The sequence below is a fragment of the Bactrocera dorsalis genome, chromosome 5 (assembly GCF_023373825.1).
Source record: "Bactrocera dorsalis isolate Fly_Bdor chromosome 5, ASM2337382v1, whole genome shotgun sequence".
Taxonomy (NCBI): Eukaryota; Metazoa; Arthropoda; class Insecta; order Diptera; family Tephritidae; genus Bactrocera; species Bactrocera dorsalis.
Window position 1 is genome coordinate 53,722,653 of NC_064307.1, and position 105,880 is coordinate 53,828,532.

The 105,880-nt window shown below is 35.1% G+C and overlaps 6 protein-coding genes, 1 long non-coding RNA gene and 1 pseudogene across 16 annotated transcripts; 3 read left to right on the plus strand and 5 right to left on the minus strand.

Annotated features, from left to right (window-relative positions):
• Positions 1-1,691: 1,691 nt before the first annotated feature.
• Positions 1,692-5,134, minus strand: LOC105230083 (flightin). Of its 2 annotated transcripts, none has more exons than XM_011210668.4 (4): positions 4,996-5,134; positions 2,313-2,600; positions 2,049-2,204; positions 1,692-1,976 (listed from the first exon to the last, which is right to left on the minus strand). In XM_011210668.4, exons 2-4 carry the CDS (start codon positions 2,555-2,557, stop codon positions 1,841-1,843), a joined length of 537 nt encoding a protein of 178 aa, XP_011208970.1. In that variant the 5' UTR covers positions 2,558-2,600; positions 4,996-5,134; the 3' UTR covers positions 1,692-1,840. The 2 variants fall into 2 exon arrangements, with proteins under 2 accessions (XP_011208970.1, XP_029408886.1); XM_029553026.2 differs by lacking the exon at positions 4,996-5,134 and adding an exon at positions 4,396-4,719.
• Positions 5,135-22,282: 17,148 nt separating this feature from the next.
• Positions 22,283-88,899, minus strand: LOC105230071 (neurocalcin homolog). 4 transcript variants are annotated; one of them, XM_049458126.1, is made up of 5 exons: positions 88,855-88,899; positions 25,369-25,463; positions 22,961-23,079; positions 22,686-22,874; positions 22,283-22,562 (listed from the first exon to the last, which is right to left on the minus strand). In XM_049458126.1, exons 2-5 carry the CDS (start codon positions 25,436-25,438, stop codon positions 22,368-22,370), a joined length of 573 nt encoding a protein of 190 aa, XP_049314083.1. In that variant the 5' UTR covers positions 25,439-25,463; positions 88,855-88,899; the 3' UTR covers positions 22,283-22,367. The 4 variants fall into 4 exon arrangements, with proteins under 4 accessions (XP_049314083.1, XP_011208949.1, XP_049314084.1 ...); XM_011210647.3 differs by lacking the exon at positions 88,855-88,899 and adding an exon at positions 88,487-88,776; XM_049458127.1 differs by lacking the exon at positions 88,855-88,899 and adding an exon at positions 88,742-88,764.
• Positions 26,771-88,876, minus strand: LOC105230047 (neuronal calcium sensor 2). 6 transcript variants are annotated; one of them, XM_049458129.1, is made up of 5 exons: positions 88,487-88,626; positions 44,313-44,432; positions 43,860-44,003; positions 27,795-27,923; positions 26,771-27,143 (listed from the first exon to the last, which is right to left on the minus strand). In XM_049458129.1, the coding sequence occupies exons 2-5, from the start codon at positions 44,421-44,423 to the stop codon at positions 26,967-26,969; spliced, it is 561 nt and encodes a 186-aa protein (XP_049314086.1). In that variant the 5' UTR covers positions 44,424-44,432; positions 88,487-88,626; the 3' UTR covers positions 26,771-26,966. The 6 variants fall into 6 exon arrangements, with proteins under 6 accessions (XP_049314086.1, XP_049314087.1, XP_019847523.1 ...); XM_049458130.1 differs by lacking the exons at positions 44,313-44,432; positions 88,487-88,626 and adding an exon at positions 88,855-88,876; XM_019991964.3 differs by lacking the exons at positions 44,313-44,432; positions 88,487-88,626 and adding an exon at positions 88,742-88,861.
• Positions 33,730-34,424, plus strand: LOC125778822 (uncharacterized). The gene is made up of 3 exons (XR_007422960.1): positions 33,730-33,878; positions 34,005-34,228; positions 34,290-34,424. It is a non-coding gene; the product is annotated as an uncharacterized LOC125778822 (long non-coding RNA).
• LOC115066592 (uncharacterized) lies at positions 84,604-87,668 on the minus strand (annotated as a pseudogene).
• A 145-nt stretch (positions 88,900-89,044) lies between the features above and the next one.
• Positions 89,045-92,464, plus strand: LOC105230020 (ankyrin repeat domain-containing protein 12). The gene is made up of 3 exons (XM_011210592.4): positions 89,045-90,277; positions 90,408-92,062; positions 92,121-92,464. Exons 1-3 carry the CDS (start codon positions 90,145-90,147, stop codon positions 92,298-92,300), a joined length of 1,968 nt encoding a protein of 655 aa, XP_011208894.2. The 5' UTR covers positions 89,045-90,144; the 3' UTR covers positions 92,301-92,464.
• A 35-nt stretch (positions 92,465-92,499) lies between these two features.
• Positions 92,500-93,591, minus strand: LOC105230031 (uncharacterized). The gene is made up of 4 exons (XM_011210603.4): positions 93,432-93,591; positions 93,130-93,338; positions 92,806-93,061; positions 92,500-92,744 (listed from the first exon to the last, which is right to left on the minus strand). Exons 1-4 carry the CDS (start codon positions 93,490-93,492, stop codon positions 92,566-92,568), a joined length of 705 nt encoding a protein of 234 aa, XP_011208905.1. The 5' UTR covers positions 93,493-93,591; the 3' UTR covers positions 92,500-92,565.
• Positions 93,592-102,287: 8,696 nt separating this feature from the next.
• Positions 102,288-104,726, plus strand: LOC105230011 (signal peptidase complex subunit 3). The gene is made up of 3 exons (XM_011210580.4): positions 102,288-102,544; positions 102,616-102,882; positions 104,439-104,726. The coding sequence occupies exons 1-3, from the start codon at positions 102,402-102,404 to the stop codon at positions 104,566-104,568; spliced, it is 540 nt and encodes a 179-aa protein (XP_011208882.2). The 5' UTR covers positions 102,288-102,401; the 3' UTR covers positions 104,569-104,726.
• Positions 104,727-105,880: the final 1,154 nt, after the last annotated feature.

A 105,880-nucleotide genomic window follows, 5' to 3' on the forward strand; every position in this document is an offset into this window, starting at 1 on the left:
TTCCTCGATGCACCAGGTGGAACTGGTAAAACATTTTTCATTTCATTAATTTTAGATACGATTCGGGCACAAAGTCAAATAGTACTGGCAGTAGCATCATCTGGGATAGCTGCTACATTATTAGAAGATGGACGAACTGCACATTCTGCACTGAAATTGCCATTGAAATTGCAAACAATAGATCAACCGACATGCAATATAACCAAAACATCTTCAATGGCAAAAGTGCTACAAAATTGTAGATTAATAAATTGGGATGAGTGTACGATGGCGCACAAACGAGCATTAGAGGCACTCGATAGAACATTAAGAGACTTGCGTGGCAATCAAAAACTCTTCGGAGGCGCGATGATTCTACTGTCTGGAGATTTTCGCCAAACGCTTCCAGTAATTCCCAGATCAACAGCTGCTGATGAAATAAATGCTTGCTTGAAAACATCAATTTTGTGGAAATACGTAAAAAATATCAAATTAACAATACAATATGCGAGTGGCGTTACAACATAACATAGCGGAAATCTTTTCGAAGGCATTATTAGACATGGGCAATGGGAAAATTCAAGCTGACACTAACACTGGCCTTATTTCGTTTCCCCCAAATTTTTGCCATTTTACAACGTCAAAGGAAGAATTAATTTCAAAAGTTTGGTTGAGCGAACGAGCCTTTTACCAGCGAAAAATAAGGATGAAGTTCCAAAATTCTCACAATACGGGTTTTGAGGAAATTGATAGTAAATTTACAAGACATCTTATTAAAAGCCATACAAATCGATAAAGAAGTTTTATACAGCGACATCCAAGACGTCCTACTTTTATTAAAGAGAGCAAAGAAAAACGAAGAACGAATTGGATTTTCACCAGAAAAAGTTTCATTATACATTTCTTCAATGGAACTGGAAGCCTACAAGACGTTAGCGACAGCTTTAAGAATACTACTCACTATACCTGTATCAGTTGCATCTTGTGAAAGATCTTTTAGCAAACTTAAATTGATCAAACCCGACTTGAGATCGACCATGAGTCAGAGTAGGCTGTCCAATCTTGCGATTCTCTCAATAGAATGTGAAACTGCTTCAACTTTAAATTACAATTATATGATATGTGATTTTGCAGCAATTAAAGCTAGAAAAGTGCATCTTTAAATTCTATCAGTATTTTTAAGAAAGATATAAGCCAAAAGATATAAGACAAATTCAAATTCCTCATTATCACGTGCATAATTATTTGTCAAGTTGCATAATTAACTCATTATTTTCAACAGTATAATATGATTTTTCGCAATATAACTATCCTTATACCCCTATAATAACTGAATTTTCGCGAGGGAACTGCTATATTAAAAATACGTTGAGTAATAAAACGTTTCGTAAAACACCCCCCAAAAATTTTTTCTGGAAGCTGTTCATTTTTTCGCAGATATCTTACCCCTATAGCATATTTGCTTTTAAACTAACCGATCAAAATCAAGCCCTTGTAAAACTTTCTTATTTAACAAATTATCTTCACGGAATTTGACGTACGTTATTTTCTAAGGTAAAAGAATTTACATAGATGAAGATGTATTGTCGTTGTACTCATGTTAGATGACAGCTCGAGTTTCAATCAGTTTGTGGCGTCAAATTTACATTCGTTATTCCCTTGTATAAATGTAATTACATACAAATTATGGTGTGAAATAAAAAAATATATCGTCTATCAAAAGAGTATTATAGCGACAAGCTCCCACTTTATTGTTTATTAGAACGTAATTAGGTAATCATCTCCTTATAATTAAATTGTACTACAATTTTAACTAACTTTTTAGTTGGTATTCATATTTATAGATAGGTTTTGTATTTATTTATAGAACATTTGCATATTTTTGGTTAATATAAGCTTTGGTGTGATAATTATGAGTACGAATCGAGGCAGCCAGAGTTTGAACAAGATGCTTATCCCTTTTGCTTGAACATGTGTATGAGTCAAGGTCACGTCCACTGTTGATGAGGCAAAAAAAACCAAAAAATATAGCAGCTGTCTACACTAGTTAGCTGATTTCTATCTCTTACCTGGCGTTGCTTGTTCTGAGCACGCGTTCAGCCCAAGTTTGTGCGCGCGGTATTTCCCTTGAAACGCCAACTTGCTTCTTATCCAAGTAATCAATTACGTCATCATAGTAGTTTGTTCTGTAGTTGTACATGTATTTATACTGCAAGAATTGTGGTCTGAAAAATAAATGGTAAATAAATGTTTGCATGTCGAAGTACGAAATGCAAATTTAAAGCAGCACAACAAAATTCATAAAAACAAATGTTAATACTTGTTCAACTTACCTCACCCAGTGACGATATAGTTGCACGGGCTTTCGGTACCCATCGTCTTCTGGCGGCGGTGGTGGTGGTGCCGATTCTTCTTCGGCGGCAGCTGCTTCAGTTTCGCCTCCTGTTGGGGCGCTCTCACCACCACCCGCGGCAGGGGCAGCACCTGCATCTGCGGCAGCGGCAGCGGCAGGAGCAGGGGCAGCGGCTGGCTCACTATCACCCTCATCGAAACCCCATGGATCCTCCTCATCAGCCATTATACGAGTTTACTTGAAATATAGTTAAGAAAAGAGGAAGCAACTACTCGAATTATTTTAAAGTTCAGTAGTGAAAAGTTAGACTAAAAGTGAAATTGGTTGGTTTTTCGAATTTTTTTTTATTAATTTCTAAGTAGACGGCGCTGACTTAAGTCCAACAACCGAAATAAAATGTCTAGTAAATGAAACTACTTTGACGCTAACTATAATGCCAAATAATGAATGAATAAATTTTAAACCTTAGTGGGATTACCTTCTTTACTCCTGTATATATATATATATATATATATAAATATATAGTATATAATTATTATATTATATAAAAAAGAATGATATATGACCGCTACACTGTGTGGAAAGTGATAAATTGTCCGAAGAAGAGACACCAAAGTCAGATTACTGCAACCAAAATGTTAGAATTGACGATATCATAAAGATAAAAAGTATTATTTCGAATTTGTCTGCATTAAGTAATTTTGTGCACTGAAGATGCTCTATTAACAAAATATCGATTTAATTTTATTCAGACCCCTCATAGTTTCCACTCGTTATAACGGGTGATTTTTTTGAGGTTAGGATTTTCATGCATTAGTATTTGACAGATCACGTGGGATTTCAGACATGGTGTCAAAGAGAAAGATGCTCAGTATGCTTTGACATTTCATCATGAATAGACTTACTAACGAGCAACGCTTGCAAATCATTGAATTTTATTACCAAAATCAGTGTTCGGTTCGAAATGTGTTTCGCGCTTTAATTTTGTTCAGCGATGAGGCTCATTTCTGGTTGAATGGCTACGTAAATAAGCAAAATTGCCGCATTTGGGGTGAAGAGCAACCAGAAGCCGTTCAAGAACTGCCCATGCATCCCGAAAAATGCACTGTTTGGTGTGGTTTGTACGCTGGTGGAATCATTGGACCGTATTTTTTCAAAGATGCTGTTGGACGCAACGTTACGGTGAATGGCGATCGCTATCGTTCGATGCTAACAAACTTTTTGTTGCCAAAAATGGAAGAACTGAACTTGGTTGACATGTGGTTTCAACAAGATGGCGCTACATGCCACACAGCTCGCGATTCTATGGCCATTTTGAGGGAAAACTTCGGACAACAATTCATCTCAAGAAATGGACCCGTAAGTTGGCCACCAAGATCATGCGATTTAACACCTTTAGACTATTTTTTGTGGGGCTACGTCAAGTCTAAAGTCTACAGAAATAAGCCAGCAACTATTCCAGCTTTGGAAGACAACATTTCCGAAGAAATTCGGGCTATTCCGGCCGAAATGCTCGAAAAAGTTGCCCAAAATTGGACTTTCCGAATGGACCACCTAAGACGCAGCCGCGGTCAACATTTAAATGAAATTATCTTCAAAAAGTAAATGTCATGAACCAATCTAACGTTTCAAATAAAGAACCGATGAGATTTTGCAAATTTTATGCGTTTTTTTTTAAAAAAAAAGTTATCAAGCTCTTAAAAAATCACCCTTTAGTTAGCAATAAGAGAATATTTCCTAGGCTGAATTTTTACTTTCAATCTTCTTGAGTATATCTTGGTTTGTTGAAAAATTTATTTAATTTTCCAACTAAAAGATTAACTGAAACATTTATTTTGTTCAAAATGTAATAACTAAAAAAAACTTGTTATATAATATTAAACTCCACTAACTATTTAATTCGTATACTCTACAATTAATAAGGTGTTCAATTTTATTTGTAAATAATTGTCATTGAATTAAAGAACAAAAATATATATTACAAGTATTGAAATTGAAACAATTTATTTTTAAAAACTTCTCCCTAATTTATTCATGAGTTTATATTTTTCTTTATTATTTACTTTTGAAGTTATTTATTATTATCAATTGAAGTTATGTAATCTCCACAGATGCTAAGTAAATACAAAAAGCGCCGTATTTTCCTGTTGATAGCTTCAATGTCAATAGGTTTAACGAAATTTACAAAGTTCACGTCAGCATTTTTTGAATTTCATTTATATTCATTACAATTGGCTTTTTGCATTTTGTTGGCGCCTCCCACAACACTGGCACACTGTCTGCTGCAATTATGCAACTTGTTTGCATCTAATATGGCAAGAACTTATCACATTTCATTCGATCGGACCACTTGCAGCTCACAAACAGTTTTCAACTGATAAAACAACTGAAATAATAACCTTAAAATATGCTTGATGTTGCACAATAAACCCAAAATAATTAAAAAAAAACTATTGTTTTTTAATATATTAGTTAAAAATAATTTCGAAAGAGCACTTTCTAATAAAAAGCTATATTATTTTGATATACTTTGCAAAGAAATATTATTTTATATATAATGTATTATATTATATATATTATGTTATTATCATGCGTGCGAATCCTCTACAAATGCACAATTGAATTTTCTAATCGCTTCAAAGTGATCAACTACTAATTGATACCTTCAAGAGGTTGATGTTGATTGAAGAGGTATACAAAAAACACTGCAATCGATAAAGTTAATTTAGAAATTGGAAGCCTAACCAATTACTGAGGCGAAGGTTTTATCGCATTTTGTTTGTAATGATTAGCCAATCAGCGTTAAGTAGACAACAACTACGCCAATTAATACCTATGCGAAAGACACTTTTAGATTTAAAGGCAAATACACGTATTTAAATTAGTGCAGTGTACATTGATTAATTACGCTTGGCAAGTACCCGATAATATTAAACTTTTAAACGTAATATTGTTACAGAGTGCGCATTGCATTGGTTGCTGGCGGCGAACAATAAAATATTTACATATATTCAAACATATACAAGTATGTAGGTTTTAGTTGAAAATGCCAAAACCCCATTGAAGTACCAGTTGCAATTAAGCATATGTGCATACTTTTACTGAACAGTGTATAATTTTTTATGTTTTTATTTATGTATACGTACCTATGTATGTACATATGTTGTATGCTATGCAGTGTGTTATACTTTTTCATCATTTTGTTATAAAGAGATTCATGTTAGTACGATGGAGGTTTGATAAATCAGAGTTTTAAAATAAAGCAGATATTTGTTTCAAAAAAAGAAACGATTACTATGCAGTTTAATTTAGTTTATGTCAGATTATAAGCATTTGCCAACATTTTATGGAAAGCAGATAATACGAGGGCTGCTATATATATTTCTGGCCTAATAATGAAAATAGGCATATTTATCAACGAAAATGTTTTTTTTTTTCGTTGGATTTGGCTCGTTTTGGAAGACCCACACGGTCGATTGCTGTTTTGTTTCGGGCTCATACGCATAGATCCATGATTCGTCACCTGTGACGATCTTATAAACGTCTTTTGAAGCACCGCGATCGTATTTTTTCAGCATTTCTTTACACCAATCCGCACGAGCCTTTTTTTCAACGATTGTCAAATTGTGCAGGATCCAACGAGAACAAACCTTTTTTACGGCCAGGTGTTCAGGCAATATCGAATGTATGCTGGTGGGAGAAATGCATAGGCATGCCTCTATCTGAAGGTATGTTACATGACGGTCTTGTATTATCAGTTCACGTACGGCATCGATGTTTTCTGGCACAACGTCTTTTTTTGGGACGACCTTCACGGAATTCGTCTTTGAGCGAGCGTCGACCACGATTGAATTCGTTGTACCAGTTTTTCACAGTGCTATAGGATGGTGCTTCATAGCCATACAAAGATTTTAGTTCATCGATGTACTCTTGTTGTGATAATCCACGTCGAAAGTTGTGAAAAATTATCACACGAAAATGTTCACGAGTTAATTCCATTTTTTGGCCGAGATGAATTTTTTAACTCCCTGTAAATAAAACAAGGAGGATGGAGTCATGTGTAGAAGTTCACGCAAGTGAGAAAAGTTGTCTGATCGCCATTCACTTGGGAGTGGCCAGAAACGATTCTTTTACATATGACTCAAGCAGCTCACGACTTCCGGTCTTTGACCAAGTATCCTCTGGGTAGCCTAAGAACATCCGTTTGAAGGCGAGCTAAAGTGAGAAGGCAAAATATCCCCTACTTAGGGGTGTGCGCTAGGTTTGGGACCCGCCACGTAAAAAAAACACCCCCAATGAAAACTAATAATCAGCCTGCTGTTGTTGACTCGGCTATAATCGCGTAAGCGGTTTCTACGCCAGTAAAGAAGAAGAAGTAAATAAAACAATTCACGCTTAAATGACAAAACGTTCTGAGTGATGTTATGCTAAAAAATGTCAAACTTTCCAATGAAAATGTTAGATTGCACCTAGTCCAGAAATATATATAGCAGCCTATGTATACAACCTTTCTTGTCTTTTTTTAAATCTTCACGGCTCAGTTTCTCAAATTATATATATATACCATTTTAAGGAATCTGAATTAATTATTAATTTATACAATTTTACATCATTAAAACATACATCAATAAACACTTCATAGAAGCGTTTACAAATAAATAAAATATAAAGTAAACAAACTTTTTTCAAATCCTGTAAAATAAGCATTTGAAGACCCATAAATTGACGAAATGCTTAAAGTTAGCGAAAATATTCAAAATATGATTAAAAGTAACTAAAGCTCATCGTTCCAATATGTGAAAAAATAATGGTCGATCAAAGGTAAAAAAAAACGAAAAAAATAAGTTCTTTGATTAGACAATTGCAATTTCACAATATATTGGTGGTCGAAAAAGTCTTTTCGCATTTCTAATCCAAATGTAACTTATTTTTTTTTTATATATTTATAATAATAAATAAATGAACAAATAGGTACCATTTTGGTCAACCACTTTTTGCCATTTTTCCGCTATTGACATACTTTCATCAGAATAAATCTAAATTTCGAAATTAACAGAACTTTTCTATTTCACCGAATTTAATTCTTTTTTTGGTTAAATGAAGTTTAAAATCTCACGTTTCCAATACCATATGGTATGACACAATGTGATTTATAACACTGGAGATATGTGACAACTCAGCCTGCAGCAAATTCTACCACAGCACAATTACAGCTGTTGAGCTGAATTGCAGTTACGAGTCTTATGCTACTGAACAATTATAGTTTTTTAGCTGAATTGAAGTTACGATTCTCATGTAACTGAACAGTTATTATCATTGTAGAAACATACATGTAACAAAAGAATCATATGGTCGTCAACAGCTGAGATCACCTCATCGAAATAGTTGATTTTTTGGCACAGAGATTTAAATAAAAGGACTTAAAAATAGTAAAGAAGTTGCAGTATAGGTGAGTTAGCAATATTTTTTGGGTGTTAGGTTCCCCAAGAGGCCTATTTTCAAACATATAAAATATACAATTCTAAACAAAACTATTTTTAATAATTTAAACAAAAATATATATATTCATCAAATATCTATATCGTCACCAGAAATGCAAAATAACGTATCATCAAAAAAATCGAAATTGAGTGTCTTATTGATTACGGTTCACTACTTCAAATTATATACATAATATTACACATGTTCAACATTTTCTGGTTCTGCGGTCATATATAAACCAGTCTTAACCATTATTAATATTTTGTTTCACTTATCTTCGATTTTATTTCGTGTTTCATTCATGCCACTGTAAATTTCTGAAAATGTTGTTACGTTATTTTGCATTTCAGGTGACGATATGTACATATATAAAAGAAAGTGACGTTAGTTACTACGCTTATAACTGGAGAACGCCTGGACCGATTTCAATGATTAGCACCAATTGTCCGAAAAAAATATGAAGAAAATAAATCTACATATATACTAAATAAAAATGAATCGCCAAAATGTATGTACGCGCATCACTTTCATACGACTGAACCAAATTTGATGATTCTTTTTTTATAATGTTCGTTGACGTTCAGGGATGGTTTCTGCGGAGAAACAAATTCGAATAATTGCCGGAAAACCCCTGAAAACAGCCCTTTTCTTTTTCTCATACAAACGAATGAATGTTTGTTTGTTAGTAACGCTAAGAGAACGGCTGAACCAATATTGATGAAATTTTAAGAGGTTGTTCGTCGTGGATCGGGAAAGGTTTAGAAAAAAGAACCTGTATGTGTTTCATGAGGAAAAGTCGGAAAATTGAACAATTTCAAAAAGTTAATTTTTTCCATACAAATGTTTTTATTCAATTTTTTGGTTTTTTTTCAATTATTTCAATCTTTCAAATTTGGCGTTTGCTTCAAAAATGTTTAAAATTATTCCGTGAAAATGTTATGTGTTTTTCACACAAAGTGATCAATTACAGCTTGAAATTTGTCACGATACCATGAAGAGGTCGCGCTTATATCGGTCGGCGTTCTTTTTGGCATCAACATACATTAGCACCCCAAGCCACATGAACGAGTACTCCCAGGATGCGATGATATACGTGCGGTATTATGGGTCGCGATCAATCAGAAAACGATCGTCACGATGTCATAGCAAGACTTTTCAACAGCTTCGATGGACATTATCTTTAAGTAACGCATATATGGTGCTAGATGCTAGATGTACTCTGTTGAGTGGCAAAAGAGAGGTTTGCCGCACGCACACATTCTTCTTTGGATGGTGGAAGGTGGTTACACCAGATCAAATTGAAGAAGTCATTCAATAATTCGGCAATTCCTGATGCAAAGAAAGATCCAGTATTATACGAAGTGATGAAAACCAATAAGGTTCATGGATCATGCGGACACCACAACCCCACTTCGGTTTGAATGTCTGTCAATAAATGCACGAAACAATATCCACGTACTTTTATTTCGGAAACACAAACTAGAAATGATGGATATCCATTCTATCGCCGTTGCTCACCAGACGACAATGGCAGACATTTAGCATTCAATTTAGAGGCGTGAGTATCGAAGTTGACAACACATAGATCGTACCATATTCGCCACTGTTGTCTAATTCACATTCAAAACTCATATCAATGTTTAGTATTGCAATTTGGTGTAATCTATAAAATACGTTTGTAAGTACGTCATCAAAGGAACCAATATGGCGATTATTGGTCTTGAACGATACGGTCGATACGTGAACTGCAATAAAGCGCTTTGCAGGATATTTAGTTTTGCAATTCATGAACGTTTTCCGACTGTTGTGCGTCTCGCAGTTAATTTGGAGAATGGCCAAAGAGTGTATTTCGTCCCAGAGAATACAGTATAGCCAGTGGAAACATCGCCAGCAACAAAATTAACATTGGCGAGTTTTTTTTTAACTTTCGTCAGTGATGTGTTTGTGAGAACATTGCTCCATTCGAAAATACCTTGATATTGTACATGAAATGCATCATCGAATAGTTACGCAGAAAGCAAGGCCAACCAGTAGATTGACATCCAGGTGTCTTATCAACTAATGCATTAGGACGAATTTACACAATCCACCTGAAAAACGACGATTGTTTCTATATATGGGAATATGTGCAAGTTTTGGAGAAGTAAGCCAGAAATTACAAATGCTGGAACGCGCTAATCACTGGAATGAAAATGAAGTTCGATATAAACCTCGACATTGTCAAAGACATTTTACATCGTCTTCGCTGAAAATTGGAAATGGTTCAATTTCGGTTAATACTTCCGGTGGTTCGATATCAATTCCATCTTCCCTTTATCAATTCACGAAGGATGAACTCATCACAAATGTTCGGGCATTGGCCAAATTATCATAACTACGATTCCTTAAGTGCACGCACAATGTTAGCTGCCAAAAATACCGATGTAGTTGACTTCAACTGGAAGATTCAAAGTCAAGTTCCAGGAGACTTGCGCTCATACAAATCGATCGATCGTCTTGACTATGAAGACGACGCCGTAAATTATCCAGTGGTATTCCTAAATTCTTTGGACAGGCTTGGTATGCCACCGCATCATTTGAATCTCAAAGTAGGATCTGTCGTTATTATGTTCCCCAATCTTCATGCGTCGAAACTGTGAAATGGAACCCGACTGATTGTGACGCACCTATCGAGTACAAAGGGACAGAATGGTTGATCCTACGAGTTGGAAAACCATCTTTTCTGTACACCGGAACAGAAACCGAAAAATGTTGTTTATAAAGCTGCGTTCAATTGAAAAAAAAAATGAAATGATAAATTTAACTTTCTTTTCATTTCAAACTACATAATTTCACGCAGGACAACGGCTGCGGGGTCAGCTGGTTTTTAGTAAAATAGAGAAGATTTACCAATATTTTGATACAATAAATAAAATTTTTATCAACACTAGGTAAATTTAATCTTTATGAATTTTAATAATCGAAACATATTTGATAATTTAACAAAAACGTACGTAAAATAATAAATTGGATAGCATAACACGGCAACACACTCGTGCCTTTTCTAAGGCATTTGACCGTTTTAGTAGTAGAATATTTTGAAAGCCCTAACGAACTGCCTGGGCTTTTGCCCTGAGTCTTCCCTCATTCTATTGCATTCTTAATGTAATTTCTGTCATTCTACAAGCTTTCGCCTGTGTAGGTATGGGTGAAAATGATAGGATTTGTTACTTTTAGGTTTATACATACAATGGTTATTATTATATAACTTCTGTTGCTACCTTTATTCTAGCAACTTCTGACGCTACTAGAACATTATTCTTGCAAATTATGACGCTACCACACGCATTTTATATATATAAATAAAGAACGTTCATTTTTCAAAGTAAAAGTTTCGAAGTGTTATTGTATTTCATATAAGAGTCATTGGATATCATTTGAGTAATAAGGCTTTGAACGCTAAAATTGGTGACCCCGACGTGATTTCTGAGGATTGTGTCAAACTAATCCAAATAGCATGCACATGTTATTATAAGTACAACAAAAATGACTCTCGATCATTCACCTGTTCGCCATAAGCAAAATCAACAAGAGACGCAGCAGCAGCGGCGAGATGACCTGCTGCTACAGAATTCTTTATTATCCGGAGACGGTCAGAACATGCTTTTCAGCGACACAGCAACTGGCATTTCTGTCACAGACAACAGACCATCTGGTGCAAACATTAATTTCAATGCGGTACAAGGCAACTTTAACAATCACTATCCGTATCGCAACGTCCAGTCTAATAACGATGCACATATTATGACAGTCACACAACTCAGACTCCACACACATGTACAGCTGGGGTCACGAAACATCAGGAACGACAATAGTATGTACCAGGCAATCGTTCGGCGCTTTGAAGCCAAAAGTACTCAAGGAGGTGTCAGACATCATCAGGGCACCACCAGATCATGATATGATAAGTATATGATAGCCAGCTTCTCAGGGAGATGAGGATCCAGGCTGACAACAGAGCATCAGAAGAGCTTCTTCGCAGTAAATGGTTGGTGCTGCTATCTGACATCGTATGCAAAATCCTCAAAGCCATCCAGAATAACAGCACTCTTGACCAGCTCGCCGAGGCTGCAGACAGTGCCATGGAAAACCACACTAGTTCTCAGGTTATGTCAACCAGTATCCAGGCTTTACCAACTCATGTCCAGGCCGTCACAAACAGTGGTTTTCATTCTCAGCCACATCACAGTTACGACACCAGGTCCTCTGTCGAGCACAGGCTCAGCAACCAAGAGCGAGCCATATGGACACCGACAGCCGCACTCTCCGAGTTGTCCCGCAAAAGCAGCGAGAGACGTCTACGATGACGATCTCGAACTTCAGGAATATCAGGTCTTTGTTTCTATCACAGCAAATTCGATGAGGGAGCCCACCGAGGTCTTCAACAACAGTCTCACTATGAATTTCAGTAATTTCGCAAAAAAAGAAGTGACATCCAGCTGAACGCATGAGCAACAAGAGGATGAAGAACTGCAGCAACTTATTCGCGACAACAACGCGATTTTGAAATCCCCACGTCTATCAATTGTGACATATCATCCGATGTGGTAAGACCTTTCATTCCCAAAAATCTTCGCCGAGTGGCGTTCGACACAGTCCATGGACTCTCTCATCCCAGTGGTCGAGTTATGGCCCGCGCATTCAAGCAAAAGTACATTTGGCCGAGCATCAAGAAGGACGCACTGAACTGGTCCTGCAACTGCATACCGTGGCAACGATAGGTGACGCTAGGTTCAAACGTGTACACCTCGACCTCATTGAACTTCCAGATGTTAATCATCTCAGGTATTGTTTAACAATCATAGGCTGGCGTTGTTTGCACTGCTTTCTACTCGAAATGGATTACTCAGCTCGGCACACCGCTCACCATCACCACAGATCAAGGAACACAGATTGAGTCTGCACTCTTCACGGCTTTGACACGGCTGATTGATGCCCATCTGATAAGAACAACGCCCTATCATTCGCAATCACCGGAAGTTCTTCCAACGGTGCTCCTAGGTCTTCGCACGTGCTATAAAGTAGACCTAAACGCCTCACCTGCTGACCTTGTATTTGGCACAGGTTTACGTGTTCCCGGAGAATTTTTGGTTTCAGAGGACATGCCACCGGACCAACAGATTTTCTTCGAGAAATTTCGTGAGCATATGAGAAGATTAAGGCCTACACTAACTGCTCATCACAATAAATCTCAAATTCTCATCCTGAAAAAACTCGAACACTTGCCCTCACGTTTTTCTCCGCATCGATGCAGTAAAGCGACCTTTAGAACCACCCATTTTTTAAGTTAAAGTCGATGGAAGAGAGAAAGTTGTCTCCGTGGACAGGCTCAAGCCAGCATGCATCGCCAAAGACACTGAAATGTGACAAATCCGCCTGCAACAACAATTACAGCTGTTGAGCTGAATTGCAGTTACAATTCTCATGCCACTGAACAATTATTATTCTAGCAATTTCTGACGCTACCAGAACATTATTCTAGCTAACACATTTTATATTGTATATAAATAAAAAACGTTCATTTTCCAAAGTAAAAGTTTCGAAGTGTTATTGTATTTCATATAAGAGTCATTGGATACCATTAAAGTAATAAGTTAACGCTAAAGATATACGACTACATCAATTGACAAATTTGAAGGATAACCGTTTTCGAAAAACAAATCTTTATAAAATCTTTATATTAAGTATATGGGTGGCGATTTGTGAGCGTGATCTTTCTACAAGCTCGAGTTTTTTTTGTACTAAGGAATCTGTATATCAAGTTTCATCAAGATACGAGGGCTGCTATATATATTTCTGGCCTAGGCAACACTAAATGTTGCCAGATGCAATCTGACATTTCTATTGGAAAGTTTGACATTTTTTAGCATATCATCACTCAGAACGTTTTGTCATTTAATCGTGAATTAAAAAATTCATCTCGGCCAAAAAATGGAATTAACTCGTGAACATTTTCGTGCGATAATTTTTCACAACTTTCGACGTGGATTATCACGACAAGAGTGCATCGATGAACTAAAATCTTTGCATGGCTATGAAGCACCATCCTATAGCACTGTGAAAAACTGGTACAACGAATTCAATCGTAGCCGACCAGGCACGTAGCCAGGGGGGGGAGGGGGGCGGCTAGAGGGCTGAAGCTGATATGGCGAAGTTGGTTGGACAGGGATATGACGGAGCAGCAAACATGTCAGGGCATTTAAGTGGAGTGCAAATCAGGATAAGACAACTGTATCCAAAAGCACGATATGTTCATTGCGCTAGTCACCGATTGAACCTTGCGCTTTCTAATACTATGTCATTACCTTCAATACGGAACTGCCTTGGTATTGTCAATGAAATAGCAAATTTATTTAGAAACCATTCAAATGCAAACACAACTTTCCAGGACGTTATACAGAAGCACACACCAGAAAGCAAAAAAAGACGACTTGTTCGCCTTTGTGAAACAAGGTTTATAGAAAGGCATGAAAGCATTATAAGCTTTGTGGAGCTTTTCAAATTCATTGTACTAAGTTTGAAAATAATTTCGAGTAAGACATGGTCTATTTCGTCTAAAGCATCAGCCTTCTTAGCAGCGGTAGAGAAAAGCGATTTTTTGCTTAGTCTATTCGTCTGTGAGCAATTGTTCAGCTTAACGCTGCCACTGTCTGTGCAACTCCAAGAAAAATCTATGGATTTTGTATCAGCAATGAACCGAGCCAAAGAATTAATAAGAACTCTGCACCAGATAAGAGAAACAGCGGATGGTTTTTTCAACGATATTTTCCAAACAGCATCACAAATGTCTAAAGATCTTTTTGACATAGATCTTGTAGTGCCTAGAGTGACTTCGCGTCAAACTACTCGTGCTAATCCACCTTGCACAACCCCTGAAAGCCACTTCAGAGTTACAATATTTATTCCATGCGTTGACGCTCTGATTCAAAACATGACAGAACGTTTATTAGTGAATGAGGATATACTCTCGTCATTTCAAATTCTACTCCCAGGTTTTGCTGTAATTGATAATGCCGAAGAATTAAAAAATTTAACTATTTACTTCGAGGAGCAAATATCAATGACAGCATTAAAATCAGAGTATCGATTGTGGTGTGCCAGCTTATCAACAATAGATCCAACCATAGAAGTGTTGAAATTACTGCAACATTGCGATGCAACGTATTTTAAAAATATTCACTACCTACTTACAATTTTACCAACTCTTCCAGTGACGACCGCTTCCTTCGAAAGAAGTTCTTCAACCTTAAAAAGAATAAAAACTTTACCACGCAGTGTGATGGGCAATGAGCGGCTGAGTGCACTTGCTGTTATTTCAGTGCACTGGGATATTAAAATAGATCCAGATGAAGTAATTAATGATATACAAGAAGAAAAGAAAAATATTACTTATTTAAGTTACAACTACCAAATAATTTAAGTAATATGTATATGAATTTATATTGTTTTTTTTTTTAATAAACAGAAAATTTAAAGTTTATATATGTTTTTACTTCAGTGAAAAGCTGGCTACGGGCCTGTAGCCGACGCTCGATCAAAGACGAATTCCGTGAAGGTCGTCCAAAAATAGCCGTTGTGCCAGAAAACATCGATGTCGTACGTGAACCGATAATGCAAGACCATCAGGTAACATACCTTCAGATAGAGGCATGCCTATGCATTTCTCCCACCAGCATACATTCGATATTGCGTGAACACCTGGCCGTAAAAAAGGTTTGTTCTCGTTGGATCCCGCGCAATTTGACAAACGCTCAAAAAAAGGCTCGTGTGGATTGGTGTAAAGAAATGCTGAAAAAATACGATGCGGTGCTTCAAAAGACGTTTATAAGATCGTCACAGGTGACGAATCATGGATCTATGCGTATGAGCCCGAAACAAAACAGCAATCGACCGTGTGGCTCTTCCAAGACGAGCCAAATCCAACGAAAGTTGTTCGTGAAAGAAGCACTTCGAAGCAAATGGTCGCCTGTTTCTTCGGCAAAACTGGTCATGTGGCGACTGTTCCGCTTGAGCAACGTAGGACGGTCAATTCTGAGTGGTACACCACCATTTGTTTGCCTGAAGTCTTCGGAGAAATTTGAAAAACGAACAAGAGAGACGAATCATTGTGCACCATGACAATGCGAGCTCTCACACATCGGCTCAAACCAACGCAAAGCGCGCTAAGCACACTAACTTACGAGAAACTACTCGTATATCACTGGAAATGTGAGCATATTATGACGACCGTTCTGTTTCATTATATCACAGATACGGTGGCTCTTAGGAAAAAGTCACTAACATACAGCTTGTGTATTTATTTATTCTTCAATGCCTACCTTAACCGTACTAAAAGATAAAGACATTTAATGTACTCAAACTCCAAAACATTGTAAACAACAGGTACTAAGCAATTGACCGATATTGAAATTCCTGTATACTAAAACAAATAATAAATAATATTACACAAATGGGGACAGGATACACAAACGCTTATGATAGGTAGACTGATGACGTACATAATCCAAATTTTGGTATTGGGTTGGATGTATAGAAAATATGATGAATAAACAAATATTTTGTCACACTTGCAATTCAAATAACTTTGCAATGGCCCGCCTCGCTTGGAGATAAAAAGCAAATTTGTTCATAAAATGTTTGTTTCTTGTTAATAATTTCCCTAACTTAATTTTTAGTTCTTTCTAGCTATTCATAATGTATAACACGAAAAATTACAGTATTCAGGTGTCTTCCTTTAGGGATATATTTGTGTACATATATTTAGTAACTAGCTGACCCCGCACCCGTTGTCCTGCGTGAAATTATGTATTTTGAAATGAAAAGAAAGTTAAATTTATCATTTAATTTTTTTTGTTTTTTTTTTTCAATGTAACTCAGCACAACATTTTTTGGTTTCTATTCCGGTGTACAGAAAAGATGGATTTCCAACTCGTAAGCACGCCACGGCCGTGTGAAAACATAGCATTTCCAAATTTATGCCTCACACTATGCGACTATCGTTAGGTCCTGTTGATTGACATCTCAAATGCAATTTTCACTGGAAACGGAATACGTTTGAACTTAAATGAGAAATCGTTAGACCTCAAAGGAATTCGTAGAATAAAGCATTCTCCCCCTTGTATTCGATAGGTGCGTCACAATCAGTCGGGTTCCATTACACACTTTCGGCGCATGAAGATTGCGAAACATAATGACGAATCCTACTTTGAGACGCAAATGATGCAGTGGCATACCAAGCCTGCCCAAAGAATTTAGAAATACCACATAGTCAAGACGATCGATCGATTTGTATGAGCGCAAGTCTCCCGGAATTTGACTTTGAATCTTCTAGTTCAGTCAGTCTAGTCAACAACATCGGTATTTTTGGCAGCTAACATTGTGCGTGCACTTAAGGAATCGTAGTTATGATAATTTGGCCAATGTCCGAACATTTGTGATGAGTTCATCTTTCGTGAATTGATAAAGGGAAGATGGAATTGATACCGAACCACCGGAAGTATCAACCGAAATTGTACCATTTCCAATTTTTAGCGAAGACGATGTAAAATGTCTTTGGAAATGGAAATTTTCATTCAAGTGATTAACGTGTTCCAGCAATTGTAATTGCTGGCTTACTTCTCCACACTTGTACATATCGAACCATTCACAGTAAGCAATGACTCACATAAAGTTGAACAGCGTACATTAATCAATAGCAACCAAAGGTAGAAACAATCGTCGTTTTTCGGGTGGATTGTGTAAATGCATTAGTTGATAAGACACCTGGATGTCAATCTACTGGTTGGCCTTGCTTTCTGCGTAACTATTTCTTCGACGATGCGTTCCATGTATAATAGGGGTAACCCCTTGTTAATTCGTCAGTCGTTGTTCCGCGGTTTTTTACATGTATTTTGTTTTTGTAAAATTAACAGACTATCGTTCTACCGAGTAACGAACTATCCATCTGGCTTGATAATTGTTTCCTTATTCGGTAATATCACATCAGCTGTTCTCCTGTTCCTCTGTACATCAATTTAAAGTACTTACCAGTAATAAATTTGATCTGCTCCACATAATTTTCAATTAAAAGACTGACAATTTTTGATTTTGCACTTTGTTGAGGCTTTTTTACTATTTAATAAAATTGAATCAGCTGTTTCGAAATAAAATTTACCATATTACCAAGGTAGAGCAAAAAGTATGTTCACAGGTAAGCCTTTTAACGAAGTATTAACTAATGAATTACCAAATTACAGGCTTCGGTCTGAATACCCCTAATATCAAGGTATTTCCGAATAGAGCAATGTTCTCGCAAACGAATCACTGATGAAAGTTGAGAAAATACTCGTCAATGTTAATTTTGTTGCTGGCGATGATTCCACTGGCGATACTGTATTCTCTGGGGTGAAATACACTATTTGGCCAATCTCCAAATTAACTGCGAGACGCACAACGGTCGGAAAACGTTCATGAATTGCAAAAGAAAATATCCAACAAAGCGCTTTATTGCCATGTTACTTCCTTTGGTGACGTACTTCCAAACGTATTTTATCGAATTCACCAAACTGCCATATTAAAAATTGATATGAGTTTTGAATATGAATTAGACAATGGTGGTGAATATAGTACGATCCATGTGTTGTCAACTTTGATATTCACTCTTCTAAGTTAAATGCTGAATGTTCTGTTATTTGGTAAGCGACGTCGATAGAGTTGATATCCATCATTTCCAGTTTGTGTTTCCGAAAAAAAAGCACACAGTGTTTCGTGCATTTATTGTCAGACATGCAAACCGAAAAAGGATTGTAGTGTCCGCAAGGTTCATGAACCATATTTATTTCCACCACTTCATATTATTCTGGATCTTTCTCTACATCAGGAATTTCCGGAGAAATGATTTCATCAATTTGATCTGGTGTAACCATCATCGAAAGAAGAATGTGTGCGTGCGTATTTTGCCACTCAACAGAGTACATTTAGCATCCAACAGCACCACATGTACGTTGCTTCAAGATAAAGTCAATCAAACATCGTAACTGTTGTTTGAAAAGTCGTGCTGTAACATCGTGACGATCGCTTGCTGATTTACATCGATCCATAATTCCGCACGTACAGTCAGCGTCAAAAGAAAGTGTACAAGCTTTTTTATTAAATCAATAATTGAATTTCATATATTTGTTAAATGAAACAATGGGACATGTTATATTTTTTGAAAATGGTATTTACTTCTTTTTTAAATTATGAGAAAATAAAATCAAAATTCTTACAACAACAAAAGTTATAAACAAAAAACTTAAAATTCTTCATTTTTTTGGCGTCAAAAGAAAGTGTACAAAGTGTTAATGTGTGACATAATCAATAATTAGTATTTTGTTTGTTTTCCATTTACTTTAATTACGGCTTGTAAACGACGCGGCATTGAGTTGACCAGATTTGCGGTTACTTCCGGTGTGATTTTTAGCCATTCCTCTGTTAGAACGGATTTGAGCATCTCCTTACTGCTAATTGTTTGTTTTCTTATTTCTCTGTCCAGGTATTCCCAAAGATGCTCGATGGGGTTAAGATCCGGTGACTGTGGGGGTGATCCAATTGCTTAGGCACGTGATAAAGCATCCATTCCTTCACAATCTTCGCCGTGTGTTTAGGATCATTGTCCTGTTGGAATATCCAACACGGATCCAAATGCAATTTTTCGACACTAGAATATAAATTACTCTTCAGGATGTTCAAGTAATCCATCTTATCCATAGTGCTTTCTATAAATATTAAATTGCCAACCCCGCTCGCTGCCATACACCCCCACACCATCACCGAGCCTCCCCCATGCTTCACTGTGGTTATTATGTTTTGTTCGGCAAATGTTTGATTTTTTGTTCTCAAAATTTTTGTTGCTTTTTTCTTTCCAAAAACCTCAAATTTGCTCTCATCGCTAAAAAGAACGTTATTCCAAAACGGAATGTCCTTCCACTGATACTTTTTAGCAAAATTTAAATGCTTTTTCTCGTTGGTTTTTGTAATTAAAGGCTTTTTCCGCGGAACTCTTCCATGGAGGCCATTTGCATGTAACGCGCGGCGAATTGTACTGGCACTAACAGCTATCCCTGACGTTTCCAAAATATTTTTCGATAATTTTACCGCACTTTCAGAAGGATTTATCTTTACACTTTGTACAACAGACCTAACATCAGCACCACTTAATCGCTTTGGTCTACCAGATTTGGGACGATTTTCCAATTTTCCATACATATTTTGCTTGTCAATTATTTTTTTTACAGTATTATGACTTCTATTAATAGTAGAACCGATTTCTCTTAAATTGTTTCCTTCTTTATGGAGTTTCAACACAAGTTCGCGTATATCAATGGATGTTTGTTTACCCATTGCTCTTACAATTCTGATTTTTCTACTAATCACTACTTAACGAACATAAAGAATGACTGATTTGTATTACTTTTCATTTAACCAGCGGTTTTTCAATAATCCGCTATATTTTGAATGTCAACTCAATGCCGCGTCGTTTACATGCTGTAATTAAAGTAAATGGAAAACAAACAAAATACTAATTATTGATTATGTCACACATTAACACTTTGTACACTTTCTTTTGACGCCAAAAAAAATGAAGAATTTTAAGTTTTTTGTTTATAACTTTTGTTGTTGTAAGAATTTTGATTTTATTTTCTCATAATTTAAAAAACAAGTAAATACCATTTTCAAAAAATATAACATGTCCCATTGTTTCATTTAACAAATATATGAAATTCAATTATTTATGTAATAAAAAAACTTGTACACTTTCTTTTGACGCTGACAGTATGTCACCGCATCTTGGGAGTACTTCTTGGCTTGCCTTGCCTTGGGCTGCCATACTTTGATGGCATAAAGAACACCTACCGATATTAGGGCGACCTCTTGGTGGCTTCGTAACAAATTTCAATCTACAATTGACCTCTTTGTGTGAAACACACTTAAAGTTTTCACTGAATAACTTTCACTAATTTTTATTTTGAATAGGCGGAATAAAAAGCAAGCGACCGAAATTGAACTATTCAAATAATTTACAAATCAAAATATTGAAAAACAAAACAAAGAAAAATTGAAAAAAAATTGTATGGAAAAAGTTACTTTTTGGAATAATCCAATTTTCCGACTTTTCATGAAAAGTATAAGATATTTTTACTTCTAAACCTTCCTTGATCCCCCACGGACAACCTCTGAAAATTTCGTCAATATTGGTTCAGCCGTTCTCTTAGCGTTACTAACGAGCAAACATTCATTCGTTTGTATGAGAAAAAGAAAAGGGCTGTTTTTAGTGGTTTTCCGGCAATTATTTGAATGTTTCTCTCCGCAAAAACCATCCTTGAACCTCAACGAACATTTTAAAAAAAGAATTATCAAATTTGGTTCAGTCGTATGAAAATTATGAGCGTACATACATTTTGTTCAACTTTTATATGGGAAAATGAAATTGTCGTCTTACTCTATCTTACTCGCAATTTTTCCTTATTTGCTCATCGTTTAGACCTACCCTGGACTACGACAAACATTTTAAAACCAAAATCAGCTCAATCGGCACAGCCGTTCTCGAGTTTTAATCAGACTAACGTTGTTGTTCTTTTCGTTTTTTATTTATGTAAATATATATATAGATAGGTTCATATGTGTAAATATACATATGTACTTACAAGTACATACATATATGTATATGTAGGTTCATGTATGAAGCGCATTGAGCTCTGAGAGTCAATTATTGAATATATTAAGTTCATCGAAAATATAACGTGCAAGATTTTCAACTTTAGTCGGCAAAAAACAAAAATAAACAAATAGTCGAGGCGAAAGTTACGAAATGCTTTCACCTCGCCTTCCTCCACATAATTATGACATTTGGCATCCGTTTTTCAACCTTCACACAGCAGGGTTCTATTAAAAAACCTACAAGGATGACATAAAAGTCGTTATCACGATTAGAGGGTGGCTAATTGCAAGAAGGTCTCTCTTGTATTGTAGGACTGAGTCATTCTCTCTTGACAAACAAAATTAATAATTTTTAGTATATAAAATCGATTATACATAATTTAGTTTTTCATATCATATGTTTCAGATAAAACTAAATGACTATTGAGAGTGAGAAGTGAGAGAGCTAATGTCGAGGAAACTAATTCACCTTTCACTCAACACAATAGATCAAAAAGCTCGTTCAAGTATCTAGCACAGACCTCGGATAGAGGACTTCTAAGCAGTTTTAAGACGATTGCATTTACCAATTTTCAATTCTGTTCCCCCTACAGTCGAGTCTACGTAACCGGAACGTGCCCGGATATTATATCCGGCCAATAACTGCCAACTCGGCTGAATTCTGCCGCCACAACAACAGCACCAACCAATTTTCAATTCAAATAATTCCACCACTTTAACCAACCTTCATTCCATAACCATTTCCAAAAGGTGTTTAATTGTTTTATAACTTTATTATTTTGCATGTATTTGAGATTAATTGTTTATTGCTTGTTATAACTTTGTATATATATAAAAGTTAATGTGTTTGAGGATCACATTGTAATAAGCGAACGATTGACGGATCGCTCTTCGCGCCTTCAATGAACTCTTCGAGGCTTAATTTGCCGTCTTTATTTCGATCCATCTGTCTAAATATTTTATCCGTTCGTTTCTCTGGCGTACTCTCGTCTTCCGGCATTTTCATAACTGAACCAACCATTTTATAAATTGCCTGCAAAATTAAAAAATAATGAATGAAATTTATAAGTAAATATTTCTACATCGATAGCAAAGAGGAGTAAAGAGCAATATAATTATATTAGAAATTCATATCTTTCATCAAATATGCACCAACCGTGACGATTTCCAGCATTTCTTGTCGGGAAATGTAACCATTTCCATCTAGATCATACATCGAGAACGCCCATTTTAACTTTTGTTCTAACTTGCCGCGTGATGTTACGCTTAGCGCGCATAGAAACTCTCTAAAATCAATCGTGCCATCTCCATTGGCATCGAATGTGCGGAATACGTGCTCAGCAAACTAAAAGCAAATTACATTTTTATTGAAATATTCTATAATATAGTAAGTTTATAACACGTGCATTTTAGAATGAGATTTATGCTTACTTTACTTGCGTCGCCGTATGGAAAAAAGTTTCCATATATTTTTTTGAATTCCTCAACAGAGAGATGCCCACTAGGACAATCCTTCAAAAATCCTTTATACCATTCTTGGATTTCTGCATCTGTAAAGAAAATACATATGTATTTTAAAAATATTACATGGATAAATAATCAGCGTACGAGCTGAATCGATCTAAACATGTCCGTCTGTCTGTCCGTCTATATATATACATACATATATACAGTTCTTGAGTTATTGACATGAAAACTTTTATATTTCACGAATTATAGCATATGGCTGACCGATCAAATTCAAGTCCTTGTACGGAAAACTTTTTATTTGTTAAGGTTTCATTGAAATCTCGTGAGTAATAGTAATATAAAAATGAATTTTTGACAATTTTGCCATATAAAAATCGAAATAAACCAATATGGATAAGGGTACTGTTATAATATTATTCTTGTCTTAAAATGTGGAAGAAAAACCTACATACATATCAAAGAATATGTTTTTCTCCACTTCTACTTTTATGATTTAGTACAATTCTTATTATTATTATTATTTATTTTACTTCATATTTGCATATCCATAATACGTAAGTATGTATATTTAGAGGTTCAAATATATAGAAAAAAGTAAGTTATCAAAGTGAAATATGAAACAGCAATAAGAACAAAATTTAATTTGTATTTTTCGGAACAAAATATATTTTTTATTCAGACCATATATCAATGTATTAAATTAAAGAATTTTTAAAACAAGAAGCTCATTGCTTTTATAAAAGGAAAAGCATAAGCAGTAAATTCCATGTAGAAAAAAATCGTTATGAAATAATTTCAAATTACTAGTTGCCACAATTCTTGTTGCATTGAGTCAATTTGAAGGAAATTTGTCCAATCCTTTTTGTAATCCTTCAAACCTAACTAATCGTATCTTTAGGATTGCGTAAGTATTTTTAATTGGTGACAAGTGAGGGGTTTTCATTTTTTAGATATTCTGTTATGATTTTTGCAGTAAGAAGGTAATTAGTCATTGACCCTCGGGGATTCCGTGCTCCTTTAAAATATTTAAATATACTGCATAATCCAGGACTACAATATTACCAGGGCCATTCGCTGAGAAGCATTCCCAAACTATTAAGCAATTTTCCACCGACTTAACTGCGGGTAAGATGCACTTGTATCGACTGTTTTTCTTTGGGTAAGAGCCAAACGAAATCATGTCATGGGAACAATAAAGTCTAATAATCCATTCATCAGTCCAAAACACTTTGTGGCAAAAATTTTGAGGTTGTCGTTTTTTTATTTGCCTCATTTAAATTGGGTAACTTTCTTGCAAAGCGGCCGGAAATATTGGCTTGGCGCAATTTGTTGCGAACACTTAGGTATCCTTCTTACCTATTTTTATAAACCGAACACGAGTTTTTGAAACTGATTTGGTTAAGAATTGGAGATATCAAAAAAAAAATGTATCAACTCTCGTGTAAATTTTTGCCCCTTGTCCTTCTTCCTGTGACTTCATTTTCTTTCTGTAGAGAGTCATAACTTTCCATATTGCAACCTGACTTTTAATTAATTTTTTGACAATTAATATTTCGAAATTAAAAAAACCAAAACTTTACTTACCCAATCAATTTCAAAATTTAGAAAATAAATAATTATTACACGTGTAATAATTTTTTTGTAATTTATAGAATGCCATCCAAATTTCGCAAAAAAGAGATTTTTTTTTAATTTAATAAAGGTACTTTCCGAACATATACAGAAAAGTTGATATTCGATAAAGCGGAAAAACTGATAGCTTTCAAAAAAAAAACTCTTGTTGCTTTGATAACTTACTTTTTCTATGTACTGTATTTCTCTAGCTCTTCCAAAGATGAAGATTTAACCAAGTTTTTTTATTATAAACAAACAAAAACAGGGGGGTTGGCGAAGCCAACTGAAAAAAAAAATAGAAATGATGATCTAATGTTAAAAAATATATATTTAAAAGTATAAATGGACAAATCATTTTGATAACAAAAAATCTTGTTCAAAAACAATTGGAAGAAGCTTAACTAGAGTGCGGTGACGAAATTTGTTTGTATTTTGACATTATTTATTATTATTATTTAATGGTATTATAAATTTAATGATATGATATAATTTATTATTATTATTTAAATAAAAAACAGTAACATAAACAATATTTTTTCGTTCTTCACATTCGTCCCACAGTAAGTATGACAAGGTTGTCATAACCTTGTATTCTATGAACGTTTCATTGTTATAAAAACAAATAATGATAACGAGTAATTATTGCTTATTAAATCGTTACCGAGAATTAATCAGCAGTTAAAAGTATCGTCTCAGCACATCACTCTTACATTTTACTAGTCATGATATATTTTATATAACTTTAAAATCGTTACCTGTGAATTCTGTGTTTTGTTTGAGGTCTTCTAAGACTTCTGGTTTCAATTTACTGTTTTGCTTTCCCATTTTGATTACTCATGCTTTGATTTCACTGTAAAATATAAAAATTGATTAATTTCAAACATTTAAAGTAAACCACAAATAATTTAAAATTTTAAAATAAAAACTCAAAACTACAAAACTTAAACTTTGTTACCGTTTATGTTGCATTTGTATTTTATTTTGATCGTGTGCGCTAAGAGTTCGAACAATACAGATATTATTAGCGAGCTTGAGCTATTGCTTGAAAGGATATACGAAAAGTTCCAAAATATTATTAAACGATGCATTTTTGTTGTTAGTTTACATATTGAAAAGTTCTCAAATCTATATTGACACAAATTAAAGTTAGCTTTATAGTACAATAATTTCGAAGGATTTTTTATAGTTATTAAAAAATTATATGAATTCATAATTTTTTGATTAGCATATTTATTTATAAATTTTTTTGAATTCGTCGAAAGAAGAAATATTATTTTAAAAAATAGCGCTTATTCGAAGCTAAGCCAAATATCTACATACCTACACAAATATATAAGTATTTCAGTTTTAGTCCAAATATAATTTTCAACACATGTATGAACACCCATATCCACTATGTGTCGAATCAAGTAATTTTTTTTGTTTTTGCGTTAAAAATAGCTTTTATTGCATTTTTCTGCAGTCACATACGAAACAAACACAATGACTTGTGCGGAATTTGTGAAACAAATTAATTTTGTGTTTTTATTTTTGTTTACTTAGTTATTTCTGTTTCCTAAAATCCACTAAACCGTCTGAAATTTTGTTTTGCAAACAAACGCAATTAATTTAAAGATTAATTTGTACAAAATTATAAAACTTACAATGCAAGAGTTGTTATATTCGATTATTAATTATTTCGCTAATAGTGCTAATAAAAATATATTTTGTTATTTAAATACAAGAACGAATTTTCTACAAATTATTAGTGCAATTCAAACTGAAACTGAGTAATATATTTATGAAATGTAAACAAAACGGCAGAGTGAAGGCAATTTCTTTATAAATTTTACATTAAAAATAATTTTAATAATTAAAAATTCTGAAAATAATAATACATATTAAATATTCAAACGATACGAAAAGAGAAGCGCTATGTAAAAAAAATAAATTATTAAACATTTTTGAGACGCTACCAAAACATACATACATATGCCTCTTACATAGTAGTACGTTTCTCTTAAACAAGGAAAATTAATCAAATAAATAAGAAATAAAATAATATTTGTGCACTAGGCATACATACATATGTACATATATACAAATACTTGTATACATACTGCTACATATTATATGTACAGTATATACATGCATGAGTGAAAACATTAAAACACAGTATTAATTTTTAGTAGATGCCTTAGTATTCATTTTAGGAAATGTAAATTTATAAATATTGTGATATAAATGATTCAATAAATTACATAAACCACAATGGCCATTTTATTTGGTTATTGTTTTAATTCTTTCTTTTTATTTTTTTATTTTGTATGGTTTGTTCTTTGTGTTTTTCCGGGGGTTTTGTGTTGAATTATGTTTATGGGGCCAACATTTTTGAAAGTTCCTCATCTTGCAGACACCCTTTTAAAAATTCATCTTGAGTTAATTGACCATCATTATTTTCATCCATTTTGGCAAATATATTTTTTGCACGCTCCTCAGCAGAATCTGCTGGTCGATTCGATGAACACGCGCCCAGCATATCGTATATGGCCTGCAACAAGTGGAAAAGAATATAACGCGCTTAGGTAATTAAAGCAAAAAGAGTAAGGCCATACATTTGGCTACAAATATGTAAGTAAGAAATGTATGTAAGTATGCATTGTATGTAAAAATAAATTAATATTTTCAGTAGACATCAAAAAATATCAACAGAGACAAGAAAATAAATAAAAAAACTGTGAGTTTAATTTTTTTTTACAAAAATTTAAGGCATAAAGTACTTTTATACTGGGTGTTTCAGGGATTGTTTGTTACTATTTAATCTAATTAACGAAAATTGATATACTTTGTATAACTGTTAAGAAACTTTATATTCAAATTGGTCGAACGTTTTATAACGGATAAAAAATTCATAGTTTCAGCGCAAATTTTTCAGCATAATTTGATATCACAAGACAATTATTTTATTCGATTACGATAATCTAAAATAAATGGACTGTATATATATTTTGTACGTCGAATATCTAAATATATATATTGGCATAAATAAATAAAAAAATATACCTACAATATGAAACACTTAATTGGGGAATTTTAATAACTGATTCACATCAAAAGTAAAACCAAATAAAACTGTGTAATTGCACATGAATACATACATACATATTTCCATATGATAATTGTACAATGCAATATATACTACCTGAACAATTTTCGTCATTTCTTGTATGTCAATTACGCCATTACCATCTACGTCGTACATGCGAAAAGCCCATTTAAGCTTCTCCTCGGGAGTGCCACTCGATGTAACGTCTATAGCAAGTAGAAATTCCTATATAAAGCGATTAATTAAGAATTTATTCAGAATAAAACCATAAAACGTTTCGAAAGGGAAATTCGTATTATTATAATTTTATGGAACGAAGAACACCGCAAGAATTTTTGGAAAATTATACTTGCTTTTATGATTATTGAGTACAAATTTATACAAACCTATCTCACATACATACACAGTGTACATAAAACTTTAATGAAAACATTATTAAAATAAAAAGCCTACATATCAACAAGTACTTATTGTCACTATATCGAACATAACCCCTTTGAACTGCCTACAGGAGACTAGGTAGCTTAGAACCAGTGAGAAATGATGGAGCTATATTTCTATTGTCATACACCGACGCAAAAATTCGATTTTATTACGATTAAAGAGCATCCAAAACACTTTTCAGAATCGCTTTCGCCTCGTTAGAGCATCATTGTCGTCGGTGCTCATTTCGCCTGTTTCCAGGTGGATTTCCCTGAGCCCAAATTCATGATTCATTATGATCCATTTTTTTGTATTAATAGAAATCATATAGATGGTAGTAGTATTCTTACCTATGTATCAGCCACAGTGAAGAGTGGACGGGTCCTCTAAAATAATATAAATGAAACGCTATTTCGTTATGTACTCTCGAAGCACAATAGGAAAGACCTGAAAATTTGCCTAGTTATTCGTTTATTCCTGCAGGAGGTAGTAAGGAAAACCTTTTTTTGCAAAATCACTCTAGATTTTGCAATTACATTCGATGGAATAAATTAAGATACCAAACGGTAATTTAGTGCATAAGAACGTCACCTCTTCAAACTCTGTGAAAATGGGTAAAAAATCAGACAATAAAACCTCCCCATACCACAGTTACGTGGAAAACCACTAAAAGTTCGATAACTTACTGAATAAATTCAAGAACTTAGCCAAAAAGGAAATTATGAAGTGGGGAAAACTTTCTACTTCGGATTTTTATATACATATGTACATGAGTACATATTATTTGTGGAAGTTTTAAAGTTGTAACTTTTTCACAAAAAATGGTTTACAAATGGAGGAGTCGAACAGCAGCCGATATACAAAAAAATACAGATTTTCTTTTTCTAGGTTGCTATGACTTCGGTTGTTTGCCACGAGCAAGTGGTTTTGATTGGTACAAATTATTCAAAGAGCGGACAGAACGCGTTGACAACAAACCACGTCTAGGACGGCCATCAACATCAACTGATGATCAACACGTCAATAAAACAAAAGAATTAGTGCTTGAGAATTTACGATTATCAGTCATAGATCTTACTGACTTCGTTGGAATATAGTAGTATAACTTATTTTTAAAGATAATTTGGGTCTATGGAAATTGAAAGCACGATTGGTTCCAAAATTACTAAATTTTTTCGAAAAACAGCGTAGCGTTAACTTCTGCTTTCCGACAACCAGAATATCATGAAAAATATTGTTTCTGGCGGTGAGGTTTGGATTTATGCTTACGGCCAGGAAAAAAACGACCAGCCTAACTGTTAACAAGGAATACTATTTTAGAGTTATGCATCTATTGTAAAAAGAGGCCCGAATTAGGCCCGACGCCTCTTGGTTTTTGCAGCATGGTATCGCTAAATTACGCTGCGACATAGATTTTGAAGAATAAATTAAGACTTTCAAATTATGAACAGTCTTTTGTCCGGTTTCACATTCCATACTTAAGTGGTGCCCAAATAAGATCTTACCTAAGCATTGTTTCAGACTGAGTAGTCGTTTGCATTTCACAGTCAATGCTTAATTTCTATAAAATTATATTATGATATATGGCAACGTTATGGGCAACATATGTTTTACAAATGTCATCCACAAATATATGTTTGAAATATTTAAATAATAATAGACAATACATCAATTTGCGAGGAAAGTTACATATGTAGATCGAAAATGGATGAAAACAACAAAAGAACCCCGAATTTCACCGCTAGCAAATCGGAGCACCTATTGGAGCTGGTGGAAATCCAAATTTTTTTCACAAAAAATAATTTCTTATTTCTTATTTTTCTTCTTTCGAGAAATATCTGAAAATTCAAAACAAAAATCAGCTGTTACTTAAGCACTGCTACTGTGAAACCGGCCATTACTATTTTTTGCTCATAGTAGTAAGTATTAGATTATAATTACAAGTAGATACATATGTACATATACATATTATATATTCGTATGCTGCAGAATGGCGTAAATATCAGTTCCAGCGTCATACATACTATACATGCATTTACACATACATATACTATACTTGTACGATGCAATATATTGTCTTTGCAACGACAGTTTTGTACCCCCTTCCTTTTTTGCAAGCTATTACTTGTTTTTTGTTATGTCAATAAAAGTAGTTGTCGCTTATCATTTTCTGTTTTTTGTTGGAAATGTAAGTATACAGCTGTAGTGTGTGTATAGCTGGCTGCGTAAAATCAATTACATCAGTTCATCTCTTCCTTTGAACACAAATACACACATAAAGTTTTGTTTTACTTTTTCTCTATTTTTGTGTTTTTGTTGTACTCGGTTTGAAGCGCATGAATGGGAAGACAGCTGAATAGTGAATTTGAGGCGTAAGGTGAACGCGGCGGGGCGTGTACCGCCGTTCGGTTAATCGTGCGTGCTGAAATGAATGCTTACAGAAATAAATCCATTTAATGAAGGAATTAAGACAAATGCGACACACAAGTATCTGCACTGCGTTTTTCGCATTGTTGTCTTTAAAAATAAGTATGTATACCAAGTATATAAACCAAACACTATTATCTCACACCACGCGATAAAACTAACTTTAAATTGGCGTGCCGGCCCACCAGGACAACCAGTGGTAAAACAACGCACCCAGCAAACAATCGGCAAACATGGATATATCTGCATGAGCGCCACTTTACCGCAATATACACACCTGCTCAAAATAATACTTACACTATAAAACTCAATACTCTCAGTAGTTTAAAAAACTTTTTATGGGCTGTATGCGACAAGTTATGCTGTAAATTTAATTAAGATAATATGGGCTCGCCCAGTAGCGGTGTTAGGGTTGGGCGCCGCAGGCGCCCCCCAGCTCATGCTCATAGTTCGAGGTCTGCTTAGTCGTAAATTCTCTAAATTAAGCGGATTTTTTTTTATGTTGGCAACATTTGAATGGAACGCACTATTCAATCTGTTCGATCGGAGTTCATTTTACGGGGAATCCCCAATCATAGAAAAACACATTGTCTATCTCCTTTTAACTTTTTGGTTAAAAAGAGCTAGCGTTATTTTAGTGAAGCGTAACAATCTCAGCTCATTCGCATTCATAAAATCGGTACACATACAAAACAATTATTTTAAAACAAACAGACACGAAGTAGTAACCAGTCGGTCCATGTCCCATTGCGATGCTATGTTCGTCACTATTCGTTTCTACTATCGAGTGACATTAGTTTTATCTAAAAATTTGTATGGTGTAAAAGAATAGTATACTTATTTTTTATCGGATTATTTAATTAGGTAAGTACTTTTATCTATCTATAATTATTATAATAAAGAGGTGACATTTGTTTGTTTAAATGTTTGGCGTGGGGTTGCGGAGAAATAAGTGGCTTCTAAAAAATGTAATATTGGTTATACATATTATTATAATTGCAATACCTATAATTTTTTGTAGAAAATACATTATTTTATTTTACATTTTCAAACTGAAATTTCTCAGAAAGTATATCATTTACGACATCTTGTCAAAAAGTATTTGTTGTTTGTAATTATGTATATTATTTGTCGATTGGAGTACGTTTTACGTTCACCTATGTGTACACCAAAATACGACATTTTAGGTACTTAAAATTTTAGCCTAAGCCAAGCTCCATACAAAAAAGTTCAAAGTCTTTTGAAAAAAACGAATAATAACTCAATTATTTTAGCATAAAAAACATAATATACGATTTAAATCTGTTTAAAGTTGTTTCATTTGTAAATTTTATTGTATTTATCTATTTTTAGAAATTATTGGACCTAAAGGTTTAATTTGTTGCAGATTTTATTGATTTACAAAAATTGATTAGTACAAAATGTCTGAAAACGTTGAGAAAAAAAAGAAACCATCTGGGTCAGAATATAGAAAACGGAAAGCAGAAAAAGAGAAGGAATTTCAGAGAACAAAAAAGTTCATGAATACAGATAAATATATCACAACAAAAAATGAAGACCTGAATATGCCATCTACATCTGGAATACAAATTAATGTATCGGTAGCGGAGCCTCTATCTGACAAGTCAAATCAGATAACTGAAGATTGTGTTGAAGAGATTGTGGACAAAGTTTCCCAAAGTGAGATGATAAGCTGTGGTACAATTACAAATGCTGCTCCGGATAACTCCATTGGTGATGTACAACCAATAGAAATTCTAGATGACGTTAGTACTGTTTTCGCCAATATATTGGATCCTGCCACTTGGCCAGTCACTCGAAATGGCAAAATCATTGATTATATAATTACTAGTGGCCCAGTGCAAACTCACATTGATAATTATTATTATATTCACAAAAAATCTTGCAAACAATGAAACAATTCAGCGCCGTTGGTTAATTTACTCCGTTTCTAAGGATCGAGTTTATTGTTTTTGTTGTAGACTATTTGGTAGTAGCTCAACGTCGAACTTAGTATCTGAAGTGTATAACAACTTGAAACACTTGTCTAAAATGTTAAAAATTCATGAAAATAGCACTTTTCATAAGAAGTTTTAACTTTACTGTACTCCTGACATTAGTCATGTAGAACAACTTTCGCTGACATTACGATTTGTTGATTTATCAGACGATAATGAAAAAATATCAGTAAAAGAGCATTTCTTGGAATTTATACCTGCCAATGAGTCAACTGATGAAAGACTGACTGAAGTTATTATTAATGTTTTAAATAAATACGGACTAGAATTGAACGATTGCAGGAGTCAGGGTTATGACAATGGGGCGAATATGAAAGGAAAAAATATTGGGGTTCAAAGGAGAATTCTCGACATAAGCCCCTTAGCTGTTTATGTGCCGTGTGGCTGTCATAGCTACAATCTAGAAATCTGGCGCTAAGACATCCGTAGGATCAGTCACTTTGTTTGGGATACTTCAGAGGTTGTTCACATTGTTTTCAGCTTCTGTTCATCGATAGAAAATTCTAACCGATCACTTGGGACTATATACTATAAAAAAGCTCAGTTGGGAAGCAAGAATAAGTAGTGTTAAAGCAGTCCGTTATCAAATTAGTACTATCCATGATGCTTTGATTACTTTGGCTCTTGAAACTCAGAAAACTGATATTCAGGTGCCTCTTGAGGCTACTACTCTGGCCGAACAGCTAAAAGATTTCAGCTTCATATTTGGTATGACATACTTTATCAAATCAAATCTTCTTGTTTGGTATGACATACTTTATCAAATAAATATTTTAAGTAAATCTCTACACTCAACAGATATGGATCTTGGTAAATGTACAGAAATGTTGAAAAAATGCTGCAAATTCTTGGAAGACTACAGAAATACAGGCTTTAAAAGCGCTATTTTAACTGCGAAGGAGTTGGCCGAAGAACTAGAAATTGAACCTGTATTTCGAGCTACAACAAGAATTCGACGTGTTAAGCGTCAAGCTATTGAAATTGTCCGCGATAACCTTATAGCTTCTCCAGAAAAAAAAATTTGAGGTTGAATTTTTGTCTTTTGGACACTACATTAATTTCAGTCAATGAAAGGTTCGAACAGTTAAATGAGTACTCGGAATCTTGGTCTTTCTTGTACAATATTAAACAGATTCCAAGAATACAAGAACTGTATCCAAATGCATGGATAGCATTGCGAATATTATTAACTATACCTGTAACGGTTGCTAATAGTTAACGGTTAGCAACTTTGTTAATTGAAAACGAAATTGCTGAAACCATCGACTTTGACAATCTTATAAAAGAGTTCGCTGATAGAAAGGCCAGAAAGGTAAAATTTTATTAGTGTTTTTGTAATAAATGGTTATTTTTTATAATAAATAATTATTTCTTTTAATAAACGGTTATTTCATTAAATTTAATGTTTTCCCTTTTTTCGAATGGGTTTGAATTGCAGTTAGAGGGCGCCGTAGAAATCTCGCCCAGGGCGCTGTTAGTGTTAAAACCGGCACTGGGCTCGCCATTTATAAGAGAAGAAGCATGTGAATCCCCGTGTTGATGCGTACGTCAGTTTTGCGTAAATACTCAGAAAAAAATTGCTCAATATAATAGATACACATCAGTGAACTTAGCTTTTTGTAAAAACAAACGTAATTTTATCCAGTTTTTCTATCTGAATTGGTAAGTTTTCTTTCATTAAAGCTCAAAATGCTGCAGTTAAATTAAATTATTTTTTAATCAGATGGGTCGAAAGACACATTACACTGTTGAAGAAGCCCGACTGGTTTCAAACCTCAAAAAAGCAAAGAAAATCGCTTCGGGAAATTGGGAAATTAATATAAAGGTCACATAATTTTGTTAAAAATGCTTTAGAGCAAAAATCTAGTAGGGAGACTCGTGGAAGGCCACAAAAAACGAGGACAGTTCTTGATCGCCACATTATAACTATTTGTAAAAAGGACCTATTCAAGTCGTCGAAGGTGATAGCAGCAGAAATTGGAAATGTAGTAAGTGCTCAAACAGTTCGCAGGCGTTACGCAGGCATTAATGCGATCAAAACAACTGTGCAAGGAAATACTTGAAAATGTCATGAAACCCTATGCTGAAGAAAACTTACCATTACGTTGGGTATATCAGCAAGATAATGACTCGAAACATACATCCAAACTGGTTAAGAAATATTTTGAAGACGTTTTAAAGTGGCCAAGCCAATCCCCGGACTTAAATTCAATAGAAAACCTCTGGGGAGAACTAAAAAAATTTGGCGAGTCAATCTTTATCTAACAAAGACCAGTTATGGGGGTGCATACAAAAAAACTTGGTATGAGATACCTAAAGAAATCTGTCAGACTTAAATCAGTAGTATGCCCAAATGAATAAATAAAATAATCCAGAATAATGGCGGATATACTGGCTATTCACTGAGTAATGTTAAACATATAACAAAACTGTTTTATCATATTTAGTTTTTCCAAAATAATTGTCTTATTAAAAGTGTAGCTAAAATAAACTTGCTCAATTATTTTAGCTATGAAATGTTTATGGATCTACATTTGTTTATTTTGCTTTTTTCTAAATGAAGTTTATTTAATTTAACTTGTAAATATTTGAAAAATATAAGTAAGTTTGCGTTTTTCTTAAAAATTTAAATAAAACTTTTTATTTATGAGCTTTACTTGAAAAATTATTGTGTAACTATTATTTTGGGCAGGTATGTATATATACAAGTATATACGTACAGTTGTCCACAAAAAAATAGGAGTGGCCACATGAGAAAAACGAATTGTTATTTTTCATTAACAAAAATGTTTGTTTTTTTCAAAATTTTTGCACAATGTAATTTGTTAAAGATCTATTAATATTTCCAGACTTCATTTATTTCAATTAAGCATAAGCAAAATTTTATATCGCAGTTTATATCAAGTAAACTAAGAAATTAGTTCCACAAAAAAATAGGAGTATTTTATGGAATACGTGACCGTTCTATATTTTTAATATATAATGCTTCCAAAGTTTCACAGAATATTAAAATAATTAATTTTCCATTGAATGACCTCGATTTATTTAACACAGCATCACATCTCCGAGGTATGGAGTCTATCAGATCCTGGCAACGCTTTATTGGTATTTCTTTACAAGTCTCTTCCACTACCTGCCATAAATCTCTAGAACTGATTGGTTTCTCTTCAGCTACTTTCTTCTTGATATCTGTACACAGGTTTTCAATGGAGTTGAGGTCAGGAAACTGAGAAGGTCACCACATAACCTCAACTCCGTTGGCCCTAAACCATTTTTTTGCGCACTTGCTAGTATGTTTAGAGTCATTATCTCGTTGATATACCCATATCAATGGCATATTCCATGAGGCATGTGTTAACTTTATCTCATATAATATTTTGACATATGCCCTGTGGTCCATGATGCCTTCAATTAAGTGAATTGGACCAACACCACAATGTGAAAAACGACCACGTACCATGATTTGGCATCGTTATGTATAACGGTTTTTGTGGTAAACCAGGGATTATATTCTGAGTTAGGGGGACGTTGGACAAGGTTCCTAGAGCCTATACTACCAAATAACTCAACTTTGGATTCGTCTGACCACAACATGTTTCGCCATTTAGACACGGGTCAGGAGCCATGCCCTTTTGCAAATTGTATGCGAGCTTCCTTGTATTTCTTTTTTAATGGGGGTCTTTTTCGTGGACTTCTGTCAAATAATTTGTTCTGCTCCAAGCGTCTACGAACAGTTTCAGTATTAACTGACAAATTTAGTTCGTCATGGATGCTCCTGGCTGAAGCAAAATGATTAATTTTGCAGTAGCGTACTATATTGCGATCGTCTGAAGAGGATGTTTTGCGCTTTTGTCCACGAGTTTCATTTTTTTTCTATAATTAAAGGCATTTGCTATCATTTGAGGAGAGCATTTTACAATTTTTTGAATCTCTTTATAAGTTTTTCCTAGTTTTCTCAATTTTTTTGATCGTTTTCCGCGTTTCCTCTATATAATGAATTCCTCTACCCACTGGAGAAAAACTCAATGATTAAATAAAATAATAACTAATTAAAATTGCTGCTAGATTATGGAACTATATTTACTTTTCTAATTTTGTGAAAATTTTTTATGTTAAGGACTATTTTGAAAACGGAATATCTAACACTCCTATTATTTTGTGGAAAGCCATAACAAGTGTCTTCGAGAACTAGCAAAGCAGAAGTAGAATAGCAATCATCACAATAAAAATTTGTTTTGTATTTTAATGCTAGTATCCCGTTATATGTACCGTTATTGTTTCGCGTCATTTGCATGTGATTTAAAAAAGTTATGCAGCCAAACACATTTTTCAGATTGGCACTCCTATTATTTTGTGGACAACTGTATATACATATTTACACATCTTTATACACCATATACATATAGTATAACAAGGAACAACGTTAACTTCGATTGTATCGAAACTATAATACCCTTCACAAATAAAAGTTGCCATACAATAAATTGAATTTGATCAGAGCTCTATCTACAGTGGTCCGATCTGAACAACATATTATACATGCCGTTGCTTTGGAAGGTGATCCATGCCAAATTTCGTGAAGATAATGGTTCAAATAAAAAACTTTTCCTACAAGGACTTTGTTTCGATCGCTCAGTTTGTATGACAGCTATATGCTATAGTGGTCCAATATTTTTTCTACAAATTAGATTCTTCGGTAGAAAAGGATGTGTGTAAAATTATATATGGATATCTCCAAAAACGCGTATAGGACGGGTTTAGCTTAGCTCGTATATTATGGGATCTCTGACATTTGTTACTTGGTATTCGAAAAACTTCGTGACAAACCCTGTTTAAGGTATAAATATTAGGGTGATTCAAAAAAAAATTTTTTTTTTCGTTTGGTACTCAGAAAAATAGGTTCCTAGACACCTCTAAGAAAGCCTCTCCAAAAACCTATGAGTTTCATCATTCATAATAATTTTTTTTCATTGAGTTATAAAATTCATAATAAATAAAAAATTTTCCCAAAAATAATCAAACTTTAACTGTTAATATCTTTTAAACGGTTGGGTTTACGAAAAAATCATAGGGGACTTTTTGTAGAGCATTCAATTTCCTACAAAAGCTAAGAAACAAGATATTTTTTCAAGTAGTTGGAAGCGAGATATAAATTTTTCTATCTGATAATAAGAAAAAATACAAAATAGGAGGACCTTCCCGTTACAATTAAGAACTCATATTTGGAGAGGCTTTCTTAGAGATGTCTAGGATCCTATTTTTTTTTTTAATCACCCTAATCTACACGTTGCTATGACCATGATCTACAAACATATTATAATAGAGTATACAATGCAGTGAAAATATTATTACTAATAGATTTTTCATTTGACATTTAATTTAGTTTTGAACCCATGCTTATTACTGAAGATAAAGGGTTGCTTAACTTACTCCAGTGTGAGAGCGCCTCAAAATAAGCGTTTTTTATAACATATTCTATTGTAGCCAGATCGAACAAAATAATAATTTTTGGGCATTTAAATTCAAATACCTAACATTTATTACGATTAAATGTTATTAAAAATTGGACGTTTAATATATAGAGAAACTTTTGATGCTTAATAAAGTGGATTAACCCTGTTAGATCTCAATAAACTAATGTTTTTAATAATTTTTAATTGAAAATTACATGCATCACATTACAAAACACTTTATCAAATACATTTGCGATCTTTAACGGCGTCAAGAAATCCCTCGGTTCACATATATTTTTGGTAGACTTTCAATCTGGTTGTTCAAGTCATTCCAATTGCAAAACCTACCAGATCCAGCCAACTTTCAAAGTTGGGTAGGTGACCGATTCTCTCATTTTTAATGACAGGAGAGTTGGGCATCTCTTTATCACTGCTTATTACCATGTTTATGGTTCATTTATACTCGGTTATATTCTAGTTACAAGCATAAACAGCAAATATTCTACAAGGGTCAATTCTGAATGGAGTTAATCTGAGGAGGTTTCAATATGGAGGATGGAGTCATGTGTAGAAGTTCACGCAAGTGAGGAAAGTTCTCTGATCGCCATTCACTTGGGAGTGGCCAGAAACGATTATTTTACATATGACTCAAGCAGCTCACGACTTCCGGTCTTGACCAAATATCCTCTGGGTAGCCTAAGAACATCCGTTTAAAGGTGAGCTAAAGAGAGAAGGCAAATATCCCCTGCATAAGATTGTGCGCTGAGTTTGTGACCCGCCACGTAAAAAAAAACACCCCCAATGGAAACTAGCAATCAGCCTCGGATGAGAGCCCCCCTTTTGATGACGACCATGGAAAGCGAAATAAGGACTATGAGTTGAGGGCATGGACCTGGAATGTCCGGTCCCTTAATTGGGAAGGTGCCGCTGCCCAGCTGGTTGATGTCCTCGTGAAAAGGCTGACATCACCGCCATCCAAGATATGCGATGGACGGGGCAAGGACAGAGACGAGTAGGTTCTTGTGGCATTTACTACAGTGGCCATATAAAGGAGCGCAAGTTTGGTGTGGGATTCGTGGTGGGAGAGAGACCCCGCCGCCGAGTACTATCATTCACTCCGGTGAATGAACGTCTAGCCACAATCCGCTTCAAAGCGAGGTTTTTCAACATATCGCACGATGTGACCAAAGACGCCTTTTATGAGCGCTTGGAGCGCACTTATGCGAGCTGCCCCCGCCATAATGTCAAAATTGTACTGGGCGACTTTAACGCCAGGGTGAGCAAAGAAGGTATCTTTGGCACTACGGTCGGTAAATTCAGCCTCCACGAGGAAACATCCCCAAATGGGTTGAGGCTAATCGACTTCGACGGAGCCCGAAATATGGTTATCTATAGTAATAGATTCCAGCATAAGAAGATTCATCAAGCTACGTGGCTGTCTCCGGATCGAAAAAACCACCAACCAGATCGATCATGTTGTGATAGACGGAAGACCCGTCTCCAGTGTTTTAGATGTGCGTGCGCTTTGAGATCCTAACATCGACTCGGACCACTGTCTTGTCGCAGCCAAGATTCGCACCCGCCTCCGTGCAGCAAAAAACGCACACCAACAAACACAAGGAAGGTTCGACGTCGAGAAGCTGCAATCACAACAGACAGCCGAACGATTTTCTACTCGGCTTGCACTCCTGCTCTCTGAGAGCACTCGTCAACAACTCGGTATAAGGGAACTGTGGGACGGCATTTCAAATTCCTTACGTACAGCTGCAACCGAAACCATTGGTTTTCGGAAAGTGCAAAAAAAAAAGCTGGTACGACGAGGAGTGCCGTGTCGCAGCGGAGAGAAGGCTGCCTACCTCGCAACGTTACAATTGACCACAACACGTGCAGGATGGGATAGATACCGAGAGTTGAAGAGGGAAGCGTGACGCATTTGCAGACAGGAGACCCCACAATCTGCGCCAACTACCGTGGGATAAGTCTCCTCAACATCGCATATAAGGTTTTATCGACCGTATTGTGTGAAAGATTAAAGCCCACCGTCAACAAACTGATTGGACTTTATCAGTGTGGCTTTAGACCTGGCAAATCAACAACTGACCAGATATTCACCATGCACCAAATCTTGGAAAAGACCCGTGAAAGGAGAATCGACACACATCACCTCTTCGTCGATTTCAAAGCTGCTTACAGCAGCACAAAAAGGAGCCGCGATGTCTGAATTTGGTATCCCCGCAAAAGTAATACGGCTGTGTAAACTGACGTTGAGCAACACCAAAAGCTTCGTCAGAATCGGGAAGGACCTCTCCGAACCGTTCGATACCAAACGAAGTTTCAGACAATGCGACTCCCTGCAACTTCATCAACAAGGCAGGTACAATCTTTTATAAGAGTGTACAGCTGCAGGCGTATGGCGATGACATTGATATCATCAGCCTCAACACCCGCGCCGTTAGTTCTGCTTTCTCCAGACTGGACAAGGAAGCAACGCAAAAGCGTCTGGCAGTGAACGAGGGCAAGGCGAAATATCTCCTGTCATCAAACAAACAGTCGTCGCACTCGCGACTTGGCTCTCACGTCACTGTTGACAGTCATAACTTTGAAGTCGTAGATAATTTCGTCTATCTGGGAACCAGCGTAAACACCACCAACAATTTCAGCCTGGAAATCCAAGGCGGACTAAGTAGGCAATTGAGAAGCAAAGGCCTCTCTCGACGAACAAAAACCAAACTCTATAATTCCCGTCCTGCAATTGATGCAGAGGCTTGGATGACAAAAATGGTTGAGTCGACGTTGCGAGTTTTCGAAAGAAAAGTTCGATGGAAAGATGAGCTGTATGAGATCTATGACGACATTGAAAATATATTCAAAAATTCAACAGATTTTGACTTCCATTCAATTAGACCAAATACTGTGGCGGACAAAAGTCTACATACACCCCCTGTTTTCTTCGATGTGAGAGTACAAAAACTTTTTAGAAAAATGTGTTGATAAAGTTTTATTCTAATCTTCTTTCTAATAACAACAAACTTAAAAAATCCGTTAATTAATATAAAACTACAAATTTATGGAATAAAAACTCAAATATTGTGTTGACAAAAGTCTACATACAGTACAAAAATATCTTAGTTCAGTGCGAAAAACTTTACAAAATGCTAGTTATTAAGACGTTTTAGTATTTAGTTGGGTCCCCATTGGCATCTGTAACTGCTTGAAGACGCCGTGGCATTGATTCTGCAAAATTTGTCAACGCTGCAGATGTAATACTGTTCCAAGGTCCCAATATGCGCTCTTAGAGTAGAGCAGAGCTAGAAATTTGGTTCTTTCTAATTCTACGCTCCAAAATCCTCCCAGACATGTTCAATAATATTCATATTTGGACTTTGAGGTGGTGTATTTAATTGACTTGGAGTATAATAAAGCAACCAATCCTTGACAATTTGCGCCGCATGCATCGGATCGTTATCTTGTTGAAATATCCAACCGGAACCGAGCCCTAAATTATCCACCAAAGGCTTCAAATTATGTTCCAACAGAGACTTATACTTATAACCGTCCATTTCACCTTCAATAAAGTCCGAATTTCTAACTTCAGAGGCCGCAACAACTGCCCAAACCATTACGCTGCCGCCACCGAGCTTCACAATTGATACTACGTTCTTCGGTTCAAGCGTGGCGTTAGTTTTCCATCAAATTTTAGCACTTTCATCACTACCAAAAAGAGTGAATTTAGAATCATCTGTAAATGAAACTTTTTTCCAAAAATCCATTTCCTTTTCTTTGTGTTTTTTGGCGAACTTTAAACGAAGTTTCCGGTTTTTTCATAAATAAAAGGTTTCTTCCGTGGTGTTCTACTGTGGAATCCGTTATCGTTTAGAGTTTTTTTTATTGCTCTTGGTTGGATACTCATTTGTGACGTACTCGCTATGCGTTCGGCTATATTTGCAGCATTTACTTTTGGATTTTGATCTACTTCGTTGAGAATCAGGCTGACGTATCTACGAGATTGTTTTTTTGGGGGTCCACTGCGCGGTTTATTTTCGTTGGAACCATTATTTTTAAAGTTTTTTAGAATTGTCTGTACTGTTGCTCGACTCAAGTTTAAAATTTTAGAAATTTCACCAAATGATTTTTTTTCTTTTCTTTCTTTTATCACCAAATTTCTTACATCAATTGATATTTCATTTCACGGAGCCATTATAGCTATTGAAGTGTTTAAACCACAACTAAATTCAATAAATATCAAACAATAAACATATTGAAATAAAAGAAAAAGGCTAACGTTACCTTACTGTTAATATAACAATGTACAAAGTATGAGATTTGAACTGTATGTAGACTTTTGTCAAAGCAATTTTTGAGTTTTTCTTCCATAAATTTGTTGTTTTATGTTAAATAATGGATTTTTTTAGTTAATTGCTATTATAATAAATATTAGAATAAAACTGTATAAATACATTTTTCTAAAAACTTTTTGTACTCTCACATCGAAGAAAACAGGGGGTGTATGTAGACTTTTGTCCGCCACTGTAGATGCATGGGTAAAGCAGAATTATTAAAATAAGCACAGAGATCCTGAATAAAACACATGTTAAAATTGCTTCTGAAAACTTGAACGAGCGAAAGTGTTTTGTAACTGTTTTGAACTAAAGGTGTATGTCTGACCAAAATCTGACAATTAACTAATTAGTAGTTCATTCACGAGGAAGTAATTAAAAACATTTTTTGAGACCAAAACGTAAGAAAACATGATTGAAAAATCATGGAACTGAAATTAAATGCAGTAATTTGCTAACGAATAGAAAAAGAACCCTATTTAGAATAAAGTAAAACACATAAACGGGAACTCGAGAACTCTTAAAGGAATGTAAGAGAACTTTTGTGAGAGCAATATATATATGTATTATCAATATTAAGGTAGCAGAAATTTAATATTTCTTTCTACCACAAAAAGATTTGTGAATAATGTACATATATATATACATATATAATATTTTCCGAATTCGCCACACACATCTCTGCCTATCCTGTATACAGTTTTCTGTACAGTAACCTGCCAGTTTTCTAATATGATCGAAAATAGAATTTCGGCAGGTAAAAATGACCAATATTTTGGGTAAAATTTAACTTAAAAAAAACGGCTCTATTTTGTAACTTTTTTCCTTCGACCACTAATTTTTTTAAGGTTTCATCCACGGAGAAGGCCGGAATCACTGCAGAAGTGCTGAACCTTATTTTAGCGTCGTCGGAAATCACATGTAACTCAAAAAATATGTGAATATGTATTTTTTGTAAACATATGTATATAAATATACCCTTAAAGTTTTAAAACAATTGATAAATATTTTTTCTTTGAATTTCCAAAAAATCACGTTTTTGAAGCTATCGCACTCTGTTAAGGTAAATTTTTCTTATAAATTTCTGCTTTCTCTCTTTCAAACTATACCCTATATTCATATTAAGTGAGTAAAGTATTCTCTTACACCACTCTAGTTCCTAAAGTTTAAAATAATAGGATTTTTTGGGAATGCTAATGATGAAAAAGTAAAAAGCTTAGTTTCTTTTTGTTATCAGATATATAAAATATATAGTGACAACAGTAAATTGTTGTACATTAACCACGAAATAGATCTAATGACTTTTTATGAAATTCCCGTAGGGTTCTTAATTACGCGTGTTTACAGTATTGACTAGTCTAACTGTCTAACTGATGTTCGCTTGTAATCATGTAGATTTTCGGAACAATGAAGAAATCGGAAGTGACTTCCTTCGTAACAACTTTTTGCGATACAGTTACAGTGTTATTAAATATTTAAGTTATGTGTATAACATGCACTCACCTTAAAATCAATATAACCATTTTTGTCCATGTCGAAGGTGCGAAAAACGTGATCACAAAACTCCTCGGCATTTCCAGACGGGAAGAACATTTTGTACATGTCCACAAATTTGGCCGGCGTCAAACGGCCGTTGGGACAATCTTGCTGTAGTGCGGCACAAATAAGAAACAAAAAATAATTCCGATGAAATGAAAACACACGGTAGTGATATATAATTATAGTTGTTGTTGTTGTTGCAGGAGTAGTAAAAGTAGTAACACGAAGTGAGCAGTTGATATACGTTGCGTGCAGATGTTGTTGTTGTCATGCATTTATTGCATACATACATATGTATGTACATATCCATACAATAGCAAATACGGTAGTATATAAGCAATGTACATAGAGACGCATTAGTGTGTGTAGTAGCGAAAATTTTTAAGCAAGAAAGTATTCATGATGTGCAGTAGTTACCTTGAATCCTTTATACCATTCCTTAATTGTGGCCTCGTCGTAGCGTGTATGTGATTTCAAAAACTCCATATCCTCTTTGGTCAGACGGTCTTTACTACTTAAGCACCCCATTTTTTCGAGCTAATTAAAAAGTATTACAGTTACAGTCTGAGGTTCACCTTTCAGTTTATTTTGTTGGTTGAATGTATTTTTTCGGTTTTTGCTCGAGCACAACTATTGTGTATGCAATTTTATTTAAATTTATTTTTCTTTTTTATATTTTTCTTTTTAATAATTTTTTTCTATTGAATTAGCAGTAATTTGAGATTTTTTGTTTGCGGATCAGTATAACGGTGTTGCAGTTAAATGTAATATGTGTTGAGTGAGTAGAACCGTCTCCGTTGGGTTAGTGCTAATTTACTAAGTGTTTTTAAGGTGATTGGGTGCTATCGATGGCTCCTGTTGTTGCTGCACTATGCTGTATGCTGCGGCTGCAATGCTATGCTAAGTTTCACTTTTGATATTGTTGATTTAATGCTTTAAGCTTTTTGGTTTTCAATTAGTGCTTTGCAATTTTTTTTTATATATGTATATGTATGTATATTAAATTTTTAACTTATACTTTTAATATTTTTTTGTTTCGTTTCAACTTTTTGCACCTCAAACAAATTGATTTGCCTTAACTATACTACGTTGAATGTTAAATGGGGTTTGTGTTTCATTTAACTTCGTTAAAACGCAACATTTAAAATCGATAGTATTGTTTCCTTGCTATGTAGGTTATTCCATTTTGAACTTCCAAGAAATTGAATCAATGCAACAATTCGTGAGCGCTCCGATACGTAAATCGATTCATTTCTAACCGAGCAGAGTACAAATTCGTGAAAAACTAACTTTTTTGCTGTGATATTTGTTATTTAAAAAAATCTTCCCACACGTCTTTCTGTTAGCTTGTAACTGATATTTCCGTTATGCTTTACTTTTTCTAATCAACTAATTGAATTAATTTTTTTTTTATGATTGTATACAGAGTTAGAGTATTTTATTTGAAAATCTGTGTTGTGTATTGTATGAAAGTCGCTTTTAAAACAAAATGCAATAACCAGGCTGGGAGAGAACAGCCTTTTCGAGTTCGATAGTGTACATGCGCAGTAAGCAGATCCTTTTGCATGTAGGTATACACTAGCTAGTGGAAAGCACCAACATTGAAGGTTTCATTTTCAAATCAACTTCCGCGACTATGCCCGTATAAATGCATACACGTACATATGTATACATACATACATACCGTTTTATGAATATATATACCTGCGAAGACAAATTAATGCGTACCTTGTAGGAAACACTTTACGCGCAGTTTCAATTCATTAAAATATATACATACATACAAACCAACATGATAGTTGCATTCCATACTTCCAAAAAAACTAGAGGCGGTAACACACACGATACAAAAACGTCTTTCGTTCGCAACAAACTAAGTAACTGATCGCCAATATGCGATTTTCATGCAAATTATATAACCTTAAAGTTTGAAAGCGATTTGAAACAACTGCTGGGTGTTTAGAAGAAACTTTTTCTTGTCGGAAATACATTCGCAAACTTAATCAAAATATAGATTTTTTAAAGCGAATACCTTGACACTGACTTTCTTGTCTGCTTAGCTTTAAGAACAATCAAAAACGAATTTAAATCTATGTACTATATACTAAAGTTAGCTCAATAACGGCATCACTTTCAATCTCTATCGGACATGGTTTGTTAGCTTTTGAAACAAATTTTTCACGTTTTTCTAGTGTGAATTTAACAGCTCATACTTTTTTAAAACTTACATAAATAAAAGTTTACTCTTATCATTATAAACTATAAATAATTTTAACTATTTCCCAGGTCGAAAATATATTAACCGAAAAGTATAATATTAGAAAAATGTCCAACTGATACTGCCGATCAACTGTGATTTGTCAATAGAGAGCTACCAAAGTTGAGAAGATAGTTGGCATGTTAAAAGATGGATATTTAAAATCTAACAATAACCAGAATCACAACTCATAGGATTAGGTGTAAACGAAGATGAATTATATGCGTATGCGGAGAAGTGAGTCTATGCATATACTTTCCCAGGAAAATGCACTATTAGAAAATTGTATGCAGGGAACACCCATTTTATAATATCTATACATTTATGCACAGATAAAGAGGCTTGACATCTATATATATATCTGTAGATATGTAAGAGATCAAATACACGATTTCCCTCTTTGATTTCCTGCCTGGCATATACACACATATGCACATACATATTTATTCAGGTTATTATATGTACTACGGCAACCAGGCTCAAAGAACAATATATGTATGTAGCTCTGTACATGCGCTTAATTCATATGATCTAGGGTTACCATTGCAATTGTTTGGACGGAAATTTTACATATGTACGGCATACATATGCATACAGTAGCCGACAGTGAAATCAAGACAACCCATCGGTTTGTATTTAAAGCACGATTGCAACCGATAAGTGTATTATCTTTTACATAAATTTATGCTCTGTACACGTTTTCTAGCAACCTTTAGTTTTTTTTCAATAGTTTCAAAGCACGAGCACGAAGCTTCGTTAAAGCTTAAATATGCCAAATTAAAAAAAATGTCCGAATTGCAAAAAAGTAATTTTTTGATTTTGCGAAAGAAGATCTGACCATTCGGGAAACACGTGATACGAATTGGTTCCAGCAAGTCTTCCATCGGAGAATTTCTAAAAAATTTCGATAAAAACAAATATCTTAAGAGAAAAACTGGCTGTGGAGCAAAGGAGAAGACAAGTTCTAGAGAAGATCGGGCGATAGAACGTATCAGCTTAAGGAATCGCTTCAAAACTGCTGAGGACATTAAAGTGGAGTTATTTGAAGATGTCAGTACGGAAGTTAGCGCAAGATCTGTTCGTCGAAGGCTTCAAGGAGTTGGTTTGAACGCTGCACCACTTTTAACCTCAAAAATACGTCAAAACCGTTTACCATGGGCACAAGAACATCAAAATTGGACTCAACTTGATTGGCGAAATTTAATCTTCTGAGATGAGTCCAAATTTAAACTTTTTTGCAGCGACGGTATGTCCTGCGTGAGAAGGAGAACTTGTGAGCAGTTCAAGGACGAATGTGTTCAAAGAACTGTTAAGCAGGGAGGCAGCCGAATGGTCTGGGGTTGCTTTTCCTACTATGGCCTTGGGTAACTAGCCCTAATAGAAGGAACCATCAATGGGACTAAGTATCTGGAGATACTTGAGACAAATTTAAAATCTTCAATGGAAAACCGCTTTTCACGAGTGTCTGTCCTTATTTTTCAGGATGTCTCTGCGCCCTGCCATCGTGCAAAATAGTAAGTATCAATTTTTTTGTACAACTAGACTTTATTGCTTTACTTTTAATTACAAATTTTATACTTGTACTTTTTTCTTTCTTTAAGGTGAAGAATTATTTATCAAAAATCGGGGTCTCGACTTTGGATCGGCCAGATAACAGTCCGGATCTCAATCCCATTGAGAAACTTTGGTTTATAATGAAGGCCCAGGTAGCACAGAAGAGACCAAAGAATTTAGCAGAGTTGGATGGAGTTCTGGAAAAAGCGTGGTATAACGGTATTGGAGCAGAAGCAATAAAAAACCTCATAAATTCAATGCCAGGACGTAACGGGTGATTTTTTTGAGGTTAGGATTTTCATGCATTAGTATTTGACAGATCACGTGGGATTTCAGACATGGTGTCAAAGAGAAAGATGCTCAGTATGCTTTGACATTTCATCATGAATAGACTTACTAACGAGCAACGCTTGCAAATCATTGAATTTTATTACCAAAATCAGTGTTCGGTTCGAAATGTGTTTTATCGACAAATTTTGTTCAGCGATGAGGCTCATTTCTGGTTGAATGGCTACGTAAATAAGCAAAATTGCCGCATTTGGGGTGAAGAGCAACCAGAAGCCGTTCAAGAACTGCCCATGCATCCCGAAAAATGCACTGTTTGGTGTGGTTTGTACGCTGGTGGAATCATTGGACCGTATTTTTTCAAAGATGCTGTTGGACGCAACGTTACGGTGAATGGCGATCGCTATCGTTCGATGCTAACAAACTTTTTGTTGCCAAAAATGGAAGAACTGAACTTGGTTGACATGTGGTTTCAACAAGATGGCGCTACATGCCACACAGCTCGCGATTCTATGGCCATTTTGAGGGAAAACTTCGGACAACAATTCATCTCAAGAAATGGACCCGTAAGTTGGCCACCAAGATCATGCGATTTAACGCCTTTAGACTATTTTTTGTGGGGCTACGTCAAGTCTAAAGTCTACAGAAATAAGCCAGCAACTATTCCAGCTTTGGAAGACAACATTTCCGAAGAAATTCGGGCTATTCCGGCCGAAATGCTCGAAAAAGTTGCCCAAAATTGGACTTTCCGAATGGACCACCTAAGACGCAGCCGCGGTCAAATGTCATGAACCAATCTAACTTTCAAATAAAGAACCGATGAGATTTTGCAAAGTTTATGCGTTTTTTTTTTAAAAAAGTTATCAAGCTCTTAAAAAATCACCCTTTATAAAAGCCGTTATAAAAAGCAAAGGAGGTTTGACAAAATACTAGAAAGAGTGTTTTGTATAGATTAATGTTTCCTTTAACTAAAACTATAAAATCATTTCTCTAATGTAAATAAAAAAAATTATCATTGTTTATATTGCTAGCTACCAAAATAATACAATATCTAAAACGAATTAAAAAAAATTTAAGTTAAATTTTTTTTTAATAAAGAAAAGTTTTAAAATTCCACAAAAATAATAAGGAAAAACAATGATTTTAGTTGTCCGGATTTCACTGTCCACTACTGTATGTAACGGGTGATTTTTTTGAGGTTAGGATTTTCATGCATTAGTATTTGACAGATCACGTGGCATTTCAGACATGGTGTCAAAGAGAAAGATGCTCAGTATGCTTTGACATTTCATCATGAATAGACTTACTAACGAGCAACGCTTGCAAATCATTGAATTTTATTACCAAAATCAGTGTTCGGTTCGAAATGTGTTTCGCGCTTTATTTTGTTCAGCGATGAGGCTCATTTCTGGTTGAATGGCTACGTAAATAAGCAAAATATCCGCATTTGGGGTGAAGAGCAACCAGAAGCCGTTCAAGAACTGCCCATGCATCCCGAAAAATGCACTGTTTGGTGTGGTTTGTACGCTGGTGGAATCATTGGACCGTATTTTTTCAAAGATGCTGTTGGACGCAACGTTACGGCGAATGGCGATCGCTATCGTTCGATGCTAACAAACTTTTTGTTGCCAAAAATGGAAGAACTGAACTTGGTTGACATGTGGTTTCAACAAGATGGCGCTACATGCCACACAGCTCGCGATTCTATGGCCATTTTGAGGGAAAACTTCGGACAACAATTCATCTCAAGAAATGGACCCGTAAGTTGGCCACCAAGATCATGCGATTTAACGCCTTTAGACTATTTTTTGTGGGGCTACGTCAAGTCTAAAGTCTACAGAAATAAGCCAGCAACTATTCCAGCTTTGGAAGACAACATTTCCGAAGAAATTCGGGCTATTCCGGCCGAAATGCTCGAAAAAGTTGCCCAAAATTGGACTTTCCGAATGGACCACCTAAGACGCAGCCGCGGTCAACATTTAAATGAAATTATCTTCAAAAAGTAAATGTCATGAACCAATCTAACGTTTCAAATAAAGAACCGATGAGATTTTGCAAATTTTATGCGTTTTTTTTTTAAAAAAAAGTTATCAAGCTCTTAAAAAATCACCCTTTACATATGTGATGTAAAACTTGTATTTTGTTCTCCACAAGAGTCCACAATACATTCAACAGTTAATTTTGACGCATTTGACTTTTATGTACAAACATACATACATGTCTACACAAGTGTTTATATATGTATATGCCTATAAAAGCAAAAGATTTTCACACATACACATAGTATTTCGTTACGTGAATGTGTTCAGATACTTAGTTGTGAGTCAGATTGAATTGAATGTTCTGATTAAAAGAGAAAAATCGAAAAGAGCGATTAAGACTTTTTAACAGGAAAATAATTTAGAAATAACTCACTTGCAACCTAGTTTAATACAGATTTCCAGAGAAAATTTTATAAACCTCAATTAAGAATTTATTCATATACTTCTCCATTATTGGAAAATCCAATCCAAAATAAACACCTCTTATTTTTTTCTGCACTCTTTGTAATGTTATCAAGATTTCAATAACTTCAAATAGAATAACATAGACTCCCATGGAACATCAATTGTCAATATATAACAGAACGTCAACAATTTTAAATAATTTTCATCTTCTAGAATGAGGCAATCGAACGCATAGAACAATTTTATTAGGAACCACATTTGCACAGTGCTTCAAATCTGTAAATAATCCTTTTTACAGTTTGGCGAAATATTTTCATATGATTTCTTTAACTTTTGAATAACATGTTTATAAGGTTTACTTACCATACTGTATATGTATTTATATTTACAGATAACTCAGTATGTGTGATTCAATCTATGTATGAGGCCTCTGCGATAAGTACTTAAATTGTTCGCTCTAAGGTGAGAAATATACTGTCGTGTAGAGCCTGACAGGGATAATGCTCGAAAATTTTACGAAAAAATGCGGCGACCGGAGCATAATCTTGCAGAAGCCCCAGAGGTGATATAGTAACCGATGCCCAGAGCATACTAAAATTATGGAGAGAACACTTCTCCAGCCTGCTGAATAGCTGTGAAAGCATAACACGAGAAGAAGGCCAACCCGATTCCCCAATCGATGACGATAGAGCAAACGTTTCACTGCCCGAGCATGAAGAAGTTCGAATAGCAATTAAGCGTCTGAAGAACTACAAAGCGGCGGGGCGGATGCAACTGATAAGTAGCATGCATCAACTTCTTTGTAAAATATGGTCGGACGAAAGCATGCCCAACGATTGGAATTTAAGTCTGCTCTGCCCAATCCAAAAAAGGGATAGACCAACACCCGCGCCGTTAGTTCTGCTTTGTCCAGACTGGATAAGGAAGCAAAGCAAATAGGTCTGGCAGTGAACGAGGGCAAGACGAACAAAACAAACAGTCGTCGCACTCGCGATTAAGCTCCCACGTCACTGTTGACAGGTGCTACTTTGGACTAAGTAGGTAATTGAGAAGTAATATCCTCTCTCAACGAGCAAAAACCAAACTCTATAAGTCACTCATTATTCCCATCTTGCTATATTGTGTAGAGGCATGGACGATGACAACATCTGATAAGTCGACGTTAAAAGTTTTCGAAAGAAAGGTTCTGCGAAAGATGTATGGTCATTTGGGCGTTGGCCACGGCGAATATCGCATTCGATGGAACGATGAGCTGTATGAGACAGATTATGTCGTACGTATGGACGAAAACAGTCCAGCTCTGAAAGTATTCGACGCAGTACCCTCCGGAGGAAGCAAAGGAAGAGAAGAGTAAGACCTTCTCTCCGTTGAAAAGTCCAGGTGGAGATGGACCTGGCTTCGCTTAGAATCTCCAATTAACGCCACGTTGCAAAAAGAAGAAACGACGATAACTGTCGAAATTAAAAAAAAAAACGGTATGTTATTCTATTATGGGTTTCGAAAGGGAATTTGATCAATGAAAATATATAGCACGGTGAATCTTTTTCTTCGGTGGCAATCTTTAAACATGATCGAACGTTGGTTTTTAATGACAAATAACGAGAAAGACTTTATGTCGTATTAGGTGACCTCCGATTAAAGGTTCGGAGATAGCTGGGACACCAGGCATTTCTAAAAACCGTGAGGGTCTTATACATACATATTGCTTGAAATATTAAGCGTCGCTAATACCTCAACCGTCGCCATCGCTGAATTTGTTATGTTTGTTAAGAAATAAATCGGAGAATTAAATTTTCGACAACTATAGTTTTTTCGTAGGCGTATTTATTGAATAATAAATTCCAAATAAATTTAATAAAGAGAAGCTATATAGATTTGAACAATAACTAGATGGAAAATATTTAAGTGACCCTTATCGCTGGATGAGCAAATAAAATTTTATAGTTTTCAACATTCAAATGTAAAACACCAGAAGTGAAATTTGAATAAATCCAGACTACCTACTTTGATATGAATATATTTATAATGATCAGCAACAGCAAACATGTTTATGCCGGGTTATTTTTTAACCAACTACTTATTTTACATATAATTTTCTATTATTCTTTTTATATTAATTTAATTTATGATAGCTGGCATTAATTTTTAATTATTTAACTTTACGACACAATCACACGAAAATCATAGTTTTATACGAATGTACACAAGTATATGAGATATAATATATTTATAATGATCAGCAACAGCAAACATGTTTATCGCGGGTTATTTTTTAACCAATTTCATATTTTACATATAATTTTCTATTTTTCTTTTTATATTAATTTAATTTATGATAGCTGGCATTAATTTTTAACTATTTAACTTTACGACACAATCACACGAAAATCATAGTTTATGAGAGTATATGAGCTATAATATGTTTATAATGATCAGCAACAGCAAACATGTTTATGCCGTGTTATTTTTTAACCAACTACATATTTTACATATAATTTTCTATTTTTCTTTTTATATTAATTTAATTTATGATAGCTGACATTAATTTTGAACTATTTAACTTTACGACACAATCACACGAAAATCATAGTTTTATACGAATGTACACAAGTATATGAGACGGTGGATGTGTAAGTATGTTCGAATATTATTTTAACACACTGTAGGACCCTACCCATGCAACCAGCAAAATAAACTAAATGAAAAATTAATTTATGCCCCAAAAATACAGCGTTTCATTAATTTATGACGTATGCATTAAAAAAGAAAAGAAAATTTAAGGCATTAAATTAAAAGCTATGTATATATTGAGTATGTTTTAATAAAAATTAAACTACCTTAAGCTATAAAATGAAAATTTTGTTTCCTTTCTAAATATTTTTGTTTTAGTTTAACTGATGCCAGACACACACATTCAATATTTCCTGCCTTCTTAAGTGTTCCTTCTAAGTAGACACTGCAAAGATGTCTGACCAAGTAAGGAAGGGCTAAGTTCGGGTATAACCGAACATTTTATACTCATTCAAATTGAAAAGATCAAAACCGCGGAAATATGTTCAGGTATGAGAAATTTCACGTAGGCAAAAGTTTATACTGAATAAGAAACAACACTAACTTCGGCTGCACCGAATCTGTAATACTCTTTACAAATGCAAAAGATTGTATATAAGCATATAAGTGATCTGATCGGAAAAATTTTCCCTTTGCAAAATTTCGTGAATGTCTCGTCAAACGAAAAAGTTTTTCATACAAACACTTGATTGACAGCTATTTGCTATATTGATCCGTCCTAAACAATTTCTGTTGTCTTAAGGGGTTACATGGGTTTTTTTTTTTATTTATCTTATTAAATTCTATAACATTTCTAGAATATTGTCCTAAATTTTCAAGTTGATCTGATCAATACTTTCGGAGATACAACCCTGAGAACTTGTGCGCTCGAGGCAATCTAGGCTAAGTGCGCCGTCTTTAAGCGCGTTTTTCTCGAAACTGTGTTTTCAAAGTCGGTTGTCAAGATTTCTCGCGAACTACTCAACCGATCTTGATGAAATTTTACACAGGTCTTCGAGATATCATTTACAAGGTCTTGAACGAAGGATTTTCTTTTTTTTTTTAATTACAACTATTAAAAAAAAAAATGTCGAGAAATATTCATCAAAATTTGCATTTTTTTATAAAACGTCTGCTAAAAATCCAATTTTCATTTTGTTTTCTTTTTCCTTCGTCCAATACCCAGTTTATTGTCTTTACTAAAACACGTATTTTTTATTTTTATTTCTGATGATCCTGAAAGAAGTTCTGCTAACAACGCAGATGCACCTTTTTTCCGAGGGACTGCCGGAAATGGCGTCGTAATGACTGCCATTTTGATATTTTTTTTTTGAAAATTTTACAAAATGTTTACTAAATATGAGTCTTTTAAATAAAAAAAAATTCATTAAAATATTTTATTTTTTATATGTAAAAAAAATTATTGAAAAAAGGCCGTTTTTTGCCCGAGGAAACCCATGTAACCCCTTAAACAATAACCCATGTCGAATTTCGTGCAGGTAACTTGTCAACTGAAAAAGTTTTCCAAACAAGCACTTGATTCTGATCGTTCTGTTTGTTATGGCAGCTAGATGTTATAGTAATGTGCAGCTCCTTGGGAATAAATGGACCCGTCAAAATGTAAAATTTGTAAATAAACTAGGTTTAAACTCGTGGCTCCTCTGTATCTATTCCGCAATGTTTTGTTTTGTTACATTTTCTGTTCAGTTTGCGGTGCGTCGTTCGCCCACCAACTAACTAGTAGCTAGCAATATTTTAAATGCATTGCCGGTATCACATGGTGTGTCCAAAAAACGCCTTGTTGACTAACAACAATCAGTATAATCCATATTCATATGTATGTAAACAAAAATTCTTCGGCTATAATCGCGTAAGCGGTGTCTACGCCAATTAAGAAGAAGAAGTATGTAGCTATTTGATGTGATATTGTTTTTTCAAAGTAAAAAAATATTCAAATCATTCTTATGAATATTAAACACATGCTTATGGCATACGAGGTGTGTTCAAAAAGTATCGCGAATCGTAACTGACAGTTTTCTTCGATTGCAGGGGCGTGGTGCATCATGAGTTCTTGCCACAGGGAAGAACGGTCAATAAGGAATATTACCTGCAAGTTATGCGCAATCCGCCAGAAACGCCTGGGTTTGAGGAAGAACAAAAATTGGCTTTTGCACCACGATAACGCCCCTGCTCACACATCGTTGCTTGTGCGCGATTTTTTGGCCAAAAACAACACACTAATGATGCCGCAGCCATCGTATTCCCCAGATCTGGTCCCTTGTGACTTTTTCTTGTTCCCTAAACTGAAGAGGCCCATGAAAGGACGACGTTACGCTTCTCTTGACGAGATAAAGACGGCATCGAAGGAGGAGCTGAAGAAGATAAAAAAATGATTTTTTTCAAGTGCTTCGAAGGTTGGAAAAACCGTTGGCACAAGTGTATAATATCTCATGGGGATTACTTTGAAGGGGACAAAATAGATATTCATGAATAAATAAATAATTTTTGAAAAAACACAAAATTCGCGATACCTTTTGAACACACCTCGTATATAAGAATTGTTTTGACTTTTAACTTAAAACTTAAAAAATAGCCTATGTTCGTCACCTGGTTCTAAGCTAACTCCTGACAAATACCTTCATCCGTTCTTGAGTTATAAATTATGTAACCAACACGACTTTCTTTTATATATATACTAACTGACCCGGCGAACTTCGCCCCGCCCAATTTTTATTTTTTTTGGAAGTCATAGACTTCAAACAACGCATTTTCATTTAATGTTTTTAAGTTTGTAGCGCCATCTACTGTAACATACCGCACTTACTCAATACCGCTGTTAGCGCCACCAACTGGTGGATAGCTCTTTGCTAATAATAAACAAATAATTTGCAATAAATAAATAATACGACTATAAGGAGAGTTATAAAATATCCTATCTTTCAAGTTTCACCAAACTGCACACAGTGTTAAAAATTTCATTAAAATCGGTTCAGTAGTTTAGGAGTCTATCGCAAACAAACAACGTGACACGTGATTTTTATATATTAAGATATATAGATTGCAAAATTTAGTTAGGACCTTTTGAAGGAATAAACGAATAACTTTTCACGTTTTTCCGTGCTATGGTTCGAACATTCTGCGAGTACATAACAAAATAGCGTTTTATTGTTATATACTCGTACATACATATAAGATATCTCACACACTGACCGACATATTCGGGATAAGGTTTGGTAGGATAACGAAAATAATTATATGTATGACATATGTATAATTTCGGATATTTTCGGTATTAAACTAAAATATATCCAAAATACGTTCGGTTAATATATAATATTGTATATCTTACATATTGAGCGATACAGACGATATAAAGACAACCGGGAATTTGAAAATCTTATATTATGACGATATAATCATTTGTGTTTGGAATCAGATGGAATTTAAAATTATGTTATGTGGAAAGTAGGCGTTGATAAAGTTCGATTTTCGCTAATTTTCGCACTTTAACACAGTTAGGATAATGTTACCTATCGAAAATGGCTGAAATAGGTCGAGTATTTGACATCGGCTCTTATAAAGGCTTCTTGTACCATCCCAAATGTAAAATTTAATTTCTCTGATGGATTTAGTTATTGATTTATGGCCCTTTTATCCATTTCGCCCATAAAACCATATTAATATGAACGATATATCATATATAAATAATTGTAGTTAATGCAAGCGAAACAACTCCAAAGTTTGATCCCCCAAATTGGTCGTCAACCAATCCCCAAGATATGCATACCTTCAACTAACCTATTATTAAATATTTAGGTTTGTAAAATATTAAAACGAATGTAAATAATTAGTATATCCTATCAAAGTATTTTCAGTTTGTCAAGAAGCTTGTAAAACCCAGACCGAAACATCGGAGACGTAAAATACTTCCTCAAATTTTTTGATAATGATCTGAAATTGTACACATGTTCTTTTCTCTTCAACTGGCTGCTCAATTGTCGGAACCGTCGATATCGGACTACTATATCACATAGCTACCTTCAGGGGCGGATCCATGGGGAGAAGCTGAGGAGAGTTCCCTCCACCCAGAAGTTAAAAGTTATTTCAATCATAAGTAACCCTCCGGGACAAAAAAAACTTGGAGTTGTCAGTACAAAAGTATATAGTTAAACCCCCAAAATTCTACTCTGGACCTACCTCTGGCTACCGTACAACCTGGCCAATCAAAATAAAGTACTTGTACACTGTGAAAATGGGTAAAATCAGATAATAAGATGCCCACTTCTTACGAAATGGTTACTTTGAAAGCCATTAAAAGTTACAGATAACTCACTGAATAAATGCGGTACAACCATTAAATTTTACAACTAAGATGGTATGGAAGGGCTTTATAGGGCTTTATTGAATTCGGTTGCTGCTCACGAAAAGGTGATTAAATTATTTCATATAAAGTCCCATAACTAAGCACTAAATTAAGATATAGAAATTTACACAGGGGATCGCAGTAGCAAAGAGCACCTGTAGGTAAAATTTTGAAAAAGTAAACGTGGCCATCTAATAAGTTTAATGTACATATCTCCTAAACCATTAAAAAAAAAACAGAACAAATTTTCAGCAAAATCAATTTATTTTATTAAAAATAGTCTCCTTCTGCTTCAATACAGACGCCAATATGCCGGTGAAATTTAATGTTGTCTCTTTGTTCGAAGCTCATTTTCGCACCGATAACACAAACTTACTGACACTTAAAACGCAATAACTTCACTCCCAATAGATGAAATGTCATGAAATTCTCACTGAACAATCGATAAAGATAGCAGATTCTAACGCACAAGTCGACATATAGATGGCTCCACCAGGGGGTGCTAGATTCCTGTTTACTTTGGAACCTTCCTTGTAATTAACTTAGCGCATATATTGTAAGACCTCCTACCGATAGTGTAAAATGAAATTGGATAATAACCCCGCTCCCTGCCCATATAACAATATGGTTCATACTACTAAAAGCGCAATGAAACAATAATTAAATACGCCAGAGTCATTAAACTTTACCTCCGAGATGGTATGAGAGGGCTTTATGGGAGTCGGACAATTGAAATTGCTTTCGTCCGACCATATTCTTCGCCGCCGTGTTTAAATAGCTGCATATATCGGCTAATATTTGAGACATCTTAACGAAAATGAGAGAGCGCGTTTTAATGATCACAGTGTTTCCTTTTGTCTAAAATAGTTAAAATTGGGCGAAAACTTGATCTAACCCCCAAAGAACTAATATCACGATTTTCGAACATCCGGTTGACTTTACTCCATATGAATGGTGATTGTATGTGAGGTACCTCAATGAAACCTAGACAACATTCTTTTAGTGTGTGGCATGATAAACTCCCATATACTACGTATAATGATTTTCGACAAACCTTATGGTGAATATGTCGGTTAGTGTATGAGCTATATCTACAGTCATGGATAGAGAAATAGCTTTTAAAATAACTTTTTCAAATAAGTTGCCAGTTTTATCAAGTAAGAGAATCCCAACAATTTTCCACGTTAGTGTATAGCTTCGTGCAAAAAAGACGCTGTTTTAGCTACTATAACTATAAAAAAATGACCTTTTTTTAATATGACCAGAAATGTGCATTGTACTCTGGAAGAAAGGACAATAATATTTCGTTTTCACAAAAAAGGAAAAAGTCCTTATATTGTTGAAATTATGAGTTGTTCGAGGAAAATGGTATACATCGCCATTCATTTTGTTAAAAAAATCCGTTCCATTGCTTTTTTAATAAAATTGATGGCTTTGTATACCATACAACTCATAATTTCAACGATCTGAGTCGGATTTTTGTCTTTTTGGAAGGATCAAATATTATTATCCTTTTTTCCAGAGTACAATGCACATTTCTGCCCATTTTGCAAATATGTTAATTTTTTAATAGTTGTAGATAAAACAGTGTCTTTTTTGCACGATTGCTAATTAATAATGAATATTTGTTCAAATAACTAAAAGTGTGCTATTTCATTGTCCAATCAAATTTCGTTACTGTGCGAGAAAAACGAGTAAAAAAAAGTAAGCAAAACGGCATACTTTTACCGTTTAATATACACGAACGTGTCAAATTATTGGGATTCACTTACTTGATAAAACTGAAAGCTTTTTGAAAGACTTTTGCTACTGAGCAAGGCGGGTTTTCAGAACGCACCTTGTGGAACCGTTAAAACATATTTAGCATTTCAACAGAAAATCGCATTGACAATTGCATCGCTAAAGAATCGCGGGAACGACGCACAAGCATTCATAGACAACCAAACACAATACAAACACTAGAATAGCTGCAGTGTTGATAAAAAGTTCAACTATAATATGAGATGAGTACAGAACAATGCAAGATTTAAAATGAAAACGAAAATTATGTAGATCCCGGAATGACATCATATAATCGTCACTTGAGAGTTGTTCAACTATTATTATTCAGTGCAACTTCAATTACGCATCGACCCACTTTTGGTAATCCTAAAGATGACAAGAAATATTATTATAGCAACCGTTTTGACTGGAAATTTTGATATAGAAATGGTCCCCTTGCCTCTTGCAGATTTAAACTGATTTTGAAAATATTTATAATAAAACTGTAAATATTATAGTTAAGAATTAAGAATGATCTACCCTCTTTCATTACCACAAGTATTATCAATTAACAACTTGGAAAATTAATAATTTCTTTCAAGTTAAATACAAAATTAATAAAATAAAAAAATAATATGTGGTAATATAAATTATATTTATTTGTGCTTAATAACAAAGCGAAGAAAATTAGTATCACTTATTTTCAAATTTGGAAGTAATCCACATGGTTATTCTTACAACGGGAATAACGTTTTCGTTTTTATTGATAAATATAATTTTACTGTATTGAAAAGGTAAAGGTAATATATACCTTAGCAACAGCAAAGCGTGGACAGGGTCCTCTAGTTGACGTTTTACACCTTAAGGTATTTCCCTACTTGTTGAATATAAAGTTTTGCAAAACCTGAAAAAATTTCCCTGACCTGTTTAAATTACATGTGGTACTATACATCATTTAATATTACAAAAAATATTTTTTCGCTTCATACGATAAAAAATTGGTCGAAAGTCACCTCTACGAAAGGCTGGGTCGGCTTTAGTATACTATCCTACTATTTCAGGGTTATAGTTTTCGAGATATTTGCATTTTTTTTTTGCAATTTCACGATTTCTAGTAATTATTTCTTTCATATTATGCACTTTTTATACACTTACACTGCATTACATTGTTTCTACATACCTATTTTTCAGTAATTATTTAGATATTTGCTTAAAAGAAGCATTTTATATTTTACACAAATTTTATAAGATGCACAATAACAAAAGTGTTCCGGGTTGACAGATAATAAGTGTTGCCATAATTACACATTTATCAAACGAATAAAAATGTACTTCATTTATATCCCAGGAAGGTGTAAGGTAGGTATACCCCAAATACATAATTCATTATCCCTTTTCTTGCTACATCATGAGTAAAAAGCAAAAAAGAGATGTCCTCGAAAAAACTTGACACACCCCGGCGTTGGATCGACCAGTTATTTCTTTTGAAGCGCGGCCGAAGACCGCCAACGCAAAAAGGAGTTTTACTCAAAAAAACCTGACACACCCCGGTGTTGGATCGGCCAGTTATTTCTTTTGAAGCGCGGCCGAAGACCGCCAACACAAAAAGGAGTTTTACTCAAAAAAAACCTGACACACCCCGGTGTTGGATCGGTCAGGTTTATTTTTTTCCTGCATTTGAGTGTTTTTATTTATTTTTATTGTTTTCAATCGTTTGGGATATGGTAACACTTATTATTTGACAACACGGAACACTTATGTTATTGTGCATGTAGTGAAATTTGTGTATAAAATAAAATGCTTATTTTAAGCAAGTAATAAATATAAAATAAATATGTACAAATATTGCAGTGAAGTGTATGTAAGTATATAAAAAGTGCATAATATGAAAGAAAAAGTTACCATAAATCGAGAAATTGCGGAATGTAATTTGCGAAATTTTCAACTTTAAATGCAAATATCTCGAAAACTATAAGTTTGCGGCGGAGCATCAGCCCTATCCAACCATACCACTTTTAACCCTGAAATCGTGAGATGGTATACTAAAGTTTCCCCGAAAGGCTTTCCAAGTTTGTGCTCTTTACAAGTTACAACAAGTTTATGACTTAGTTTAAATCATTAATCTTAATAGTTAGATAATTTTAAATGCCCTTTCTATTAAAACATTTACTTCAAAAATTTGACTAGTTGATAAATTGTTTGCTTACGATTTCACACTGCTCCGCCCTCAACAAAATACGACACCAAATGATGGTAAGTATGTTCCTAAACTGTTAACTATCAATTGCTAACAAAGTTTCTGTTGAAGAATCTGGCAAGCACGAATGGCCATTTTTATAGTTATTCCCCTTTGCAACAACGACGTTTTTCAGTTACTCTTAAGGATTTTATAATTCATGTGTTCAGCTGTTAATAAACTATTAGTTTGAAAAGTCGTATTTACATTTAATTCGAAGTTCTGTCTTTGCTTTCGTCGCGTAAAGTGTACGTCATTTTAAAATATAATAATACGAGTTCACTATATTAAATTGAAAATTTGGATAATACGTGGTGCATACACATGCAATGTGTACACGCATACATCTGGACTGTGGTTAGTGGTGATTTTGCTAAGCCAGAAGATGCGCTATTGTTGGCCAAGTGGAAAGCCGAAACGAGAAGGCTTTGGCAACAATTATGTTAAGTGTAAAATCTCACAATTAGGTTATGTAAAGAACTGTATACTGTATGCTGTACCAGTACATTAGGAGCATGAAAAAACTAAAAAATGTGTATAAACCCAGTGACCCAATACGAAAAGTAAGCTTATAACGGGTGATTTTTTTGAGGTTAGGATTTTCATGCATTAGTATTTGACAGATCACGTGGGATTTCAGACATGGTGTCAAAGAGAAAGATGCTCAGTATGCTATGACATTTCATCATGAATAGACTTACTAACGAGCAACGCTTGCAAATCATTGAATTTTATTACCAAAATCAGTGTTCGGTTCGAAATGTGTTTCGCGCTTTACGTCCGATTTATGGTCTACAGCGATGAGGCTCATTTCTGGTTGAATGGCTACGTAAATAAGCAAAATTGCCGCATTTGGGGTGAAGAGCAACCAGAAGCCGTTCAAGAACTGCCCATGCATCCCGAAAAATGCACTGTTTGGTGTGGTTTGTACGCTGGTGGAATCATTGGACCGTATTTTTTCAAAGATGCTGTTGGACGCAACGTTACGGTGAATGGCGATCGCTATCGTTCGATGCTAACAAACTTTTTGTTGCCAAAAATGGAAGAACTGAACTTGGTTGACATGTGGTTTCAACAAGATGGCGCTACATGCCACACAGCTCACGATTCTATGGCCATTTTGAGGGAAAACTTCGGACAACAATTCATCTCAAGAAATGGACCCGTAAGTTGGCCACCAAGATCATGCGATTTAACGCCTTTAGACTATTTTTTATGGGGCTACGTCAAGTCTAAAGTCTACAGAAATAAGCCAGCAACTATTCCAGCTTTGGAAGACAACATTTCCGAAGAAATTCGGGCTATTCCGGCCGAAATGCTCGAAAAAGAAAGAAAAGTCAACATTTAAATGAAATTATCTTCAAAAAGTAAATGTCATGAACCAATCTAACGTTTCAAATAAAGAACCGATGAGATTTTGCAAATTTTATGCGTTTTTTTTTTTTAAAAAAGTTATCAAGCTCTTAAAAAATCACCCTATACAAACGGCTACTCAACCTCAGTATGACTGAAGGTGTGTCAATGGTTCAGTACATAATATTTGTATGTACGTATGTACATACAGGAGTTTGTTACCGTTTCACATAAGTTGGCAGAGCTAGATGAGCTGCCGGTTATCATTTTATTATCCAGTTTGTCGAGAAATTTTGAAAACTTCATCACTGCGATGGGAACACGTGATCCATTTCCAACGTTTGAAATAATAATATTGCAGCTATTGTAAAAGTACGACAAGCAAGCCCAAAAGGAGAAGTAAAGCATAATTTTAATTCGAAGAATAACCGAATTTTTCAAATCATTAGTCAGCTCTACGATTTTCAGGGACACCCTCTTTGACAAACTTTGACCAATGGTGCTCCTTTGACATAAAGACGGAAAAAGCTTAAGAAATAATTCCCATTGCATTTTTGGTTTAACTCCATTACAAATTATAACATAGATAAAATTTTAAATTTTGCGCAAAAAAATTGATATAGTTAAGAAAACTTAAAATGTTCCTTGCTGTGGGATTTTCAATGACACTAACTATAAATAAAAAGTTTCTATTCCGCAAAAAGTACAGCTATAAAGTGTAGTCAAATATGCACAACACTTGAAATTTTTGAGTAGTAAGCTTTGCGTGGCGACGAAAGTATGTACATACATACATATATTTGACTGCAAGAGTGAGCATTCTTGTTTCGGTGTAGCAGCAGGGAATGTTATGACTTGGCATCAACGCTATGGACACTTAATTTTTTGAAGCCTAATACCATGTTCAGACCGAAAATTTAAAAGATTAGATTACATTTAATCATTTCATAACCTAACAGTGTTCTCACTGCCGTTAGAAAGGTCAAAAAACAGCTGTTATTATCATTCATGAAGTCACATCGCTTAATATTTATCAAAAGAAAAGATTGTCATATAGTATTTTGAAATAAAAGCCGTCTTTTTTCAAATGTTTTCCATATAATAGAAATAGTGAATGCATTTTTTCATTTGTTAAGTCGATTTTCAGGTGAAATTAGATTCATTGCTATAAAATAAATTTGTTTGTTTACATTTTTTTCCCTTTGTAGTGTCTAAATCAGCTGTGATAATGTAACAGTTTTCCAGTGCTGACTAGTATTTTTCCAGTGCTGATAAGTATGATTGCGCAAAATCAGAGTCGCACGGACAGATTTAGCGTGGATCAGTTTCAAATCATTTCAATGAAATGATTTGGAACTGTAATTTTTGTATGGCGAAATCTTGATAAATTTTTAAGATTAGTGGGATAATCCATTCAACGGCCGAAATCGTGTGATTAAGTGTCGGTCTGAACATAGTATAAGAGAAAATGGTGAATGGATTAGATATAAAAAAAATATTCCAAAAAACATGAACTGTGACGTGTTTATGAATGTTTTATCATTTATGAACAAAAATAAGCGCAAAGCCATTTCTCATTACTTCACAACTTTTATAAACGACAAATCTAAACGCATGTTTGCTCAATTTTTGAAACATAAAAATTAAGTACCAAAAAAAATTCAAATCGTTTAAAAGTCGAGTAGAATGTCCAAAAATAGAAACGAATTAAGTGCTGAGAAGAGGCAATGGCATTGAGTATGTCAACCCTTTAGTTCCCTATACTCCTCAGCAGAACGTGGAGTGGTGGAACGAGCAAATCGTACGAATGTAAAGATGGCTTGCAGTATGCTTGTCCAGGCCGGACTTTGTGAGTCGTTTGGCTGAAGCTGTTGCAACTGCAGTCTATATTCGTAATCTTCACCATACAAAGTTTAGACGGGTTATAAGCCAAATGTAACCAGTAAAGCAGTTAATCCAGGTAAAAGTCAACACCATAAGTTTCGTGAGAAGGGTAGAAAGTATACATTTGTTGTTTACTATTTGACAGCAAAAGCATATCGTTTGTACGATTGCAGTGAACGACGTATAATTGAGAAGCGAAATGTCATTTTTGATGAATCTACGACAGGCAGACAGAAAAAAAACATGTCCCGAATCGCGGCAGTCGTGAGCGAGCAAGTAATCGTATCGAGTGAAATTTCGTAACGTGTCGAGTGTGCGGATCGTCCCACTCGATACGAAACGAATAGAAATTTTATAAAATAACTTCCCCGGTGTAGCTGTAAATGATATTTTCGAATACATTCAAATACGAAACAAAACAAGTATTTGAATTTGAATTGAATGTAAATATTCAATATACGTTTATACGATAGGTGTAATAAATTGTACATAAATTTACTAGATTTAATTTTTGCATTCAATAAAATGAACCCTAACGTGTTTTTTTATACGATTTTTATGATTCAGATGAAAAACATCACCAAATGGCCATGCGATTCAGGATTCATGATAAAAGTAATCCCATGCCTTTACCTAAAGCAGTGTAAGAAAATTTAAAAATTAATTATACCGTTTAACTTAGTATAGATCATATTATTTTAAATAATTTACAGATTCAGGAAGTGGTTTAGACTGACCAAAGACGCATTTACTTTCATCCTATCGGAAATAAAATGAAACGGTCATTTATCAACCGCAGTACCGTCAATGCTTCATTCAGACGGTGGGCCGGTGGAAAATTCTCAGTAATGATGAAAGAAGTCGGTATAGTCCTGAAAAGGTGGCAAAGTTCGGCATTGGCCATAAAATTAGAGATCATATTATGCTGTATTTAGATAATAATTAAATTAAACGTTACAACAACATTTTAATTCATATTTTATTTTAATAAATATTTTCAATAAAAACAGGAACTTGGAATTAACATATCGAATACATTGGTGTTTATCATCAAGCTCATGAGTTTTAATCTGCAACTCTACAACTTTTTTCTGCATATCTGCTTTATGTACATCTTCTTTTATTTTCAGCGATCTCTTCTTTTAAGCAATTGGTTTCTCAAGATTTTTACTTCTACTGCAACATCTATCCCCGTAGCTTGGAGGAGTTGCTCTTCTGCTACAGCTAAAAGCTTTTCCTCGTACTGACCACCACCAGTCCTTTGTTTCGAGGCTTTGTTGAAAGAAATTTTCTTTTTTATATTTTGCTTTTGATCAGCAAATACCTATTTTATATTATTATTTTAATCATATATTATTTTATTTATTTAATTAATGTTATTTACTTGTGTTGATCTTACTTTTCGTCAAAAATTAGCATCTTTCATCGGTTACCCGGCAGAGTTAAGTTTTAGCGTCAATGCATCCCATAGCTTATTTAATGCAACTTTGCCTTGCCCACAATTAGGCAAAATATTATTTGCTAAGTTCTGATGCTGTAGCATAAAATTACTCATCAAATTTATTTTGTTTACATTTGTCCTTAAATTATTAGTTATAATTATAATACATGTTAAATAAACTCAATAAAAGAATATTAACTTACATTTTACCTCCGATTATTTTTAACTGATATATTCAAAACCTTTTTTTTTTAATTTGTACTATAACGTTTCTCAAATAGCTAACGAGTGAGATTTCGATTCTTTCGTGCAAACGAGAACACGTTATCGAATGAGAAAATTTCGAATTTCGAAAGAGTGTATTCGATGGCGAGTACAACGATCCGAAAACAAAAAAAATATTTGAATTTCGCTCGTTAACGTGTGCCGCGATTCGAGCCCAGAACTAGTTCTAGTCGAAATAGGAACAATACCGAACAAGTCGCATAGTGAACAAGAAAGTTCAAACGTCGAAAGGGAGGTGAAAGTTCATCATGAGGAGGAGCAATATGAAAAAGCTTGAGAAGAAGCAGAGAAAGAAACTGACGAAGAAATTGAAATACAGGACGATAGTGAGAACACAAAGTGAAAGCAATGCAAACAAAAACGAGGAAGGGATACGCCGAATGTGATCCTACTCCACTTGAAGATTCAACGTTCTAATAATTGTTATTCTAGGAGCAAGTTGGCGCAAAGAAATTGCGATACTCATATTGCAGATGAGACAGCGGCAAAACATATACTAAGGTATCTTTCTGTAACGAAAAATTTAAAGCTTTATTTTAGAAAAACGGGCAAGCAGGCAGAGGGCTTCGGAGATGCAGATTGGGGCAGCGGTGTAGATGACAGAAGGTCCTATACTGTATTCACTATGACAGGTTGAGATTAAAAAACAGGTTATAGTTGCTTTAAGCAGTACCGAAGCTGAATAAGGAAAATCATTGTCGTTGAAGAATCTGGTTACCACGAATGACCATTTTTATAGTTATTCCCCTTTTACAACAAAAACGATTTTCAGTTACTCTCAAAAATTTATTGTGTTTAGTTGTTAATAAACTATTAGAACAGTAATATCTACATTTGACTCGATTTTTTTATAATAGCTGCTACCAAAAAATAAATAAACCTACTAAAAGTAGCTCACAAAACCCACGCGAATTTTAAGGAACGACATAAATAATTTTGAATTATATCAACAAAAGTTTTTTTTTGCTTTGTTTGTCATATATGCGAAGTATTTGTAGTAGTATTTTAGTTGTTTTATATACGGTCCTCCGACCGGCCGGCCGATTGCGTTGTATGTTGCTTACAACGTTTCTTTGTCTTTTCCCCATGTTCTTGCTAAATCTTAGAATTATTGACAGTCGAAATCTTAACCTTATCGACTGCAATATTAAGGTCAAGTCTGAACTTCTTCGTCCAGTTTGTGAATATAGTCGCTATGGATTTAGTGGGAGAGAGTTTTAGGTTCGGTGCAGCGAGGAAGCGAGAAAGATCGGAGAGATAGCCGTTTTTTTTTGAGCACATACCATCGATTCCATTGCTCGACGTCATTATCATGCGATCATCAGCAAATGAGGTGTTAGAAATTCCCTTTGGTGGTTGCGGGAGTTTCGATATGTAGAACTTAAACAATAACGGGGAGAGGACCCTGCGGAACCCCTTGTTTAATTCTCCTCAGTTTTGATTTTTTACCTCGAAATAGTTCGGATGATAGACGACCGACCTCCTCAGTCCTCGTGGGAGAGTAGATTTTTCGATGTCCTCAAGTAACGTTATGTGATTGACTGTGTCAAAGGCTTTTGACAAGTCCAACGCTACAAGGATCGTCCTTTCGTAGAGTTGTTTCTGCATAAGATCATGATCTATCTGGACATTTATGGCGCTAAGTGCTGTGGTGGTACTGTGCACTTTTCGGAAGCCATGCTAGCGATTTGCTAGGTTAAGGTGGTGTGAAGGTCAGGAATAGCAAGGCCTTGAGTGTCTTCATTACAGGGGAGAGGAGAGTTATCGGACGATAGGACTTCCCTTTGTTGGGGGATTTCCCAGGTTTCAGCAGTGGGACTACTGTTCCAACTTTCCCCAAAATGGGAATTTGAAGTGTGGTCAGCGACAGGTTGAGGACGACCTTGGTGAAGTAGCTTACTTCCGTCGAGGCTAGATGCTTTACATCAGCGTGTTAATTCCGTCAGGACCAATAGATTTGAATGATATCATGTCATCCTTGTAGCCGGTGCTTGTTGAACATGCATATTCGATATATTTTTCGACCCAAACGAACAACCACAAAAATTTTTCGAGGAAAATGTAAAACCGCTACAAAAAATCATCTTCAAGTTAAATATATGCAATATGGAATAGAATTTATATTTCCAGTATATGGGGGCTTAAAAAGTCGTATTCCGACTTTGTCAACTTTTAGACCAACGATGGCATCGCATCTCAAATACGAAATATTTGTTACAAAACTTGGTTCAGTTTTATGACAGCTATATGCTATAGTTATTCGATATGAAAAATCCCTTCAAATATTACATTATGTATTACCTAAAATAATAATTCATGCCAAATTTTGTGAAGATATCTGGTCAAATTAACAAGTTTTACATACAAGCACTTGTTGCCCATCGCACAGTTTGTGTAACACCCGGACGGCTTCGATGGACTAAAAAACTTTCTTCTTTCTTTTCTATTTTTCTGCCTTCCTTTCATAGTTCTTTTAAATATAACTTCAAATTAAGTAAAAAATTTTAGACGACATTTACCCTTCTATTAATTTTTGTAAGCAATAACTAGCGATAAAAGCCTAGACCACGGCCTTTTCGACATCAGAAAGTACATCTGCTCGTCCCATATTCTTTAAAATGACTTGAAATCGTTCTAAAAATTTTTTAGGTACTACAAATAACAATTCACAATGCCGCAATACAATATACCTGCTTTAGAAGCTTCAAAAAATCGATTTTTTTTAGGATATTTTGGGAGGGAAAGAAATAATTGATTAAAGAGAAATTTCTAGAGTTTATAGTTATATATTTAGACATCATTCGAAAATTTTTTGGATACTAAATCTTTGATATTCTTTCTTTGGGAAGCAATTACTCAATGCATCTCGCATGTGCATATGTCGAACGGCGGGCAGGATACAGGTCGCAATTTCTATCGAAAACAAAAACTTCAAGGAGATTCTTATCTGTTAATAACTTATATTTTGGTTAAACTAAGTGAAATTTTTTTAAAAACTGGAAAAAGTGGTTTTTGACTTCAAAAATATTACTTTTTGTTGTTTAAAAATATGTTCAAACATGATTTTTCTTAGTTTAAAAAGAAGATGATTTAATGCCAAAGTTAATAAATTTTGCCCCAATTCCATACGACGTTTCGTTTTTTTTCTATCCTGATCGCCAATTAAGAAAAATCGTAAAAATGAAAAACCGAGAAATCGCGCGTCAAAGTTTTCGGTTTCTGCCAAAGCGCTCATATATAATACATGTGTACCTATTAGGCGCTCGGTCACAATTTCTCTTCTAGCTTCGCCAATATTTCGAATTCCAATCAATAACTTTGAGGACATATTCTTATATAATTTTTTTGAAGCTTCTAAAGCAGGCCCCCCTTAAGACTTACACAAGTACACTGAAAAAGAAATGAATAGGGGAAAAGTTTATGTAAACATATTAGAAACGAACATAAAATAAACCCGACCACTTGGAACTTCGATTTTTTTGAAGAATATTTTATCTGCGTACACCTGTTCTTAAAAAATTCCAAAAAATACATGATTATTTTGGTCTATGCGCGAAACCACTGTGCACTGTTCTGCTATTTATTAACTCGTATCTGTACCGGCTCTTGGAGTTTTATGTTATTTTAAATTTTAGCTTGAAGCCTATGTTATTTCAAATTAATTCTCTGAATATTAGAATCACTCATTGTCATTGACAGAATATACTGTACAAATATTAGCCGACAAAGCAAGAAGAATTTACGGAATCTGCTGGTAAAGGTCATAAGTACACACATGTATTTAGTAATTTCAAGTATATTGAATGGACTGAATTTTAAACACACTTAAGTTGCCAAAATGTTACATTGTAATTGTTTTTTGTAGCATGGCATACAAGGAAATTGTGTAAACGCAGATTTTTTTTCGCAATATACATATACTTATGTACATATATATAAGTAAATTACTGCATTGCAGTTGCCTCATTGGAAAAGATCCAAAAATCCTATTAATTTATAAAAAGAAATTTATACCGTAAATTTATGAAATGCACATAATAAAAAGAGCAGCATATATGTATGTATGTATGTATGTGCCATATACACTGGTGGCCACAATATTAGGGACAAAATAAAGTTGAAAAAGCACGCGTTTCGCTTGCGGTAAGTTGTGAAAATCATTTGTATATTAACTAAATATTCAAATTCAGATAATAAAACTATTAGACATGGGTTGCAAAAGAGTTGTACTCCAGAATTGCGGAAAATTATTATTTACAAGTACGTGAAGAAAAAAATTTCCATTAGGGCCGTAGCGAAGGAGCTTTCGGCTCAAAATCTATGGTTCACAATGCTTTGATTCATTACGGGAGTACAGGAAGTATTGGGTATAAAAAAATTACCGTTTTTCTGGAAGACGAATGTATAATTTGTAGAATTAGCAACGTGAATCCTTTTTTAACTTCGAGGCAAATTCTCGGCACGATAAAGGATCAATTGACCAACGAAGTATCATATTAAATTTGCAAAGGAGCATATCGAAAACCCCTTAGATTTTTGGAAAAAAATACTATGGAGCGATGAATCCAAGTTTAATTTCTTTGGATCAGATGGGAAACAATTTGTTCGACGCCCGCCACTTTAAGAACGGTTAAGCATGGTGGAGACAGTCTTATAGTTCGGGCTGCATTTTAGTAGTACGATGTAGGTCCTATTCGACGGATAACTCAAAGAATGGACTAATATTTATATAAAGATATAGTATTGTCGATTACAATTAAGCCATTTGCAGAGAAACACATGCTGAAACCATAAATTTTTATGCAGGACAACGATCCCAAGCACACTGCTAGGAGTGTTAAAACTTGGCTTTCGTCCGAAAATATTACGGTTTTGGATTGGCCTGCCCAGAGTCCGAACTTAAATCCAATCGAAAACCTCTTCGGAGATGTCAAAATAGGCTTGGGGAAAAAATCAATCACAAATTCTGACGAATTATTTAAAAATGTCAAGGAAATATGGCAGAGCATATCAAATGAACTATGTCAGCATTTAATTGGTAGTCCGTCTAGAAGATGTCAAACTGTGTTTGAATCAAAAGGCTATCCGACAAAATACTCACTTAAAACATTATTTCATAAACAATTTTTTATTTTTATAGTATTATTCTTAATATACTAAGCAAAAATCTGAAGTGTCCTTAATTGGTTGACCAAGTCAAAATAGATATATTTCATTAATTTTTTGTCACACTTTGCATTGAAAACAGTTTTTTCGTTAAATTTTCAATAAATCTATAACTTAGAAGATAATAAATATGGCACTTCAGTTTGAAAAAAATATGTCGCTTTTCAATTATAAAATAAACCAATGTTTTAAAAGAAAACGGAGTGTCCTTAATTATGGTACTACCAGTGTGTATATATTAGGGTGACTCAAAAAAATTTTTTTTTTTTCGTTTGGTACTCGGAAAAATAGGTTCCTAGACACCTCTCAGAAAGCCTCTCCAAATATGAATTTTTAATTGTAACATACAGTTTTCTATTTTTTCTTATTAACAGATAGAAAAATTTATAACTCGCTTCCAACTACTTTAAAAAATATCTTGTTTCTTAGATTTTGTAGGAAATTGAATGCCCTTAAAAAAGGTCTCGTATGATTTTTTCGTAAACCCAACCTTTTAAAAGATATTAATAGTTAAAGTTTAATTATTTTTGGGAAAATTTTTTATTTCTTATGGATTTTATAACTCAATGAAAAAAGTACCAAACGAAAAAAAAAAATTTTCTTTTTTAATCCACCCTAATATGCATTGATGTTTGAGGATGAAAACCATATGAAACCATTTTTATAGAGCAGTAAATTTCCTACAAAACTATGAGTTTCATCATTCATAATATTTTTTTTTCATTGAGTTATAAATATAGTAAGAAATAAAAAAATTTTCCCAAAAATAATTAAACTTTAACTGTTAATATCTTTTAAACGGTTGGGTTTACGAAAAAATCATACGAGACCTTTTTGTAGAGCATACAATTTTCTACAAAATCTAGGGAACAAGATATTTTTTCAAGTAGTTGGAAGCGAGATATAAAATTAGAAAAAATAGAAAACTGTATGTAGGAGGACCTCCCCGTTACAATTAAGAACTCATATTTGGAGAGGCTTTCTTAGAGGTGTCTAGGAACCTATTTTTCCGAGTACCAAACGAAAAAAAAAAAAATTTAATCACCCTAATATATATACATATATATTTGAGTGGGTAACGAATAATTTTAGTGCAAATTGTTTTTTTCTTATGAATTTTATAACTCAATGAAACAAATTATTTTAAATTGCAAAACTCAAAATTTCATAGGAAATTCATTAGAAAAATAAATGCTTTAAAACAACTTCAATCGTTAATATCTTTTAAAAAGTTATGATTACAAAAAAATTGTAGAAGACCGTTAGTAAGTTAATGCCAAGGCTGCCTCCGTATGGTCAGGAGTGTATGGTAAATGCAGGTTGAGATGATTCTATTTTTGCGCTGGTCATCTCTGAACGCACACCTTGGGGCCATGAAGGGCGACTAGAGACTAAAATGAATCTACCACTACGCCCTCGAACTTGCGTCTGCCTCCACCCCTGAAGAAATTGAAAAGATATTTAGTTACTGCCATCATATGCCCACTCACGACTGGAAAGTGATCAAGCTGGAGAGGACTCAGGAAACTTGTCGAAAAGCACGCATACTTCTAAATAACGAGTCCTTCAGTCCTCTTAGCGACACCAAGGGGTCTATAAACTATGGCTTCAAGAGGGTGATTCTTCGGATCCTCACAAGAGAGGCCAGAACACATGGCTTTTGCACACTACTGCCATGTATTATCTTGAAAATGAGGATGGTTATTGGACTCCTGGACGCTCATTCCCACGGAACGAAGCGCGTACACTACAAAAGTTTAATAGAGGCACACCGAAAAGTGGAGTTCTGCCTTCTTTACCATGGAACTTAGTAGTTAACACGTTCTACCCGTCGTGGACCACCGGTGGTTCACAGGCAATTCATTTATCTTTCGGCGTGGATATAAATTAAATTTATTTTTTATAGTTCTTTCTAAAACAAAACAATTAGAAATGTACCGTTAAACGAACAACTTGTAATCTTGTGCACATAATGTATAGAGACATAGATAAAATGCTAGAAGAAATAACTCGAGGGACGTGGCTTTCGGTGTTAAAGAAGTTAGCAGAAGGTATCTCAATGTGGTATCTAACTGGGCAGAAGGAAGCGGCTTAGTTGTCAATCCAAATAAAACTGAACTGGTTTTATTAACTAATATTGAGCTGAGTGTGAAGGCATTGGAGTGTGAAGGCATTGGTTGCCTTATATTGTTGTAAATGAGCTATTGGGAAGCGATGAGGACTCTCATCAAAAGTTGTGATTTGGCTTTACAAAACAGTAGTTAGGCCAACACGAATTTATGGTGTATTTGTTGGTTGGAACCGCTCGGTGAGACAACACAAGCGAAACAGTTGGAACGAGTTCAACGAGAGATTCTCATTGGTATCAGTGAAGCACTAAACAATGGCACTTAATGCTATTCTATACATAGCACCCTCCGACATAACAGGCGAATGTCTTGTTGCAAAGGTGCTATCAGACTCCGGGAAGCGAGGCACATTAAGTGGGACCCTTCGAAAGCATCCTTGATAACTTGGACCGCTGATATATCAAGCAAGCATTGAAAACGATAGCATTATTTTTTTCTCAAGCTTATAAAAAATTTTTAAAAATCTATAATTTTCTGAAAAATGTAAATTGAAATGGTCGAATTTACAAGTGTCTTATAGTGATTTAGATTCTGTTTTAGAAGCCCGAATTTTAGGTTTTTTTTTACGCGATAAAAAAACAACCAAAAATTATTTTTACTATCCATTTTTTTACATGCTTTTTATTGATATTTTAAGAATACAAAACATATCTAAACAATATAAGAAAAAAAATTAAATGAAAAAAATGCAGGTCGGCGAAGTAAAGACTGATGAAACAATGGCTTGTCCTGGTGTGCAGGATATAAATCCTTTACGTGACTTAAAATGAATATTTATGCGAAATTCGTGAAGAGTACAAGTTTAGTTATCGCACAACGAAACGTTTTTGAAAAGATGAATGACGAAGAAAAAGCATGGGCCCCTCATATCTGTTATAAAACTTGTGTAACATTGTTAACGCTTGGTAAAAAGATTGAAATCGTAAAATGTCCTTTGCAGTGCCAATGGTCTGGAGAGAACCTTAAAGACCATGTTACATACTGCTATTTTTGCCTCACGAATATTAAAGGTATTGTACCGAAGTCTAAACATACGGTTAAGTACTGTAATTTACTACTAGCTTTAAGACCTGTCAAACACAGTGAACAACTTCCTATTCCAAAAGCACCAGAATCTTGGAGTCTCGATGAAAAACTAGAATAGACTAGCTCTTCAAGTGATGTTACAGAAACCTCAAAGGAAATGACAACCGATTCTTTATTTATTCGAGATCTAACCCTTTCAAAATCGCAGTCCGAACTTTCAGCATCCAGACTAAAAGGTTGGAATCTTATCCAAACTGATTTAAATATTACTTTTTACAGAAAAGGGCAGGAAGAGCTCACAAATTGCTTTCTTCAAGAAGGGGATCTAGTATACTTTTCAGAAGTTAATCTTTATTTTAACTAGGACAGAAACATGGTCCACGTAATTGGCTTCTATTCATTGATTCCTCTAAACTTAGTTTAAAGACGGTATTGGTTCATAACGGTAACAAATATCCATCTACGCCCTTAGCTCATGCGGTTCATATGAAGGAATCATATGAGAATATAAGAGCTCTTTTAGAGCAAAACCGTTATCAAGAGTATGGTTGGGCACTATGTGGAGACCTAAAAGTAATAGCCCTTCTTCTTGGAATGCAACCAGGATATATGAAATATTGTTGCTTCATTTGCGAATGGGACAGCCGTGCGAGAGAGTAGCATTGTGTACAGAAGCAGTGGTCAGGCACTCACACCGGGACAAAAAACATTACCAGTCAACCTTTAGTTGATCCCAAAAAGGTAATACTACCACCTTTGCATATTAAATTGGGATTCATGAAAAATTTTGTCAAGGTAATGGACAGAAATGGAAGAGGGGCTTGTATCTGAAACAAAAATTTCCAAGAGTCAGTGAAGCAAAAAGTCAGTGAAAAAAAAGAAGGGCCCACAAATAAGGGAACTAATAAAAGATAAAACATTTGAGGAAATGTTCGATGAAACTGAAATACGAGGATGGAGTGCCTTTGTAAGCGTCGTTAACAATTTCTTGGAAATGTGAAAGCTGACAATTACAAAGATCTTGTGACTGAACTACTTACTGCCTATAACAGTTACATTTTAAGGCACTCTTTGATATAACAATAATATATATTGCATGTATGGCAATTTTTACATAATAAACACTTTGTTCTGTTCATGTCACAACAAACAAGTCGCTTTTTGTTTATCAGTATTATACCAAACCTATTGCTTACAACACCACTACAAACAAAAATCAAATCGTACATAAATCAGTTAAAATACTCTGATTTTATCCTACCAATGAAAATTTATCATAACAATAGAACTCATCCCAGCAATCAAAATAAAGAAAATCCACCCGAAAATAACTTTAGTGTAACTCCTATTGGCTCCACAAGCATACCCACATCATTAAATTTTCAGGAAGAAATCAAACCAACTATAATGCAAGTAAACAAATTTAAAAATAATTTCATTGCCAACACCAGTAATTTGCCGAAAATAATTATGACTCACAGAATAATATGGATACAGACACCAATGAGATTCTTTATCAACTTCACTACAACAACCAGAAAAATATAATAACAGTTTCTAATCCTGAATAACTATAATCACATGTCCGTGCTTATTTTGTAATGAAAGTTCTTCAGTGGAATATCAAAGGCTATTGGAACAATTATAATAATTTGGAAATATTAATAGCGGAATTCCAAACTCATATCATAATATTGCAAGAAGCGCATATCAATGGGACATTGACAACAACCAAATGACCAAAAGGGTATAATATTTATGTACACAATACAAACATGACAAATAAACAAGGTATTGCATTTTTCAGCCGCAATAATATTCAACATATCTACAGTGCAAATGGCACTAATTCCAAATTTCAAATAGCTTCAATGCAAGTGAAAATTAGTCTACAAATTAAAATACAAAATATTAACCTACCACCAAACATAAAAATTTCAATTTTACTGATACTAATTGGGCGATATAAATGGGTGGCATCTACTACGGGGCTCTCACAATACCAACTACAGAAGAATAATGTTTGAAAGTTTTATACTACAAAATTATCTGTGAATTCTTAACAACAGCAAATATACTCACTATTCCACTCATCATACTTTAACTGCGATTGACATCTCATCATGTAGCCCCAATTTATCGAAAGAGATGAATCGCGACACGGTGGACGATATGTCCGGTAGTGATCATAATCCAATGATACTCAATTATAAGGAAATTCTTCGAGTACTATCCACAACCTTAAATTCGAAACGGCAAACGCAAACTGACCTCTCTTTTCTAAGAGATTAGAAATAGAAGTATACCGATATCCGAATACTGAGAACATTAATAAAGACACGGGCAACATAACGAAAGCTATTAGGCGAGTAGCCAATGTAAGTATTCCGCAATCTAAACCATACAAGAAGTGATGTAATACCTGTTGGTGGACAAAAGAGCTACAAGAACTTAGAAACGAGAAAATGAAATACTGACATGCTCTAAAAAAAGCAACTTAGCCTTACATAACCTGCTCAACTATAAGAAATGTAATGCACTTTTTCGCAAAAAAGTAAAAGAGACCAAAACTAGCTCTTTTCAACATTTTACGGCTCATATCAGCTCAAACACCCCAAAAGTCTGGCGAACAGTAAGAGCGTTTACGGACAAACCCGCCTCTTGTTGCATTCACTCACTTAAATCCTCTACTGGAATTACTACAGTAGCACTACAAATTGCAGAAATATTTGCCACTTATTTTGCATCGGCTTCTGCAGATGAACAATTTTCATGTGAATACATTTTTGCAAAATTCTAAAAATCGGTATACAAAGTAAATAGAATTTCAAAGGCTACTAGTAGTCCTGAAGAAGAAATTACACTGTTTAAATTAAAAAATAACATTAAAAATACCAAAGAGAATTGTCCTGGCTCGGACAGAATCCCCTATTCAATGGTTAAAAATGCATCTCCGGCACTAAAAAGTCGTTTAATTAATTTATACTATTTAATCGTCACAACTGGTGTGTTTCCCCACTCTTGTAAAAAATCAAACGAGATTTGTATTCCAAAAAATATGAATATGAAAGATGACTACAAAAATTACCGTCCTATCTCGCTTTTATCATGTTTAAGCAAACTGTTGGAAAAAATAATACCAAAACGAATACAATATTTTTTATTTCAAAACAAACTAATAAGTAGAAAACAAACTGCTTTTAAACCTAGGTCAGGCACGGTAGAGGCAACAATTTACCTAGACCACTTTCTAGCTAGTAATTTATCAAATCGAAATCACTGCTCTGTTATAAGTATTGATTTTATAAAAGCCTTCGATCCGATCCACTCTATACTCAATCAACTTGATCAGTGGAAAGTTGGTCCGAAAGTCTACAACTATATAAAAACATTTTTTATCAAATAGAACATTTGCGGTCAACGTATACGAATATAAATCAAACTTAAAAAATGGAATACCGCAGGGTTGTTGTTGTTGTTTTAACGGTTTATCTAATCCCCGTTAGGATGGTAAGGGTCGTTTGTGTTGTCATCGAGGTCATCTAATGGGAGGCCCAGGAAACGTGCTGTTTCGACGGGGTCCGACCAAAGGGAAGAGGGTGTTAGAAGAGTAGGGTTTGTGGGGCATGCAAAGAGGTCAGTATCATTCGGGAACTCGTTACAAGCAGGACATACGTTGGGTATGTCACAATATCCAGAACGAAGTTGCGCTAAGGTCACTCGCGTTCCTCGCGGCAACTTGAGCTCTTCATCTGCGATAGATGGTGATTTGACTCCAAGAACGCCATTCACGGGAAGGGAGTCGGTGAAGGTGTTAATGGCTCCACTGTGAACGGCGGTCAGTACCTGTCGAAAGTCAGTTGCGTCCGAAGTCCGGTCGGCGTACTGTGCGACGTCGTCGACCGCAGAGATCTCTCCTGTCGGTGACGTTATTTCTAATCGCTTTTGAAAAAATTAATGCTTTAATGTAAAAAGTTAATAGCATATCCCACTATTTATATGCAGATGACCTGTATTTTATTTGGAAGATTAACGATGTAAACACTTACAATAATGATTTGAAGAACTTTTCTACTTTATTTACAAACTGGTCATTAACATCGGGTACATCTATTAATTTTGAAAAGTGTAAGCACTTACACATATGCAAAAAGCGGAACTGCAATCTTCCAGATCCAGTGTTTCACAATCATATTATAGAAAGTGTGCCCTATCTTAAAATCCTGGGAATAACCTTTGGTCAAAAAATGACTTGGAAATACCAAATCGAAGGGGCTATACCAGTGTAACGCATTAAAAATTAGGCGGTTTTCGTGAATTTTTTAAAAGAAAGTACTCGGTACTTTTACAAAAAAATTGAAAAATAACGGAGTTATTTGCTGTCTTGGAAGGAGCCAAAACAAAGTGTCTCAACTGCTGACATGATTCCGGCCCAATGAGTAGAGTAAAACAAAAAAATTAAAAACGTTTATTAAACTTAAAGATATTTCTTATACAATGGCCCACAATATTAAAAAATATCGAAAATTAAAAAAATTGCGTAATTTTGAAAAAAAAAATCGTTTTTTTTTAGGTAAAACATTGTCGTTTTTTTAATGCCAAATTGACAATTTTGAACCAATCAAAAAAATCGTAGTTCATTGTATAGTAAATATATTTAAAAATACTCAGTTTTAATTAGCGGTCGTTTCTTAGAACGCTGCCATCTTTTCAAGATACGACCTTACCGATTTCACCTGGTATATCGGCCATACTACTCACCACCACTTTGCATGAACTGTAGTGATACACTAACCACGCAACACCTAATAAACTGCTACAACGACACATCGCAAAATGTTGTTGTGCATACCGCTATAGCAACACTGGACTACGAAAATGTATCCTATACTATTAAAATTAATTTCAGTTGAAATGTACATTTAAGTTAATTAATATGTATCTATACAAAATGGGACGAAGGCCTAAGCAGCTAGTTTTCCTTTGTTTTTCGAGTATGTCTGTAAATTGATTTGTAAATACAATGATAATGTAATATGACCTGTAGTCATATTAAAATAAATAAATAAAAAAGTATTAGAAAAGGGGAACTACAAATTGTTCATATTTGTTTTTTGACATATTTTATGAAATCTCCTTCGTTTATGAGAGTTAGTTTGAACGAAATATTACGAAAATAGTGTTCGTGTACGGTCATTGCACAGTTTCATGTTCGGTTATAGAAATTGATTTTGTATGAAAATATGATATGATATGATATGATTATGTACTGGAAACTGAACGAATCAAGTGGAATTTAAATTTGTGCAATATGGGGAGTAGGCGTGGTTGTTGTCCGATTGAATGTAAGTAAGACTGCCACGTACTCAATTTTGTCGAAACCGGTTAGTCGGGTCCCGAGATATGGGATTTCACCAGAAAGTGGGCGGTGCCAATTGTTGAAAATAAGTCCGTTTCCAATGCGACTCTGTATCAGCAAACATGCATACTAACCAAAAATGTACAAACCGAACAGGTCTATGATTTTTTCACTTTAACTGTTCATTCCTGTTAAATACTTTGAATAAAACGGAATCTCAACAGGTTATGGGCCTAGACACGTGGGTCCCGCGTTTATTGACATTTAAAATATTTAAAGTAAAGTAAAGTTTATACTAGTATCGCAATGAGTTCCACGTATCAGATTGAAAAGTTAGATGAAGGTAACTACGATACCTGGAGCATCCAAATGCGTAGCGTGCTGGTGCATGCAGAGGCGTGGAAAGTCATCAGTGGACAGAGACCAGCAGTGGACAGAGACCAGCAGCAGACGGAGAGGGCTGGGATGCGCTCGATAGCAAAGCATTGGCCATGATGACATTGAGTGTGAAGCGATCGCAATTGTGCTATCTAAAAAACTGCACAACTTCAGCTAGTGCCTGGAAAAACCTAAAAGAGATGCATCAACCCAGTGGACCAGTAAGAAAGGTGTCGCTTTATAAGCAGTTGCTTGGTTTGCGAATGATAGAAGGCGACGTTATATCCAGCTATATAAATAAATTTTGTACAACAGTTGACAAGCTTTCGGAGGTTGACATTAAGCTCAGTGAAGAGCTGGTAGTAATAATATTACTTTCAAGCATGCCCAAAAGCTTTGAAAATTTCGTGATGGCCATGAAAACACGCGATAGCCCCTTGAGATATTAAAAATAAAGTTAGAAGAGTCATACCAAATGTTACAAATGTGGTCAACGGGGTCACTACAAACATCAATGCAGAAATAAAGGAAAAGAAAAATCGACAAAATCGCAACAACAGCATAGGTCATTTACAGTTTTAGCAGCGACAGATCTGGGTGACTTAAAACACTCGAGATGATACCTGGACAGCGGGGCGACGGCACATATGAGTGGCTCCCGTAATCTTTTTACAAATAATTTCACACAATCAGAGGATGTTATGTTGGCCGACAACAACATTAAACGCGCAGTAGGCAGAGGCGACGTTATAGTTCAAACAGATTTTTGTGAGTTAAGGTTGGAGAACGTATTGCATGTCCCGCAAATGAAGGGGAATTTTGTATCGGTGAGTCGAGCTGTCGAACGTGGCTGTACAGTAAGCTTTAACAACGAAAACGCTATCGTAAGCCAGAATGGCAAACAAATTTTAAATGCAGAAAAAAGAAATAAATTGTTTGTATTTGAGTGTATTAACAACGCGTGTTTTGGTGTAGCACAGTGCAGTGCAGAAGTTTGGCATAATAGATATGGCCACTTAAATTATGGCAGTTTGAGGAAGCTAACAAAAAATAAAATGGTGTTTGGCATAGAAAATGTGAAGTTCGCAGACAGTACGCAGTGTAAAACGTGTATGAAAAGTAAGATCCACACTCAACCATTTCCAGCGGCGTCTGAAAATCGAGCAGAAGAATTGTTGGAGCTAGTGCATACCGACGTATGCGGCCCATTTGAAAAGCGTTCTCTTGGTGGCTCATCATATTTTTTTACATTCATCGATGACATGTCTCGGCGTATTTTCACATTTTTTCTCAAGTCTAAAGATGAGGTGTTTGAAAATTTCGTAACTTTCAAGAAAATGGTAGAATGCCAGACTGGGCGGAAAATCAAGGTTTTACGGAGCGACAACGACCGAGAATACATCAACAAGCGTTTCGATGACTTCCTAAAACAACAGGGCATAACGCGTCAGCTGACAGTACCCTACAGTCTCCAACAGAACGGCGTCGCCGAACGAGTGAACCGCACTCTTGTTGAAATGGCAAGAAGTTTACTTGTACACTCAAATATGCCAGAGTTTCTATGGGCAAAGGCGGTGCAGACAGCGTGCTATATCCGCAACAGATCGCCAACTGCAGCATTGATTGGCATGACGCCATATGAAGCTTGGAGTGGTAGAAAACCGAATGTAAAAAATATGCGTACATTTGGGTCCGTCGCTGTTGGCTTAGACAAAACGCGAAAAAATAAATTCCAGGCGAAAGGTAAAGAGTACAGATTCGTTGGGTACTCCTTGGCATCAAAAGCTTACAGATTCTACGATCAAGAGAAGCATCAAATTGTAGAAAAACGTGATATTTTGTTCTATGAACATTTCAAAGAATCCCAGTCAGATGATCAAATGGTTTTTGATGAATTACCAGAAATTTTGCCAGCTGATTCAAATCCTAATGAAGAAACATTTATTCCGTGCAGAAGTGAAGTTAAACAAAAGAAACGTATGTACAATGAAGAAAGCGACGAACACGGCAGTGCAGATGAGCCAGAGCTGGAGCAGAAACGTAAGATAAGACCAGGTAGGCCAAGAATTATTCGGAGCGGTATACCAGGACGTCCGAAGAAGAGCTACAATGTTGTACAGACAGTGCAATCTGTAGAGATACCATTACCACAGACGTTTAAAGAGGCAACTGACGGCAAGTATGCTTCATACTGGCAGGCGGCTATGGACGCAGAGCATAAGGCATAGGTGGCAAATGGCACGTGGACTGTGGCAGACTTACCAAAGGGTGAACAAGTAATTGGGTGTAAATGGGTTTACACAATTAAAAGAGATAAAACTGGCGCAGTTGAGCGGTACACAGCACGTTTGGTAGCCAAGGGGTGCTCGCAGAAGTTCGGCGTGAACTATAACGAAACATTTCTCCGGTGTGTCGATATGAAACGATACGCTTGACACTCACGCTTTCTGTCGAGCTGAAGTTACACTTCCATCAGATGGACGTTTGTACAGCTTATCTCAACAGCGAGTTAAAAGACGTGATCCACATGAAGCAGCCTGAAGGGTATGTAGACAGAACGTGTGGCGCAAAAGGGTTACGATCAAACAAAGCGATTTACGGCTTAAAGCAAGCGAGAAGGGAGTGGAACTCTAAACTGAACGCGGTGCTGTGTGAAATTGGTTTTTCTCAATGCCAAAACGAAGCGTGCCTGTATAAAAAGGACATAGAAGGTAGCCTTTGTTTATTATTAATCTATGTAGATGATTTACTTATAGCGTGCCAGAAGAAGTCTGATTTAATACAAATTAAAACCATGATCTCAAGCAAGTTTGAATGCGTTGATAAAGGCCCACTTCAGATGTTCTTGGGTATGCAGATTCAGCGCGATGGCGATACAGGCGATATTTCAATGAATCAGTCTGCCTACATAGACGATATGTTGCAACGCCACGGCATGCATCAATGCAGGGCAAGAACGACGCCATTGGATACAGGATATCAGGTAGCGTGCAATGAAAAAAGTTGTGAGGAAGTGGATGCAACGACTTATCAGTCTGCAATAGGCGAATTGATGTGGTTAGCTTTGACTTTCACACCCGATATTTACCATTCGGTTGTAAAATTAGCACAAAGGAACAACAACCCTCACACCGAACATCTCACAGGGGTGATGCATGTAATGCTATATTTAGGAGCAACAAAAGACTTGAAACTGAATTACCACGGTGGTGGGCAGGTGCTTGAAGGTTATGTAGATGCAGATTGGGGAGGTGATATGAGTAACCGTCGATCTTACAGCGGCTATGTGTTCTTCCTGGTAGGTGGACCAATCTCGTGGAAATCGGAAAAACAAAATTCCGTAGCCCTTAGCAGTACGGAGGCTGAGTATATGGCTTTATCATCAGCGGCCGAAGAAGCATTGCACTTGAGACGTTTAATTATTCAAATTGGCTGTGGCAAGGCTGGTACATCAACAATATTGTATGGCGACAATCTTAGCGCACAGAATCTCACTAAGAATCCAGTTTACCATAACAGGTCAAAACACATCGACATCAGATATCATTTCGTCAGAGAAGTTGTCCAGAGTGGTGGCATAGAATTAAAGTACATTTCAACCGAAAATATGATAGCTGATATACTAACAAAAATTTTTTCGAAAACAAAGCATTTACATTTTGTTAAGTTAATGAATTTAAATTAGATTTCATGTAAATAGAATCACATTGAGGAAGGGTGTTGAAATTAGTCCGTTTCCAATGCGACTCTGTAACAGCAAACATGCATACTAACCAAAAATGTACAAACCGAACAGGTCTATGATTTTTTCACTTTAACTGTTCATTCCTGTTAAATACTTTGAATAAAGCGGAATCTCAACACCAATTTTCACACCGGTTCCCATAAAGCTCTCTCATACCATCTAGGTGGTAAAAATTAATGTCTCTGTCGTATTTAGTTATTGATTTATTGCGCTTTTAGTAGTTTTTAACAATACATGGAGAGTGGCGGGGTTTCGCTTTGTGGGGTTATCTTCCGATTTTATCCATTTTCACACTGTCCGTAGAAGTTCTTATCAGATTTGGTTGTTCTAGTTTAAAAGGGAGCCTGCTTTAGAAGCTTTAAAACATCGATTTTTAAGGATTTTTTGAGAGGGAAAGAAATAATTTATTAAAGACAAATTTCATCATGCATCTCGCATGTGCATTTGTCGGACGGCGGGCAGGATACAGGTCCCAATTTCTATCTGAAACAAAAAATTCAAAGAAATTCATATTTATTAATAACATATCTTCTGGTTAAACTAAGAAATTTCCAAAAATAGTGTAAAATTCTAAAATTTTTCGAAAATTGAAAAAAATTGGGTTCTGACCAAAAAAATTTTACTTTATGTTGTTTACAAATTTGTTCCACTTGACTTTTTTTAGTGCAAATGGAAGATAATTTAATACCAAAGGAAATAAACTTTGCCACAATTCATTGCGACGTTTAGTTTTTTTCTATCCTGACCATCAATTAAGAAAAATCGTAAAAATGAAAATCCGAGAATGCGCGCGACAAAGTTTTCGCTTTCTGCCCAAGCGCTCATTTACCTGATAGACGCTCGGCCACTATTTACCCTCTAGCTTTGACAATATTTCGAATTTCCATCTATAACTTTGGGGACATATTCTTAGATAATTTTTAAAGAGATTAAGATTTTAAAATATATAAATTTTTTGAAGCTTCTAAAGCAGGCTCCCCCTTCAGCGGTTTAGGAGATATGTACATTAAACTTGTTAGAGGGCGGGCCCACTCCCACTTAAAAAAAAAAAATGTTTCCACGGTGCCCCTTGCTGCTCGATCCTCTGCACCAAATTACAGCTTTACCTTAATATAGTGCTTAGTTATGGCACTTCATATGTTTGCGATTAATGGCAATTTGTGGGCGTGGCAGTGGTCCGATTACGCCCATCTATGAACTTGAAATTTAATTTATTCCAAGGAACCCATATACCAAGTTTAATCGAGATATCTCAATTTTTACGCAAATTACAGCTTGCACGGACGGACGGACAGACAGACAACTGGATTTAAATTTTTCTCGACTTTCCACACATCGAATATTTGAAGAGTGGTCAGCGACAGGTTGAGTTTCTTGGTAAGGTAGCTTACTCCCGTCGAGCCTATCAGCATGTTATTTCCGTCTAATGGTTTTTGACGATTTACCCTTGTTGATGACACTCTGCACCTCCTCATCGGTGAAGGTAAGTGGCATTTTCCCAACCGTCGAGTAACACATCGTTTGGTTTTGTCTACAAAAGAGTGCAATGTAAATTGCCGTCTAAAATAGCTCGCGCTTCGAGTCAGAAGAGGAATGGCCATTGAATTGAACATCAACTCGGCCATCTTGTCTCTTCGGTTTAGACAAGGCCTTGACAGTAGTCCAAAGCTTACTCGCGCCGGTGGAGAGGTTACAGGACTTCAAGTGCTCTACAAGTTAACAATAGTTAACGTAATGAAGTTCCCATACTGCCAAAAATTGCAATGCATGCAGTCTGGATCATTTACTTCATGCGCAATCAAATTAAATTTTTGGTCAGCTTTTGTAATTCGATGATCAGCTCGATGCATGAGCATGGCATATGAGGTGGGAATGCTTATGAAAATAATTAGAGACCGACGCTAACGGCAGCAGCGACGGTAAGAATAGTAGGTTAGTAAGCTTACTGATTATTAAATAAACAGTTTTTGAAAGAGACTCAAAGTGTTAACTCAATTAAAAGTAACTCGGGTAGTAGACAACACCGTCGCTACCGCTACGGTATATGATATGAAGTCATTTAAAAATAACTTACATACCCATTTTGTCCGCTTATGCTGGTTTACCATTTGCCAAGTCTCCAAACTGAGATCCCTAATTCGAGGCTCGCAGGGATCGGCATGGCGTAAGGTTTCGCGCTCAAGCGAAAAAGGCTGCTTCGGCTGGGAAATTTGGGCGGAGTTCTGCGATTTGTGTAGCCGAGATGGAGCGAGCGTTATCTGCTGCGATTACCTTGTGGAATCTACGTTCGCCAACGATTACGTCCGTAGAAATGGGTAAAGTTTTGAAGGTGTTATCGGTAAAATCTGTGAAACCGACCCAGTTAGTTTTGTTAAAGTTAACGCAGGTACAGTTGTTCACAGAAATAAAGTCGGGAGGTTTCTCGATCGAAATAATTGACAGATGGTCTGAAGCGCCAATTTATGCTATTTATCAGATCATCACCAGCAATGGTGATGTCGGGCGAGCTAATGCAGGTGTCCATACTTCTGGTATGGGTGGGCTTCATTTAGTGCGCAGAATGGCCAATCGTCTATCTGTTCCGCCAGCAACATTCCCCTACGATCGTTTGACAGGCAGGGAGGGCAAAGATCAGGGATTATAAAAATGCACTATACATATATGTACGTAAGTGTTTGTGTAAAGTGTATGAAAAACCTTATTTGAAAAATGTGTGCAAAGTTCGTTCAACATATATTTATATAGTTCTTCTTAGTGGCGTAGAAACCGCTTACGCGGTTTTAGCAGAGAGAAACTCAGCGCGCCAGTCGTTTCTTCTTTTTGCAAGGTGGCGGCAATTGGAGATTCCAAGCGAAGGCAGGATTACAGACCCCCTTTTGAAGACGACTATGGCAAACGAATGAAGTATTTATATACAGTTACAAGCGATGAAATAGAATGAAAGGTTTTGTTTTGAAACAATAGTACAAATTGCAAAACTATATAATAGGTCGCAAAAAAAAGAGGCGGATTTGGACTTTAAATACAATTATCTCAAAAGATATAAGTCTCAGACGGCTACATGTGCACACATTTTTTCATCCTGATTACCTCCTCTATACGCCGTCAAATCGCGGCGCAAAAAAAAACGTAACGGTGCTAAGAATATGTAAATATGGGTGCCACTGACTAATGGTTTTTGAGATGTTTGTATTTATAGTTCAAAAATTCAACTATTTAAAGTAGGTATGTATTTCTCAGATTTATAGTACATTTTAAACTTATATTTTTATCTTTTATATCCACCAACACGTCACTAATTATCGTATCCCCATTCATTTTATATTAAATATTGCAAAAATAACTTTAATTCAATATTTAACTTTTTTCAATTCTTCAAACAAATGTGTAGAAAATTAGTGAAATGTTGGTGATTACAAAAATTATGCATGGGTAAAATTCATTATAAATCAAAGATATATCCAGTTTAAATACTTCAATTTTTGAACTTTAAAAAGCAAATATCTTAAAAACCATAAGTGTATGATCATTTTTTTTCCTAATCCGGAGAACCTCCTCTATCTGTACATACCCATTTTAACCCCAAACAGGAAGGAGACGTTTTGCTATTCTAAATCCCAGCCATCTATTTTTGTGTTTTTTTTTCTAGATTTTTTTTTTATTTTTATTTACAAACTTTTCCAATAAAACCACTTCTAACTTAGCAATTTGGGCCAGTTTTCTTTCTCTGATTGCGTAAGTGAATACAAATAAAACTGTTTGACATGTTAACAGTACTAAGAGGGATTCTTTCCCTACCACACAATAATATCACTCAACTTACGTATGACATTGATATTTTACAGTTTAAGAAACCGGTGTGAATATATTTTATAGCTTCTTCATATACGTAAATATGTAAAGATATGTTTCATATTCCTAAATGGAATGTTATGATGTAAAACGAATCCTACCCTAATATTTTATTAATAAAAGCGAAGTATATATTTTATTTGTATACAGCGAACTGGATATGTATATTTTTTGGAATCCAAAGCAACGCCCTGTTTGTAAAAGCTAATAAAACTAGCGCGATCAACTGATTTTATCAGTTATGGACACACATAAACATTAAATATTGAAGAATTATTGTCATTAGCGCACACGATTCCACGTATACAAATAGATGTGTATGCAAACATTTCTTGTATTGTGTCACTTATCTGGTATATATACATATGTGCCGCGCTGCTACTATGGTGGCGCCTAGTGCACAACGCAGCCTCCTTATTGTATTATTCGTATAAAAGAACAGTAATTTTGCGTGCAAATATCATTTTTTTTCTACACTGTTTGCTTACTTGGCCTCTACTGCAATCACGGACGCACTTACCAATTACTTAATTAACGCTATAAGTTCGTCTTACATGCCTTGGTGTTGTTTGTATATTTTTTCTTCGGTAACATTGTGCATTTTAAAGACACAATAAAGTTTACACAAACTATTGAAAAATCAATAACATATTTTTAACACTTCTATCAAACACGTACTTCGTTAATACATATATGGTATACAACAGCGTTATATAACAGAATTGATTAATTTAATATTATTTTTTAACGAGAAATCAATGCAATAAATACAAACTTTATAAATATTTGATGTTACAAGGTTTGTTTGAAATAAGCGATAAATATTCTATAGAGCACACCAGGTGATACATAATAGTCCTGATGGAACAAAACAGAAAACTTACGAACCACAAACAAATTTTAGTACGCGACAAGGTGATGCACGTATTTACAAGAGTAAAAGCAAATGCTCCCTTTGATGTATATTAATTTCTTAGCCATTTTTTAAATAAGTGTTATTTTTACACTCTGTTAGTTGAAATTTTGATATATAGGGATTGCCATGCGTTGTTCAATTAAAGGAGAAATAAAAAATCATAATATTATAGTTCTACATTCAGCTGTTAGTTAGAAACTTAGTTTTTTTGTTTCCTTAAATATTTTAAACAATATATGCTTTCTTAATTTTTGTTAGCAGTTTATATTCATATTTTTATGATATTGGGCGGTTCAAAAAAAATTTTTTTTAATTACCAATTACATATTAAAATTAAAATAGAATTTAAATAATTTTAGACGGCATTATTGCACTATTTAATATAAAATAAACAATTAGAAAAGAATTAGTGATGTGTTAGTGGATATAAAAGTTAAAAATATAAGATTAAAATGCATTATAAATTGGAGAAACACGCATTTTAAATAGTTGATTTTTTGAACTTTAAATGCAAATATCTCAAAAATCATAAGTCAGCGGCATGTATATATGCATATATTTTTGCTCTGAAGGACCTCCTCTGTCCGTACATTCCCATTTTAACCCCGAAATCGGGGGATGCTATTCTAAATCGTAGCCGATTGTATAAATTTTCTCTAACATTGTTGTTATTAAAGAGATTAAAAATATACTTAATTTTAAAGCAGTTAGTTTTACCAACTCCTATTTGACCTTTCCAACAGGAACAGCTTTACAAAATTATAGTTTAGTAACTTTATGTAGGCACTGAAATAAATGACATACATATATTGCCCGTTAATGCTGAACGCAAACATGAAAACTTCCATCGCTCATTATTGTTAACATTTCTCTTTTATTGTTTTTCATCATACAATACCATTTATTATTATTTCATAATGCATATTTTTATTTAACATACCCCCGACGAGAATGGAAAAAATTGATATGAAGACGACGTTACAGTTCGAAAAATAAAAGTGCAGTTGTAGAAGTGTGTTCAACAAACAATTTCTTGATCGTGTAACATTCGCGTAAGAGTTTTGTCGGTCTAATAATGATAAGTGCACTCTGTGCTTCCGTTATTCATAGCGTTCCTGATTTAAGTACATTAGTCAGTGGAATATTTGATGAGAGATAGTCGTGAGAGTTTGAATTTATTTTCTTTTGAAAAGATTTTAGGATTTTATTTCTTTTGGAATTTAACTTTTGATATTTTGTGTACGCAATATTACTAAGATATTATGCCACCCCCAAGACCGAGGGGAGTGGGATATAATACAGGAGTCGCAACATCAAGGCCCAACCCGAATACACCGATGTCTGAGAGACAGCAAATGGCACTGCTTATTCAGATGACGGCAAACTCGACGACAGGTAAGTTATGTATTTTAATAATCGCTAATATAGAAATATAAGCGAATACTATTAAAATTTTAATTTTTTCATATAAGCAATCAGTAGAAAACTTGATTAAATATAAAAAAAAAAAAAAACAAAATTGCAGAGGCCTCTAGAACGCACATCAAAAAGAATGAGCACAAAAAAGGTGATGATGTTGAAGATGTTAACTCCACAGAAAAGCATGATCATTCAGAGACCAGCCGGGACAAATTAACCACTGATGAGGGTCATACCGAAAACAAAATTGAACATGATGGTGTTGGCAGCGCAGATACACCTTCGTCCAGTCAGGGTAAACGTCATTTCTCAGATATAGATGAGGATGAATTTGAAGAATGTGATGAAGGCAAGAAAAAGAAACGAAAAGAGGTAGATGGTGGAAAAGATGCAAAATCCACAACAACTACACGTCTTCCAGGGCGTATGGAAAAGGTTATCAAGCAAACATCGGCTTCTAAAGGTTCGCCAAATCCAAATAAAAATGCAAGCTCCACAGAAAAAGATCAGACTGAATCGGCAAAGTCTGGTTTCGGCAAACAATTTGAAACAGAAGGTGATGATGAAGAATTTAAAATGTCTGAATCCTTATACAGTGGCGGGTTAAAGGTGCCGCCACTAAAAATTGTAATCCCACAACAGAACTGCTCCATTGATACCGATGGAAATGTATCACGTACAGGCAAAATCAACACATCTCGCAATGCAGCCCTACCATATGTTGTCAGCTCAAATACGAATGATTCCAACGAACGTGAAGCGCAATGTGGCAGTCCTCATGAGAGTCCCATAAAAATAAATAACTTACAATGCAATATTATAGATGAGAAAAATTTGAAGCTATTAAACGAGGAGAAGAATTTACATCGTGTCCTACGTAGTTCTCATCGCAGTGGTATTACTAGTACCGAACGTAGCTCTAACAATTCCTCACCTCAAATGCAAAGCAGTTCACCATCGCCAGCATCATCGAACGCAAATGAGGGCATCACAGATAATAAACTTACATTTACCAATGTTGGCGCAAGCCCTCTACAACATAATCACACATATGAAAATGAGAATATTGTTAATTTACCAAGCCCATCCACCTCGTCGACATCGTCATCGAAAGACGTACATTCGCACGGTGTAGAATTACATCCACGCAAACGAAAAATACGCACAAAACACGATGATAATCACAATAATAAAAACAATGGAAATCAAAATACAAATACAGAAGCTAACGCTTCAATGTCTGATACACATTCGCATGATATGCCATTTACAAATTGTTTTCAAATGTATCTTAGAATACGCCGGCAAATTGAGAAAAAGTGGCAAAATATGTACCCGATCAAACCAAGACCGCCGCAGGGTTATAATGAGTATTTGCTAAATAAGAAGAATTATCTGCTTGCAAGTAATGAAAAGAAAATTGAATCCGTAACACCGTCTAATATTCCACCGAAGATGCAAGAAATATATCGCTTGCAAGAAAATGAACGCAAGGCTCTGCTACAACGTCACATTGTGGAACGTGAGAAATTATGTTTGAATGTGGAACAAGAAATGATACGTGTTCACTCGAAGGCAGCGCGCAACATTTCATGTCAGCCAGTGCCGTATTCGGTGTGTACTCTACTCAAAGACGAAGAAGTATACAATATACCAACATCGGAGCAGGATGAAAAAGATAAAAACGCACGTTACCGTTTCAATGGTCGACAACTACTAAGTTGGCTGCAAGATGTCGATGATAAGTGGGACAAAATCAAGGTAAAAACAATAACAAAACAACTTTATGGATCGCTCACAAAGTTTGTATTGATTTCAGGAAGCCATGGTTTTGCGTCATCATAACGAAGCGGAAAGTCTGCATGCCGTACAGATGATGGATTGGGATATTGCATTGAAAAAACATAAATTATGGGATTATAGATGTGAAACTGCCGTTGATAAAGATCATGTACCTATTGTACATGTCAGCGATGACTTTGATCTTTTACCAGCTTAAATTTATCAATAAAAGTGATTAAATATATAATTATGTACATGTATTCATGTATATAGATACATAAATTTCTCTTAAAGATAAGGTCTAATCGCGAATTCAGCACAGAGCTATATTCACGAAAAATATATATACAAATGCTTAGATAAAGCACCAAATGTTAAAAACGCATTTTAAAATTTGAATATAACAAACTGAAAAATATAGAACATGAAGGTCTAAATATTTATATATTTAACTTAATCAAAATACAATAGATATAATCACTTTATTTATCTTCGTTCATCATTTTTATAAAAAGATCAGCTAATTTTTCTGCTTCATTAAGCCTTTGGTCTCTTTCCATTCCACTCGAAATTCTCCTAAAATTTTGTATGCTCGTTATTAAATTTTCGAAGCCTTCCAACTGTTCTTCTAGATCATCATTAAGTTCGTCTGTGTTAGCACCTTTATACATATATTTATTCAATAACCATATTATTTTTTTGAGATAAAAAAACAAACGCACCTGGTACTGTGACGTTTGACCAAATATTATTCTTTAATACTTCAACAACTTCCTTATATCCCGTTGTCTCACTATTAGCGTCGTTATTACATAATTCAATTACATCAAATTGGAATTTACAACTTTCTTTTACTGTACTATAAGCCAGGCCTTGTTTAGCATCATCGTAGAGTTTGCTAGTCAGTAATAATCCCAACTCAATGTCATTGTTATTTAAAAAACTGCAATATTCACTCAAATGAGATTTCAAAGTTTTCTAAACAGAATAAAATTGTCATTTTTGTAGATTAAAATATATATATATATATAAATATAACTATTTACATCATCGGGATCAAAGTAGACTATCAACATTTCTGTGGCACATAAAAGATCTTCAGGTAGTTCACGGATATCTCCTTCATAAGGTAGCAAAGCTATGGTGTTTTCGTAATATTTTGTCTTCAGCTCGCATAAATAAGTAGCAAATGTACATAATCCAAACGACATAGTTACAGGTTTGTTTATAGCGTTTCCGGTGCTAACAAGAATACCTGTATAAATAATTACAAACGTTTATATTAAACAAATTATCAGCGTAGATATTAACTGGATACACAAATATTAAAATAAAATATATTATATACTTCTAGCTAATTTGTCTGGCTTTTGCTCGCCACGCGATATCAAAATAACCACTGGTTTCATTTTTACTCTCAATTAATACGTTAAAAATATTGGTTAAGTGATAATATTAGACAATCAAACTTTTGACTCGTCGTTTAAAAATTTTGTTTTTGATTGAACTTGCTGCCTAATTAAATGACTCTTAAACACAGCGTGTTTCATAAAACACAATTTTAACTTTAAAGAGTATCTATTTGTAACTTATACTATGTTCAAACCGACACTTAGTCACACGATTTCGGCTGTTGAGTGGTTTATCCCACTAATCTAATAAATTTATCAAGATTTCGCCATACAAAAATGACATTTCCAAATCACTTCATTGAAATGGTTTGAAACTGATCCACGCAAAATCTCTCTGTGCGACTCTGATTTTGCGCCATCTACTTGCAGGCATTGGAAATCTGTTACATTATCACAGCTGATTTAGACACTACAAAGGGAAAAAAATGTAAACAAACACATTTATTTTATAGCAATGAATATAACTTCACCTGAAAATCGACTTAACAAATGAAAAAATGCATTCACTATTTCTATTATATGGAAAACATTTGAAAAAAGACGGCTTTTATTTCAAAATACTATATGACAATCTTTTCTTTTGATAAATATTTAGCGATGCGACTTCATGAATGACAATAACAGCTGTTTTTTGATCTTTCTAACGGCAGTGAGAACACTGTTGGGTTATGAAATGATTAAATGTTATCTAATCTTTTAAATTTTCGGTCTGAACATGGTATTAGATTATTGGGAAAATATTACTATACCGTCTCTGGATTTCGGGCATAAAATGGGTATGGTCAAATAGAAGAAGTTTCCAGATCAAGAATATATACAGTTATAGCAACAGGAAACTAAAAGTTTTCGAGATATTTGCGTTTAAAGTTGAAAATTACCACTATTTGAATTACATATTTTTTCGATTTAAATTTAATTTTACTCCTATATTTTTAATTTTTACAAAAAAATTCTGGAAAACCTCCTGTATCCGACCATATCCATATTATTCTGAAATCCTAGGATGATATTATAAGGCCGGCCCCTTTGTTTTTGTAAAACACCTGGTTCACAGCAAAGTGGTTTGAGCAAGAAGAACCACAAATGAGTTGTGAGGTTTTCCCAGAAAAGGTCTGTTATTCTGAAAAATAGGTCTTCTTGACTTTTTAAGGGGGTATTCTGGTCTAGACGCATGCATTTTATGATTTTTTTTTAACTAAGATAAAAAAAATGAAAAACATTTTTAGTATCAATTTTTTATATTGTTACGAATTTACTGCTTGCTAGTTTACTTTGTAAGGTTCGTATCTCTGGATTGACAAATAAAATCAACACTGTTTAATTTACAGTAGAAACTCGTTTATCCGGCCCTCAGTTATACGGATTCGCGATTATCCGGACTACCAATCGCGACCAATTTATATGTACCTACGTAGAAATTATGGAATCGTGAACGTGTCGGAACTTGCATATTCCGCTCGCGCAGTGTGGAGTCGCTGCCGCTGCCCCGCGCGTTTTTCTGCGTGTGTTTGTTGTTGTGCCGGTGCACCGAGAGGAAATATATGCAGTTCTTGCACCGTGCAAGGGGTTTGCAAGAGCGAGAGAATACCCCTAGAGTAATACTGTGAGTCTACTACAACTGAAACGAATTCGTGATATAGCAGCAATGAAGAGAAAAAGTTGCTTACGTTAAATGACAATTACCATTTTAAACCAAATTAAACTTATTACCTACCTACTTATTTCATGATTACCAAATGCAAATTACCAAATACATATTGTAGACAAATTATTCGTACATACGTACCTAAATATTTTATTGTATTTCATGATTAATGCTGCAGTTTAGTATTACGTATGTAGTGTAATCTAAGAAAATATGTACATACATACATAAGTAAGTGTTCATTTCTTAATAAACATTGATTTTCGTTGCAGGATATAAATATATATTTGTTTTTCTTCATACATTCGATTATCCGGATTTTCGATTATCCGAATGCCTATCGACAGTCCGGTTAATCGAGTTTCTACTGTAATTCAACAACTCTTTATTTCACAACTCGTCTACACTATAGCAGTTTACTCTTAGCACTGATTGATTACGTTGGCGCTGCCACGGCTTATATAGCCACGCACTTCTCGCTGATGCCGACGTGTCCTTCTAGAATATTGCGTCTGGAAATTACCAGAACATAACCCAGACTCAGTAATTGTTGAAGTAGACAAGCAGACAGTGCGGCGCCAGATGTCTATTGTTTCGACAAGGAGACAGCCGCGGCGCCAGATGTCTACAACAAGACAAATGCTATTCCATATACCTACAGGTATTGTTCATAATAAGGGATGTATATAGCAATACAAATACAACTTAATACTACTTTTGTAACACTGCCCTCCACTAAAGCCTAATCGTCCCGATTAGGCACAAATCCTCTTGAACCAAATGGGGCGAGCCTCTCCAAATGTACTACTTTCATTTTACATCGTGCTTTTCCATTTCTTTGTATGCGGTATACCACGTCATTAAGTCGTTTCATCACCATATAGGGTCCTTCCCAGGCTGTCTGCAGTTTCGGGGACAAGCCTTTCTTTCGAAGTGGATTGTACAACAGGACCAGATCACCTTCTTCAAAACCTTTTGAATTTGCCGATTGATCGAACCGGTCCTTCATCTTATTGCTCATCAGATGCGTATGCTGTCTTACCATTAGATGCAATTCATTCATTTCTTCCTTTAAGGCGGAACAATAATCTCCATAATTTCTTACAGCTGTAGGATTCGTTCCAAACTTAAGATCAGCAGGGAGTCGCAGATCAGATCCGAAAATAATCTTTGCTGGCGTGTAACCAGTTGTCTCGTGCTTCGCTGAACGATACGCCAGCAGGAACATCTGGATGCACTTGTCCCAATTCCGTTGGTCTTTATCAACGATGATGATGTTCTTCGAGCGTTCGGTTGAATCTCTATACCATCCCATCTGATTGTGGGTGTAACGCTGTTGTCCGTGTCTTGTGGATGCCCAATAATGTACAGACTTCTTGGAAAATGGAAGATTCGAAATTTCTGCCTTGATCTGAGTGTAATTCGACGGGCACTCCGAACCTTGTTATCCAATTTTCTACAAACGCTTCGGCTACTGTCTTCGCTTCCTGGTTTGGTAAGGCATATACTTCTGGCCATTTACTGAAATAGTCCATGACAACCAGTAGATATTTGTTTGCGGCCGTACTGGTTGGGAACGGACCTGCAACATCCATTGCGACTCGTTCAAATGGTGATCCCACGTTGTACTGTTGTAGCCTACCGCGACTTTTGGCTTTAGGACCTTTAGCTGCCATGCACTCTACGCAATTACTTATCCATTCTGCTATGGAATCTCGACAACCGATCCAGTAGAACCGTTGTTTAATCTTCTCTATAGTTTTTGTAATTCCAAGGTGCCCTCCACTAGGTCCATTGTGATATTCTTTCAACACTTTCGGGATCATGGACTTCGGTACTATGATCAACAGACGAGACTGTTTGCCATCTTCACTTTCCCAGGTACGATGAAGGTATCCATTAACGAGGTTTATGATGTTCCATTGGGCCCAATATGCTTTTGCAGTTGGACTCTCGCTACTTATTTGTTCCTTTGGTGGTCGTACCCCATTTTCTTTGGCCATTACCAGCTTTGCAAGATCAGGGTCCTCCAGCTGATTGATTCTGATGCGGTGAGGAGTCCAATCATCTTCAGGTTCTATATTCAGTAATCGCACGTCGATTATACCTTCTTTTCCTTCTGATTTGGAGCAATGTTTACATTCCAGTGGACAAGGGCGACGTGATAATGCAACCGCATTTTTGTGGTGAATTCCCTTTCGATGTTCCGTTTCGAAGTCGTAATTCTGTAATCTTTCGATCCATCGTGCAATTTGGCCTTCCGGATTCTTAAACTGTAATAACCATTTTAATGCTGCATGATCAGTCCTCAGCAAGAATCGTTGTCCATACAAATACTTGTGGAAATGTTTTACACATTCCACCACAGCTAGTAGTTCTTTTCGCGTCACACAGTAGTTTTTCTCTGGTTTCCCGAGCACTCTGCTGTAATACCCAATTACTCTTTCTTGTCCGTCGATGAGCTGAGACAGGACACCTCCAATTCCATAAGCGCTCGCATCTGTATCCAGGATGAATTTCTTTCCAGGTATTGGATAAGCTAACATCGGCGCCGTACAAAGTAGTTCTTTAAGCTGCTCAAACGCTTTTTCTTGTTCCAACTGCCATACAAACGGGCGATTCTTCTTTGTTAAATCATGTAAACTTCTGGCCACGTTCGCAAATCCAGGTACAAAACGGCGGTAATACGTGCATAAGCCTAGGAAGCTGCGGAGTTCATGTATGTTGGTGGGTTGAGGCCAATCTTTAACTGCTTTTATTTTTCCTTCCTCGGTGTGAATCCCCTCAGTTGACACTTTATGTCCGAGATATGTGACCTACTTCTTCCATAATGAACACTTTTTGGGATTCAAGCGTAATCCGGCTGATGCTATTCGCTGAAAGACTTCCTCTAGATTTTTCAGATGATCATCAAAACTTTTTCCCATGATGATAATGTCATCAAGATACACCAAACATGTCTTCCAGTTGAGTCCTTTTAACACATGTTCCATCAATCGCTCGAACGTTGCAGGCGCATTACATAACCCAAATGGCATCACAGAGAATTCCCATAACCCGTCGCCCATACTGAAAGCGGTCTTTTCACGGTCACATTCATCAATCTCGACTTGCCAATATCCACTTTGTAGATCTAATGTAGAAAACCATTTCGCTCCAGACAAGGTGTCTAATGTATCGTCGATTCTTGGTAGAGGATAACTGTCTTTCTTTGTGACATCATTCAACTTCCTATAATCTACGCAGAAACGGGTGCTACCATCTTTCTTTTTAACTAAGACGATAGGTGAGCTCCATGGACTTATTGAAGGTTCGATTACACCGTTTTTGTGCATGTCTTCAATAATTTTGTTAGCATCCTCACATTTTGCTAGTGGAACCCTACGCGGAGCTTGTCGGATTGGTTTAGCGTCTCCAGTATTTATGCGATGTTTGACAATGCCGGTTCTTCCTGTGTTTCCTTCGTTTGCAAATATGGATGCGTATTTTTCTAATAGTTTTTCTGCTTTTAATTTTTCATTTCCATGCAGTTCGTTCAGCAAATTATTTAGGAGTGTAGGACTTATCTGCTGTGGCTCAACAGTAGGCTTCTGTGGTGACCGTTCGCATCGTGCTATTGCACTTATATTCTGGCACTGTCCAATTACTGCTAATTTCTTCAGACTTATAGGCGTGTTGAATTCATTCACTACTCTGACCGGAATGGTGGCGTCTTCTCTAGTTTTCACAAGCGTTCTTCCTACCAATATGGGTGTATCTATTTTTGTTGGTTCCACAATCCACAACTCTTCAGTCCCACCTCCTCCATTCACTTTAGCCCATACAATCGCCTCAGATTTTGGTGGAATACTCTGATTATCATCAACAATCACCCTCTTACTTTCAACGTTGGTCACATATCCGGTGTTTATAGGCATCTCCATGTTCTGGCAAAACAGCATTTGTTTGTTTAAATCCAAAGTAACCCCGTGATCAATCATGAAATCTACTCCCATTATAATTTCATCCCTGATTTCTGCTACGATGAAGGTGTGATTAACTTCCAGGGTACCAATCATCACTTCGCAAAACACTTTTCCCGCGACAGCTGCTTCCTACCCGGTGGCCGTTCGAAGCTTGCAACCGACTAATGGTTCAACCGTTCCTCTTACCACATCCGGTCGGATAATTGAATGTGTGGCACCAGTATCCAAAGTAAGCGTTGACAGTCGTCCATATACGATGCCGTTGATAGTAAGATTGTTGTCATGGCGACCTATTTGTGATATCGAGATGGCGGGGCAAATAGTTGTGGGAACCAGCTCACGCCCCTGTGAACTGTTCCGTTTTAGTTTAACGACTTGTGAGATGTGGATGCTCTGTCTTCGTTATCTGTTGGTTGTTTCCGTTTTGATGGGTTTACTTTTATATTGCAATTTCGGGCAAAGTGACCCGCTTTTCCACAGTTGAAACATCTGCCTGTTGTATTTACTCGCGGTGCAGCAATTGTCTTCAGAGTCTTCAATATTTCTTCCATCAGCGCCGGTTGTTCCACTTCAACTCTTTGTACTTTGTGTGCTGATTTACTTAGAAGCGAAGCTGTTTCCTGTGTGAGGGCGTGCGAAACTGTTTCAGCAAACGTTCTTTTTGGCAATGCATATGTGGCGCGTTTGGTGTCCACATCACGAATTCCATTTATGAAACATTGAATTTTTACCCTCTCAATGTAATCCACAGGTGCATCTGCATTTGCCAAATGAGCCAGTCGTTCTATTTCAGTTGCGAACTCTTGCAATGACTCGTTCATCTTCTGACCCCTATTTTGCAGTTCGATCTGGTATATTTGTTTCCGGTGCTCACTACCATATCGTCTTTCTATCGCACTCATCAATGCCTCATAGTTGTCCCGTTCACAGTCTGGAATAGTCTGAAGGATTTCTGCCGCAGGCCCTTTCAATGATACAAACAAGGACGCCACTTTGTCCGCTGCATTCCAGTTATTGGCCCTTGCTGTCTTTTCAAACTGAAGTTTTAAAATTTCAAATGGAATACTTCCATCGAATGTGGGTGCCTTCAATCTTTGATTATTTGTTGATGGTGCAGGGCCATGTAGTTGCAGTTCTCGCACACGATTACTTAATTGAAGAACTTCTGATTTTAAATTTTCTTCGTCATTTTTTAAAGTGCTTAATTCGTCTTCAAATTTTGAAAATTTCTCTTGCACTTGTTTTTGTAGTTGTGTAGTATTTTCCGTAATCTGTTGTACCAAACGATTTTCTAACTGCGAATTATTTTCAGTCATTTGTTGTGTAAGGCGAGACTCTAACTGTGATGTATTTTCAGCAATTTGCGTCATTTGCTGTGCCAGACGATTTTCTGTTTGCACCGCATTTTCTGTATTTTCAGCTATTTGCTGTGCCAGACGATTTTCTATTTGCTTAATAGCCACTAACAGCAAGTTCATGTCCACATTTGATGATGTTCGTTGTTCTTCTACCTTTGTAGAAGTTTCTGGCCCAACAAATTCGAACTCGTCCACATTAATTCCATCCGCTTCCATTGCTTCACGTAATCGTGCCTGCAGATCCGCCTTTTGCCCACTTATCGGCAAATTACGCTCCTCCAGTTCCTTTTTTAATTGCTGAATTCTCAATTCTCCGAATTTAACCATCTTGAATTTGGATTATTTGACACGAATTTGTTACGAATTTACTGCTTGCTAGTTTACTTTGTTAGGTTCGTATCTCTGGATTGACAAATAAAATCAACACTGTTTAATTTAATTCAACAACTCTTTATTTCACAACTCGTCTACACTATAGCAGTTTACTCTTAGCACTGATTGATTACGTTGGCGCTGCCACGGCTTATATAGCCACGCACTTCTCGCTGATGCCGACGTGTCCTTCTAGAATATCGCGTCTGGAAATTACCAGAACATAATGCTATACGGCGCCAGACGCAAGCAGACAGCCGCGGCGCCAGATGTCTACAACAAGACAAATGCTATTCCATATACCTACAGCTATTGTTCATAATAAGGGATGCATATAGCAATACAAATACAACTTAATACTACTTTTTGTAACAATATGTTTGTTATTGATATTTTAATAATATAAAAAAAAAATTGCCAGAAAAAAAACCAAAATTCGTCTAGATACGGGCCGGTGGAGTGGGGGCTTCAAAAACAGCTGTAAAAAAATAATAATAACAAAATGGCGTCGACGTGAAAAAAATTTTGTTTTGACCCGATTTTTTCGACATTTTCGAATTTTTTTCGGAAATCCAAGGCAGACACGATAGAGCATTGTATAAAGAAGATATATACTAAATTTCAAAGGAATCGCTTTAGTAGGACTTGAGATATGTCAACCAACTCAAAAAAGTAGTTTTGAGAAGAACGCGTTTAAAGTTTAGGATACAATTCTAGTAAGCGCGGGCACCACTTCGGCTGTATTTCCGAAAATAAGTCGAATTTAAAAATCCTTCCAAGGTCATAATTTTGTATAAACTTTCAAAATATGCAAAAAATCGATGTTTTTCAAAATCCTAGATTAGAATACCCCTTTATACTATGTTCAGACCGAAAATTTCGAAGATTAGATTACATTTAAGCATTTCATAACCCAACAGTGTTCTCACTGCCGTTAGAAAGATCAAAAAACAGCTGTTATTGTCATTCAAGAATTCACATCGCTTAATATTTAGCAAAAGAAAAGATTGTCATATAGTATTTTGAATATTTTCCATATAATAGAAATAATGGATGCATTTTTTCATTTGTTTGGTCGATTTTCAGGTGAAATTAGATTCATTGCTTTAAAAAAAATTTGTTTGTTTACATTTTTTCCCCTTTGCAGTGTCTAAATCAGCTGTGACAATGGAACAGATTTCCAGTGCTGACTATTATTTTTCCAGTGCTGACAAGTAGATTGCGCAAAAACAGAGTCGCACGGACAGATTTAGCGTGGATCAGTTTCAAATCATTTCAGTGAAGTGATTTTGAACTGTCATTTTTGTATGGCGAAATCTTGATAAATTTTTAAGATTAGTGGGATAATCCATTCAACGGCCGAAATCGTGTGATTAAGTGTCGGTCTGAACATAGTATAAGTTTGAATAAGCATCACTCTGTATTGTATTGTTTCCATTATCAACCTCTGCACCGCATTTAACTTGCATTTGACAAACGGCGACCATTTCTACGTGTCAAGAAGTTTCATCGGTATACGTGTAGTTAGCTTAATAAATTTGTGTTATTTTATAAAATTAAAACAAAATGCATACCGTTTTAACACGCGGAAATGCCACTGTGGCATATTCGTTGAGTGTTCTCGCCTGCTTAACTTTTTGTTGCTTTCTTTCGACAGTCTTTCTCGACAGTAGGACTACTGCACACGTAAACACTGTAAAGGTGCTGGTGTAAGTAGATTTCTGTATTTACATATGCCGAAAACTAATTCATATATTTTCGTTTTGTACATACATTTTAGGAAAAACGTTCCTGACTATGGCGCCTCCCGTGAGAAACATGATTTGGGTTTTCTTACCTTCGATTTGGAGACGAATTTGACAAGCCTCTTCAATTGGAATGTTAAACAATTGTTCCTTTACCTGACCGCTGAATATAAAACTCCAGACAGTGTGCTAAATCAAGTTGTGTTGTGGGACAAAATAATATTACGCGGAGAAAATTCTGCATTAGATTTTAAGAACATGAATACAAAGTATTACTTTTGGGATGACGGCAATGGTTTAAAGTAAGTAAATTCTGGGGGAATTTTAGAATAACATTAAATAGTTCTGACCAGCGTTTTAAAAGCTATGCTATTCCCGTGGCATTTCATTTTGCTATTGCTACCGTCCTCACTTTGTCGTGAGCCGAGCACGATTCCGATTACTTTGGCAGTCGGGTAAAAAACACGAATTTAGGTATAAATGAGGTATATACTAATAGGGGAGCTTCTCCAAAGGAGGAAAAAGCAAAAATAATGTTGCTAACACTTTAATTTAAAAAAAAAATAACCCTTGTCGAGGGAATACCGATGGTGACTGAATTACTTTCGCATAGTACTCCTTTTTGCGTTGGCGGCATTCGGCCGCGCTTTAAAAAAATAACCCTGGTCGAGGGAATACCGATGGTGACTGAATTACTTTCGCATAGTACTCCTTTTTACGTTGGCGGCTTTGACTGCGCTTGAAAAAAATAACCCTGATCGAACCAATACCCTACTTATAAATGATGCTCACTACGAGTGTAAAAAGTTATTTTTAAAATATAAATTTCTTACTTATAAAACCTGCAAAAAGAATAAATTTCGAATTTGTTTAAATGTTTCCAGTTTATTTAAATGAATTTGAAGTGAAAAATATGCATAAAGTGTGTTAAATGTAGTGAAATAGCTTGTTTAACCTTCCTATACCCGCGCACATGTCTGTGAGACCGACGAAACAGTTTTTCGTACATATTTTTGGAAAGTTTTGGAAAGACTGATAGTCATTAAAGTAATACATAATTTACGCTAACAACTGATATTTTTTGTTTTTTTACATCATTTAGTTCCTATAAAATAAAAAAAATATAAACGGTTTTATAGAAAAATAAAAAGGTAAGAGGAGTCAAAGTCTCGGTCTGTCACACCGTGCGCGGGTATAGGTGTTAAAACATTTGGCGCGGGTATAGGAAGGTTAAAAGTTCGAATTTCGGGAATTTTTGAACTTTCAAGTCGAATATATCGTAAACTAAGCGTTTGCGGTACCTATAACCCTTATTTTTTAATCAAGAGGACTTCTTCTTTCTAACGGTACCTTCAGATCGCGGCGCCAAAGAAGTCGGAATTGTGCCGGAAGCCTTGGCAGAGCCATAGAACAATGTAAAAGTATGTGTTTTGCTCTGGTCGGAGTTTTGTTAGATAAAAAACTATAGCTGTAGCAATAGCCAAAAATGAAGTGCTGTGCTCTGCTCTGGCGTAGCGGTAGCAAAATATTGGGATCGATAGTAGAGCAGAGCTAATTAAAATTTTCATGTGCTACAGCTCTCGCATGTTTAGCATATGCTATGGCTCCCGACAAAGTGAGAGCGGTAGCAATAGCATTGCAATAATTCTAGAAATTTTGCTGATACGGAGTAGTAAATGAAAACACTCGTTAGAGGATATAAAAGTTAAAAATATGTGGGTAAAATTGATTATAAAATAAACACACTTTTAATGGTTGAATTTCTGAACATTTTTTTGCAAATATCTCACAAACTATAAGTAAGCGGCAATATATAATTTATTCGGACCTACATATATATTGTTATTTTTCTTTGTAGGAACAACAAAAATGTTTCGCTATATCTGTCGTGGAATATCATACCAAATGCAGGCTTGTTGCCAACGATCAGATCACTCGGATCTCACATATTCAAATTCCCTGCTGAATATTCAATTGCCTCGGTGTAATAGATACTACTACACCTTTAATTTGTAATTAAAAAGAATAACTAAAACACACAAATTATATTTATATATTTCAAAATAACTTGAATTTAAAGGAGTATTTACTTTGTATTTTGGGTCCTAAATATATTTAAATAAACAATAAATTCCTTGAAATCTTACTGAAACTTGAGTTTATATTCCCAGGAAAACTAATCTTTGTTTTTTTAAGAACACTATTAATAATTTCAGATTTCTAAATAATTTAAATTTTGCAAAAAGTTTCAAAATAAAATCAAATTTGACTTTTGATAGCTTTGATGACATAACCACTTTGGTATCAAACCATGTTTCATTTATAAGCAGGTTGTGCCGTTACTGAGCATTCTTTCTCTTTCGAAAGAAGCATATTTGTCCATATTGTCAAAATCAATTGTTTTTTATTTTTCTTATGAATCATATGTTTATACTTGGATGATTGATGTTATTTATTATCTATTCGTATTCAGTTATCGCTTGAAAAAATTACAAAGAAATCAATTCGCCTGTATTCATTTATGCTCCTTCGACATTTTAATTTTCTTATCTGCAAAAGAATCAATAATTTACCGCTAATTGTTATCTTATTGTTTTGTTTTATTTTTATATTAATTGTGATTATTAAGATTTAAAGTGTCGAAGTGGTTACATTAGAAGTTAAAAGTGACTTTTATTAGTATTTCAAAATTATGCGGAAATTAAGTCAGGACATTGAAATTTTATAATAACTCTTCCGGAGAAAGGTCTGTATCCAGCTCGCAAGTAATTGTTCAAAAAAAAAATACGTTACTTCAAATAATTTTGACAGCTGGTTACGCCTTGTGAATGATCCACATTAGAAGAGCAAGGGAGAATAACAAAGAAAATAAACTTTGTGCGTATTATGTATGCATATCTGTGTGTAGTAACATAAATATTTTCCTTACGATTTAAGGAATGTTGATTATTGGTAAGTTTTATACAACATTTCAAAATGACATATACTTCATTATAATGATTTTAACTAATCTAGGATAAATTCAACAATTACTTTGAATTACCTTCAAGAAACAATTGTTGATTTGATGTTTCTTCGCAAAACCAGGTTTGGCATATTCGAATTTTATTGAAAAATGTATTAAAAATTAGTACTAGATTTATTTAGAGCTGCATTCTAACACAATAAAATTTACCGCAGGAAATTTTCTTGACCTTTTCTTAAGGATTTTTTTTATATGAAGTTTTTACATTCCTTGAGAGCTAGATACTAAGCTTTAATGCACAAGTGCTCTGAGTGCGGCTATGGCAAAACTGCTTT

Excerpts from the sequence above, each read along its gene's own strand:
- LOC105230071 (XM_049458126.1), bottom strand. The coding sequence starts at position 25,438 with ATGGGAAAGCAAAACAGTAAATTGAAACCAGAAGTCTTAGAAGACCTC. Across the intron at positions 23,080-25,368 it reads ACAAAACACAGAATTCACAG|ATGCAGAAATCCAAGAATGG; the intron begins GTAACGATTTTA and ends TTTTCTTTACAG. Across the intron at positions 22,563-22,685 it reads AAATGCTGGAAATCGTCACG|GCAATTTATAAAATGGTTGG; the intron begins GTTGGTGCATAT and ends TTAATTTTGCAG.
- LOC105230011 (XM_011210580.4), top strand. The coding sequence starts at position 102,402 with ATGCATACCGTTTTAACACGCGGAAATGCCACTGTGGCATATTCGTTG. Across the intron at positions 102,545-102,615 it reads AACACTGTAAAGGTGCTGGT|GAAAAACGTTCCTGACTATG; the intron begins GTAAGTAGATTT and ends CATACATTTTAG. Across the intron at positions 102,883-104,438 it reads GATGACGGCAATGGTTTAAA|GAACAACAAAAATGTTTCGC; the intron begins GTAAGTAAATTC and ends TTTTCTTTGTAG.
- LOC105230047 (XM_049458129.1), bottom strand. The coding sequence starts at position 44,423 with ATGGGGTGCTTAAGTAGTAAAGACCGTCTGACCAAAGAGGATATGGAG. Across the intron at positions 27,924-43,859 it reads ATGGTTATATTGATTTTAAG|GAATTTCTACTTGCTATAGA; the intron begins GTGAGTGCATGT and ends CGCTTTATATAG. Across the intron at positions 27,144-27,794 it reads AAATGACGAAAATTGTTCAG|GCCATATACGATATGCTGGG; the intron begins GTAGTATATATT and ends CACTTGTTGCAG.
- LOC105230020 (XM_011210592.4), top strand. The coding sequence starts at position 90,145 with ATGCCACCCCCAAGACCGAGGGGAGTGGGATATAATACAGGAGTCGCA. Across the intron at positions 90,278-90,407 it reads GACGGCAAACTCGACGACAG|AGGCCTCTAGAACGCACATC; the intron begins GTAAGTTATGTA and ends ACAAAATTGCAG. Across the intron at positions 92,063-92,120 it reads ATAAGTGGGACAAAATCAAG|GAAGCCATGGTTTTGCGTCA; the intron begins GTAAAAACAATA and ends TATTGATTTCAG.
- LOC105230083 (XM_011210668.4), bottom strand. The coding sequence starts at position 2,557 with ATGGCTGATGAGGAGGATCCATGGGGTTTCGATGAGGGTGATAGTGAG. Across the intron at positions 2,205-2,312 it reads CTATATCGTCACTGGGTGAG|ACCACAATTCTTGCAGTATA; the intron begins GTAAGTTGAACA and ends TTTATTTTTCAG. Across the intron at positions 1,977-2,048 it reads CTCAGAACAAGCAACGCCAG|TGGACGTGACCTTGACTCAT; the intron begins GTAAGAGATAGA and ends CCTCATCAACAG.
- LOC105230031 (XM_011210603.4), bottom strand. The coding sequence starts at position 93,492 with ATGAAACCAGTGGTTATTTTGATATCGCGTGGCGAGCAAAAGCCAGAC. Across the intron at positions 93,339-93,431 it reads GCCAGACAAATTAGCTAGAA|GTATTCTTGTTAGCACCGGA; the intron begins GTATATAATATA and ends TTATTTATACAG. Across the intron at positions 93,062-93,129 it reads TCTACTTTGATCCCGATGAT|AAAACTTTGAAATCTCATTT; the intron begins GTAAATAGTTAT and ends TATTCTGTTTAG.